This window comes from Pezoporus wallicus, unplaced genomic scaffold, assembly GCF_028554395.1.
Source record: "Pezoporus wallicus isolate ANWC-B61680 ecotype Strahan unplaced genomic scaffold, APGP_CSIRO_Pwel_v1 contig_8372, whole genome shotgun sequence".
In the NCBI taxonomy this organism is placed as follows: Eukaryota; Metazoa; Chordata; class Aves; order Psittaciformes; family Psittacidae; genus Pezoporus; species Pezoporus wallicus.
Window position 1 is genome coordinate 17,256 of NW_026640907.1, and position 126,171 is coordinate 143,426.

Below are 126,171 nucleotides of genomic sequence, written 5' to 3' on the forward strand. Positions count from 1 at the left end.
CCAAGCCAATCCCCCCCCTCCTTCCAAACCCCCCCCGTCCTTCCCAAGCGAATCCCCCCCCCAAGCGAATCCCCCACCTCCTTCCAAACCCCTCCCCGTCCTTCCCAAGTGACCCCCCCCCCCCCCCCAAGCGACCCCCCCGTCCTCCCCAAGTGAACCCCCCCCCCTCCGTCCTCCCCAAGCGGACCTCCCCCCCCCCCCCCCCGGGTGCCCCGGCAGCCTCCCTCCCCTCCTCAAGAACCTCCCCAGCACCCACAGAACCCCCAGCCCCTGCCCGTCCTCGCCCCCCGGGGCCGGTGTGCGCTCTGCGGGTGCTTTATTGCCTACAGGAAGTAGGTGATGCTCTCGGGGCTGAGCGGGGGCTGGATGTCCAGCCTGCGGGCCCTGCTGCCCTGCTCCACGATCTCCAGGCGCAGCGTGGGGACCCTGCCCGCCCCAGCGCCCGGGGACGAGCTCTCCTGGCCCTTGAGGAGCTGCTTGTCCGAGCCCTCGACGGCGATGCGGAGGGTGCAGCCGCGGGGCAGCAGGTCCTGCTCGTGGGCAGCGGCCAGCTGGTTCACCACGCGCCGCTCCACCTGCGGGCACCACCGCAGAGCCGCTGAGGGGGTCCTGGTGGGGCTGCGAGCTCTGAAGCCCACCCTCGGGCACCACCGCACGCCAGCGCCGTGGGATGGGGCGGCACGAAGGGAGCCTAAAGCTCCTCCAGCTCCGACCCCTTCCACGGAGCAGCTTGCTCCGAGCCCCTGCGTCCAGCGTGGCCTTGAGCACTGCCAGGGATGGGGCAGGCGCAGCCCAGCCACCGAGCTCCATCCCTGCCCTTACCTCGTGCTTGATGGAGCGGGCTCCGTAGTGCAGGTTGTAGCCATCAGCCAGCACATCCATGACCTCCCTGTCCCAGAGCAGGGTGATGTTGTGCCTCGCCTTGGCCTGGTGGGTGAGGAAGAGGAGGACGAGCGCGCGGTGCCTTCGCCCTGCTCCTCTGAGAAGCCAGCTCGAGGCCAGGGGTGGTTCTTACCTTCTTGGCCCAGAAGTTCAGCTCCTTGTTGACCAACTGGATGAGCTCCGCGTGGCAGAAGGGCAGGAAATAGACAATCTCATTGATCCTGCCCAGGAACTCGTCACGTTTGAAGTGAGCCTGCGGGGAGCGGGGCAGGGGGGTCAATGGGATGGGAAGGATGGGGTCACAGAGACAGGGAGCGGCGTGGCACGAAGGCACCTTAAAGCACCTCCAGCTCCAACCACGGGCAGGGACCCCTTCCATAGAGCAGCTTGCTCCAAGCCCCGGTGTCCAACCTGCCCTTGAGCACTGCCAGGGAACTGGCTCAGCTTTAAGGTCCCTTCATCCCAAACCATTCCATGGTTCCATGCCTACACCAAAGGACTTGGAGACCCAAGCTCAGGGCTCCTCAAGAAGCTCCCCCATACCTTCAGGATGGGGCGAATGACCTTCTCCTTGAACTGCTTGGAGATGGTGATCCTGTCGGTCATCTGCACGTCCTCTGAAAGACAGGAGGACACGGGGTGTTGGGTGGGGGCCACGGGCTCCTTCCCATCTGCCAGCTCCGGGAGGTGGGATCCAAGCAGGACGTTGGAACAGCCCCGGAGCCTCCACGTGTGTGTGCCACCAACCACCAGCGGTGTGGAAATGGGGTGTCCCTGCGCTGGGCCCCCTGGTGCAGGGCTGGGTGCCCCCCGGCTGCCCCTACACACGCTGGGTGCCTGAGGACAGCACCCGCATGAGGTGTTTCACTTGCGCAGTGAAAGGGGCCTCTGCTCCCTGCCCTCCACCCTGGAGACCTCAGAGCAGCTCCAGGGCCTGAAGGGGCTGCAGGGAACCTGGAGAGGGGCTTGGGACAAGGGATGTAGGGACAGGCCAAGGGGAATGGCTTGAACCTGCCCGAGGGGAGACTGAGCTGAGCTCTTAGGCAGAAGCTCTTCCCTGGGAGGGTGCTGAGGCGCTGGCACAGGGTGCCCAGAGAAGCTGTGGCTGCCCCATCCCTGGCAGTGTTCAAGGCCAGGTTGGACACAGGGGCTTGGAGCAAGCTGCTCTATGGAAGGGGTCCCTGCCCGTGGCAGGGGTTGGGAATGGAGGAGCTTTAAGGTCCCTTCATCCCAGCCCATGCCATGATCCGGTGACAGCCCCGGCTCACACTGTGCAGCTCTGGCCGCAGTCCACTTCCCTCTGCTGACTGCAGATGGAGCCAGGGTCTGGCTGGTCCCGAATCCCAGCTCTCAACCACAGCCACCAGCCCGGGGGCAGCTTTCCCTCCCTGCCACCCAAACCCTCTCTGTTTCCCTCGCCTCACCTCTCCCTGCACCCTCATGCACCAAACTCCACGTCCTGTGGAACGCAAGGATGCTCACGGGGAGATCGCTGCATCCCAGCGCTCCGTATGGGATCCAGGCATGCAGGGTGCTGGAGAAGGACCCATGCGGGGTGCTGGGTGCCCTTCCCACCTTTGCAGCCCTGATGGGCATCGCTGCACCCCCGGCAGTAGCAGAAAGGGGCTCATGGGCTCTACCAGACCCGCACGGGTGCCAGCACACAACCACGAGGTGCCATCACCTCTCACGGTGACAGCAGCACCTCAGGGTGCACCCCAGGGTGGGGTTTGGACATTGCAGTCCATTGAAGCAGAGCAGGGGGGCTCTGGTTACAGGGATTTAGCCCATTTCCCTTCTCTGCTAATAGACACCAAGGGGGGGGGTGTGTGTCAATAAGCAATGGGAATGTGACACAGCATTCCCGATGAGAGCTGGAGAGGCAGAGGACACGGAGCTGCCCCCGGTATCCAGGTTTCCCACCCGTAGCACCCACTGGCAGAGGTGCAGACGCTGCAGCAGCAGCTCCTTCCCTTTATCTCCCCATTTATCTGCCCCCTGGCACTGAGGACCTCCAGGCCATGGCTTTGGAGCATCCCCACTGAAGGAAGGAGCGCCGGGGAAGGCGATGGGGGGCAGGAGTGGGGCTGGGATGCGCTCTCACTGCGGGCGTGCGCTGGCGGCTGCTGCTGGCAATGGAAATCCGATGTCTTCCCCATTTAGCAGGAGTGCCCGTGGCATTTGGAAATGTTATTCCTGAAAGTTCAGGTCCAGGCGCGGCTGATGCTGCAGGATGCTGCATGAAGGCAGCTCTGGCACCCAGCGCTCGCAGCAAACAGGAGGAGACAGGCAGAAAGAAGCTGGGAGATGGATTTGATGCCCCGAAGCAACGTTGTTTTCCTGCTGCCACGGAGCTGATGCAGATGCTGCAGCTCCCAGGTACATCCCAGCACCTCCACCGGCGAGCAGGGCTCTGGAGATGGAGCTTTGGGGAATGTGGTGCCCTGATGGCACAGGGAATGGGGTGGGATGAAGGGACCAAAAGCCCCTTTCCAGCTTTCCTGCAGCCCCTTCAGGCACTGGAGCTGCTCTAAGGTCTCCCCTTCAGGAGCCTTCTCCACACACAGCTGGGTCTTGGGAAGCTTCTCATCATCCAACACACTCCTAGGTGCCCTGCTGAAGATGTGTCCACGTACAGGACCATAACAGGATCTTAACAGGTCTGTGCTCACACACTGCTGTGCAGTTTAGAGCCAAAGGGGACAGCCCTTGGTGCAGCATCACCACCCATCCTTCCATGCATCCACCCCTGGCACAGCAGAGACCAACCAGGCTCTGGGGCCTCTGGGTGCTGCTGGAGGTGCTGGAGGGATGCAGATGAATTTGGCCTCTGCTGCTGCAGTGGAGGTGCTCAGTTCACATTAGAGGCTGCTCTTACCCTACCCAATTCTCCTTTGATTTCCTAATTCACATTTCTGGGGAAGTTTCTGCAAGACCCTAATGGGTAGATCCAGGATTCCCATCCCAGGGACGTGACAGGGTGAAGCTCAGTCCTTTATGGAAGTGAGGGAACAAACCTCTTCAACACGAGCACCATTCCCAGCACTAGTCTGGCCTAGGAAGTGTTTGGAAGGGTTCTGGAAGGATGGAAAGGGTGAGGAGTTGAAGGGTGAAGAACTAAAGGGTGAGGAGTTGAAGGGTGAGGAGTTGAAGGTGAGGAGCTGAAGGAGAGGAGCTGAAGGTGAGGAGCTGAAGGAGAGGAGCTGGAGGAGAGGAGCTCAAGGTGAAGAGCTGAAGGAGAGGAGCTGAAGGTGAGGAGCTGAACGAGAGGAGCTGAAGGTGAGGAGTTGAAGGGTGAAGAACTAAAGGGTGAGGAGCTGAAGGAGAGGAGTTGAAGGTGAGGAGTTGGAGGAGCTGAAGGTGAGGAGTTGAAGGAGAGGAGTTGAAGGAGAGGAGCTGAAGGAGAGGAGCTGAAGGAGAGGAGCTGAAGGTGAGGAGCTGAAGGTGAGGAGCTGAAGGTGAGGAGCTGAAGGAGAGGAGCTGAAGGAGAGGAGCTGAGGGGCAGAGAGCAGAGGATGAGGAGGGCTGCAAGGTGGCCCAAAGCCATCGCCAAAGAAGTGATGTCCCAGAAGGAGGGCTCCAGGAGAGGACAAGCATGAAGCGGAGGCAGTGCAGGAGGGGCAGTGCTGGGGATGGGGTGTGGGACTCAGCACCACTGGTAGACCCATACCTAGGTTTTCTGCTATCCTCTTCTTGCTCATCTCCAGGGCCTCCTGCCGCAGCTGCAGCGCGTGCTGGGCGATCTCCTCGCTGGCCACGTTGGAGGTCATGATGAAGATGGCATCCTTGCAGTCGATGGTCTTGCCCTTCCCATCCGTCAGCCTGCCCTGCAACAGCACCGGGGGCACAGCACGGCGTGAGCAGGCGCCACAGGATGCGGCCAAACCGTGAGGAGGAGGACACGGGGCCCATGTTTCCCCAAAGGGGATTTATTTACATCATGGAATGGGTTGGGATGGAGGGAGCTTAAAGTTCCTCCAGCTCCAACCCCTGCCACGGGCAGGGACCCCTTCCATAGAGCAGCTTGCTCCAAGCCCCTGTGTCCAACCTGGCCTTGAGCACTGCCAGGGATGGGGCAGCCACAGCTTCTCTGGGCACCCTGTGCCAGCGCCTCAGCACCCTCCCAGGGAAGAGCTTCTGCCTAAGAGCTCAGCTCAGTCTCCCCTCGGGCAGGTTCAAGCCATTCCCCTTGGCCTGGCCCTACATCCCTTGTCCCAAGCCCCTCTCCAGCTTTCCTGCAGTCCCTTTAGGCACTGGAGCTGCTCTGAGGTCTCATTTCCAAAGGGATGCCCATGGATTCGAGCAGGAGAGAAGCAGCGACTTGCCCTGTCCATGATCCCAGCCATCCCCATCCAGCACATCCTTGATGGAAGCTCTGGGAAGCGCCTCATGGGGAGGGGGTGCTGGTGGGCACCCCTAACTCAGCCTCCTGCAGCAACACAGCCCAGACGTTCACCTTCACATGAGTCAGTCCCAAGCTCCCCATGGGGCTGCCTGGGCGTGCTCGGGGGGGAGCTTTGTGGGGGTCTGAAAGCCCCACAAGGAATCCCAGCATCCCAGCCCAGGGGATGTGAAAGCTCACCCAGTTCCAGCCCCCTGCCCTGCACCCTGTGCTCGGGCTCTGCCTGTTGCACAGCAGCTTCATTGCCACGGTGCTGGCGGGGCTGCGAGGCAGGGACGCTCCCCAGCATCGCGCTGCGAGGGCTTTACAGGGCTTTTGTGCTCCTCTGAAGGATTAATAACTCCATTTTTCCTTGCATAGATCACGGGAGCAGCAGCTCAATGGGAAATCAATTCCTGCAGCACGCACTTGACAGGGCAATAACCCAAATGTTAATCTCAAGCACCCAACAAGGATTTGTGTCGCTGGGCTGGAGATCAGCTGCGAGGAAGCAGACTGCCTGGGGAGGTCCTGGCTTCCCAGGCCTTCCTCTGCTCTCTCTGTTCCACTCTATGGAATAAGAGACCCAGGCCCCTTGCAGGAGGGCTGCGGCCACCCCAGTGGGCTGCTGTGGGTGTCACTGCCACCACAGGGCTCGCTTTGTGGGTGATCCCAAGGGCTGCTCACCGTGTTACAGCCATGTCCCAGTTATCCTGCAGGTTACTTGGGTCAGCCTCATTGGAATTCAGCCCGTGCTTCGAGGCCAGCTTGGACACAGGGGCTTGGAGCAAGCTGCTCCAGTGGAAGGTGCCCCTGCACGTGGAGCTGGATGAGCTCACCCAACCCATTCCGTGAATCCATGTCAATCAAATTCCCAGGCTTCACCCCCACATTTCCAACCCTCCCAGTGGCTTTGCCTTTGCCTGAAGGTAACACTGACTCCATCAGGAGCCCTCAGCACCAGCCCGCTCCCTGGCTGGGTGGCAGTGCCCGCAAGGGACCACTGATGTGGAGCATCCCGGCACACCTCCCGCATCCCCTTCCCTTCCCTCCGGGCCTGCAGCGCGGCGGTACCTCATCGAAGAGCTGCAGCATGATGGTGAGCACGTCCGGGTGGGCTTTGTCAACCTCATCGAAGAGCACCACGGCGTTGGGGCACTGCCTCAGCCTCTTGGTGAGCTGCCCCCCCTCCTCGTGGCCCACATAGCCTGGAGGGGAGCCGATGAACTTGGCAACCTGGGGGGCAGGAACAGGGCACGTGGAGCTCAGCCACACTGAAGCCCCTTTGGGGGGGGGGCTTTGCATTCCCAACCCATTCCGTGGCTCTCTGATGAAGACTCATCTCAGCAAGGAGCTCAAATCCAAAGGGATTTGCACCCCCCCCCCCAGCTCTGGGGTGACCCTGCTGAGATCCCCCCTCTCCTGCAGCACCCGCGTGGGGTGGGAGGTGGGACAGGAGGGGTGCGCTCTGCGCTGCTGGCCTCTGCTCTGCTGGATTCTCCCATTCCCTGCCCGGATGCTCTTCCCCACAGCCCCACACTGCGCAGACACGGGGTGGTAAAGCTTCCCTTGCTCCGTGCTCTTTGATCCCAATTCCCCACTATTTCCCATTTTGGGAATGTAGAAGCTGGAGCGAAGCTGCTGCTCTGCTGGGCTCCCCCTTTGCCCCCCCAAACCACGCATCTCCTGGAGGCCATGGAAGCAAGCCGGGGCTGGTGGCAGCCTGGGAGCAGAGGGAAGCCATGCACTGACCTCGTGCCTCTCCTGGAACTCCGACATGTCCAGTCTGATGAAGCCCTGCAAGAGAAAGGAACCCCTGAGGTGGGGGTTGAGGATGTGCTCCAAACTCATCCCATTTACAAGGCTCCTCTGCACCCAGGCCACTGCCTGCAGGGATCAACACGTGGATATGGGGTTCCCAAGGACCAGTGGTGCCAGAGTGGCCACATCCACCCCAGAACACCCGGGGTTGTTGTGACGAAGAGGAAGGGGGAGACTGAGCTGAGCTCTTAGGCAGAAGCTCTTCCCTGGGAGGGTGCTGAGGCGCTGGCACAGGGTGCCCAGAGAAGCTGTGGCTGCCCCATCCCTGGCAGTGTTCAAGGCCAGGTTGGACACAGGCTTGGAGCAAGCTGCTCTATGGAAGGGGTTGGGGTTGGAGCTGGAGGAGCTTTAAGGTCCCTTCATCCCAGCCCATCCCATGGTTCCATGTTCCCAGCTAACAGAACCTTCAGCACTGCACTGATTCCTCCATGTGCTGTTTGCCCAGGCATTGACCAGTTCCAGGAGCTGGGAATGGAGGTGCCTGAAGCCCAGGAGCTGGGAATGAAGGTGCCTGAAGCCCAGGAGCTGGGAATGAAGGTGCCTGAAGCCCAGGAGCTGGGAATGAAGGTGCCTGAAGCCCAGGAGCTGGGAATGAAGGTGCCTGAAGCCCAGGATCTGGGAATGGAGGTGCCTGAAGCCCAGGAGCTGGGAATGAAGGTGCCTGAAGCCCAGGATCTGGGAATGGAGGTGCCTGAAGCCCAGGATCTGGGAATGGAGGTGCCTGAAGCCCAGGAGCTGGGATTTACTGCTTTAGGAAGGCCATTAGGGGAGGAGGAGGAACAGAAACCAGAACAGGCGCGTTCATGGCCTTGTTTCAATCTGCTCTCTGCAGCTCCCATCCCATCCTGTGGCCATTCCCTGCTGGAGGATGCTGGGGACAGGTTGAGGGGGGCTTTTCCCTGCTCCAGCGTTCCCCAGTTCTCCATGGGAGAGATCTGGGCACCTCCTAGAGCCTAAATCTCAAGCCCTAAGCGTGGAATACCCAGCTTGAAACGCTTGGTGCCTTCAAACCTCACATCCCTGAGCTACACCTTACGAAGCCACCGCCACCGGGGAGGATGGAACCAGATGAGCTTTAAGATCCCTTCCAACCATTCCATGAGGATTCCATGAATCAGCCGAGGGAAGAGCGTTACCTTTTTGACATCCTTATGGATGTACTTGGCTGTCTGCTTGGCCAGCTCCGTTTTACCTGTCCCAGAGAGGAAAAGACTCGTGTTAGACCAGGTCTGTCCGTCCTCCTGTGCCAACACCAGGGCTGGCGGCACCACTGCCAACACAAGCGTTGTCTCCATGCAAACACACCCAAGATGTTGTGAGATCAGATCCCATCCTCCCGATGTGTCCATTGAACACACAGGTTCTGTTGGAAATACCCCGGGATCTGCCCAGAAACCCCCTCCTGCTGCCACCCTGGCACCATGGATGGGTTTCCTGGGCTTTTATTGTGTCCAGCTCCAGGGCCTAAAGGGGCTGCAGGAAACCCAGGGAGGGGCTTTGGCCAAGGGGAATGGCTTGAACCTGCCCCAGGGGGTTGGAGCTGGAGGAGCTTTAAGCCCCCTTCATCCCAAACCCTTCCCTGATTCCGTGCTGCACCACACAGCCCCGCAGCTCTGCCGGTGGTGATGGCTTCGGTGGCTGGACGTGAGGATCACGGAATGAGATCAGCACAGAAGTGCTGCAAACATGGGAAGTGAGCCAGGACCCAGCATCCTGGTGCGGTTCTGCCTTTGTCCACTTTGGCTGTGGCTGGGTTGTGGGTCCCCACACGTGAGCACACAGATCCAGACGCGCTCTCTCACACAGGGTATGAACGTAAGGGAATCAGGATGGGTCCTTAACTTATAACCACGGAATGGGTTGGGATGAAGGGAGCTTAAAGCTCCTCCAGCCCCAACCCCTGCCACGGGCAGGGACCCCTTCCATAGAGCAGCTTGCTCCAAGCCCCTGTGTCCAACCTGGCCTTGAGCACTGCCAGGGATGGGGCAGCCACAGCTTCTCGGTGCTCTCCTTTTCTCCAGTATTCCTTTCTATGGGAGCAGTGGAAAAGCCCCCCATGGACACACAGAGGAGTTGAAGAGCTGTGATTCACACCACTGAGCCCCTACAAGGAGGGCAGTGAAGTCCCAAACCCATTTCTTACTGGTTTTATAGGGCTTTATACAACTCCTCTCGAGGTAACACCCGGCTCGTGGCCGGCAGCGACCCATAGATCCCGGTGTGTGTCCCTGCCCTGAGCCCTCCAGCCCCCTCCCGAGGCTGAGGGATGCCCTGGATGCAGGAGGAGCACTGGGGTTGTTGCAGGTGTCGCTTTGGCCACTTTGTTCCCTGCCTGGAAGTCATCTTGGCCATTCCACGAAGGGATCAAGTGTTTGGTTACCTTTCCTTGTGCTTGAGGACAAACATTATGGGAGTCAAGGAAATCCCGTCATTCCAAAGCCTCCCGCGTCCATAGGAGCGAGGCAGCAGAGGCTGGAGCTGCCAGCAGCAGCTTCCTGCTCTCACCTCTCCCGTGGAGGCAGAAACCAACCCTTTTCCTGGGCAAACTGTCCCTTTTGGGATGGGATAACTGAGCGTGCAGCTGCCTGAGCCCTGCCTGGGGCCTGCCAGGGGTTATCCTGCGGGATCCCGCACCAGCTGGAGGGATGCAACACTTAAACTGGTGTTGTATGAGAAGCAGAGAGAGAGGGGCTGCGCCGGGGCTGAGGAGCAGCCCCAGCCCCTCCATCCCTCTGGCACAGCCCAATCCTTACCTATTCCAGAGGATCCCAGGAACAGAAAGACGAGCGGGTGCTCCTCGTCGTACCAGCCGTTCTCCTTCCTCCGAATGGCTGCGTTTAAAGACAATGGGAACAACAAAAAGGAGGAAGGGGAGGGAGGGAAGGGGGGAAAAGGCAAATAAATCAATGCCACAGAAGCAGGGATAATTATCACTAAGTACACACTCTGTTTTCCTGCTCTCTCCCCACTCAAAGTCCTCGCTGCCATTAGTGCCATCTAATTCGATTAGGCAGGCCCGGCCCCAGAGACACCTAATCAGGTTAGCATGGATTGGGAAAGCTGCCCAGAGCAGAGCGTGGATAAAGTTTTCCAGGATGTGCACTCAGTGTTGCCAGGGAGACGGGAGGGAGGGGGGACCGGGAGGGATGGAGGGATGGAGGGAGGGATGGAGCCGTACCGGTGCAGTGATGCTGCACCAGAGCAGCAGGTCCGAGGTTTGTGTGTTATTCCTTGAGTGGGAATGGGAAGAGGGAGGGGATTGAAGGAGTGGGGAAAGGCTGGAAGGGCTGGGAAAGGAGAGTTTCTATGTCTCTGGATGGCAATATCCAATGGGATCCAGCTCTGCTCTGGAGCCAGGCTGAGAGAGCTGGGCTGGGGCAGCCTGGACAAGAGAAGGCTCCTGAAGGGGAGACCTGAGAGCAGCTCCAGTGCCTGAAGGGGCTGCAGGAAACCTGGAGAGGAGCTTGGGACAAGGGATGTAGGGCCAGGCCAAGGGGAATGGCTTGAACCTGCCCGAGGGGAGACTGAGCTGAGCTCTTAGGCAGAAGCTCTTCCCTGGGAGGGTGCTGAGGCGCTGGCACAGGGTGCCCAGAGAAGCTGTGGCTGCCCCATCCCTGGCAGTGCTCAAGGCCAGGTTGGACACAGGGGCTTGGAGCAAGCTGGGGATGTGAAGGGAAAAGCCAGGTCCGGAGGTTGCCAGGGGAGGTTTGGGATTGAGGGGCCCACAGGCAGGAAGCATCTCCACAAAAGCAGAGAACTCGCTCCTCCAGGAGCCACAGGAACCTGCTCCAGGCCTGGATGAGAGGAGTCAATGTGGGAGGGAGGCAGGATGGGTTCTGTAAGGAGGGTGAGTCAGCGCTGCAGCAGCAGTGCGGCTGGATCCCGAATCCTTGGGGAGCCCGTGGAGAAGGTGGGAAGAACCCTGCAAGGAGGTGGTGGCTCGTTTGCATCACTCCGTGATGCAGGAGTCAGCCTGAAGAGCCAAAAAAGCCCAGTTTAACCCTAAAATCCAAGGCACATCCACCCGATGCAACGGGATGGAGCGCAGGGAGCGGGAATTCAGTGGAAGCCGAGTCCCAGCACAACGAGGACGTGACATTCTGTGTCTGGCCACCATCAAGATGCATTACCCATCCCTTGGCTGCTCTAACACATCCTGACTCCTGTCAAGGCTTAATCAGACCGGGCTTTGAGCCAGGCTCTGCCTTACCCTGCCTGGGCTGGGGTGGGGGGGGCAGCTCAGCCCCACGGACCAGCTCCAAGAGCAGGCAGGGATTTGTCCTCTGATGTGGTGGTGAACATCTCCTCCTCGAACCGGGACCAGGGGCACCCGTGGGGACCACGGGGATCCATACTGGGCCCAGCGCTGCTCAGGGCCTTCCTAAGTGATGTGGATGAGGGGATCAAGTGTTCCCTGAGGACACCAAACTGAGTGGGGAAGGGGGCAGCTGGGACTGCTCAGCTGGAGAAGAGAAGGTGCAGGGAGACCTGATCCATGTGCCAGGAGGTAAAGGGGGGCTGCAGGGAAGATGGAGGCTCCCTTTGGACAAGGAGTCCCATGGGAAAGCCCAGGGGTGATGGGCACAAGTTACTGCTGGGAGATTCCCACTGGGAACAAGCAGCCACTGGAATAATGTCCCCAGGGCAGTGGTGACTCCCCAGGGCTGGACACTGTTAAGATGGGGCTGCACAGGGTGCTGGGCATCCAGTGTGGGTCAGGCTGTGCCTGGAGAGGTTGGAGCAATGATCCTTGAGGTCCCTTCCATTGGGATTCCAGGATTCCATGAAATCACAGGCAGCATCCACATCACCCCCACTGAAGAGCCAGCACACGAGGAGCAAGAGGAGATGCCCACGGCATGGAGGTGCAGGGGGTGTCCGTGTGATCCCAGAGCTGCTCCAACGTCCCCTGCATAGCTCCCAGAGCATCCCACCATGGCTTGTGCTCCATCCCTGCCCTTTACGGCAGCAAAGCTGAGGTCAGCCACGCGGGTGGATATATTTCCTGCAGGATTGATGGGGAATAACGGGACCACTGACAGTGTCTGCAGCATCTCAGCTAATAAAGGTAATAAAGTTCTGCTCCAGGGCATGGAGTGACCACGGGCAGGGTCAGCACGTTCAATGGTCTGCAGGCAGCCAGGTTAAGTGTTAAGTGTTGTCTCTTTTCACTCCCCTCTCCAGCAGCATCCCGGATTTTATGGATAAACACTCATCTTGCTCATCACAACTCCAGGGATATAAAGCATCCCATAAAACACAGCCACCATGGAGCTAGGGCTGTGATCCTGGCTGGAAGGGGCTGGGCATTAGTTAGAGCCATCAATGGCGTGATGGGATGGAAAACCTCTGCTACAAGGAGCCTTAAGCTGATGATTCCAGCCCCAGATGCTCTTGAGGTCCTGGCTGCCATCAGAAAGGGGCCAGCGAGCCCCCTGCTCCAGCACCTCCGGCCATGGGAGGCTCTCGAGGGTTGGCCACCAGCATCATGAGGAGGAGCAGAGCTGCTGCCCTCAGGCTGGAGCAGGCCATTGTGTGGACAGGAAGGGGGAGAACCTCAGCTTGGGGAGCCTCCTCTCCTCGGGCTCTGCAGCCACAAGGCAGCCTCCAGCCCTGCTGGTGGTGGCCGTGCAGGAGCCCATGCTGTGCCTCTTGGAAAGCCGTCCCCTTCCCGTTGGGAACGTGGAGGGGGTGGCAGGAAGAGCTCCAGGTCACTGAGCTCTGCTGGAATCTCATGCAGGCACCTGAGCCCCCAGGCCCGAGCGAGGACGTGGATGATGACGCCGGGGCCTTCTTCTCTGGAGCCATTTCCAGCGTTGCTGTGGTGCTCTCACTTGATTTTGGCCATCAGTAACGGCGCGAGCGCGGCGCGGGGTCTCCGAGAGGCCCTTCAGCTCTCTATTGAACTGATAAATTCACTGTATTACTTTACACAAATCAATACCCTCGCAGTTCTCAGCCCTTGATGTGACCAAAATTGGTTTCAGCCAATTTGTGAGCGTAATAAATGTCCATTTATCAAATCAATTCATTCAGGGTTGCTGCTCGAACCGCCCGGGTCGGGGTACGTGGGGTGAGCGATCCGGGTCTGCACCCGCTGTGGGATCGCTCGTCTCCATCCGGGATTGGTCCAGCATCCCAAAGGAACCGATCCAGCCCCACTGCTGGTGGCACTGGGATGTGGGAGATGAACCTCAAACGATCCCAAGGCTGCTCCCAAGCAGAGCCCGACCTGACTGCGGTGCAGGAGGTTTACACAAGGAAATGTAGGAACCAGGAAGGATCCGACCAGAGGAGGCCATGGAGCTGCTGCGAGGGCTGGAGCAGCTCTGCTCTGGAGCCAGGCTGAGAGAGCTGGGCTGGGGCAGCCTGGAGAAGAGAAGGCTCCTGAAGGGGAGACCTGAGAGCAGCTCCAGTGCCTGAAGGGGCTGCAGGGAACCTGGAGAGGGGCTTGGGACAAGGGATGTAGGGACAGGCCAAGGGGAATGGCTTTAACCTGCCAGAGGGGAGACTGAGATGAGCTCTTAGGCAGAAGCTCTTCCCTGGGAGGGTGCTGAGGCGCTGGCACAGGGTGCCCAGAGAAGCTGTGGCTGCCCCATCCCTGGCAGTGCTCAAGGCCAGGCTGGACACAGGGGCTTGGAGCAAGCTGCTCTATGAAAGGGGTCCCTGCCCACGGCAGGGGGTTGGAACTGGATGATCTTAAGGTCCTTTCCAACCCAAACTATTCTATGATTCTATGACTCTGTGATCCCAGGAGGATGATTCCCACTGCCCCGTTTCCCTGCAGCTCTGGCTCACTCCAACATTCTCCCTGCTCAATGCACTCAGAATTCTCCCTTCAGAACCAGACGTGGATTTTCCGCTCCCCCTTTTCCAAACCCTCTGCACTCCAAACCCAGCCACCCTTTTCCTTCCTTGCTCCTCCTCATCCAGCTGCAGGAAGAGCTGGAGCAGCTTCATTCCATCCCCAAGCTCTGGAGCCAGCCTCTACGTGCCCATGGGCTGGCAAAGGCTCTGTATGCCATAGAGGAGGTGATGGAGCCACAAGAGAGGTTTATGGAGACTTCCATCCGAGGTGGTCGTGCTCTGGCAGGGTATTTAGGAGATGGCATAACAAAACTTAGGGATGGAATCATGGGATGGGGTGGGATGAAGCTCCCTAAAGCTCCTCCAGCTCTCCTGCCCCTGTGGATTCCAGTCAGGAATCATCACTCAGCTCCCCACAGCCCTGCTCAGCTCTATCCTGCTTCCTGCAGCGGAGAGAGCAGCAGAGCTCACCTCTATCCCACGGGAAGGGTTCCTGCCCTCTGCGGCAGCGATGCCAAGCACCAGCTCCGTGTGAGCAACCCCAGTGCCCCGGCCCTCCACACAACCCCCAGAGCACACGTCGCCTTTGTATTCCCATCTGAGCCCCTCTGGAGAGTGTTTGGCTCATGCAGCGAGTGATGGATTAAATCAGATTATTCAATTAAGGGCCGGGTGATGCATTAAACAGCTCAGCAGGCTCGCCTAATCCCGGGACGAGGAGTGACAAACCGGGGAGCAGGAGGCCACGAAGTGGGAGCAAATCCAGCTGGGAACGAGTGAAATCAGCCCAAAGGCAGAGGGGCAGGGGCTGGAAGGAAAAACCGTGCCTCCAAATTCCCTCTTCCGGAGGGAAAGCAGCGGGGATGGGGCAGAGGGGAGGAGGGGCCGGAGCCTCTCCTGCTACCTTCGGCTCCGATATCCCGAGGCTGCGGGGCGGGGGGTGGGATCCAGCACGTTCCCTCTAATTCAATAAGAGAAACCTCCATAAAGGCAGCTGCTCTAATGGGCAGCAGCACCACCTGTGTCAGGAGCGGCAGCACCATCAATCACAGCGCCGGGCTCGCCCCGCTCCTGCCCCCAGGCGCCGCCGCAGCAGCCCCGGCCCCGCTGCGCGGCTCCGGCCCGGCTCCCATCACCCTCGGCTCCTCTTTGTTACCTCCGGCACCGCGGGGCCGCTCTGCCCCATCCCAAGCCGCGCTCCCCGCGCTGCTCCGGCTGCCAGGCGCTGCTGCGACGGGCCAAGGAGGTGCAAGAGGATCCGGAGGCTTTGCACAGAGCCCGGCCTTGCTGGAGCTCTGCTTCCGTAGAGCCACGGAATGGGTGGAAGGGAGCTCAAAGCTCCTCCGGGACCCCTTCCATAGAGCAGCTTGCTCCAAGCCCCTGTGTCCAACCTGCCCTTGAACACTGCCAGGGATGGGGCAGCCACAGCTTCTCTGGGCACCCTGTGCCAGCGCCTCAGCACCCTCCCAGGGAAGAGCTTCTGCCTAAGAGCTCAGCTCAGTCTCCCCTGGGGCAGGTTCAAGCCATTCCCCTTGCTCCATCCTGGGATCTGAGAGGCTGCCCCATGGAAAAGCGCCTGCAATGGACAGCCAGGACCCATCTTCTCCTTTCTCCTCCCTGCGGGGCCGTGTGCTCCATGACGTGCACTGGAAGGAGCCTGGCTGGTGCCTGCAGTGAGACACAGAGCTCAGAGCTCCCCAGGGCTCAGTGCCTGTCCTGGAGCTCGTGGGGCTCCCAGCTCCCTGCCCTGGGTCACCCCGTGCAGGGGATCTGCTGCCACAGCCGTGGGGTAGGTTTGCAGTGGGGAGGTAACAGCATGTCCTGGGCTAAGGGAGTCAGCCACCATCCTGCTCTGCTCTGCAGATGCACAGCACCCTTTTGTCTCAGTGATTACCATAACGAAGTTATGCTCCGAGCAACTGTCAGTGCTCATCTGATGTCTGTGGCTTCTGTTGGGGCCCACGTGCCTAAAAACTGCTCTGGGTTTAACCTCAGCTCCAGCACTCTCTGATGGAAGCATCCCCAAACCTTGCTGCACACCACAAGAGCCCAGCTCACTCCAGGAAAGCTGGAGAGGGGCTTGGGACAAGAGATGTAGGGCCAGGCCAAGGGGAATGGCTTGAACCTGCCCGAGGGGAGACTGAGCTGAGCTCTTAGGCAGAAGCTCTTCCCTGGGAGGGTGCTGAGGCCCAAAGAAGCTGTGGCTGCCCCATCCCTGGCAGTGCTCAAGGCCGGGTTGGACACAGGGGCTTGGAGCAAGCTGCTCTATGGAAGGGGTCCCTGCCCGTGGCAGGGGTTGGGGCTGGATGAGCTCTAAGCTCCCTTCATCCCAACCCATGCCATGTTTCCATGACTCCATGAAGGGCTCTCTCCCCCAGCCAAGATATCCCTGCTGGACCTCAGCACTGGTCCCCCCCCACCTCAATGACTCGGAGGCAGCCCCAGGTCAGGTCCCGAGGGAACACCGTGCTCCTCATGTGGAGCAGGGGATGAGGGCTGGAGGAGCAGGGTCCTACCTGCTCCCACCGTGGCAATGGCGCTCTCCTGGCCGATGATGTGCTCCTTGAGCCGCTGCTCCAGCGGGAACCTCCGGCGCTCCTCCACCTCCCTCCGGCGCTGCTCCTCCTGGAACTGGGGCAGGAGGAAAACGCTGGGCTCAGAGGCTGTTCCAAGCAACACCACGAACATCAGGTGGGTGCGTGGAGCTTCCCCCCCCAGGATAGCTGGAATTCCACTCCAGGCACTGGGAAGCAGCCACAGCTCATCCTAAGGAGCTCCCATCCTGTTATAAGCTCACATGGAAGAAGCAAGCTTTGGCTATGCCACTTGGATTTGCTTTCCCACTCTCCCCATGTCTCCTATGCAGCCTCCAAGCTCTTCCCGCAGGGCTGTATCCTGGTGGGAATGCTGGCAAGCAGACCCTCTGCAGCACGGAGGAAACACTGGGAAGAGCTCTTTATTGGGAGATCGGCTTCCCTGTGCTCCACAGGAGGCATCCACCCTGCTCCAGAGGAACAGGGAGCCACACACTGCGCCCACCCAGCCCATTTCCCAGCGGGATGGGCGATGTTTGCCACGCCAGAGCTGGCCGAGGAGAGAACATAATCCTGGAATCCCAATGCAAGGGACCTCAGGGCTCACCTGCTCCAACCTCTCCAGGCACAGCCTGACCCACACTGGATGCCCAGCACCCTGTGCAGCCCCATCTTAACAGTGTCCAGCCCTGGGGAGTCACCACTGCCCTGGGGACATTATTCCAGTGGCTGCTTCTTCCCAGTGGGAATCTCCCAGCAGTAACTTGTGCCCATCGCCCCTGGGCTCTCCCATGGGACTCCTTGTCCAAAGGGAGCCTCCATCTTCCCTGCAGCCCCCTTTACCTCCTGGCACATGGATCAGGTCTCCCTGCGCCTTCTCTTCTCCAGCTGAGCAGTCCCAGCTCTCTCAGCCTTTCCTCACTGCTGCCCAGCCCTTGGAGCATCTTTGAGGCCCTTCTCTGGCCCCTCTCCAGCCCGGCCACAGCTTTGCTGTGCAGCAGGACCCAACCTGAGCCCATGTTCCAGGGGTGCCCTGAGCAGCGCCCAGCACAGTGGCACAAGGGCACCCTCATCCCCGTGGTGATGCCCCTGGGGATGTTCCCCAGCACCCCGTTGGGTTTCTTTGCTCAGCTGCTCACTGCGATGGAGCTGGGGTGCCCCAGGGCCCTTTCCCGGAGCTGCTCCAGCCTGGACTGCACACAAGGATCCCATGGGGTCTGCGGATGGAGGAGCCACCCCTGAGCCCACCCGCCTGAAGGGGAAACCCCGGTGTGCTCACAGCCGGATGCTGCTCCCACATCCCGAATGGATAACCCCATCCAGGCCCACGTCCAGTGCTTCCTGGCTGAGCAGTGCCTGACAGGAGGCAAAGCCCCCAGATAAAGAGCAAACACTCCAGCTCTGGCTGGTGCCACCAGCCCCACGTGTATGAGATGCCATCAGCCTTTGTACAGGGCAATAACTTCCCTGTGGGTCCCAGTGGAGCAGCTCCATGGATGAAGGGAGCTTAAAGCTCCTCCAGCTCCAACCCCTGCCACGGACAGGGACCCCTTCCATAGAGCAGCTTGCTCCAAGCCCCTGTGTCCAACCCGGCCTTGAGCACTGCCAGGGATGGGGCAGCCACAGCTTCTCTGGGCACCCTGTGCCAGCGCCTCAGCACCCTCCCAGGGAAGAGCTTTTGCCTCAGAGCTCAGCTCAGTCTCCCCTCGGGCAGGTTCAAGCCATTCCCCTTGGCCTGGCCCTACATCCCTTGTCCCAAGCCCCTCTCCAGCTTTCCTGCAGCCCCTTCAGGCACTGGAGCTGCTCTCAGGTCCTGTTTGCTCTATAAAGGCCATTACAGACAGTTTGAGATGAGGAAGCAGACACAAGCTCCAGGTCTGCAGGTCCTCGCTGCTGCCTGCAGGGAGAGAGCTGGGAGAAGGGGAACTGTGGCTCATCCTGCTTGAAAGACTCCTTCCAGTCCTGCTGGAGATGGGAGAGGTGGATCTGACCCAGCCTGGTGCACACAAGGAGGGGTTCAATGGAAAGACAGGCTTGTAAGAGGCAAGGAGTCTCCATGAGGGACTGCAGCGACAGGACAAGGGGTGATGGGTTCAAACTGAAACAGGGGAAGTTGAGATTGGATCTAAGGAGGAAGTTCTTTACTGTGAGGGTGCTGAGGCACTGGAATGGGTTGCCCAAGGAAGCTGTGAATGCTCCACCCCTGGCAGTGTTCAAGGCCAGGCTGGAGGGATCCCTGCAGGACCTGGTTTAGTGTGAGGTGCCCACGGCACAGATCGAGAACTGGATGATGTTAAGGTCCTTTCCAATCCTATTCCATGATTCTGTGACTCCAAGACTGCTGGGGCCGCTTCCTCCTGCTTCCTTAGAGAAGACACAAGGTTTGGGTGCTACTTTTAGCCCTGGATACAGGTGAGGCCACTTCAGCTGGACCAGGGTGCCCAGCTCCGAGCTCCGGGTGCGTGGGCTCTGGTGCAGGGAGCACGTGGAGCATCCCTGCTCGCGCAGGCAGAAGGGGTGATCCCAACCCATTAAACATACATATGAAACCTCCTTGCTATTCCGGCAGCGGGGTATGTAAATCACAGCTAGGGGATGTGCCCAGCCCCTAACAGTGCTGCCAATTCATTCTCCTGCAGTGATTAAAATGAGCAATTCCTCCTCAAAGACTCTCTGCGGAGCGCGGAGACCGGAGCGGCGGCAGCCCCCCGAGCACCGCGTCCCCCCCAGCTCCGTATCCATCACCCGCCGCCTGCTCCCGCTCCCCGTTTATAGACAAGAGCTCTCGTCTCCAGCAGGAACATCCCATAGATCTATGTCCTTCCTCTCCTCCCTCGACTCGTGCAGCATTAAACCCAGCACTGCTTCGTGCTGTCACGGGCAGGCTCTCGGGAGCAGGGCTGGCTCCAGGGAGCGCTCACCCAGCACACGATTCCCACCTCATCCTCCCTGGGACGTTCCGAGTAGTTTATTCCCAGCTTTTTGTGCTGGAGGGAAGGCATGGGATCCACATGGACAAGGACAGCCTAGAGTTGGGACCACAGAACCTAATGGAGTTCAAGCAGGCCAAGGGCAAGGACCAGGGCAATCCCAGCACAACCAGAGGCTGGGGGAGATGAGATGGAGCAGCCTGAGGAGAAGGACTTGGGGTGCTGGGTGAGGAGGAGCTCCCCATGATCCCATCCCTGGCAGCGCTCAAGGCCAGGTTGGACACAGGGGCTTGGAGCAAGCTGCTCCAGTGGAAGGGGTCCCTGCCCGTGGCAGGGGTTGGAACTGGGTGAGCTTTAAGGTCCCTTCATCCCAACCCTTTCCATGACTCCATGACTCTACGTCACGGTGTGCTCCATGACTCAAGGACACCGGATCCTCAGACCTGTTTCTTCTTACCATGAACTGCAGACCTAAACCAACCCCTGATTTCCTCTGGTTTTGCCATGGGGCTCCAGAACAGCACCTCTGCCCCTCTGCCCCCACCTTCCCAGGAAGACCATGGACACGGGAGGGAAGGACACGCACCCCTGTACCCGGAACACTGCAGGAATGGGGTTCTTCCCTTCCGCATCATGGGTTGGATTCATACAGCTCCTGGCTGTGCTGGGGTGTTCCAGGTCACCCTAAGCTGGAACCTGGGGGTACCGGGGCTCACCTTTGTCTCTGCTGCTTTCAGGAGGTCCTTGACCTCCCCATCGCGGGCGTAGTCCAGGGGGGTATGGCCCATCTCGTTCTTCTGCAGCGGGTTGGCACCTGAGGGGAGGAAGAAATGGATGGGGTCAGGGATTGGAGCCGAGTCCTGAGGCACGAGGAGCAGGAAGCACTCACTGGGCATCCCTGGGGCCGCCCCTGAGCTGGGCTCCAAAGGGGATCTGCATCACAGAGGGGCAATGTCCAACCAGCGGTTCCACACACGGGTGTCCAGGGAATGGGGACAGGAACTGCCCCTGCTAACAACGCCTTGGCACGGAAGGGCTGCTGTGGTCACCAGAGCCTCACAAAGGCTCCCATGGGACCGCTCCAGCCTCAGCAGGAGCCTGCAGGGACAGGCCAAGGGGAATGGCTTGGAAGGGGCTTGGAGCAAGCTGCCCTAGGGGAAGGTGGCATTGGCTTGGGGCTGGAGGAGCTTTAAGTATCCTTCCATCCCCCCCCATCCCATGATTCCATCCCTAAGTTTTGTTATGCCATCTCCTAAATATCCCACCAGAGCACGACCACCTCGGATGGAAGTCCCCATAAACCTCTCTCGTGGCTCCATCACCTCCTCTATGGCATACAGAGCCTTTGCCAGCCCATGGGCACGTAGAGGCTGGCTCCAGAGCTTGGGGATGGAATGAAGCTGCTCCAGCTCTTCCTGAAGCTGGATGAGGAGGAGCAAGGAAGGAAAAGTGTGGCTGGGTTTGGAGTGCAGAGGGTTTGGAAAAGGGGGAGCGGAAAATCCACGTCTGGTTCTGAAGGGAGAATTCTGAGTGCGTTGAGCAGGGAGAATGTTGGAGTGAGCCAGAGCTGCAGGGAAACGGGGCAGTGGGAATCATCCTCCTGGCCTGGGCTGAAGGGAATGGTCCCACTTGCAGTGATGGGAATCTCAGATCAAGCAATGTGGGATGAGGAGAGATGGGAGTGGGGGAAGAGCCAGTGATGGCTCAGGAGCTTGGCATCCCTGGAGACACCTGGAGAAGGCGCAGGGAGACCTGATCCATGTGCCAGGAGGTAAAGGGGGGCTGCAGGGAAGATGGAGGCTCCCTTTGGACAAGGAGTCCCATGGGAAAGCCCAGGGGTGATGGGCACAAGTTACTGCTGGGAGATTCCCACTGGGAACAAGCAGCCACTGGAATAATGTCCCCAGGGCAGTGGTGACTCCCCAGGGCTGGACACTGTTAAGATGGGGCTGCACAGGGTGCTGGGCATCCAGTGTGGATCCAGTCACTCCCACCAGGATTCCATGGTTCCATAACTCTATGATTACGTCCCACCCGTGGCCAAGCATGCCGAAGGGCCCAGCAGACATCTCCCATCCCATTGGGAATGACCCGGCCACCTCAGCACTACCTAAAGCACGCTCCATCCCCTGCTCCTGGAGGCCGGGAGAGCCCCATCCTGATGGATGGAAGGAGCAGAGGACCCCAAGGAGCCGAGTGCTGGACTGGGATTTGCTTCCACATGAAAAATGGGCTCCATAAGGTAGGAGTGCAGAGGAGTTTCCATGGCAAGGCTTGGCATTCCAGATGAAGCCTGGGATCCCTTCTCATTCCAAATGAAGGCTGGGATCCTTCATCATTGCAGATGAAGGCTGGGATCCTTCGTCATTCCAGATGAAGCTTGGGATCCCTTGTCATTCCAGATGAAGCCTGGGATCCCTTCTCATTCCAAATAAAGGCTGGGATCCTTCATCATTCCAGATGAAGGCTGGGATCCTTCGTCATTCCAGATGAAGCTTGGGATCCCTTGGCATTCCAGATGAAGCCTGGGATCCCTTCTCATTCCAAATGAAGGCTGGGATCCTTCATCATTGCAGATGAAGGCTGGGATCCTTCGTCATTCCAGATGACGCTTGGGATCCCTTGGCATTCCAGATGAAGCTTGGGATCCTTTGTCATTCTAGATGAAGGCTGGGATCCCTTGGCATTCCAGATGAAGGCTGGGATCCCTTCTCATTGCAGATGAAGGCTGGGATCCTTCATCATTCCAGATGAAGCTTGGGATCCCTTGTCATTCCAGATGAAGCCTGGCATCCCTTGTCATTCCAGATGAAGGCTGGGATCCCTTGTCATTCCAAAGAAAGGCTGGGATCCTTCATCATTCCAGATGAAGGCCAGGATCCCTTGTCATTCCAGATGAAGGCTGGGATCCCTTGTCATTCCAAAGAAAGGCTGGGATCCTTCATCATTCCAGATGAAGGCCAGGATCCCTTGTCATTCCAGATGAAGGCTGGGATCCCTTGTCATTCTGAATGAAGCCTGGCATCCTTTGTCACTCCCAACGAAGCCCAGGATCCCTTGTCATTCCAGATGAAGCCTGGCATCCCTCGTCATTCCAGCTGAAGGCTGGGATCCAGACATGCCACTTCCTTACTGCAGAGCGGGGCCACTCCATAGCTCCCTATTAGAGACCCCGTTCCCCCCCCTTCCCGCTGTCCAACCCCACGGCGCCAGGAGGGGGGAGCCGGGCGTCCCCTCCACACGCTGCCATCCCCCAGGCCAGGGCTCTGCTCCCGGCTTCCCTTCCTCAGGAATTCTCCTCTCCAATATTGGCCTAATCCCCTGTTAATGGCTTTGACGACTTGACTAATTGCCGCAATCATTGACAGGACCTACGGGTCGATTCCGAGGAAATATCGCACCCTCATCCATAACGGTGGCAGCCCCTGCCTAATGGAAGGCAGGAGGGGGCCACCGCCCGCCCTGACCCCCTCTTCCCCATGGCCACGTCCCGCTTGGAGCAGCGGGGCTGGGCTGGGAGGCAATTTGTCAGCTCCGCCTTGGTTGTGCGGGGCCGGGGCTGGACCAGCTGGGCCGCACCGCGGGCTCTGCCTCCTCCTGCATCCCCGTGCTCGGGCGGAGGAGCCCCGGCCCGATCCTGTTTGATGAATGGGCCTCGGGTGCGGCGCCGGCGCCGGGTCACTCATTGGGGAAATATGTTCCTGTCACAGCGGTGGGAGCGCGGAGCCCAGTGACAGGCAGAGATTTTTCATATTTTATTAACTCCCTCCTCCTCCCAATTTGTCTTGAATTCCTTCGCATCCGCGAGAGCTGTCAATAGAGCGCGGGATGCGCCGCGGATGACGGCAGCCGGGATGCGCCGGGGACATGGGGAGCTCCGAGGAGGGGAGATGCGGGGAGGAGGGTGCACGGGGCTTGGGGGAGCAGCGTGGTCTGGGCAGCACGGTGTCACCCATAGTGGCACCCACAGTGTCACCCATAGTGCCACCCATACTGCCATCCATAGTGCCACCTACAGTGCCACCTACGGTGTCACCCATAGTGTCACCCATAGTGTCACCTACAGTGTCACCCATAGGGCCACCTATGGTGTCACCCATAGTGCCACCCAGTGTCACCCATAGCGTCATCCATAGCGCCACCTATAGTGTCACCCACAGTGGCACCCACAGTGTCACACATAGTGTCACCCATAGTGCCACCTACAGTGTCACCCATAGTGCCACCCATAGCGCCACCCATAGTGTCACCCATAGCGTCACCCACAGTGCCATCCATAGCGTCATCCATAGCGCCACCTATAGTGTCACCCACAGTGGCACCCACAGTGTCACACATAGTGTCACCCATAGTGCCACCTACAGTGTCACCCATAGTGCCACCCATAGCGCCACCCATAGTGGCACCCACAGTGTCACCCATAGTGTCACCCATAGCGTCACCCACAGTGCCATCCATAGCGTCACCCATAGTGCCACCTATAGTGCCACCCAGTGTCACCCATAGCGTCACCCATAGCGTCATCCATAGTGCCACCCATAGTGGCACCCACAGTGTCACTCATAGTGTCACCCATAGCGTCACCCACAGTGCCATCCATAGCGTCACCCACAGTGCCACCCACAGGGTCAGCCATAGTATCACCCACAGTGTCACACATAGTGTCACCCATAGCGTCACCCATAGTGCCACCTATAGTGTCACACATAGTGGCACCCACAGTGTCACCCATAGTGCCACCCATACTGCCATCCATAGTGCCACCTACAGTGTCACCCATAGTGTCAGCCATAGTGTCACCCATAGTGTCACCCATAGTGCCACCTATAGTGGCACCCATAGTGGCACCCACAGTATCACACCACAGTGTCCCTCACAGTGTCCCCCATAGCGTCACTCACAGCGTCACCCATAGCATCACTCACAGTGTCCCCCATAGTGTCACCCATAGCATCACTCACAGTGTCCCCCATAGTGTCCCCCATAGCATCACCCACAGTGTCCCCCATAGCATCACCCACAGTGTCCCCCATAGCATCACCCACAGTATCACCCCACAGTGTCACCCACAGCGTGCTGCTTATCTCCATCCTCTGCCACAGTCAGTGCCAGAAGGGCACGGAGTGGAGACTGGGCTGCGGGCACGTAGCCCAAGATGTTCCATGATTCCACTCCTGTCATGGAATCCTGGAACGGTTTGGGATGAAGGGACCTTAAAGCTCCTCCAGCTCCAACCCCTGCCGTGGCCAGGGACCCCTTCCACTGTCTGACACCCTCCATGGTCCAACCCCAGCCCAGGATTCACCAGGAGCCATCCGCCCCACTGCCTGCTGCGGATGTCACCGCTGCCACCAGCCATCAGCTTTGACAAGGACCGACATTCTTATTGCTCCCCACGCCTGGTTAAGGTAATCCAAGAGGACTCCTGTCCTCCTGAGCCTCGGGGGATGGAATTAGCAACTCACCCCCTACCCAGGAGCACAAACCCGCTTGTGAATCAATGAGAGGCATCATTCCCAAGCAGCTTTTAACACGCAACACAAAGAGGGAAGCAGGCACTGATCCTGCGGCCATTCCCTGGCCTTGAACACTGCCAGGGATGGGGCAGCCACAGCTTCTCTGGGCACCCTGTGCCAGCGCCTCAGCACCCTCACAGGGAAGAGCTTCTGCCTAAGAGCTCAGCTCAGTCTCCCCTCGGGCAGGTTAAAGCCATTCCCCTTGGTCTGGCCCTACATCCCTTGTCCCAAGCCCCTCTCCAGCTTTCCTGCAGCCCCACTGCGCTGCAGAACTGCAGCTGTGTGAGCAGAAGCCCCCCTGTGACCATAAAGGTGCCCAGAGGCGCAACACCACGAGAGGGAAGGAGCACGGAGCTGCTGCTTGGCATCACTACCACAGAGGGGACAAACCCTTCCCTGCCCTTCCCATGGGATACAGGTGACCCCGCTGCTCTCTTTCAGCTCCAGGCAGGGGGAAGGTGGGTGCTCATTTGGACTGGAATCCATGGGGCAGGAGCAGCTTGGCCATGGGGCGACCATGGTGTGGAGGGTCCATTGCACAGTAACAGCATCCAAGCTGAGTATCCCTGGCAGTGTCCAAGGCCAGGTTGGACACAGGGGCTTGGAGCAAGCTGCTCTATGGAAGGGGTCCCTGCCCGTGGCAGGGGCTGGAGCTGGAGGAGCTTTAAGCTCCCTTCATCCCAACCCATTCCAGGATTCCAAGCAGCGTTGGGGATGGTGTTTCTGGGGAGTCACGCTCATGGCCACTGCCCCATGGATGCTTGCTCCAGGTCTGTCTCCTGCTGTCACACATCCATCCCTGGCTGCTGTACCTGACCCCCCTCCCCGCTCTGCCTCTCCATGCTCACATTTATATGGGAGTGTGATAAATTCCCTATTGATCCCTTCAGCTGCTCTGTACCTTGTGCCAAAGATGATTAAACAGCTCAATAGAGCCCGTGAGCTCCATGGCTCAATATGCTCCGTGCCTGGCTATTGACCCTCCAGCCCTGCCACACCAGGGATGAAACCCTGGGACACTGGGATGCGGGATCCAATCCGAGCCCGCAGCACCCCACACCCCAGTGGGGTGGGATGGGAGCAGCAAGTACAAGAGGAGCTGTGTCCACCTGGGAGTGCTGAGAACCGCTTCCCCTTGGGGAGGGAGGGAACGCATCCCTCTGGGCAGGCTCTGTGGGTCCCGAGCTCCACAGGGACAGGAGTGGAGCAGCTCCACACGTGCGGATGCAGGGAGATGATGAGGCTTCAGTTTCCTTTCTCAGGTCACAGCCATCAGGAGCCACAAACCAGCCTGCACCCGCGCTGCAGTGAAGCACCACTGACAGGCCCTGGGAGGGCCGCTTGGTTTGAAAGGGAAGGCAAAGAACAGAGGGGTTCTGAGCCCCAAATGCAGCTCCCGAACAGCCCGAGCCTTTGATGGGATCACGGAGCTTCCGCCTCAGAGCTCAGCTCAGTCTCCCCTCGGGCAGGTTCAAGCCATTCCCCTTGGCCTGGCCCTCCAGGCCCTTCCCAAAGCCCCTCTCCAGCTCTCCTGCAGCCCCCATCTCCCACAGACCCTCTCTGGGACCACAGGGGCACAACACCACGAGGGGGAACCCCAACAACAGCATCAGGGACTGGAACCCCCCAACCCGGCTCCTCCCAGAGCTTCCTGGATGCCCCTAAGCTCTAAGGCTCCAAGCCAAGGTGGCACCACGGGCATGGCACTGGGGTCTGAAGGTGTAAACCTGCTCCACTTCTCCCTTGGAAAGCCAGCATCCACCCTGCAGTGACTGCTGCACAGGGGCGATGGGTTTACTGAGCACCCCCTTTGCTGTGGGGGTGCCCTGGTTCCTGCTGCTCTGCCCCACGGGCTGGCACTGCAGGACCTGCCCCAGCAGCTCTGCCTGGGGCAAGGCACAGCCAGCAGAGATCAAGGGGAGCTGGGAAAGCTGCCAAGGGAGCTTCCAGGATCCATAAATCGGGTTCTGACGGGACCCAGCTCACGTGGGAACACTTCCAGCGGCCCATCTACGACCTGGGCCCTGTTCCATGCGGGATGCAGGACCCAAACCCCGCTGCAATTCCAACCTGGTTATTCCAGAGCCTCCCACCAGCGCTTGCTGATGCAAACATCACCCCGTGTGGTGTTACCCCCCCCCACCCTCCCCACAGCATCGGCAGTTACCCAGGAGCAGGGAGGGGAACAAATGGATGCGCCGAATTTCCTGGCAAAGGGAATCCAGACGTTGTGCTCCTGCAGCTGCAGCTAAAACGTGCCCACAGATGTCTGCTCTTTGCTGCTTCCCTGCCTCTAACTGGAGCCGTGAGCACTGTGCTCACGTTCTACAGGAGGGACGAGGCACGTGGGCTTGAGCATCCCAAAGCTCACAGAGCCATGGGATGGGTTGGGATGGGAGGGACCTCAAAGCTCATCTAAAGGCACGGGCAGGGACCCCTTCCATAGAGCAGCTTGCTCCAAGCCCCTGTGTGCAACCTGGCCTTGAGCACTGCCAGGGATGGGGCAGCCACAGCTTCTCTGGGCACCCTGTGCCAGCGCCTCAGCACCCTCCCAGGGAAGAGCTTCTGCCTCAGAGCTCCTCTCCGTCTCCCGTCCTTATGCAGCGCATTCAAACACCGGGATAATGAAAGCCCCCTTTCCACCGCGGATTCTCCCGTGGGGAACCTGCTGCCGCCCTCCCCGCGCCCCACACAAAGCCCTGCGCATCGATCCTGCCCCAGCAGCAACCGGGGCAGCCCCACGGCTGCAGGATCCCCCCAGCGCCCACGGTGTCAGCCCAGGTCAGGGGCTGTGAACCGGCCCCGCCACCAGCGCGGGCGGACAAGCTCTGCTGGGCACACACATGCTGGCCACAGGCCACAAGGTCCCGCAGGGGTCAAGCCAGGCCCTGAATGGCCACAAAGGCCCAGGGCTATGGGGTGAAGGGGGGGGGTCCCATAGGAAACCCCCAGCGCTGCAGGATGGGGGGGGGTGGCCGGAGCAGCGTTAATGGCTGCGGCCCCGAGGGCACGGCACGGAGCAGAGGAAGTGTAAGGGCAGAGGAAAGGGGACGCTTGGTAAAAGGCAGGTGGAGGGACGGGTAAAGGAGGGAGCGCGGGGAGCCCGTTCCATGTCAGCCACCGGAGCATCCCGCGGCGCTCAGGGGACATTGTGCGCACAAAGGGCCCCGGGCAGGGCCATGGGCGGAGGTGTTCGACCTCCTCCTCCGGACCTGCAGCCCTGGATTCAGCACTCATTGTCCTGGCACAGGGATCCGGCTTTGTTATCCCACAGGAGCACATCACCCCAGCATGGACACACGGATCCAGCTTTGTTATCCCACAGGAGCACATCACCCCAGCATGGACACACGGATCCGGCTTTGTTATCCCATAGGAGCACATCACCCCAGCATGGACACACGGATCCAGCTTTGTTATCCCATAGGAGCACATCACCCCAGCATGGACACACAGATCCAGCTTTGTTATCCCATAGGAGCACATCACCCCAGCATGGACACACGGATCCAGCTTTGTTATCCCATAGGAGCACATCACCCCAGCATGGACACAGGGATCCGGCTTTGTTATCCCATAGGAGCACATCACCCCAGCATGGACACACGGATCCAGCTTTGTTATCCCATAGGAGCACATCACCCCAGCATGGACACACGGATCCAGCTTTGTTATCCCATAGGAGCACATCACCCCAGCATGGACACACGGATCCAGCTTTGTTATCCCATAGGAGCACATCACCCCAGCATGGACACACGGATCCAGCTTTGTTATCCCATAGGAGCACATCACCCCAGCATGGACACACGGATCCAGCTTTGTTATCCCATAGGAGCACATCACCCCAGCATGGACACACGGATCCAGCTTTGTTATCCCATAGGAGCACATCACCCCAGCATGGACACACGGATCCAGCTTTGTTATCCCATAGGAGCACATCACCCCAGCATGGACACACGGATCCAGCTTTGTTATCCCAGCACTGGACACACGGATCCAGCTTTGTTATCCCATAGGAGCACATCACCCCAGCATGGACACACGGATCCAGCTTTGTTATCCCATAGGAGCACATCACCCCAGCATGGACACACGGATCCAGCTTTGTTATCCCATAGGAGCACATCACCCCAGCATGGACACACGGATCCAGCTTTGTTATCCCATAGGAGCACATCACCCCAGCATGGACACACGGATCCAGCTTTGTTATCCCATAGGAGCACATCACCCCCATGGACACACGGATGCTTTGACACAGGGATCACCCCAGCATGGACACCAGCTTTGTTATCCCATAGGAGCACATCACCCCAGCATGGACACACGGATCCAGCTTTGTTATCCCATAGGAGCACATCACCCCAGCATGGACACACGGATCCAGCTTTGTTATCCCATAGGAGCACATCACCCCAGCATGGACACACGGATCCAGCTTTGTTATCCCATAGGAGCACATCACCCATGGACAGCATGGACACACGGATCCAGCTTTGTTATCCCATAGGAGCACATCACCCCCATGGACACACGGATCCAGCTTTGTTATCCCATAGGAGCACATCACCCCAGCATGGACACACGGATCCAGCTTTGTTATCCCATAGGAGCACATCACCCCAGCATGGACACACGGATCCAGCTTTGTTATCCCATAGGAGCACATCACCCCAGCATGGACACACGGATCCAGCTTTGTTATCCCATAGGAGCACATCACCCCAGCATGGACACACGGATCCAGCTTTGTTATCCCATAGGAGCACATCACCCCAGCACATGGACACACGGATCATAGGAGGCTTTGTTATCCCATAGGAGCACATCACCCCAACACGGACACAGGGATCCAGCTTTGTTATCCCATAGGAGCACATCACCCCAGCATGGACACACGGATCCAGCTTTGTTATCCCATAGGAGCACATCACCCCAGCATGGACACACGGATCCAGCTTTGTTATCCCATAGGAGCACATCACCCCAGCATGGACACACGGATCCAGCTTTGTTATCCCATAGGAGCACACTACCCCAGCATGGACACACGGATCCAGCTTTGTTATCCCATAGGAGCACATCACCCCAACACGGACACAGGGATCCAAGCTTTGTTATCCCATAGGAGCACACTACCCCAGCATGGACACATGGATCTGCCTTTGCTATCCCACAGGAGTGGGAAGAGGGAACAGTCCCTGTCACTGGGATGTGACTGGCACAGGCGGGCCATCCAACGGGAGTGGGCAGCAGCCTGGGAAGGGAAGGGAAGGGATGGAAAGCACCGAGGTGGTACGGGATGCTCTGTGACCCCCATCCCGGCAGGGAAGTTCCCTGGAGCCTCTCCCTGCAGGGACTCCATCAGCGCCGGAGCTGCAGCTCATTCCCCCAGCTGCACGGGCACTCCAGGGGACGGACCCAACAGAGAGGGCAGTGTGCGCGTGCCAGCGCTGGTGCTGAGCCCGTGGTGCCCTGGTGCTGGGCTCACAGGGAGCTCTTTGTCCCTGCCAAAGTGTCTCAGCTCCCGGGAACTCACTTGGATGTCAGGGAAAGCAGGGCTGAGCACAAGGCAGCGATTGTGACCCACGTCGCAGCGGGGACTGGGGCCACAGCACGGAGAGGGGGCAGTGAATCAGCACCATCCTGCTCCTCATCCCATCTAACTGCCCCCTCTCCAGTCCGAAGCCATTATTCCTTGCGCCATCCCTACACACTGTGGTAGAAGCCCCTCTCCAGGTTTCCTGTAGCCCCTTTAGGCACTGGGAGCTGCTCCAAGGTCTCCCCTTCACACAGCAGAAGGAAATTCCTCTGCCCATAAAGCACAGGGGGTACCCTAGGGATGTGTTTCCAAGTGGAAATCATCATCCTGCAAAACCAGGAGCGTGTCCCAGTGCTCAGGGGCTGGGAATTCCACCCATGTCTCCACCTCAGTGTGAAAGATCAGCCTGGAATCCTTGCAGGATCCATTGTAGTCCAGAGGCCATGGAGCTGCTGCGAGGGCTGGAGCAGCTCTGCCCTGGAGCCAGGCTGAGAGAGCTGGGCTGGGGCAGCCTGGACAAGAGAAGGCTCCTGAAGGGGAGACCTGAGAGCAGCTCCAGTGCCTGAAGGGGCTGCAGGAAAGCTGGAGAGGGGCTTGGGACAAGGGATGTAGGGACAGGCCAAGGGGAATGGCTTGAACCTGCCCGAGGGGAGACTGAGCTGAGCTCTTAGGCAGAAGCTCTTCCCTGGGAGGGTGCTGAGGCGCTGGCACAGGGTGCCCAGAGAAGCTGTGGCTGCCCCATCCCTGGCAGTGCTCAAGGCCAGGTTGGACACAGGGGCTTGGAGCAAGCTGCTCTATGGAAGGGGTCCCTGCCTGTGGCAGGGGTTGGAGCTGGAGAAGCTTTAAGTTCCCTTCATCCCAACCCATCCCATGATTCCATGGGTCTCTCCATGCAGGCCCATGCTGCACGCTGCATGGGGCAGGAGGCTGCTGGTGGGTGTCAAAGCAGACCCAGGTCACTGCTTCCTGCTCCCCTGAAGGAGCTCCTGCAGCAAGAGGGACACAGGGACAGGGACACGGGGTGCAGGGACACAGGGACAGGGACACGGGGACACGGGGTGCAGGGAGCTGCCCTGCCCCGGCTCTGCAGAACAAGGGGCACCATGGGCAGGCGGTGGAACAGCACCCGCATTGAGCAGAGCCTGCTCCTGGCCAAGAGCAAAGCGCAGCCACCAAGGTCACGGTGCTGAGGAGCAGCAGGAGAAGGAGCTGTTGTCATGGCAGCGCATCCCTGGCAGCTCAGACCTGCTCCCTCTGCTCCTCCACTGCTGGTGGGGTTTGGCTCACAGGCAGCCCAGTGCCGCTGCAGGCTGCCCGCAGCCACCAGGGACCACCCGGAGCCACCAGGGACCATTCGGAGCCACCAGGGACCATTCGGAGCCACCAGGGACCACCCAGAGCCACCAGGGACCACCCGGAGCCACCAGGGACCATTCGGAGCCACCAGGAACCATCCTGAGCCACCAGGGACCATTCGGAGCCACCAGGGACCTTCCTGAGCCACCAGGGACCATCCTGAGCCACCAGGAACCATCCTGAGCCACCAGGGACCATCCTGAGCCACCAGGGACCATCCTGAGCCACCAGGGACCATCCTGAGCCACCAGGGACCATCCTGAGCCACCAGGAACCATCCTGAGCCACCAGGGACCATCCTGAGCCACCAGGGACCACCCGGAGCCACCAGGGACCATCCTGAGCCACCAGGAACCATCCTGAGCCACCAGGGACCATCCTGAGCCACCAGGAACCATCCTGAGCCACCAGGGACCACCCGGAGCCACCAGGGACCACCCGGAGCCACCAGGGACCATCCGGAGCCACCAGGGACCTTCCTGAGCCACCAGGGACCATCCTGAGCCACCAGGGACCATCCTGAGCCACCAGGGACCACCCGGAGCCACCAGGAACCATCCTGAGCCACCAGGGACCTTCCTGAGCCACCAGGGACCATCCTGAGCCACCAGGGACCATCCTGAGCCACCAGGGACCTTCCTGAGCCACCAGGGACCATCCTGAGCCACCAGGGACCATCCTGAGCCACCAGGGACCTTCCTGAGCCACCAGGGACCACCCGGAGCCACCAGGGACCTTCCTGAGCCACCAGGAACCATCCTGAGCCACCAGGGACCTTCCTGAGCCACCAGGGACCATCCGGAGCCACCAGGGACCACCCGGAGCCACCAGGAACCATCCTGAGCCACCAGGGACCACCCAGAGCCACCAGGAACCATCCTGAGCCACCAGGGACCTTCCTGAGCCACCAGGGACCACCCGGAGCCACCAGGGACCACCCAGAGCCACCAGGGACCTTCCTGAGCCACCAGGGACCACCCGGAGCCACCAGGGACCATCCTGAGCCACCAGGGACCATCCTGAGCCACCCTCCAGCCCCTGCTGCTTAAGCCCTGAGCAACCTGGTTTGGCCTCAGCTCTGACCCTGCCCTGAGCAGGAGGTTGGACACAGAGACCTCCTCAAGCCTCTTCCAACCCAAGGGATGCTGGAAGATGATAAATGCTGTAAGAACAGGACCCACAGGGAGTGCTCAGAGCTAGAACCCACCCATGGGCTGGGTGCACCCCCAGAGCGTGAGCAGCAGCTCAGGGAGGGGATCCTGCCCCTCTGCTGAAGGAAGGGGAGACCTGAGAGCAGCTCCAGTGCCTGAAGGGGCTGCAGGGAACCTGGAGAGGGGCTTGGGACAAGGGATGTAGGGCCAGGCCAAGGGGAATGGCTTGAACCTGCCCGAGGGGAGACTGAGCTGAGCTCTTAGGCAGAAGCTCTTCCCTGGGAGGGGGCTGAGTACATGGGAATCATGGAATGGTTTGGGTTGGGAGGGACCTTATCCATTGCCAGTGATCTGGAGCCATGAGGAGGGTCTGGGACACAGCTGCGAGGAGCAACGACTGCACCGCCTCATTTGCACCAGCTCTCCCCAGAGCTGTGCATCCAAGGCACCAAGAGCACCGGAGCCTCAACCGGCTCACGGGGACCAGCACCCACGGGGCGCCTTGGCCAGAGCAGATCCACCCCTGGCATCGTGGAGCTCTGATTCCCAGCCACGATGTCCATACAGGAGGTGACAGATGAGCAGAGCCCACACTGCGGAAGGGAACCGGCAGAGATGCAGCTAGACCAGGGGGATGCGTCCGCAGGGACAAAGGGAAACTCACTGGGGGGGAAACGGGAACAGAGGAACCACGAAGGGAATAAAGCAAGGGGTAAAGCACAGCTCAGCCTGCCAGGGAGCGAGCGGGGGCTTGTCCCAGCTCTGAGGGGCCCGGAGCTGGCACTCACCTGCCTCCAGCAGCAGCGTGACCGTGGGGCGGTCGTCGGCCAGCACGGCGTAGTGCAGGGCCGTGCAGCCCCTGAAGTTGGCCCTGATGTTGAGGCGGTTGCTGAAGTCGTCCTCCCGCGTCACGAGCACTGTGGGGAGGGCAGAGGAAGCTCAGCACGGCGGGGTGAAGGCTCAGCAGCACCCAAAGGGAGTCGCTGCGGCCCATCAGGACCCCATTGGGTTTCACTGGAGGCTTTTGTCCCCAGCCCGCTGAGCAGCAGCAGCAGAGGTGCAGGCAGGATGGGTTCCCTCAAGCCAGGGGGGCCTTCACAGAGCCAGGCAGGGGAGGAGGTGGTGGGAGAGCACTGCCCCAACCACAGCCTCTCCCACCTTCAGCATCACGTTGGGATCCAACACAAGTTATTAAGGAGACTACTTTGTTTGTCCCCTTTTCATGGAGCCATGGAATGGGTTGGGATGAAGGGACCTTAAAGCCCCTCCAGCTCCAGCCCCTGCCCCGGGCAGGGACCCCTTCCATAGAGCAGCTTGCTCCAAGCCCCTGTGTCCAACCTGGCCTTGAGCACTGCCAGGGATGGGGCAGCCACAGCTTCTCTGGGCACCCTGTGCCAGCGCCTCAGCACCCTCCCAGGGAAGAGCTTCTGCCTAAGAGCTCAGCTCAGTCTCCCCTCAGGCAGGTTAAAGCCATTCCCCTTGGCCTGTCCCTTCATCCCTTGTCCCAAGCCCCTCTCCAGCTTTCCTGCAGCCCCTTCAGGCACTGGAGCTGCTCTCAGGTCTCCCCTTCCCGCAGCAGAGGGGCAGGATCCCCTCCCTGAGCTGCTGCTCACACTCTGGGGGTTCACCCAGCGCATGGGGGGGGGGCTCTGGCTCTGAGCTCATGGGCTGCACAACGTTCAGAAGAGAACCCCGCTGCCAGGGTACCTGCTGCTGCCCAGCCCCGCACGATGAATGAATTCCCTGGCTCCTTCCCTTTCCTGCCTGTGCTCCCCCAGCACGGATGGATGGATAGATGGAGCTGGGGGGGGGAAGGATGTCTATTTATTTATTTGTCGTCATTTCCTACCCAGGGAGGAGCAGGATAATGAACTCCGTGCGTCAGGGAAGATGAATCTCAGCTACTAGGGAGCAGTGCGGTAAAGAGATTAAAGCGTTATTATTGCGGGGTTCGTTTCCCCCCATGGTCCCGGTGACAGCCCAGCCTCAGCTGTAAAAAATGTCTGGCAGGGAGATAATCATCAGCAACTCAATAAGGCGTCAGGGGGAGGCTCCGGCGCCATCCATCACCCCGAGCCTGGCAACCTCCCTTCCTGCCAGCCATATAAATGTCTCTAATATATTTGGGGAGAGCTTCGGAAGGGAAAATATTTATCCAGCACATATGTAAATAGGGGAAGAGAGGCAGAAAAGCAGGGGGAAAAGCGAGGGAAGGGAGCCCAGCACCAGGGCTGGGTGTGGGCTCCTTAAAGATGCAACTGAATTTATTCTTTTTAATAAAAGATGTCAAGGCGAGAATTAATGCAGCGCCCGCCTGAGCGGCCTCATCTTTCCTTCAGCCCCAAATATATAACGCTGAGAGAGGGAGGAAGGCAGAAACAATTCACTTTATGGGTGGATATCCCTGGTCTTAAATAAAGGCTGTGCCCGTTATGGATTGGCACTCCATTGTTCGGGCTTTAACGCCGCTTCATGCATCTCGGATGGGCCGCACGGAGGTGATGGATGCGGGGTCCATCCCCACGTGGAGCACATCAGATGGCTCACGGGGAGGGATGACAGCCCTGAGCTCCTACAGAGCAAACACCACCCTGGCCAAGCGGTCCCAAGGGATTCATCCTCCAAACTCGCCCTGTGCTGTGGGAGAGGCTTCAGACATGGCACCTCCGTTGGAGGTTCCAGAGCTCTGCATGGAGATGCCAATGGGGAATGTCACCGTGTGGTCACTGTGAGGGTGCTGAGGCGCTGACACAGGGTGCCCAGAGAAGCTGTGGCTGCCCCATCCCTGGCAGTGTTCAAGGGCAGGTTGGACGCAGGGGCTTGGAGCAAGCTGCTCTATGGAAGGGGTCCCTGCCCGTGGCAGGGGGTGGAGCTGGAGGAGATTTAAGCTCCCTTCATCCCAACCCATTCCAGGATTCCCTGATGATTCTATGACTTGACCCCACTCAGGTGTTTGCCTTCTCCCACCCAGGACCCATCTGAACATTGCTCAGCCACTGCTGGGCCTCGTGCTCCCATCTCCACTGCCTCCGCAGTGAGCACATCTCTGTGTGCTGACCTCCTGCCTCGGACTCTGAAGCCCCCCAGGTTGTCCAGTAGCTCCCTGTGGTTTGCAGAGGCACCATCACAGAATCAGGGAAGAGCTTCTGCCTAAGAGCTCAGCTCAGTCTCCCCTCGGGCAGGTTAAAGCCATTGAGTCCTGCCTGGGTCCCTGCCAGCCCAGGAGCAGGGAGCCTGGGCGCCAGCAGCATCCCTGCAGGACACAGCTGCTGCTTTTCCAGACATTCCCCCCCAGATTCCATCAATACCCAGGAGCCCAGGAAATGTAAGACCATTCATCATCCTGGAAAGGGGGAAAAGCCTGGCAAATCTCAACTGCCCTGAAGAAAAGAGCAGGGCTCCGAGCAAGCTGCTCTGGTGCAAGGTGTCCCTGCCACTCGCAGGCCTTTAGAGGTCTCTTCAACCCAAACCCTTCCATGGCTCCAGGTGTGCATCACCACCCCAGCAACGGGATAACGTTGGGCTGAGGCTGGAATGGAGCCGTCAGCCAGGAGAAATGCTGCTGAGGTGAAATGTCACTGCAGGGAACTTCCCTGCCCTCACGGAAACACTCCCAGGGCTGGAAGGCACCACCGATGCCTGCCCAAGCCAGCAGCACTGACTGCACCCAGGTAACCACCCAGCTACAGCCCAACTGGGCAGGACTGGAGTCACTATCAGTTTATAAGAGCTGGAGCCAGGCTTGGGGGGGATACCTGCCCTGGAGCCTCCTCCAGCAAGTGGCTGCATGCGGTCGATGGGATGATCCCTATCCACAACCCCATGGGATGCGCTGGCTACAGGGAAGCAGGTTATCTCCAGGATGCTGAAGGAGTGCTTCTCGTACACACCTACACCATGTTTCCTTTCCCCTTCATACACTCACCCCTGTGCCATCAGGTCCTCCGCTCTAAACTGAAGCTGAAGCTCTAAACCCACCCAATCCAGGTCAAATTCCCACTTTAAAGCCAGGAACTCGGGGAGCTGGGAAGCAAACACAGGTGGCTGCGCCCATCCCATGTTACCTTCCAAAGAGTGGAGGCCTTTCTCCTTGGCAGTCTCATAGACGCTGCTGAAGTCATCTCCAAGGTTTGGATCTGCATTGGCTGCCAGCAGGATCTTCACCACGCTGTTGGGAATGAGACAGAAAGGAGGAGTAGAGCAGGAGCAGGCAGGCAGAGCTCAGCCATCCCGCCTCAGCCATTCCCAGCTAGGGAAGAGGAACCAGGAACCACGACTGAACACTGCAGTGCCACCAGAGCAGCACATCCTGAAAGCCATCAGACGTGGGGCAGGCACTGGAGGGCTCACAGCCCTCACCAAGACCTGCCCAGCGCGTGCCCTTGGTGGGAATCGCATCCCCAGCCCACCATGGGAATCCGTTCTCATCCCACAGGAGTGGATCAGCAGTGGAAGCTGTCCCCAGGGCAGGAAAAGCACAGCTGGAGCAGGATCGTGGCTCCAAGCACATCCCTGGGTCTGCAGGATGGAAGATGCTTGCAATGCTCTTCAGGCTAAGGGAAGCAAAGCCACATCCTGCTGCTTCTGGGACACCACCAGCTCAGCACCTAAGGAAAGGAGCCATCCCACCAAGGCTATAGGACTTCAATAGGACTTCAGGATGAAGCACAACCAGAGGCAGGGGCTGGAAGGGACCTATTTGCTCCCCAGGTTTCCACCCTCCAGTTTAGAGCATTTGGCCTTCTACACAGAATCCCAAATGGGGTGGGATGAAGGGACCTTAAAGCCGATCCAGTCCCAACCCCTGCCATGGGCAGGGACCCCTTCCATAGAGCAGCTTGCTCCAAGCCCCTGTGTCCAACCTGGCCTTGAGCACTGCCAGGGATGGGGCAGCCACAGCTTCTCTGGGCACCCTGTGCCAGCACCTCAGCACCCTCCCAGGGAAGAGCTTCTGCCTCAGAGCTCAGCTCTCCCCTCACAATCAACCCCAAGGGCATTCATCCATGGGGTTGTGCCTTTGAGGGCTGCAGGGAGTTCAGGCAAATCCCCCCTGTGGGCTGCAGGCAATTCAAACACAATCATTCCCGGGACATCCCGATCCTCTGCAGCCAGCAGCACCCAGAGCTGCCAAAGGACATTTACCCTCCCCACCCAGAGCTCACAGCACAGTTTCCTACAGGGCAGGGCTGGAGGCACCCTCCCTGCGAGTGGTCACACCCCATGGAGCCGAGGCCTCAGTGCCATGGGGCAGTGCTGGGAATGGTGGCACTGGATGCTCCTGGAGCTCTTGAGCTCCAGCCCCACCAGGCTGCAGCAGGCCGGGCTCTTTGGGCTGCACTCTCCCACCTCCATTCCCAGCCCAAGCACTCATCAGGAATCAGGTTTCTCACCGCTTGTGGAAGCAGCTCGAGGCCACCTGAACTCTTCATTCCTCCCCATGACAACCAGACAGCGAGGGGCTGGGGAGCATCCATCAGGGGTGACAGGGCTCACGGGCTGACAGCCACTGATGGACACGGCTCTGCAGGCTCTGGCCTGTCAACTCCCATTACAAGGGCACTGCAGCTCCTCTCCCCTCGGTCCCCAAGTGCATCCGTGCAATCAAAGGGCCTTGGGTTGAATAAGGTACAAAGAACCCGACAGGTTCCCGTTATCCACAGGGATGAAGGTGCCCTTGTGCCACTGTGCTGGGCGCTGCTCAGGGCACCCCTGGAACATGGGCTCAGGTTGGGTCCTGCTGCACAGCAAAGCTGTGGCCGGGCTGGAGAGGGGCCAGAGAAGGGCCTCAAAGATGCTCCAAGGGCTGGGCAGCAGTGAGGAAAGGCTGAGAGAGCTGGGACTGCTCAGCTGGAGAAGAGAAGGTGCAGGGAGACCTGATCCATGTGCCAGGAGGTAAAGGGGGCTGCAGGGAAGATGGAGGCTCCCTTTGGACAAGGAGTCCCATGGGAGAGCCCAGGGGCGATGGGCACAAGTTACTGCTGGGAGATTCCCACTGGGAACAAGCAGCCACTGGAATAATGTCCCCGGGGCAGTGGTGACTCCCCAGGGCTGGACACTGTTAAGATGGGGCTGCACAGGGTGCTGGGCATCCAGTGTGGGTCAGGCTGTGCCTGGAGAGGTTGGAGCAGGTGAGCCCTGAGGCTCCTTCCCTTGGGATTGCAGGGTTCAGAGCGATGATGGATGGTGTCAGAACTGCTCCACTCCACTTTCCTGCCCAGGGATCTGGAATGATTCCGCAGCTCTCAGGACCAAGGGAGGCTCAAGTTTAGAAAGCACAGACCCCAGCTCTGTTCCAGGAGCCCTGCTCCAGGCTGTGATCCAGCCCTAGGCCCAGGGGGGACTCAGGGCTCTCAGCCAGCCTCTGTCTCCAAGCACCCTTCAATCTCATCTGCAGCTCAGGGCCCTGCTGTCCCCCCAGGCACTCCTGCACCACCGCTATCGATCCCACCCGGCAATTTGCAGGTAATGGGACATTGAAGCAAATTGGCCTTTAGGAAAGGCAGCAGCAGATCCAGACAGAGTGACCGAGCAGTGGGAGGGCTGGCAATGTCACTGCAGTGAGCTGGGGGGAGACTGAGCTGAGCTCTTAGGCAGAAGCTCTTCCCTGCGAGGGTGCTGAGGCGCTGGGCTGGGATGCTGGGTTGGAATGAAGAGACCCAGCCTGGGTCCCTTCCTCCCAAGCGATCCCATGGCTCTATGGAGATAGCCTGCTTCCCAGCTGGAAACCACGTTCCCCACCTCAGCTCTCTGGCAGGTAACACCATGGTCCCTATGGGCATCCAGGTGTTCCTCCAGCTGAGCTCGGAAAGGGGTGAGGAAGCCCACAGGGCACCGATGCGTGCTCCCAACAGAGGAGCTGGGACTGCCCCAGTTACCACGGCATTGCCCATAGACAGAAACCAGCTCCACACCGGTCACCCTTCACCGGGAGTGCCAGGACACCCACTGGACCCTCACCATGCACGAGGCACTGCTGCTGCTGACACAAACCATGCACACAGCACCTCCAAAGCACCGCGCCGAGGCGGGCACGGTGGAGGCACAGGTCCCAGGGATCCACACTGAGCTGCTCCCTAAGCTCTGCCCTGGGAGGGTGCTGAGGCGCTGGCACAGGGTGCCCAGAGAAGCTGTGGCTGCCCCATCCCTGGCAGCGTTCAAGGCCAGGTTGGACACAGGGGCTTGGAGCAAGCTGCTCCATGGAAGGGGTCCCTGCCCGTGGCAGGGGTTGGGGCTGGATGGGCTTTAAGGTCCCTTCAACCCAACCCGCTCTGGGGTGGTGTGGTTAATGCCTCGCCGTGTTTGGGTGCAGGACTTGATAAGGGGAAGGGAATGAGCTTTGTTTCAGTGTAAAAAGCAGTGACAGATCCCAAGTGCCCCGGGGCACAGGGGACTTCATCCTGCAGCTGATGGCAAGTGACAGCAGCCGTTAATGCAGGGCCTCCACAATTGAATTAAACATATGGACTGGAGCTGCCTAATTGGGAGAGTGAGAGCTGGGCACATGGACAAACATCAGCGAGCTGAAGGCCAGGGCCCAGACTCCTCCAGGGGCACTGCAGACACTGGGAACACTCATTGGAGACAACCTCCCTGGGCAACCCATTCCAGTGCCTCAGCACCCTCACAGGAAAGAATTTCCTCCTTAGATCCAATCTAAACTTCCCCTGTTTCACTTTGAACCCATCACCCCTTGTCCTATCACTGCAGTCCCTAATGAAGAGTCCCTCCCCAGCATCCTTGTAGCCCCCTTCACACACTGGAAGCTGCTCTGAGGTCTCCACACAGCTTCTCTTCTCCAGGCTCAACAGCCCCAGTGTTCTCAGCCTGGCTCCATACAGGAGCTGCTCCAGTCCCTGATCATCCTCATGGCCTCCTCTGGACTTGTTCCAACAGTTCCATGTCCTTTTTATGCTGAGAACCCCAGAACTGCACACAATGCTCCAGGTGAGGTCTCACAAGAGCAGAGCAGAGGGGCAGGATCACCTCCTTGGACCTGCTGGTCACGCTCCTTTGGATGCAGCCCAGGATATGGTTGCTTTCTGGGCTAAGGGATGCTCCATAGGGTGTGCTCCAGCTCAATGCGTTCCCCAGCCAGCAGCAAGACCCCACTGGAGACATCCCAAAGCTAGGAATGGTTTGCAGGGACAAACCCACCTATCAGCAGAGCTGTTACACCAGGGGTGAGCCTGGCATTGAGGTCTGCCTCCATCAAGTGTCCACTCTCCCACTACATCACTGGATACAGCAGGATATCCACTGCATCCTACCAAGCTTCAGGTATCCAGTTTGGGATCCACAGGGACCTGGACAGGCTGAGAGAGGTGGGCTGGGGCAGCCTGGACAAGAGAAGGCTCCTGAAGGGGAGACCTGAGAGCAGCTCCAGTGCCTGAAGGGGCTGCAGGAAAGCTGGAGAGGGGCTTGGGACAAGGGATGTAGGGCCAGGCCAAGGGGAATGGCTTGAACCTGCCCGAGGGGAGACTGAGCTGAGCTCTTAGGCAGAAGCTCTTCCCTGGGAGGGTGCTGAGGCGCTGGCACAGGGTGCCCAGAGAAGCTGTGGCTGCCCCATCCCTGGCAGTGCTCGAGGCCAGGTTGGACACAGGGGCTTGGAGCAAGCTGCTCTATGGAAGGGGTCCCTGCCTGTGGCAGGGGTTGGGAATGGAGGAGCTTTGAGCTCCCTTCATTGCAAACCATTCCATGATCCTGTGACTTTTAAATTTTCCCTTTTAGTTCCCAATTCAAGTCAGGTTTCATCCAAAACATGGGAAAAATCAACCCCGTTTGCCCAACACAACCAAAACCTGCTTTTTCTTCCCAACTAAGACCCCGCATCGCTCCCACTCTGCCCATGCACAGGAAGGGACCAGCCCGGCTGTGCCTCTTGGCGCCCCGGTGCTCCCAGCAGCGTCCGTACCCGCTCCGAGCCTGCCTTCAGCTCCTCATCACCCCCCAGCAGCCTCTCCCTGCCTCCCTCAGGCCCGTTCTGCTCCGCCGCTCGCTCGGAATGGTCCGCAGCCGTCACAGCCCAGTGCTGAGCATTGTGCAGAGCCCGAGGGGGGAGGCTCCGGAGCCCGGCCCGCGGCGGGCGAGCAAACAACGGGGCCCGGTGCTGCTGGGACATCAAAGTTAAAGCAAGAACCCCGAGCCCCCTCCTCCGTGCACGCCTTAAGGAGCATCCCGAGGGGGTCAGGACTTTGGGCTTGTCACGGGAGCCATCAAAGCCCGCACCACACACGAACTGGGCGCATGGATCGGAGCGGCATCGCCCGAGAGCGGATATCCCGCCTTTGTGCGCCGCTTTAATCCCGTGTTTTCCCAAGTCATTTGGGCTTCTTCTTGCTTATGAACTTGTGACTAAGTAAAGCAGCGCCGAGAGGGTGGCACATCAAAGCGCAGCCCCCGTCGGTGCCGCAAGGCCACAATTGGATTTGGCTTTCGCCGCCGGGTTTGTTTGCTGCCCCTCTAAACACAAAACCGCCTCTAATTGAATTTAGTTGTAGGCTGAATGCGTTGCCCAGTGCCCCGCAGAGGCACCAGCATGGGAACGCAGCAGGCAGGACGAGCCCCAGGAGCACGGAGGGGAGGGACACGGAGGCAGCTCCTATGGGAGCTTCCACACAGACATCCCAAGGCTGGGGGATGCTGCTGTGGAACGGCGCTGCCTGCTCAGCAGCCACCTGAGCGCCTCACGGTGAGGAGCTCCCCCAGGTTCAGCCCAAGAGCGCATCCCAGAGCAGCCCCAGCTGCACGAAGCTCCCTGCGGAGCTCACCCAGGGAGAGCTGGAGCAGCCTGCAGGTGATGGGGATGCTGAGGTAAGGTGGAACCTACCTGGAGTTCCTGCTGATGGCTGCCACCATGAGCGCCGTCCAGCCCAGCCTGTGCCTCGCGTTCACGTCCGCGCCGTCCACCAGCAGCCTGGGTGCAAGAGGGACACGGTCAGGAGAGGACACAGAGAAACCAGCCCGAGATCATGGGTGCAATCAGGAACCTGCTCCAGGGCAGCGGAGAAAACCAACATGGGAAGGGGATTCAACCCCTCCTCATCATCACATCATCAGGGAATGCTTTGGGTTGAAGGGAGCCTAAAGCTCCTCCAGCTCCAACCCCTGCCACGGGCAGGGACCCCTTCCATAGAGCAGCTTGCTCCAAGCCCCTGTGTCCAACCTGGCCTTGAGCACTGCCAGGGATGGGGCAGCCACAGCTTCTCTGGGCACCCTGTGCCAGCGCCTCAGCACCCTCCCAGGGAAGAGCTTCTGCCTTATCTCCAGCCTGAACTTCCCCTGTTTCAGTTTGAACCCATCACCCCTTGTCCTATCACAGCATCCCCGGAGCCCCCTTCACACACTGGAAGCTGCTCTGAGGTCCCCACGCAGCTTCTCTTCTCCAGGCTCAACAGCCCCAATGTTCTCAGCCTGGCTCCATATTCCCAACCTTTGCATCCATTCCCTAACCCCTTCCTGACCCCCTGAGGGGACTGGAGCTGGATGGGCTTTAAGCTCCCTTCATCCCAGACCATCCTCTGACCTCCCTCTATGATCTCCAGCACCACCACAAGGTTTATGTTCTATTCACCAGGGTTACAATTAAAAGTGTATGGAGAATGAACTATTTGGCAGGGAAACAGGAGCTCCTGGCTCCTGGCTCCAGAGGAATTTGATCCTCCATGGCAGCAGAAGAGGCTTCCATGCAGGATCCTTACACCCATCTGCACATCCCCAGCTCCAGGCAGGCTGGACGTGGCTCCACCAGGATGCATCCTGCTGCTGCCTCCTTCTCCCACCTGCAAGCAGATGCTCGGAGCTCTGCTGCCCAGGAGCACCCCCAAACCGTGGCATCTCTGGGAGGGTGGGATCCGGCTGGATGCCCGGGTGATGGCAGATTGCTATCTGCACAGAGCAGCTCCCGTTGCAGCGCCTCGGCTCCACGGCCACAGGTCACAGCCATCACCTGCTGCTGCGCCCAGGGCCGGTGCTGCAGGGGGAAATCCACACCAGGCTCCATCTGTGCACCATGTGCTGCCCGGAAAGGGGCTCCTTCGCCTGGGAAAGGAGCCACTGAAGGGGTAAGAGGCAGCCCCGGCTCCCCCACACCTAGAGCTGCACCAGAGTGAGCCCAGCAAGAGACGGGGGACACCTCCCCTGAGCCATTCCCCTTCGCCTGCCCCATTGTCCCAAGCCCCTCTCCAGCTTTCCTGCAGCCCCTTTAGGCACTGGAGCTGCTCTGAGGGCTCCCCTTCAGGAGCCTTCTCTTCTGCAGGCTGAACTGGCTGAGCTTTAAGGTCCCTTCCAGCCCAAACCGTTCTGTGAGTGTGTGATTCCCTGATGCTGGAGTTCTGCTGCAGGACTCAATTACAGATCCTGCCATTCATCCCATAGCTTTCCATAGAGGAATCTAGATCGTTACAAGCACCAAGAAGGCCGCAGGATGCAGCCCAGTGCAGGAGTTACCCGTGTCACATCACCAGCATCCCCACACTGATGCTGCAGTCGGTGTTCAACTCGCTGCAGGATGCAGCTCTACAGCATCCCTGGACAAGTGAACCCGCTGTTACCACGCAGGTCCTGCTCCTGCTTCAGTGCTATGGCAGTGGGTAAGTGACAGCCACGCTCACATCCCAGCAGCCGGGTTTGGCAGCAGGAACAGGCTGGGATGCAATGGAATAACCCCTTGCTCAGTGCCTGGGGTGCAGCCACATTGCAACCAAACGCAGGGCAGCCGCTCTGGGCTCCGAAGGAGGCTCTCAGGTGTCTGCAGCTCTGGTTGCAGTGGGGTTTGGGCTGCAGCTCCTCTGCTGCTCCACAAAACACCTCTTTTAAAGAGGCTTAGGGGAAAAAGCCCACCTGCTTTTCCAGAAAACACTGGTTTTAGGGACTGAGGGCAGAAAGCTGGCCTGCTTCTTTAGGAAACACCTCTTCTAAAGGGTTTCAGAGCAGAAAGTTCATTTACTTCTCTAGAAAACACCTTTCTGAAAGGGTTTTAGGGCACAAAGCACATCTGGTTCTCCAGAACACACTGTACTTTAGAGTTCAGGGCACAAAGCACATCTGGTTCTCCAGAACACACTGTACTTTAGAGTTCAGGGCACAAAGCTCATCCGGCTCTCCAGAACACACTGTACTTTAGAGTTCAGGGCACAAAGCACATCTGGTTCTCCAGAACACACTGTAGAGTTCAGGGCACAAAGCACATCTGGTTCTCCAGAACACACTGTAGAGTTCAGGGCACAAAGCACATCTGGCTCTCCAGAACACACTGTACTTTAGAGTTCAGGGCACAAAGCACATCTGGTTCTCCAGAACACACTGTACTTTAGAGTTCAGGGCACAAAGCACATCTGGTTCTCCAGAACACACTGTACTTTAGAGTTCAGGGCACAAAGCACATCTGGTTCTCCAGAACACACTGTACTTTAGAGTTCAGGGCACAAAGCTCATCTGGTTCTCCAGAACACACTGTACTTTAGAGTTCAGGGCACAAAGCACATCTGGTTCTCCAGAACACACTGTACTTTAGAGTTCAGGGCACAAAGCTCATCTGGTTCTCCAGAACACACTGTACTTTAGAGTTCAGGGCACAAAGCACATCTGGTTCTCCAGAACACACTGTAGAGTTCAGGGCACAAAGCACATCTGGTTCTCCAGAACACACTGTACTTTAGAGTTCAGGGCACAAAGCACATCTGGTTCTCCAGAACACACTGTACTTTAGAGTTCAGGGCACAAAGCACATCTGGTTCTCCAGAACACACTGTACTTTAGAGTTCAGGGCACAAAGCTCATCTGGTTCTCCAGAACACACTGTACTTTAGAGTTCAGGGCACAAAGCACATCTGGTTCTCCAGAACACACTGTAGAGTTCAGGGCACAAAGCACATCTGGTTCTCCAGAACACACTGTACTTTAGAGTTCAGGGCACAAAGCACATCTGGTTCTCCAGAACACACTGTAGAGTTCAGGGCACAAAGCACATCTGGTTCTCCAGAACACACTGTACTTTAGAGTTCAGGGCACAAAGCACATCTGGTTCTCCAGAACACACTGTACTTTAGAGTTCAGGGCACAAAGCACATCTGGTTCTCCAGAACACACTGTACTTTAGAGTTCAGGGCACAAAGCACATCTGGTTCTCCAGAACACACTGTACTTTAGAGTTCAGGGCACAAAGCTCATCCGGCTCTCCAGAACACACTGTACTTTAGAGTTCAGGGCACAAAGCACATCTGGTTCTCCAGAACACACTGTAGAGTTCAGGGCACAAAGCACATCTGGCTCTCCAGAACACACTGTACTTTAGAGTTCAGGGCACAAAGCACATCTGGCTCTCCAGAACACACTGTACTTTAGAGTTCAGGGCACAAAGCACATCCGGTTCTCCAGAACACACTGTACTTTAGAGTTCAGGGCACAAAGCACATCCGGTTCTCCAGAACACACTGTACTTTAGAGTTCAGGGCACAAAGCACATCTGGTTCTCCAGAACACACTGTACTTTAGAGTTCAGGGCACAAAGCACATCTGGTTCTCCAGAACACACTGTACTTTAGAGTTCAGGGCACAAAGCTCATCCGGCTCTCCAGAACACACTGTACTTTAGAGTTCAGGGCACAAAGCTCATCCGGCTCTCCAGAACACACTGTACTTTAGAGTTCAGGGCACAAAGCTCATCCGGCTCTCCCCAAAACACCTCTTTTAAAGGTTTTTACCCCAGAAAGCTCGCCTGCTCCCCCTGCAAAGTTATTTTCTAGGGTTATAGAATCACAGAATGGTTTGGGTTGGAAAGGACCTTAAGATCACCCAGTTCTAACCTGCTGCCGTGGGCAGGGACACCTCACACTAAACCATGGCACCCAACCTGGTCTCTGGGGCCAGAAAGCTGCTGTGCTTCCCCAAAGCCCTTTTGCACGGGTTTGATGGCACAAAGCTCAGCCGCTTCTCCCCGAACCCCTTGGTTTAGGGTTTTCAGGCAGAAAGTCCATCGGGCCCCCCACGGGAAGAGCTCTTCCCAATGGCTTCCTACCACTGAGGGCGCCTGGGGGCCCGCTGCGGCCCCAGCTCAGGCAGCGCCCGGTGATGCCATCCCCCCCAGCACCCAGCTCAGAGCATCACCGCCTGCTCGGAGCACCCAGGTCTTTGTGGCCTGCTCCCGCTGGGAGCCCTTTGATCCCGGGGCAGGCCGGGCTGGCAGATGGGCCCCGTTCCCCCTCCGTGGGCAGGTTCTGGCTGAGCGCCTCGCTGACACGGGGCCCAGGGCCATGTTTGACTTTGTGCTCAGCGCCTCCCTCCTGCCAGCTGCGGGACCGGGGGCTGCAAACTTGAACTTAGCCCCCCCCAACAATGGGTGCTCCGGGTGAGGGCAAGGGAAAAGGGGGGGGGACACCCCTCGGGATGTGCCCTTTGCACCAGCGGGAGGATGGAACCATCCCAAGGCAACGACGGCTCCGGACATGAAAGCACAAGGAGAGGGGAAGGAGCAGAGGGAGAACGTGGAGCTGCTGCAAGGGCTCCGATGCGGGTGCTGGCTCCCGACTGCTCCTCAAGCACCCGTGGTCACCCCTGGGAACACACACGAGCCCACAAGCGCTGCTGCAGGGACGGAAGGGACAAGCAGAGGAGCAGTGTTAGGTCCCAAGGTGTCCCTAAAGCACACAGAACCAACAGGCCATGAGGAGAGGGGATGGCCAAGGAGAAGCGCCTGGAAGGGGATGCTCAGAGCCCAAGGGAAGCCCTCAGAAATCCAGGTTGCAGGAAGGAAACATCCTGGATGAGAGCGGGGCTGTCTGAGGGGGGAGAAGCACAGAAAGGGAGAACCCAGGTGATGGGGACGCAGAGACACAGGCATGGGGAGATGCCAAACTCCATCCCACGTCCAGAGCCTGGAGATGCCTCAGCTCTAGGAGAAGGCTTTGCTTTTCCAAATAGGCTGAAAGAATGGCATCACGGAATCCTGGAATGGGTTGGGGTGAAGGGAGCTTAAAGCTCATCTAAAGCCACAGGCAGGGACCTGTTCCATAGAGCAGCTTGCTCCAAGCCCCTGTGTCCAACCTGGCCTTGAACACTGCCAGGGATGGGGCAGCCACAGCTTCTCTGGGCACCCTGTGCCAGCGCCTCAGCACCCTCCCAGGGAAGAGCTTCTGCCTAAGAGCTCATCTCAGTCTCCCCTCGGGCAGGTTCAAGCCATTCCCCTTGGCCTGTCCCTTCATCCCTTGTCCCAAGCCCCTCTCCAGCTTTCCTGCAGCCCCTTCAGGCACTGGAGCTGCTCTAAGGGCTCCCCTTCAGGAGCCTTCTCTTCTCCAGGCTGAACTGGATGAGCTCCAACCCAAAGCACTCCATAACTGGATGGCTCACACTGCACTGGGGGCCTCTCCATGCCCTGCTGCCTCAGGTGTGCTCAGAGCAGAAAGGATCAGCCCCTTCCACAAGAGCCTCCTTGCTCCCCAGCCCGCATCACCACCAGTGAGCAGCGCACCCAGGCTGGGACCCTTCAGCTCCTCTCCCACAGCCCCAGGGCTGATGTGCCAGGAGCAGGCCAACCCCATGGCACAGTGCATGGGACAGAGGCACTTCCAGAGTGGAACTGTGTGCATCACGTGCTCCGGAGCACAGCTCACACCAGCATGCCTGCAACTGATCCCAACGGGAACGCTGTGGGGAGTGAACACAGCAGTGGGAGCAAACCTCTCTGTGCCAGCAATGGGAGACGGTATCTCCCAGTGGAATGAAGCAGGGGGCTCTGAGGGTCCAGATCACGCTGCTCCTCGCTGGGAAGAGCAGCCTGATGCTCCTGTTGGGATCAGGACCTCCCGTCAGGTGGAACCGCACCTCTGGTGCTGCAACGCGAGGGAGAAGCTTCAGAGAGAGCAGCAGGAGCTGACGTGGAGCTTCCTGCCCCCTCCATGGCTGCCTGGATCCCCTGGGAGCTCCTGGGCACCTCCACATCCCATCAGCAGGCGGATCTGGGCTGGTGCCTGCTGCTGGGAATGAGGCTGCCGGGAGCTGGGCCACAGGCTCCGTGTTTCCATGAGTCACTGCCCTGAGTGCTCAGAACACTGCTCCATCACCCTCAGGCAGGAGGAAGCTCTGCTCTGAGCCTGCTCTTTGGTGGGTGCTTGGTAAGGCGCCAGGCTGGACCACGGAGCATCACTGTTAAGAGGAACACAGGGGGATTGAGGCAGTTGTTCTCCCTGGCTCTGCTTCTTCCTTCGCTTCCAAACACGTGGAATCACTGAGGTTGAGAGGAATTAAACTGTCGACATTCGTTCGGTGTTACCATCTGTACAGGCTGATGGTGGGGAGGGTCTGAAGGGAAGAGCTGGTTTGCTCCAAAGGCAATGGTCACACAAGCTCATAGAATCCAAGACTGGTTTGGGATGAAGGGACCTTAAAGCTCCTCCAGTCCCAACCCCTGCCACGGGCAGGGACCCCTTCCACAGAGCAGCTTGCTCCAAGCCCCTGTGTCCAACCCGGCCTTGGGCACAGCCAGGGATGGGAACCCCCAAGTCCTTCTCCTCAGGCTCCATCCCATCTCTCCCAGCCTGTGTTTGTGCTGGGATTGCCCCAGCCCAAGGGCAGGACCTTGCCCTTGGTCTGGTTGAGCTCCATGAGGCTCCCATGGGCATCCCAGGGGTGATTCCACAGGGGGATCTTTAGGGGACCTCATCTCTTCCAAGAGAGAGACCACAGCTCTTTGGGATGAGGGCCACAGTTCTCAAAGCTCTTCCCTTCCCTGCTTCCAGCACAGCCTCTGCTTCCTGCAGCCTCTCTCTACCCTCTTCTCCCTCCCCAGATAAACCCATCTATGACTTAACTGATGGCCTGGAAGTCTGGGTACCTCACAGCACCCTCTCCCACGGGTCCATCTCCTGCCCTCAGACCAAAAGCTTCCATTTCCTCCTCACTGTAAGGCATAAAGGGGCCGTGGGGAGGCGGCGGCTGGACGAGGCCCTTGATGAAGTCCAGCTGCCCAGCTCCTGCAGCAGGAAAGCCAAGGGAGTGCCCAGCAGCAGACGGGGAGAGCACGGGAGCAGGCTCTGGCAGTGACAGCCAGGAGGTGGCTGCTTCCCATCATCAGCGAGGGGAGGGGATGCAGAGGTGAACAGCATCGATAAGCACGAGAGCAGCGGCCCGGCCGCGCTCGGCTCTGCTGGCCTGGCCTCAGGACACGGGTGCTGACAGCACACACTGAACCTCTCCATCCCGCTGCGGGGCCTGAGCATGCGAGAGCTCGGCCCTGCAGCCTCTGTGGTATCCCATCAGGGCTTAAAGCATGGCACAGAGCTGAGCTGAGCCTAAAAGCACACAGAACACCACCACCGGGGCAGCCTCCCCTCTCCTTTGTGCACGGGGGCTGGAAGCAGGGACAGCAGCTTTGGGAGGATGGGTTGGGAATGGGGGGGGCGCTGCCTGCTCCTGGGTGCAGCCCCAGCACCGAGCTCAGCGCCAGGCTCCTGCCCTGCCAGGCACCAGCGCGGGCAGTGGGAAAGCCAAGCACCCTCAAGGAAGGGCACTGGTGCCTCCCGTGGCAGCTCTGCAGCAGCTGTGGTGTTCCTGGGCTCGGGAAGCTGGTGGGGAAGAGGAATGCAGCAGGGAGAGGCAGCAGGAAAGGGACAGGGGTGCTGCGTGGGAGGCAGCTCCCCATGGAGCAGGACTGGGAGGGAGTCACGGGATGGGCTGGGATGAAGGGAGCTTAAAGCTCATCCAAAGCCACAGGCAGGGACACCTCACACTGGAGCAGCTTGCTCCAAGCCCCTGTGTCCAACCTGGTCTTGAGCACTGCCAGGGATGGGGCAGCCCCAGCTTCTCTGGGCACCCTGTGCCATGGCCACGGGGATCCAAGCTGGAGAGCTGAGTGCTCCAAGGGCTGCAGGAGCAGCTCCCACTGCTCCATCCCTTGGGATACCTGCTTGGACCACCTGTGAGCCACGGCAGGCACGAAGGACGAGGTCACCCTAGGCAAGTGCTGACAGAGCTCGGGGGCCTTCCCAGCCCGGGGCAGCAGCAGCATCCCACCAATCCTGCTCACCTGCTGACCTCCGGAACGTTGTTGAACCTGGCGGCTTCCAGCAGAGCATCTTCTGGAAAGGGAGAAAGAATGGGAAGTGAGTTCCCAGGGACCAGCCCCACAGCCCCCAGAGAAGCTGGGGCTGCCCCATCCCTGGCAGCGCTCAAGGCCAGGTTGGACACAGGGGCTTGGAGCAAGCTGCTCTATGGAAGGGGTCCCTGCTCATGGCAGGGGGCTGGCAATGGAGGAGCTTTAAGGTCCCTTCATCCCAACCCGTTCCATGATTCCGTGCTCAGCAGACACAGCAGCCCCCTGCCCACTGCATCCTAACAGGAGAGCTCCCCCAGGAGCACGATGGACCCAGGGATGTGAACGGCTCCTTCCTGGTCTCTCCCATATCCCCAGGGACACCTCCCCTTACACTGGGGGTGCTGCCGTTCTCTGCCTCTGAAGGTGCCACGGCACGGGCCTGGAAATGGCTGGAGCAGAGGGGGAAGGTCCTGCTGGGACACACAGGGATGAGCCAGGGCAGGCTCCAGCAAGGGCCCAAGTGACTCCCAACGGGAGGAACAGAGCAAACCCAGCAGCCACAGCCTCACCCCCACGGAGCTGCTGCCATGGGCCCGCAATGACACCTCCTGGCTGCCGAGGGTAAGGGCAGCACCCAGAGGTGGGACCAGCAGAGCCCTGCTGGGGCATGGGGGTGCGGGGACATCCCCCCAGGGGCCCAGCCCTCGGCTGCTTCCTGCTCCTTTCCCTTCTCCCGGTCCTTCCCAGCCTCTGCCTTGTGTCTTTAAGGTGCCCTCCTCAGAGCAGCCAAACACAGGGCGCTGCCCCGTGCACCCCATCCCCTGCGCTGAGCGCTCCTCTCTTGGGGCACGAGCACCCAAAGCTCACAGGGGTCTGAAGGGACCTCAAAGCTCCTCCAGCTCCAACCCCTGCCACGGGCAGGGACCCCTTCCACTGGAGCAGCTTGCTCCAAGCCCCTGTGTCCAACCTGGCCTTGAACACTGCCAGGGATGGGGCAGCCACAGCTTCTCTGGGCACCCTGTGCCAGCGCCTCAGCACCCTCCCAGGGAAGAGCTTCTGCCTAAGAGCTCAGCTCAGTCTCCCCTCGGGCAGGTTCAAGCCATTCCCCTTGGCCTGGCCCTACATCCCTTGTCCCAAGCCCCTCTCCAGCTTTCCTGCAGCCCCTTTAGGCACTGGAGCTGCTCTCAGGTCTTCCCTTCAGGAGCCTTCTCTTCTCCAGGCTGCCCCAGCCCAGCTCTCTCAGCCTGGCTCCGGGGCAGAGCTGCTCCAGCCCTCGCAGCAGCTCCGTGCCCTCCTCCGGTCCCTCCGGTGCCAGAACACCCCGCCCCAGCGCGGTGACACGGGCCTGAGGCCGCATAGCAAGGCCCAGACCCAAACCGGGCTCCTCACGGCGGCAGCTCCATCCCTTCCCTCCTCCAGCACCGATATCCCGTGCTCCGCTCGAGAGCTCACCCCGGGGCGGGCTCCATGGCCCAGGAGGCACCCCCCGTCCCCATCCCCGTCCCCGCCGGGCCGAGCAGCAATAGTCACCCTTGGACCGCCGGTCCCGCAGGTAGCAGAGGGCCAGGGCCGCAGCCAGGCCGGGCAGCACGGCTCCGCTCCGCCGCCCCTCGGGCTCCCCTCCATGGGGCCGCGGGTGCTGGGCACACGGCGGCGGCGCTCCACGGGGCACGGCGGGCACCGGGCCGGGCCGGGCAGTGCTGGGGGGCTGCGGGGGGGCCGGCCCCGGGACCTGCTGCTCACCCATGGGGGTCCCCTTGGCGCCTGGCCCCACTGCTAAGGGGGTCCACATGGGGCCTGGCCCCACTGCTAAGGGGGTCCACACGGGGCCTGGCCCCACTGCTAAGGGGGACCCCTTGGGGCCTGGCCCCACGGACAGGGGCCGCCCCCCGGGGCTCTGCCCCCGCCATGACACCCCCAGGCCCGGTGGCGCGGACCGCTGGCGCCCCCTGCCGGCCCAGCCAGCCCCCAGCCGCGGCCCGGCGCCCCCGGCCCCCTCAGGCACCGCGGCCGGCGGAGCCCCGGGGCCGGGCCGCGCCCGCAGGAGCCGCGCCAGCCCCGGTGGCGGCGGGCGGGCCGCGAGGGAGGTCAGCATCGTCCCGGTGCGCGCTGCCGGTGCCGCCCGAGCCCCCTCCGAGCCGATGGAAGCCGGTGAGGCAAGATGGCGGCAGCCGGCAAGCCGGCGCAGTCAGAGCGGCCGCTGCGCAAAGCCTGCTGGGAGTTGTAGTCCCGCGCCGCGGCCTCCGCTGGGTTAGCGGCGCCGCTGCGGACTACAACACCCAGGGGGCCCCGGGGCACCGCGCCGCGCCCGGGGCATGCCGGGAAATGGCAGGGGTGAAGCCGCGGGTTCGAGACCCGGCTGGGCCTGCTGGGGCAGGATCAGCGCTCACACACGTGTGTACGTAAACACACATGTACGCATGCACACGTGTGTACACACGCATGTGCTCATAAACGTGTGTACGTAAACACACATGTACACGTGTGCACATACACATGTGTACATACACATGTACACATGCACACGTGTGTACATTCACACGTATGTGTTCATGCACATGTGTGTACACACGCATGTGCTCATACACATGTGCTCATACACACGTGTGCACATACACACGCATGTGCTCATGCACATGTGTACCTACACAGACATGTACACATGCACACGTGTGCACATACGCATGTGCTCATACACACGTGTGCACATACACACGCATGTGCTCATGCACATGTGTACATACACACACATGTACACATGCACATGTGTACATACGCATGTGCTCGTACATACGCATGTGTTCATACACACATGTACATACACATGCACATGTGTGTACATACACATGTGCTCATACACACGTGTGTACATACGCATGTGCTCATACACACGTGTACATACATGAATGTGCTCATACACATGTGTGCACATGCACACACGTAATCCCACACATAGGATTGCACCTGCATACATGCACATGCAGAGGAGTGCACGTACATATTCACTCCCACACACGTATGTGTGCTTGGGGGAGCACACGCGTGTACACATGTACTCACACGCGTGCACCCATGGGGCACGCACACGCATGAACACACACATGCAGTCACACGTGAACATACAGTCATGCACATGCATGGGCACACAGGATTCACAGACATACGTGCGCATACATATGCACTCACGTGAACATGCATGTACAGGCACAAGCAGCTGCACACAGAGGTGCACTCACATCTGTTCCCACATGTACATGCACACACATGGGCACGTGAATGCAGCGGCACACGTGCACATGTGAACTCACACACATGTGCACCCACACACGTGTGCACAAGCGCTGCAGGCTCAGCTTGAGGCCTTGGCTCACCCATGCAGGGCTTGCACACGTGCAGGTGCTCCGTGTGTACCTGTGAGGGCACCCATGTGTGTGCGTGTGCATGCACACATGTGTGTGCACATGTGTGTGCGTGTGAGGGCACCCATGTGTGTGCGCATGTGTGTGTGTGAGTGCAGCCATGTGTGTGCGCATGTGTGCGTGTGAGGGCACCCATGTGTGTGCACATGTGTGTGCGTGTGAGTGCACCCATGTGCGTGCACATGTGTGTGCGTGTGAGGGCACCCATGTGTTTGCATGTCAGTTCATGTATGTAAATGCATGTGTCTGCGCATGTATATGAGTTTGAATGCACATGTATGTATATATGTGTGTGAATCCTGTGTGCACATGCACATAGGTGCCTGCGTGCATGAGTGCACATGTGTGTGCATGCATGTGCATGACTGCATGTGTGTGAGTACACATGTATGTGTGTGAATCATGTGTGTGCATGTACATACATGCCGGGGTGTGAGCATGCCTGTGTGCATGAGTGCCCTTATGTGTACATGCACATACATGCCTGAACGTGCGCACATTCATGTGCATGTCAATGCATGTGTGTGCATGCATGTACATGACTGTGTACACGCATGTGAGTACACATGCGCGTACACATCTGTGAATCACCTGTGTGCATGCCTGTATTAGTGCACGTGTGTGCATGCACACGCATGCCTCTGTGCACGCATGTAAGAATGCACATACATGCGCATCCGTGCCCACGCCTGTGCGCACACCCGTATGCATGAGCCCATGTGTCTGCGCAGTCACGTATGTGCCACTGTGTCTGTGAGCGCACCCATGTGATGATGCCCGTGAAGGACATGTACATGTATGAACACGCGTGTTTGTGTGCGCACTGCGGGGGTCCGCGCGACACCTGCGCACATCTGTGCGTGCGCCCCGGTGCCTTCCCCGCTCCCCCCCCCCGTGGTCCGGTTCCGCCGCTCCCCTCCCCGGTCCCGGTCCCGGTCCCGGTCCCTCCCCTCCCCGCCCCGGGGCGGCCCCGCGCTCCCGGTCCCGCCCCTGCCCATCGCGCACCGCGCACCGGGGATGCCGCCGCCGCCGCCGTAGGTTGGGGGGGGGGGGGACCGGAGGGACCGGAGCAGGACCGGGGCGGACCGGACCATGTCGGGTCGCGATAGCGTCCAGATCCCCGACGACCGCGACTTCGGCGCGTTCCGGGCGCTGTGCGAGTCCGAGCGCGGCTGGAGCCTCACCTACAGCAAGGGGGGGGTGGCGGTGTGGGTGCAGCTCCGCGAGCCCGAGCGCGACCTCCACAAGATCAAGGTGAGACCCCGGGATCGGGATCGGGATCGGGAACGGGAACCGGCAGCGGGGGCAGCCCCGGAGCGGGGGCCTTCAATGGGGGGGGAAACGAAGGGGGATGCCCCGTGTGTGGGGGGGGTGGTGGTGGATGGAGGGAAGTGGGGACCTGGGGTGATGCCGCACCCAGGGGTAAGGGGGACCCCGCAGTGAATGGGACTTGGGGGGTGACGGGGAACCCCACAGCGAGTGGGGACCCTCAAGGGATCCAGCATCCAGAAGCAAGGGGGGACCTCACAGTAAAATGGGACTTGGGGGCGATGCAGCAACCTGAAGCAAGGGGGGACCCCAAAGTGAGTGGGGGTTAGGGGGTGATGGAGCACCCTGGGGTGAGCAGGGACCCCAAAGCGAGTGGGGACTTGGGGGTGATGCAGCACCCTGGGGTGAGGACGGACTCCACAGCAAGCGGGGTCCCTACAGCAAGTGGGGACCCTCAAGTGATGTAGCTCCGTGGGGCAAGGGGGACCCCAAAGTAAGTGTGGACCATGGGGGTGAGCAGGAACTGGGTGCAAGTGGGGACCCCAGGGGTTAGTGGGGACCCTGGGGCAAGCTGGGGACCCTTCAAGCGATGCAGCCCCCCCCGGGGCGAGCAGGGACCCGGCTGAGCCGTCACCCATCGCAAACAGGGACCCCAGGGGTGTCCCAGGGCTGAGCTGCGACAAGGGGGAACCAGGGAGCTGCAGTGGGGTGACGGGGACCCCCCCAGTGCTCGCTGCATGCAGGCGTCCTTGTGCTCGCTGTGGTGCTGCCCCTTGCCCCGTGCCATGGGGTGGCATCGGTTCCGCAGCCACCGACCACAGACGTGGCAGCGGCGGCACTGGCAGGACCCGTCCCTGGGGTGGCGGCGCCGGTTGGTCCCGGTTCCCATCGGGAATCCCGCCGGGAATCGCCTCTGTTGGCTCCCAGCGCTGGCGCGGCAGAGCCTGGAGGAGTGCTTGGGGGGACAAGGGGTGGCAATGGCCGTAGGTGCTGATCACCGTGCCCGTCACCGTGGTGTCACCATGGGCAGGCTGCGCTGGGCCTGGCTCCGTGGGGCAGCACATCCCGGTCCCCACGCTGAGTCCCCCAGACTCTGCTGATGGCTTTTGGGGTGTTCCTGCATCCCAAAGCGGCTCCGGTGGGATTGGGGCGCTGCTGTGTGTGCAGGGAGGCGCTGGGGGTGTCCTGCCCGTTCCCTGCCCGTTCCCTGCCCGTTCCCTGCCCGTTCCCTGCCTGTTCCCTGCCCATCCCGACAATCCGGTTGTGCCACGTCCTCCGCCGTGGCTGGGAACCATCCCAAGGTGTGCACCAGGATGTCCTGGTCCGGCGCGTTCCCACCACGGGCAGTTCGTACCCGGCGCCGTCCCTCACCCATCCCCACGTCCTTCCCTGCCCATCCCGGTGCTCCCAGCACCCTCCTGCCTGGATCCTGCTTGGGAAGATCCTGCTGGATGTTCCCGCATGGATGCTGTGTGTGTGTGCAGTGGCGCCGGGGGGACAGCCAGGCTCTAGGATGGGATGCTCCGCCTGGATTTCATGGATGAGCGTGGCATCCAAGCCCCCCCCCCAGCTCCCACCCCTCTTTGGCATCTCCTCTTTTCCCATCAGGAATGCAGCTCTGGTCTAACCTGTTTTCCAGGAGGCTGGAAACAAGGTTGTGATTCATCCCTGGGACATGGGACGCGGCATTCGGTGATCCCAAGGATGGGGGGGACCCCATTTGGGATCCCCCCATCCCATCCTGGTGGATGCTGGGCGATGCTGCCCTGGGGAAGGGGCTCCTTGGGAAGGAGCCATCCCATGGGATGGGGCTGGAGCTGTTCCGGCTGGGACCCCCCAGGTCCCTGCTTGTCCCTTATGACCCTTGCGATGGATGCTAACGAACATGGGTCTTCTCTGTAATGAGCTTAATGACCCCCGTGGCGGCACCCGTGGCCATGGGTCCTGCTCCGGGCATGGGGGGGGACATCGTGGGGAGGCCATGGGCACCTCTTGCCTGGGGCAGAGCCGCTGGCACCGGGTGTCACCTTCCTCCTCCTCCTCCTCCTCCTCGCCCCATAGAGTCAATATTGACCCAGGGCTGCGGCACTGCTCCGGGCCGCTCCGTCCCCTCTCCCGGTGACATTCCATGTCCGGAGCACCCACGTCCAGCCCGGCCCATGGGGTGGGAGCTGGGGGTCCCCGGTGTGAGGGGCTGACCCTGGACCAGGTGTTGGCTGATGGGGTGGGGGGGACTGAGGTGCAGGAGGTGGGAAATGTGGGGTTGGAGAGGGGCTCCGTGGGGTTGGAGAGAGGCTCCATGGGGTTGGAGAGGGGCTCCGTGGGGTTGGAGAGGGGCTCCATGGGGTTGGAGAGAGGCTCCGTGGGGTTGGAGAGAGGCTCCATGGGGTTGGAGAGAGGCTCCATGGGGTTGGAGAGGGGCTCCATGGGGTTGGAGAGGGGTTCCATGGGGTTGGAGAGAGGCTCCATGGGGTTGGAGAGGGGCTCCGTGGGGTTGGAGAGGGGCTCCATGGGGTTGGAGAGAGGCTCCATGGGGTTGGAGAGGGGCTCCGTGGGGTTGGAGAGGTTCCATGGGGTTGGAGAGAGGCTCCATGGGGTTGGAGAGAGAGGGGCTCCATGGGGTTGGAGAGAGTTGGAGAGAGGCTCCATGGGGTTGGAGAGAGGCTCCATGGGGTTGGAGAGGGGCTCCATGGGGTTGGAGAGGGGCTCCGTGGGGTTGGAGAGAGGCTCCATGGGGTGGGAGAGAGGCTCCATGGGGTTGGAGAGAGGCTCCATGGGGTTGGAGAGGGGTTCCATGGGGTGGGAGAGGGGTTCCATGGGGTGGGAGAGGGGCTCCATGGGGTTGGAGAGGGGTTCCATGGGGTGGGAGAGGGGCTCCATGGGGTTGGAGAGGGGTTCCGTGGGGTGGGAGAGGGGCTCCGTGTTGTTGGAGAGGGGCTCCGTGTTGTTGGAGAGGGGCTCCATGGGGTGGGAGAGGGGCTCCATGGGGTGGGAGAGGGGTTCCATGGGGTTGGAGAGGGGCTCCGTGTTGTTGGAGAGGGGCTCCGTGGGGTTGGAGAGGGGCTCCGTGGGGTTGGAGAGGGGTTCCATGGGGTGGGAGAGGGGCTCCGTGGGGTTGGAGAGGGGCTCCATGGGGTGGGAGAGAGGCTCCATGGGGTTGGAGAGAGGCTCCATGGGGTTGGAGAGGGGTTCCATGGGGTGGGAGAGGGGCTCCATGGGGTGGGAGAGGGGCTCCATGGGGTTGGAGAGGGGCTCCGTGTTGTTGGAGAGGGGCTCCGTGGGGTGGGAGAGGGGCTCCATGGGGTTGGAGAGGGGCTCCATGGGGTGGGAGAGGGGCTCCATGGGGTTGGAGAGGGGCTCCGTGGGGTGGATGGAGCTGGGTGTCTCCAGTGTTGATGATGGGATCAGTGCAGTGGGATGGATGGAGCTGGGTGTTTCCAGGGTTGATGATGGGATCAGTGCAGTGGGATGGATGGATCTGAGTGTTTCCAATGTTAATGATGGGATCAGTGCAGTGGGATGGTTTTATCTGGGTGTCTCCAATGTTAATGATGGGATCAGTGCAGTGGGATGGTTTTATCTGGGTGTCTCCAATGTTGATGATGGGATCAGTGCAGTGGGATGGATGGATGCAGGTGTCTCCAGTGTTGATGATGGGATCAATGCAATGGGATGGATGCAGCTGGGTGTCTGCAGTGTTGATGATGGGATCAGTGCAGTGGGATGGATGGATTCGGGTGTCTCCACCGGGTCCCCATGGCCACCCGCCTATGGCGTGCTGCAGTGCAGGATGGAGTGCCGGGACGTGCCGGCAGAGACCCTCTATGACGTGCTGCACGACATCGAGTACCGCAAGAAGTGGGACACCAACGTCATCGAGACCTTCGACATCGGGAAGCTCACCGTCAACTCCGACGTGGGCTACTACGCCTGTGAGCACGGCCGTGGGTCCCGTGGTGATGGAGGCTCCCTCAGCCATGGGGCTGGTGGTGCCCATGGTGCCTGGGGGGACCTGGCACCATTCAGGGTGGGCTCTGGGGGTTTGCTCATGCCGGGAGGGGTCTCTCCCCATTGCTGTCCATAGGGAAGTGCCCCAAGCCCCTCAAGAACCGGGATGTCATCACGCTGCGCTCCTGGCTGCCCATGGGCAACGACTACATCATCATGAACTACTCCGTCAAGCACCCTGTGAGTGCGCTGAGGGGGTCCCATGGGTGCTGCCTGCGCTGGGGTGGGTGGATGGGGGATGCCTGAACCCACCCCATGTGCCCCCGGTGTCCCCGTGCAGAAGTACCCCCCACGGAAGGACATGGTCCGAGCCGTCTCCATCCAGACGGGGTACCTGATCGAGGGGACGGGGGCCAAGAGCTGCACCATCACCTACCTGGCGCAGGTGGACCCCAAAGGTAAAGGGGGGACCCCCATCCCCTGCCCAGCACCCTGGGGGGCTCAGGCCACCCCTGGGGACAGACACCCTCTGGTTAGGGGTGGTCCTGATGGATCAGCTGAGATGGATCACAGAACCATGGGATCAGTGCAGTGGGATGGATGGATCCAGGTGTCTCCAGTGTTGATGATGGGATCAGTGCAGTGGGATGGATGGAGCTGGGTGTTTCCAGTGTTGATGATGGGATCAATGCAGTGGGATGGATGGAGCTGGGTGTTTCCAGGGTTGATGATGGGATCAGTGCAGTGGGATGGACGGATCTGGGTGTCTCCAATGTTGATGATGGGATCAGTGCAGTGGGATGGATGGATCCAGGTGTCTCCAGTGTTGATGATGGGATCAATGCAGTGGGATGGATGGATCCAGGTGTCTCCAGTGTTGATGATGGGATCAGTGCAGTGGGATGGATGGAGCTGGGTGTTTCCAGGGTTGATGATGGGATCAATGCAGTGGGATGGATGGAGCTGGGTGTCTCCAGTGTTGATGGTGGGATCAGTGCAGTGGGATGGATGGAGCTGGGTGTTTCCAGGGTTGATGATGGGATCAGTGCAGTGGGATGGACGGATCCAGGTGTCTCCAGTGTTGATGATGGGATCAATGCAGTGGGATGGATGGATCCGGGTGTTTCCAGGGTTTATGATGGGATCAGTGCAGTGGGATGGATGGATCCAGGTGTTTCCAGTGTTGATGATGGGATCAATGCAGTGGGATGGATGGATCCAGGTGTCTCCAGTGTTGATGATGGGATCAGTGCAGTGGGATGGATGGATCTGAGTGTTTCCAGGGTTGATGATGGGATCAGTGCAGTGGGATGGATGGAGCTGGGTGTCTCCAGTGTTGATGATGGGATCAGTGCAGTGGGATGGACAGATCCGGGTGTTTCCAGTGTTGATGATGGGATCAATGCAGTGGGATGGATGGATCTGAGTGTTTCCAGGGTTGATGATGGGATCAGTGCAGTGGGATGGATGGATCCGGGTGTTTCCAGTGTTGATGATGGGATCAATGCAGTGGGATGGACAGATCCGGGTGTTTCCAGTGTTGATGATGGGATCAATGCAGTGGGATGGATGGATCTGAGTGTTTCCAGGGTTGATGATGGGATCAGTGCAGTGGGATGGATGGATCCAAGTGTTTCCAAGGTTGATGATGGGATCAGTGCAGTGGGATGGATGGAGCTGGGTGTTTCCAGGGTTGATGATGGGATCAATGCAGTGGGATGGACGGATCCAGGTGTCTCCAGTGTTGATGATGGGATCAATGCAGTGGGATGGATGGATCCAGGTGTTTCCAGTGTTGATGATGGGATCAATGCAGTGGGATGGATGGAGCTGGGTGTTTCCAGGGTTGATGATGGGATCAGTGCAGTGGGATGGATGGATCCAGGTGTTTCCAGTGTTGATGATGGGATCAATGCAGTGGGATGGATGGATCCAGGTGTCTCCAGTGTTGATGATGGGATCAGTGCAGTGGGATGGATGGATCCAAGTGTTTCCAAGGTTGATGATGGGATCAGTGCAGTGGGATGGATGGAGCTGGGTGTTTCCAGGGTTGATGATGGGATCAATGCAGTGGTTTGGACGGATCCGGGTGTTTCCCAGAGCTGGGAGGGTAGATGGGTTTCAGGTGTGCTCCATCAGGCAGCAGTGGGATCATCTCAGGATACAAGTGGAGCACTGGCCCCAGGAGGGAACATTCTGGGCCCATTCTCTTGAAATGTCCATTTTTGGGGTAGCCAAGATGCTGAAATGGCTTTTTTGGGAAGTAGCAAGAAGCTGCAATGGGAATTCGGGTTGAATCCTGCTTCTCCTCCCTGAGCATCCCTGGATCACCCCGTCCCCTTGCCACAAGATGTCCCCAAGCAGAGACCAGCCCCAATGTGTCTCCTCTTCCCCCAGGTTCCCTTCCCAAGTGGGTGGTGAACAAATCCTCACAGTTCCTGGCTCCCAAGGTGAGTGTGGGAAGCCTTTGGGATGGGGATTGGGATAGGATGGGATAGGATGGGATGGAGATGGGGATAGGATGGGGATGGGGATTGGGATAGGATGGGATGGAGATGGGGATAGGATGGGGATGGGGATTGGGGTGGAGATGGGATGGGATAGCAATGGGGGTGGGATGGGGATGGATTGGGATGGAGATGGGGATGGGATGGGGTTGCGGTGGGGAGCAGATAGGGATGGGGATGGGATTGGGATGGGTTTGGGATGGGGATAGGATGATGGGAATGGGGATGGGGATGGAAATGGGAATGGGGATAGGAATGGGGATGGGGATGGGATGGGATGGGATGGGTTGGGGGTGGGGATGGGATAGGGACGGAATGGGGATGGGGATGGAATGGGGACGGGGATAGGGATGGGATGGGGATGGGGATAGGAATGGGGATGGGATGGTATGGTGGGGGTGGGGATGGGATGGGGATGGGGTGGGGTGGGAATGGGGATGGGGTGGGATGGGATGGGGATGGAGTGGATGGGGATGGGATGGGATGGGGATGGGGTGAATGGGGATGGGATGGGGTGGGATGGAGATGGGGTGGGGTGGGAATGGGGATGGGATGGGGATGGGGTGGGAATGGGGATGGGATGAGGATGGGATGGGGATGGGGATGGATGGGATGGGATGGAATGGGATGGGGATGGGTGGGATGGGGATGGGATGGGGATGGGGATGGGATGGGGATGGGATGGGGATGGGGAGGGGGATGGATGGGATGGGATGGAATGGGATGGGGAGGGGGATGGATGGAATGGGATGGGGATGGGGTGGGATGGGGATGGGATGGGGATGGATGGGGATGGGATGGGGATGGGGATGGATGGGGATGGGATGGGGATGGATGGGCTGGGGATGCAGTCCCTCCCGCTCCCGCAGGCCATGCGGAAGATGTACAAGGCGTGCCTGAAGTACCCCGAGTGGAAGCAGCGGCACGAGCCGCACTTCAAGCCCTGGCTCTTCCCGGAGCAGAGCCGGCTCCCGGCGCTGGCGCTCTCCGAGCTCTCCCTCCAGCACGCCGATTCCCTGGAGAACATCGACGAGAGCTCCCTCCCGGAGGGCAGGGAGGAGCGCGGCGACGCCAGCGACGAGGACAGCCTCAACTGAGCCCCGGCACCCCTATGGGTCCCCCTGTCCCCATGGGGCTCTATGGTCCATGTGTCCCCATCACCTTATGGGGCTCTACGGTCCATGTGTCCCCATGACCTTATGGGGCTCTGTGGTCTGTGTGTCCCCCCAATCCCTATGGGGCTCTATGGTCCATGTGTCCCTCACCATAGGGGATCTATGGTCCGTGTGACCCCCACCATGGGGCTCTATGGTCCATGTGTCCCCATCATCTTATGGGGGTCTATGGTCCATGTGTCCCCATGACCTTATGGGGCTCTGTGGTCTGTGTGTCCCCCCAATCCCTATGGGGCTCTACGGTCCATGTGTCCCCCACCATAGGGGATCTATGGTCCATGTGTCCCCCACCACAGGGGATCTATGGTCCGTGTGACCCCCACCATGGGGCTCTATGGTCCATGTGTCCCCATCATCTTATGGGGGTCTATGGTCCATGTGTCCCCCCAGTCCCTATGGGGCTCTATGGTCCATGTGTCCCCACCACCTTATGGGGCTCTATGGTCCATGTGTCCCCATCACCTTATGGGGCTCTATGGTCCGTGTGTCCCCCCAATCCCTATGGGGCTCTATGGTCCATGTGTCCCCACCACCTTATGGGGCTCTATGGTCCGTGTGTCCCCCCAATCCCTATGGGGCTCTATGGTCCATGTGTCCCCATCACCTTATGGGGGTCTATGGCCTGTGTGTCCCCCCCGCCATGGGGGTCTATGGTTCATGTACCCCCCTATCCCATGGGGGCTCTATGGTCTATGTGTCCCCCACCATGGGGGCTCTATGGTCCATGTGCTCCCCATCCATCACAGCTCATGTCCCTCGTGCACATCATGAACATGACCCAATGCTTTGGGGGGACCCCCAAGTGCCACCCCACTGCTTGGGGACCATAGGGCCATGCTGGGTACCCCCACATTGGGTGTGGGAGTTGAGGGGTATCCGGTCCATTCACAGCCATCATCCTCATCCTCATCCCCATCATTGCCCAACCCAAAGTGCTCTTCAGCTCGTGCCCTTGGGGGGGGTGGGAAGAGGTAGAGGGGGGTCCTGCCATTGCTCCCCAGCCTTTGGGGCACCCTAGCCCCTTTCCCTCTGCTCCCCTGTCCCTTCTCCCCATGGGACCCCCCAAGTGGACCCCCAGGGTTTGGGGGGGGTTGGAGGGAGGGAACATGGGGGGCTAAGGGGGGCTCCCGGCTTGTCCAGGAATGTAGGAGGGGGGCTTGGGGGGGTTACAGCACATCCATGCAGGTAGAGGGGGAGCTTAGGGGGCTCCTGGTACCCCCAGATGTGCTGGGGGGTTCTTGGGGCACCTCCATGCCTGGTGCCAGGACCTGGGGGGCTCTCAGCACCTCCCTGATGGGGGGCCTGGGGGGTCCCAGTATCTTCAGGTGTGTTGGGGGGGGGAGCTTTGGGGGTCTGGGGGCACCTCCAGGCGTTCTGGGGGGATCCCCGGTGTCTTCAGGTATGGGGGGGGGGGGCTCTTGGCACCCCAGATGTGCTGGGGGGCTCCAGCATCTCCAGATGTTCTAGGGGGGCTCCTGGTACCTCTAAGCCTATTGGGGGGGACTTGGGCACCTCCAGATGTTCTGGGGGGGGGGACTTGGGGCACCTCCATTCATGTTGTCAGGACTTGGGGGCCTCTTAGCACCTCCCTGTTGGGGGTCCCAGCATCTTCAGGTGTGTTTGGGGGGGCTCCTGGCACCCCAGATGTGCTGGGGGGCTCCAGCCTCTCGGGCTCCAGATGTGCTGAGGAGGTCCTAAGCCTATTGGAGGGACTTGAGGGGGCTCTGCTGCCATCCCCAGATATTGGGGGGGTCCCTGGGGCCCCCACCCCCGGTGTGTGAGCACTGGGGGCCTCGGCTCGGGAATTCGGGATGGCGGCGGTTTTGTACCTTGATCCGGAGCTGATTATTTAGGAATAAACCAAATGAATCTGGGACAAGGACATGGGGGGGGGGGGTGTCTGTATCCTGCGCCTGGGACATGGCCCCATGGGGATCCAGTGTGTGTGTGGGGTGTCTGTATCCTGAGCCTGGGACATGGCCCCATGGGGATCCAGTGTGTGGGGGGTGTCTGTATCCTGCGCCTGGGACATGGCCCCATGGGGATCCAGTGTGTGTGTGGGGTGTCTGTATCCTGCGCCTGGGACATGGCCCCATGGGGATCCAGTGTGTGTGTGGGGTGTCTGTATCCTGCGCCTGGGACATGGCCCCATGGGGATCCAGTGTGTGTGTGGGGTGTCTGTATCCTGCGCCTGGGACATGGCCCCATGGGGATCCAGTGGGGGGGGGTGTCTGTATCCTGCGCCTGGGACATGGCCCCATGGGGATCCAGTGTGTGGGGGGTGTCTGTATCCTGCGCCTGGGACATGGCCCCATGGGGATCCAGTAGGGGGGTGTCCCTGGGTTGATACCCCCCAGAGCCACCATTGGACCCATGGCAGTGGTGATGCCACCGTTGGGAGCCCAGCACTAACTGGGGCCACGCCAGTAACACCAGTAGGGCCCATGGAACAGCCCAACTGGGGTACAGCCCCCCCCAAGATGGGATGCTGAGATGGGGCTGTCAATGGTTCCGTGTTCTCCAGTGTCCAATGGGAAGATGGGATGAATCCAAAGCCTTCGTCCTCCTCCCCAGGATCTTCATCATCATCAACCTCTATATGGGCAATAGATGCCAGTAGCCCCCCAAAGCCAGTGTTCCCCCAAGCAGGGGCCCCCAGATCCCAACTGTGGGATGCCCCCATTGTAGGCAGCTCAGCAGAGACCAGGGGTGGACCTGTCACACTGGAGTGATGGGGTTGGGGTGCAAAGGGGGGGTTTGGGGTCTGCGAGGTTTTGGGGTACCCAGAGCCCTTGAGGTTGGGGTGTGCGAGCCTGGACATTGAGCTGGTCTCCGCCACTGCTGAGGCTGAGCTTGGGGTGCTGCAATGGGGTGCCCATGGTGTCCGTGCCCCCCTGTTCTGCTCTGCTCGCTGCAGGGACCATGGTCCAGCTGGATCCATCCCCTGCTCCCTGGTGTCCCTGCGGCGGGGCGGGATGCGGGGGGCTTCACCCCCAAACCACCCCCCTGCGTTATCCCAAATGCAAGGAGCAGGGAATGGGGGAGGGAACCCCCTGAGGCTGCCAACAATGGGGTTTTTGTGTGGAGTCCCGCGGGAATTCCCCCGCTCCCGTTGCCAGGAGCGGGACCAGGCCCCATGGAAGCGGCTTGGAGCGGGGGCTCCGCTGGGACTGGGGGGCAATGGCGGCGCTGGGGGTGCAGATACCCCCCGGAGGGGGCTCTGGCCCCTCTTCATATGGTGTGATCCAGCCCAGTGCTGCCCAGCTCAACACCAGGATGTCCCAGCTCAACACCAGGATGTCCCAGCTCAACACCAGTATGTCCCAGCTCAACACCAGTATGTCCCAGCTCAACACCAGTATGTCCCAGCTCAACACCGGTATGTCCCAGCTCAACACCGGTATGTCCCAGCTCAACACCAGTATGCCCCAGCTTCCCCCAGCAAACTCCAGTTCACCCCAACCACATCCCAGCTCCCCCAGTATAACCCAGCTCAATTCCAGTATAGCCCAGTTCAACCCCATCTCTCCTCCAGCTGACCCCAGCACGTCCCATCTCAATCAGCACTCCCCACCTCATTCCCAGTATATCCCGGTTCACTCCCAGCACTTTCCAGATCATTCCCAGTACACCCAAGCTCATTCCCAGTACTCCCAAGCTCATTCCCAGTACACCCCTGCTCCTCTCAGCACTCCCCATCTCATTCCCAGCACTTTCCACCTCACTCCCAGCACTTCCCAGCTCATTCCCAGTACACCCCTGCTCCCCTCAGCACACTCCACCTCACCCCCAGCACTTTCCAGCTCATTCCCAGTACACCCAAGCTCATTCCCAGTACACCCCTGCCCCCCTCAGCACTCCCCACCTCATTCCCAGCACTCCCCACCTCACTCCCAGCACTTCCCACTTCCCAGCTCATTCCCAGTACACCCCTGCTCCCCTCAGCACACTCCACCTCACTCCCAGCACTTTCCAGCTCATTCCCAGTACACCCAAGCTCATTCCCAGTACACCCAAACTCATTCCCAGTACACCCAAGCTCATTCCCAGTACACCCCTGCTCCCCTCAGCACACTCCACCTCACTCCCAGCACTTTCCAGCTCATTCCCAGTACACCCAAGCTCATTCCCAGTACACCCAAACTCATTCCCAGTACACCCCTGCTCCCCTCAGCGCTCCCCACCTCACTCCCAGCCCTTCCCAGCTCACTCCCAGCTCCCCCATGCCCGTCCCCATCCCGTATCCCTGCGCTCACCGGGGCTCCATCACCCGGGGGTGGGAGGGGGGGGTTGTTGAGGGCCAACCCCGGGGATCCGGTGCCGGGATAAATCCCGGGGGAGCAGCGCCCGGAGGCCCTGGCACGGGGTTTGTTTTCCATTGGGAAACCCGGCTCCGGGCACGGGCAGAGAGCGCCGGGATCCCTGCCAGCGGCGCCCAACGCACCCAGCGGCACCCGACGGCACCCAGCGGCATCCAATAGCACCCAATAGCACCCAGCGCCTTCCTCCTCCTCCTCCTCCTCCTCCCGGCCCCTGTGCCGCGGCCTCAGGAATTCCTCCGGCGTCACGGCTGCAGCGGGACAGCGGCCGCTTTGTCCTCCGGGAATGCCGAGGTTGGCTCCGTGTCGCTGCCGCCGCGTCCCGGGGCCATGGGAGGGGGGGTCCCATCGCTTGGGGGGGGGCTGCAGTGGGTGCAATGTGAGCAGAGGCGCTCACCCAGGATGGGCGCTGCGGGGTGGGGGGGGCCGTGATCCCATCGGGATACCCCGGGACGCCGGCGCCGGGCTCCAGCTCCTGCGGGAGCTGCCGGTTGTTTTCCATGCCTGGCAGCGGCTCCATCAGCGCTGGGATATTCAGAATCCCATTGGATTTCTGCACCGCTCCGTGCCCCACATCCCACGTCCGCCCCCCCCCCCCCCCCAGCAGGTCCATCCAGCCCTCGGGAATGTTGCTCCGTCACCGCGCAGCAGGGGCTTTGGGTGCTGACGGGGTGGTTTGGAGCACCCAATGGGGGGCCGGGGTGGCACCGGACACCCGGAACCTGCTGCTGATGGGGCGGCTGCACCCATCGAGCTGGGGCACCCATGGGTGCTAACGCACCCCGAGGAGGAGGTTTAGGGGGCAGAGAGGATGGCAAAGCCACCCCCCCCCCCCGGCATTGAGGGACCCCCGGAGGTTGGGTTCAGTCCCAAGCGCTGGCACGGGGGGGCCGGGGAGCGCTTCCTGACCTATTTTCCTTGCAGGAAGTGTGTCAGGAGCTGCGGGGCTCCGGCTGCATGCAGGGACAGGGGCAGCAGCTCCGGATTTGTCCCCGTTTTTGCTGGATTTGCCCATTTCTGGCCAGTTTTGCCCCGTTTCTGGTGGTGATGCCCCAGGAGGGGGCGCCGGGAGCTGCGGTTCGTGCTGCAGCCCAGGGACAGCTTCACCTTCCTGGGTTTTACTTCCAGGGGGAGAAGGGAAGCACGGGGAGGACCCTGGAGGAATGAGGAAGCCTCTGTTTGCTGCCCTGTGACCTCCTCATGTTCCTGCTCCGCACCATCCTCATCACCTTCCTCCTGCTCCTGTTGGAGAAGGGGGAAAAGAGGGATGGGGGAGATGGATGGAGCAGCCTGAGGAGGACTTGGGGAGCTGCTGCGAGGGCTGGAGCAGCTCTGCCCTGGAGCCAGGCTGAGGGAGTTGGGCTGGGGCAGCCTGGAGAAGAGAAGGCTCCTGAAGGGGAGACCTGAGAGCAGCTCCAGTGCCTGAAGGGGCTGCAGGAAAGCTGGAGAGGGGCTTGGGACAAGGGGTAATGGGTTGGAAGGGGCTTGGAGCAAGCTGCTCCAGTGGAAGGGGTCCCTGCCCGTGGCAGGGGTTGGAACTGGATGAGCTTTGAGGTCCCTTCATCCCAAACCATTCCATGACTCCGTGGAGCACCCCATGAGCTGCCCATGGCCGGGACAGGGGATGGAGCTGCCTCATCTCCCGGTGCTCTCCCCCGCTGCCTTCCCTCCATGCGCACCCCACACTTCCACCCTCAGGCAATTCCCACCATGGCCCCACGGCTGGAGCAGGGTGTGGGAGCAGCAGAACAGCCCCAGCAGCCCGCAGCCCTGGGCCACCATCGTGACTGCTTAAACACGAAGCCCTTTGAGATTGGGATCCCTGGCAGCAGGAGCCGGCTCTGGAGGAGCATTCCCACCCTGGATCCTGACGGCTTTGCAGGATGTAACTTGCTCCCTGGGTGCTGCAGGGGGGTTGGATGCTATTTGCATCGTGCCTTCACTGTGAGAACTTGAAAGTGAAACAGCTTCATCCTCCCAAGGCCAGTGCTGTGCGCCGCGGCGCGCAGGGGCTGCCTGGTTTCGGTGGGAGGCGTTTGGGTGCCATCCCGGGGCCCCGCTTCTGCTTTTGGGTGTTTTCTGTTTCACCGGGAGGGTGCGGAGCGGTGCTGGACGCGGCGGCGCCAGGCAGGTGGGTGCTGGGCTCCTGGGCCAGGCTGGGATTGGGACGAAGGGACCCTAAAGCTCCTCCAGCTCCCACGGGCAGGGACCCCTTCCATAGAGCAGCTTGCTCCAAGCCCCTGTGTCCAACCTGGCCTTGAGCACTGCCAGGGATGGGGCAGCCACAGCTTCTCTGGGCACCCTGTGCCAGCGCCTCAGCACCCTCCCAGGGAAGAGCTTCACCCTAAGAGCTCAGCTCAGTCTCCCCTGGGGCAGGTTCAAGCCATTCCCTTTGTCCTGGCCCTGCATCCCGTGCCCGAAGCCCCTCTCCCGCATCCTGCCGCCGCACTGAGGACACCGATCCCGGTGCCCGCTCCCCCCCCAGCGTCCCGGGGACCCCCTCCCCGTCCCCTCCTTCCTCTCTCACCTCAGCCCTGCCCCACGGCTCGGCCCCAGCTCCCTCCTGCTCCGCCGTGGCTGCGGTCGGTGCGGAGCCGGGCCCCCGGCTTGCACCGGTTATTACAACACTGCCGCGGGCTCGCAGCCCCATTGCAGCCTTCCGGCAGCTCCCTTTGCCCCGGGGTCCTTGGGTGGGCACAGGTCCCCATCACCCCGAGCCCTTGGTCCTCTCCAACGGGTCTCTTCCGTGAGCGAGCCCCGGGCTTTGGGAAAGGGGAATTCCGGGGGTGGGCAGCGCTTGCCAGCGCTGGAGGAGGAATTAGGGTGGGGATTGGAGCCATGGGGCGGTTGTGGAGCCCCTGGTGGGTTCCTGGGCTGGTTTCCCTCCATCAGCGCTGGGTTTCCTTGGAGGGATGAGCAGGGAAGGGCTCAGCTTGGCTGGATGGTGCCTGGGGACGGCGCTGCCCTGAGCCTGGGGGCCTAAGGATGGGCACAGGGATGCTGAGCGCGTCCCCGGTGCCGTGGCGGTGCTCAGCAGCTCAGGGCGATGCTCAGCTGAGCTGAAGGCATCTGGGTGGGATTGGAGAGGATGGGGTGGATGTGAATCCCCCCAGCAAAGCCACAGCACCCCTGTGTGAGAGCTCAGCCCCTCGGTCCCACCCATGGGGACAATGGGGACCATCCCCATATCCTCCAAACCCAGCATGGGGACCCTGAGATGAGCATTGGGATGGGGGGGTCCAGCCCTATTTTCACCCCAAGGTGTGTTTTGGCCCCCTGAGATCCAGCCGTCCCTGCCCCTCGTCACACCACTCTTACAGCCCTTAAGGCTCTTACAGAACAACCCTGGCGGCATTCCCTAATCCAGGAATGTGGTGGATAAGCACAAGGGGATTTGAGAGCTGAAAGGTGCGGCTGGGGGGCTGGGCTGGGGTGACTCCCCCATTCCCATCAGCCAGCTGGGATAGGGCGTTTCTCCAGGTGGATTTTGCTCCTGGAATTTCCTCCTCTCTCGGGTAGAGGTTAAATGATAAACGATGGGAGCTGGGAACACGGCAGGATCCCATTGGATCATTTCCGGGGGCGAAGAGCTTGGCACAGCCCTGGGGTTGCCATCACTGGAGGCAATGGGGATGCTCCATGGCTCTTCCCGGGAGGGGACCCATGTGGGAGTCCATATCCATAGGACCCATGTGGGACTCCATACCCACAGGACCCATGTGGGACTCCATATCCACAGGACCCATGTGGGACTCCATATCCACAGGACCCATGTGGGACTCCATATCCATAGGACCCATGTGGGACTCCATATCCACAGGACCCATGTGGGACTCCATATCCATAGGACCCATGTGGGACTCCATATCCATAGGGTATGGCTCCTGTAGGCAGCGGCCCAAGGGGTGACAGCGCTGGATGTCCTGTGACACTGATGTCACCGGTGCTGTCACTCCCCTGGTTTGATGGTGCACGAGTCGGGTCTGGAGGTGGGAGGCGGAAAGGGCCGGAATGCGGCTGCATCCCTGGCTCTGTGCTGCTTCAAGGGACTTCTGGCTCCTCGTTGGGTCTGATGGGAGCGGTGGGGACGTGGGACTGCGCTGGTGCCGCTCGGCTCAGGCTCCTTCCTTGGCACACGTGGGTTTCAGGCCAATCCCCTGGGATGAGCCCCGCTATCTCGGGCAGGGGATGCGCCATTGGCTGGGGCGACCGAAACCGCAAGTGAGGGAAGTGCCTGAGTCAGAGGCAGCGTGACCCGCATGGGCCGATGGCAGGGGCAGCCCCAGGAAATGCTTGGGGTCCTCTGGAGCAGCTCTGAAACAGCCAAAATCAGCGGCGTGATGGGGGCAGCTCCGGGCTGGGAGCTGGGGTCCAGCCTGGAGAGGAGAAGGCTCCTTAAGGGGAGACCTGAGAGCAGCTCCAGTGCCTGAAGGGGCTGCAGGAAAGCTGGAGAGGGGCTTGGGACAAGGGATGTAGGGACAGGCCAAGGGGAATGGCTTCAACCTGCCAGAAGAGAGATTTAAGCTCCACTGAGGACCAGAGTGAGCTTGTGCTGCTCTACTGGAGCTTGGGAGGTACTTTGTGACCCATGGGTTTGATGGGGCTGGGGACAGCATCCCACTGCCACGGTGCCTCCGCTCAGCATCCCACTGCCACGGTGCCTCCTCTCAGCATCCCAATGCCATGGTGCCTCCTCAGCATCCCAATGCCATGGTGGCTCCTCTCAGCATCCCAATGCCACGGTGCCTCAACTCAGCATCCCAATGCCACGGTGGCTCCTCTCAGCATCCCAATGCCACGGTGGCTCCTCTCAGCATCCCAATGCCACGGTGCCTCCTCTCAGCATCCCAATGCCACGGTGCCTCCTCTCAGCATCCCAATCCCACGGTGGCTCCTCTCAGCATCCCAATGCCACGGTGCCTCCTCTCAGCATCCCAATGCCATGGTGGCTCCTCTCAGCATCCCATTGCCATGGTGGCTCCTCTCAGCATCCCACTGCCACGGTGCCTCCCCTCAGCATCCCAATGCCATGGTGGCTCCTCTCAGCATCCCATTGCCACGGTGCCTCCTCTCAGCATCCCACTGCCATGGTGGCTCCCCTCAGCATCCCAATGCTACGGTGCCTCCCCTCAGCATCCCAATGCCACGGTGCCTCCCCTCAGCATCCCACTGCCATGGTGCCTCCGCTCAGCATCCCATTGCCACGGTGCCTCCCCTCAGCATCCCAATGCCACAGTGCCTCCCCTCAGCATCCCATTGCCACGGTGCCTCCCCTCAGCATCCCAATGCCACGGTGCCTCCTCTCAGCATCCCATTGCCACGGTGCCTCCCCTCAGCATCCCAATGCCACAGTGCCTCCCCTCAGCATCCCAATGCCACAGTGCCTCCCCTCAGCATCCCAATGCCACGGTGCCTCCCCTCAGCATCCCAATGCCACGGTGCCTCCTCTCAGCATCCCATTGCCACGGTGCCTCCCCTCAGCATCCCAATGCCACGGTGCCTCCTCTCAGCATCCCATTGCCACGGTGCCTCCTCTCAGCATCCCATTGCCACGGTTCCTCCCCTCAGCATCCCAATGCCATGGTGCCTCCTCTCAGCATCCCATTGCCATGGTGCCTCCTCTCAGCATCCCACTGCCATGGTGGCTCCCCTCAGCATCCCACTGCCATGGTGGCTCCCCTCAGCATCCCATTGCCACGGTGCCTCCTCTCAGCATCCCATTGCCACGGTGCCTCCTCTCAGCATCCCATTGCCACGGTGCCTCCTCTCAGCATCCCAATGCCACGGTGCCTCCTCTCAGCATCCCACTGCCATGGTGCCTCCTCTCAGCATCCCACTGCCATGCAGAGGCTCTGAGGTGCATCTCCTGCACCCATCCATCTGTCCGTGTCTCTCTGCCCATCCTGGCTCACTCAGGCAGAGGCTGGGAGCAGGGAGAGCAGGAGCTGCCTCCCATCTGCAGCAGCTCTGCAGCTCCTGATGCATCATCTCCGTTCCCTATCGATTATCCCTTAATTACCCGAGCATCCTCCGGGACACCACGGTTCCCAGCGGATTCCACTGGCTGCTTCTTGCCGTGGGGTCTGGTTGGGGGGGGTTTGCAGCCACCCCACACCAGCCCGCCCATTGCATGTGCTGGGACACCCCATGGCTTTGGGGGGGTCTATGGTCACCCCACACCAACCCAGCCATTGCACATGGTGGGATGCCGAGGCCGGGGAGCGCACTGCGACCTCATAGTGCTGGTGCTGGTGGTGGTCTGTTGAGCCTCAGTGGGGACGACACCGACATTTAGACACCTCACCCAGGATCCTCCAGCATTCCCACACCCCTGCATCCCCCTCGGTCCCCTCCAAACCCAGGGGGTAACGTTAGCCCAGGGCCCGTGTTCCCTCAGCTCAGGACCGATCCTGACCTCTGTTGTCTCCATCCCTAGATCCTGATGCATCCTGAGCCTCGCCGCGCGCAGGGGATGCTCTGAGCACCGCGGGGGCTCTGCCGCCGGCCCCCACCATGGAAGAGGAGGGGTCCCTGCCCGTGGCCTCCTGGCTGGCCGCCCTGCACCTCGAGCAGTACGCGGGCTGCTTCCAGCGGAGGGAGCTGCTCACGGTGCGGGACTGCCGGGCGCTGACGGAGCAGAGCCTGACCCAGCTCGGGGTGCTCCTGCCCGGCCACCGCCGCCGCATCCTGCTGGGGCTGCAGAAAGCCTTTGCTGAAGGGACCCCCCCCGGGGCCCCCGCCCCGAAGCCTGTGCCCATGAAGAGGCACGTTTTCCGCGTGAGCACCGCGGCGGCACCCGAGCATCCCCGGGAGCATCCCCGGGAGCATCCCCAGGAGCATCCCCGGGAGCATCCCCGGGAGCATCCCCGGGAGCATCCCCAGGAGCATCCCCGGGAGCATCCCCAGGAGCATCCCCGGGAGCATCCCCAGGAGCATCCCCGGGAGCATCCCCAGGAGCATCCCCGGGAGCATCCCCAGGAGCATCCCCGGGAGCATCCCCAGGAGCATCCCCAGGAGCATCCCCGGGAGCATCCCCGGGAGCATCCCCGGGAGCATCCCCAGGAGCATCCCCGGGAGCATCCCCGGGAGCATCCCCGGGAGCATCCCCAGGAGCATCCCCGGGAGCATCCCCAGGAGCATCCCCGGGAGCATCCCCGGGAGCATCCCCAGGAACATCCCCGGGAGCATCCCGAGCCCCGTTCCCCGCTGATGGAGCTGGACCAAGGCGCCAGCCTCACCCATCACCCCCCGCCCATCCCGCCCAGGGTCGGCTGCCGCCCCCCACTCAAGTTCTCGGCATCGCTAAAGGGGGGCAGCCCCGAGCCCTCTCCCAGCGCCCCCCCAGCACCCAGAGGGGCCTCCCCACCGCCCGGCACCACGAGGCCCCCGCTGAGAACCCCCCTGCCGCCGCTGCCGGCCAAGCGGCACCAGCTGGAAGCCAAGGGCCAGGCCCCGCAGGGCCCCCCGGAGCTGCCCCCCAGGGCCGCGTCCCACAGGAGGTAAAGGGGGTGCAGGGGGGCGGTGACACACAGGGGGTGTGGGGAGCCGTGGGGGGGCTGCTGTGGTGGTGCGGGGACCGTTGGGTGCGGGCATGGGGGTTGGCCGGGGGGAGGCACCCTCCCAAACCTCACCACATCCCCCTCGGGTACCCCCCAACACATGTCCTGGGGTACCCCCATCACATATCCCTGGGGTACCACCAAACCCCAGCCATTATTCCAGGGGTACCTCCAGCTCCAGCACATGTCCCTGGGGTACCCCCCAGCACATCCCGTTGGGGGTACCCACATCTCCCCCGATCCTAGTCCAACTTCTGGGGTACCCACACCCCCAGATCCCAACACATACCCCTGGGCTACCCCCAGCCACAACACATATCCTTGGGTACCCCCCAGCACAGCTCCTGGGGTACCCCCCGCAGACCCCATCACATCCCGTGGGGTACCCTAAGCCCTAGCACACGTGGGGTACCCCCTGCGCATCCCTTTGGGGTACCTGCCAGCACATTTAGGGTACCCAAGCAGCAGTGGCTTCTCTTGCCCAGCGATGCCCTCTAGTGTCGCACTGTCCCTGTTTGTGTGCGGGGGTCACCCCAGGGACACCCCCCTTTGCCCCATCCCCTCTTGGGAGACCCCAGCATGGGGTGGGGGTTCTTTTCCCCCCTTTATCCCCCCCCCCATCCCCAGGTCCTGGCAGCGCTGAGGCCCGAGGAACTCGTCACACCCCATGCGGGCAGGCAGCGAACCGCAGCCGGGGGGGGTCGGGGTGGGGAAGCTGATGTGGCCGGATGAGCTGAGGGCAGGTCGGGGCTCATCCTGCCTCGTGTGTCCCCCCCGCCCGCTGCAGCATCCTCCAGCACCGAGGCTGCTGCTGCAGCAAAAGGAACCCCCCAAAATGCTGCCCCCACCTTGCACCCCAAAACCCTGCCCTGCGGAGCTGGGGGGGGGGGGTGAGTGGGGTCTGATTATGGGGAGGGGAGAGGACCCTTTGGGTGCGAGCACCCTCCCTGTGTGAGGTGCGTTGCGGTGTGAGGGACCCCTCAGGGACCCCCCCGGGATGTGCTGCTGGGGTGTGTGTGTGGGTTCCATAGCGGGGGGACGGCACCCATGGGTGGGCACACACCCATCCCCACGGCCCCCCGGCTCCGATCGCTCCCCAAAGCCCGTCCCCATCCCTTCTGCACCGAGGTGGTCCCCAAGCCCCCCCCCCCGCCTTGGACCCGCTGCCGGCCCTGGCCTGGCCGGGAGCTGCGCGGTGCCACCAGCGGTACCAGTGCCACCAGTGCCACCGTTGGCCACCGTTGGCCGCAGTGGCTCCCGTCCGGCGGGGGCCGCGGCCGGTGCAGGAAGTTTCGGTGGCGCAGGAAGTGCCGGGGGGTGACGAGAGCTCCGGTCCCTCCGCATCCCCGGACCGCGCCGCATCCGGGCCCCGGCGGCTCGCGCAGGTACCGGGTCCCGGGGGCCCGCGGTGGGTGCGGGATGCACCGAGGGGACCGGGGGTTCGGGGGGGGGGGGTGCCCAGGGAGCAGCCCCGTTCGCTGCCCTTGCGTGGGACGGGAGCGGGGAGCCCCGTCCTTGCGGGGGGGGGCTGCGGGAGCAGGTCCCTGGGTGCCGCCGTCCCCTCGGGCGCAGGCAGCGGCTGGACGGTGCCAGGGGAGCCGGCACCGCGGGGCTGGGTCCTCCCTGCTCCATCGCGTGGCCTCGGGTGGGCGCGGGGCTGGGCGCTCGGCCGCGGGGACGTGGCCCATGTGGGGGGCACAGGGACGTGTCCTCGGTGGGTGCCACAGAGCTCCCCCCATGGAATGGGGTGAACAGGGGCAGAGAGCACTGGGGTGATGGTTGTCCATATTGGGGTGATGGTTGTCCATGTTGGGGTGATGGTTGTCCATATTGGGGTGATGGTTGCCCCTGTTGGGGTGATGGTTGCCCGTGTTGGGGTGATGGTTGTCCATATTGGGGTGATGGTTGCCCCTGTTAGGGTGGTGGTTGCCCCTGTTGGGGTGATGGTTGCCCATGTTGGGGTGATGGTTGCCCCTGTTGGGGTGATGGTTGCCCCTGTTGGAGCTGATGGTTGCCCCTGTTGGGGTGATGGTTGTCCATGTTGGGGTGATGGTTGTCTGTGTTGGGGTGATGGTTGCCCCTGTTGGGGTGATGGTTGCCCATGTTGGGGTGATGGTTGTCCATATTGGGGTGATGGTTGCCCCTGTTGGGGTGATGGTTGTCCATATTGGGGTGATGGTTGTCCATGTTGGGGTGATGGTTGTCCATGTTGGGGTGATGGTTGCCCCTGTTGGGGTGATGGTTGTCCATATTGGGGTGATGGTTGCCCCTGTTGGGGTGATGGTTTTCCGTATTGGGGTGTTTGTTGCCCCTGTTGGGGTGATGGTTGCCCATGTTGGTGGTGATGGTTGCCCATGTTGGGGTGATGGTTGTCCATGTTGGGGTGATGGTTGCCCATGTTGGGGTGATGGTTGTCCGTGTTGGGGTGATGGTTGCCCCTGTTGGAGGTGATGGTTGCCCCTGTTGGGGTGATGGTTGTCCATATTGGGGTGATGGTTGCCCATGTTGGGGTGATGGTTGCCCCTGTTGGGGTGATGGTTGCCAGTGTTGGGGTGATGGTTGCCCATGCTGGAGGTGATGATTGCCCCTGTTGGAGGTGATGGTTGCCCATGCTGGGGTGATGCTTGCCCATGTTGGAGGTGATGGTGATGCTTGCCCCTGTTGAAGGTGATGCTTGCCCTTGCTGGGTTGATGCTTGCCCTTGTTGGGGTGATGCTTGCCCCTGTTCGAGGTGCTGGTGATGCTTGCCCTGCTGGGGTCGCAGTGCTGGGTCCTTGTGTCCACACCTCAGTAATGGGGTGATGCTGCTATGGGTGCAGAGGAGCCCCCCCGGAAGGTGATAGCTTGATGGCAGAGGCACATCCCTGTGAGCCCCGGGTGCTGGGGTTTGGCTTTGGGGTGCAGGGGTGACGGAGCCCCCATGGGGGGCCACGAGGACAGCACCAATGTGGCCCTCAATGCGCAGACCCCATTGGGCTCTGTTGTCACCTCCTGTCCCTGGGTGCCACCAGCCGCTGCCTGTGCTGTGTGGCCGCTCCGTGCCCGCATTCCCATCCACCATTCCCTAATGGATGCGTGGCTGTGGCTGGTTCCCACAGCGATGGCTGCTGGGAAAGGAGGGCAGCGTGTCCCAGAGCAGCACCATGGGAGCCCAGGGACCAGCACAGGGGTGCTGGTGGCGGTGCTGGGCTGTGACGTGGCCGTGGGCGCCCTGGGGCCGGTGTGGGGCACAGCGGGGATGGGGATGGTGGCTTCAGCACCAGTGTGACCAGGGCAGGGCTTGGGGCCGGATGCGCTTTGAGGTCCCTGCAACCCATCCCGTTCCGTGGCGGTTCCATGGTGAGGGGCTCGCGGTGGGGCTCTGCCTGCCTCCTCAGCCCCCTCCCTGCTCAGTCGGGTCCCGCATCCTTTTATCTCCTCAGGAAGCTTCCTCTCCGCTTCCTGCCCTAAAACCAGCTCCATAAATCCCATGGCTTCTGTTCATGGTGGGGAAGCAGGAATTGAGTGCAGAGCGGGAGGCAGGAGCAGCCCGTGGGCACGAGGAGGGTCCCTGGGCTCCCTCTGGCCAAGGTCTGGGGTTCTCAACCCAGGAGAGCCCCAAGGCTCCATCTCCGAGGGTTGATCCCTGGCATCAAGCTCCCAGCTCCTTGATGCCATCATCTTACCGGGATCCCTGCTTCCCAGCCCACTGTAGGGCCCCGGGTAGGCAGGGAGCCCCCCAGTTCCCCCCATCCTGCTTGGGGCACCCCAGATCCAGCTGGGGACGCACCAGGAGAGCATCAAACCTGCTCCAGGATGTGGCCTTCGATGCCATAGGTGGCTTCTGGTGTCCTTGGGGGGCAGATGAGGCACCGGAGCCGCAGCCCTGGTGATGGGGAAGTGAGGCTGGGGGCAGGAAGCTATTCCCAGGCTGGAAAAGCACTGGGATAACCTGAGGGAGGTCGATGGGACCCAGTCCATGGGCTTGGATCTGCTGGCGCTTGGGGTACCGGATGCGGTGGGGTCTTCTCGCCCCATCTCGTGATGCGCCAGGGTTGGGAAGGGGAGGCTTGGGCTGCTCCAGGTTTGCTCCTCTCTCCATAGCACCCCTGCCAAGGAGGGGGTCCCCATCGCCGAGAGACCCCCTGGTGTCCCCCCGTGCCCCCCATCCCCACCGCTGCTCCTACCCCGCTCCAAGCCCCCGGCACCGCTGCCACCGGAGCCGCCCCCCAAGGCCACCGTCCCCTTCGTGCCCCAGTTTGGTGAGTACAGGGGGACCCTCGGCCCTTCCCCTGGCCCAGGGCATCCCTTGGCATGGGCCCATCCCGCCCCAGCCATCCCGTGGGTGCCGTGCTCCCGCTTGGTGGGTCCTTCCCTCCTCCGTCCCCTCTGGGATGGGGGTTCTCCAGGGGTGCGGGGTGTGGGATGGGGTTCGGATGCAGCATCTCCTGGAGGAGAGCACAGCGCTCTGAAGGCACCAGTTCCTGGAGCCTTCTGCTCTTCCCCAGGGGTCACCATGTTTGAAGCAGGCCTGGTTTCACTGGGGTGATGCTGGGCGGGCAGGGGCACAAGAGCAGGGATGGTGCCAAAGTCCCGTCCCAGTGGTGCCGCGGTGGTTGTGCCATTGCCACCGGTGGGACTTTGCCCTTCCCAGCTCTTCTCCAGGCTCCGGATAAAGCCCCCATTGTTGCCCTGGAGCCGGGGTTTGCCAAGGGCAGGGGCACCAGCCAGCGCTGGCGCAGCCCCGTGCAGGCTGGGATGGGCAGGGGGTGCAGGACCCCTGGCTCCATCCCAGCATCTTCCCTCTGCTCCTGCAGATGACTCGGACTACGAGGACTCGGCCTCGGAGGAGGAATTAAGTGGAGCCGTGGGGGAGATGGCTGAGAAGGTTGGTCCTGGAGTCATGGAATGGCTTGGGATGAAGGGAGCTTAAAGCCCCTCCAGCTCCAACCCCTGCCACGGGCAGGGACCCCTTCCATAGAGCAGCTTGCTCCAAGCCCCTGTGTCCAACCTGCCCTTGAGCACTGCCAGGGATGGGGCAGCCACAGCTTCTCTGGGCACCCTGTGCCAGCGCCTCAGCACCCTCCCAGGGAAGAGCTTCATCCCCATGTCCCATCTAACTCTTCCCTCTGCCAGGCTGAAGCCAGTACTCCTCATCCCATCCCTCCATCCCCTGCCCCAAGCCCCTCTCCAGCTTTCCTGCAGCCCCTTCAGGCCCTGGAGCTGCTCTCAGGTCTCCCCTTCAGGAGCCTTCTCTTCTCCACGCGGTTCTGTGGTCCCAGCTCTCAGCCTGCCCCATCCCACGGGAGCAGGGTGACCATTCCCGGGGAGAAGCGCTGGTGCCGGGCTGCTTTGGAGGTGCTGGGGAGCACCCATGCAGTGTGCAGAGCGGGGTCCCTGCCCCGCCGAGCGCCCAGAGCATCCCTGCAGCTGCCTGCATCCCGCCCGTGCTGCGTGCGGGTCCCCCTGCAGCGCCGCACCCGGCTGAGCCCCGCAGCGGGGCCGGGGGCTGCTCAGCACCGCCCGGGCTGCCCTGGCCGCAGCAGAGGGCTTGGAGCACTGGGGGGCTCCCACGCGTGTCCCCGCAGGAGGAGGCCGAGCCCCCGGCACCGCGGTCCCTGCGCGCCAACAGCCTCGACAGCGAGGATGAGCTCAGCGAGGAGCAGGGGGAGGCTGCGCTGCGCAGGTACGGCCTGGATGGGACACGTGTGTGTGTGTGTGTGACACGTGTGTGTGTGACACGTGTGTGTGTGACACGTGTGTGTGTGACACGTGTGTGTGTGTGACACGTGTGTGTGTGTGTGACACGTGTGTGTGTGACACGTGTGTGTGTGACACGTGTGTGTGTGACACGTGTGTGTGTGTGACACGTGTGTGTGTGTGTGACACGTGTGTGTGTGACACGTGTGTGTGTGTGACACGTGTGTGTGTGTGACACGTGTGTGTGTGACACGTGTGTGTGTGTGACACGTGTGTGTGTGACACGTGTGTGTGTGACACGTGTGTGTGTGACACGTGTGTGTGTGACACGTGTGTGTGTGACACGTGTGTGTGTGACACGTGTGTGTGACACGTGTGTGTGTGTGACACGTGTGTGTGTGACACGTGTGTGTGACACGTGTGTGTGTGTGACACATGTGTGTGTGTGACACGTGTGTGTGTGACACTAGTTTGTGTGTGACACGAGTGTGTGTATGTGTGACACGTGTGTGTGTGACACGTGTGTGTGTGTGTGTGTGTGACACGTGTGTGTGTGACACGTGTGTGTGTGACACGTGTGTGTGTGACACGTGTGTGTGTGACACGTGTGTGTGTGACACGTGTGTGTGTGTGTGACACGTGTGTGTGTGACACGTGTGTGTGTGACACGTGTGTGTGTGACACGTGTGTGTGTGTGACACGTGTGTGTGACACATGTGTGTGTGTGTGACACATGTGTGTGTGTGTGACACGTGTGTGTGTGACACATGTGTGTGTGTGACACGTGTGTGTGTGTGACACGTGTGTGTGTGTGACACGTGTGTGTGACACATGTGTGTGTGTGTGACACGTGTGTGTGTGACACGTGTGTGTGACACATGTGTGTGTGACACGTGTGTGTGTGACACGTGTGTGTGTGACACGTGTGTGTGTGACACGTGTGTGTGTGTGTGTGACACGTGTGTGTGACACGTGTGTGTGTGACACGTGTGTGTATGTGTGACACGTGTGTGTGTGACACGTGTGTGTGTGTGTGACACGTGTGTGTGTGTGTGACACGTGTGTGTGTGTGTGCAGGATGGGACATGTGTGTGTGTGTGTGCAGGATGGGACACGTGTGTGTGTGTGTGTGTGTGCAGGATGGGACACGTGTGTGTGTGTAAATGGGGATGTGTGTGTGTGTAATTGGGGCTGTGTGTGTGTGTGCAGGATGGGACACACGTGTATGTAAATGGGGATGTGTGTGTGTGTGACAGGTGTGTGTGACACGTGTGTGTGTGTAATGGGGATGTGTGTGTGATGTGTGTGTGTGTAATGGGGATGTGTGTGTGTGTGTGTGTGTGTGTGTGTGTGTGTGTGGTGTGTGTGTGTGTGTGTGTGTGTGTGTGTGTGTGTGTAAATGGGGATGTGTGTGTGTGTGTGTGTGTAAATGGGGATGTGTGTGTGTGTGCAGGATGGGACACGTGTGTGTGTGTAAATGGGGATGTGTGTGTGTGTGCAGGATGGGACACGCGTGTGTGTGTAAATGGGGATGTGTGTGTGTGTGCAGGATGGGACACGCATGTGTGTGTAAATGGGGATGTGTGTGTGTGTGCAGGATGGGACACGCATGTGTGTGTAAATGGGGATGTGTGTGTCAGCATCGGCAGAGAGCTCTGGTCCGTGTGTGTGTGCGTGCAGAGCTCGGGGCTGTGCACGCGTGTGCACACGCGGTACTCATGTAGGGGAGCCCGCGTGTGCACGCGTGAGCAGGGAGCAGCTCTGCGCCTACCTGGGTTTGGGGATCCCCCTGGCCCCCATTCCCAGGGCTGGAATCCACGTCCCTCCTGTCCCAGGACCTGGGGGACCCCCACCTATGGGACCCCCACCTATGGGACCCCCACAAGGGGATCCCACCTATGGGACCCCCATCAATGAGACCGCCACTTAGGGGGACCCCACCAGGGAAACCCCCACTATGGGACCCCCTCCAATGGGACCGCACCAGGGGAATCCCACCAAGGGGACCCCATTAATGGGACCGCCACCAATGGGACCCCCAGCAATGGGACCCCCACTGTGGGACCCCCACTATGGGACCCCCATCAATGGGACCCCCACTATGGGACCCCCACCATGGGACCCCCCTCAATGGGACCCCCACTATGGGACCCCCACCAATGGGACCCCATCAATGGGACCCCCACTATGGGACCCCCACTGTGGGACCCCCATCAATGAGACCCCCACCAATGGGACCCCCACTATGGGACCCCCACCAATGGGACCCCCAGGAAGGCCCCCCAAGCCCCCCCCATCCCTGCTGCTGAGGCTGCCTCCTGCTCTGCCCATGCCCCGGGGAAGGACACGGGGAGGCCGCAGCGCGCAGGGGTGGTGGTGGGGGGGGCATCTCACCCTCCCTGTCCCCACCCCCCCCCGCTCCATGTCCGCAGCCCCAGCCCGCACCCAGCGCCCGCCTTCCCCAGCGGCACGGACATGGAGGGGTCCCCGCTGCCAGCCCCGCTCAGAGCGGGGTGGTTGGACAAGAACCCACCCCAGGGGTGAGTGATGCCATTGGGGGGGGGGGGGGGGGGGGGGGGGGGGGGGGGGGGGCACGGGACCCATCCCTGCGCCTCGGGGGGTCCCCCTGCAATTCCTCCCGCTGCATCCCCAGCCCCGGTTTAACCCCAAATGGGTAAAACCCACTCATTCTGGGGTGCAAAAGCCTTGGTTGGGGTGGGTGCCAGCAGCACTGAGCCGGGGGGGAGCAGGGAAGGCTGCAGTGAGCTTCCCGCTGGATCCTGCGTGGGAATGAGCTGCCTTTGCTCTGGGGAGCCCTGGAATAGCAGCGGGGATGTGGGGGGATCCCTAGGGATGGTGCCAACCCCCGGCGCCTCCATCCGTGGGTGCGGCGGCAGCGGGTGCTGGTGGCTCTGCCTTAGGGGTGCCGGCTCCAGCCTGGGGCTCACGGCCTCGGTGCGCGTGGTGCGGAGCTGTGGGGCTGGGGAAGGAGGAACTGGGAGCCCCGGGAGAGCAGCGGGGCCATGGAGTGCACGGGAGGGGTTTGTGGTGCTGCAGGAGTGAGAACATGGGTGCTATGGGTGTCTGCGTGCTCAGGGACAAGAAAGCGCGGGGAGCCCAGTGCGCCCAGTGAGACCGGTGAGACCAGTGAGCCCAGTGAGACCAGTGAGCCCAGTGCGCCCAGTGAGACCAGTGCACGCAGTGAGCCCAGTGCACCCAGTGAGACCAGTGCGCCCAGTGAGACCAGTGCGCCCAGTGAGACCAGTGAGCCCAGTGAGACCAGTGCACCCAGTGAGACCAGTGCACCCAGTGCGCCCAGTGAGCCCAGTGCACCCAGTGAGCCCAGTGGGCCCAGTGAGACCAGTGCGCCCAGTGAGCCCAGTGCACCCAGTGAGCCCAGTGAGACCAGTGAGCCCAGTGGACCCAGTGAGCCCAGTGCACCCAGTGAGACCAGTGCACCCAGTGAGCCCAGTGAGCCGAGTGCGCCCAGTGAGACCAGTGCACCCAGTGAGCCCAGTGGGCCCAGTGAGCCCAGTGCACCCAGTGAGACCAGTGCGCCCAGTGAGCACAGTGAGACCAGTGTGCCCAGTGAGACCAGTGCGCCCAGTGAGCCCAGTGCACCCAGTGAGACCAGTGCGCCCAGTGAGCCCAGTGAGCCCAGTGAGCCCAGTGAGCCCAGTGCGCCCAGTGCGCCCAGTGCGCCCAGTGAGCCGAGTGCGCCCAGTGAGCCCAGTGAGCACAGTGAGCCCAGTGAGCACAGTGAGACCAGTGCCCCCAGTGAGACCAGTGGGCCCAGTGAGCCCAGTGAGCACAGTGAGACCAGTGCCCCCAGTGAGACCAGTGCGCCCAGTGAGCACAGTGAGACCAGTGCGCCCAGTGAGCCCAGTGAGCCCAGTGAGCCCAGTGAGACCAGTGAGCACAGTGAGCCCAGTGCGCCCAGTGAGCCCAGTGCGCCCAGTGCGCCCAGTGAGCCGAGTGCGCCCAGTGAGCCCAGTGAGCACAGTGAGACCAGTGAGACCAGTGAGCACAGTGAGCCCAGTGAGCCCAGTGAGCACAGTGAGCCCAGTGCGCCCAGTGCGCCCAGTGAGCACAGTGAGACCAGTGTGCCCAGTGAGACCAGTGCGCCCAGTGAGACCAGTGAGACCAGTGAGCACAGTGAGCCCAGTGAGCCCAGTGAGCCCAGTGCACCCGGTGAGCACAGTGAGCCCAGTGCCCCCAGTGCGCCAGTGCACAGAGTGAGCACCACACGCTCACTTCCGTCCCATCAGGGAACCTGCTTAAAGAGCCCCTGCTCCAGCTGGGAGCAAAACCTACAGGAGATGGGAAGGGTGTTTGGGAGCTGCTGCACTGGGGCTGCAGACGGGGGAGGAGGGGGAGGAGGAGGAGGAGGAGAAGGAGGAGGAGGAGGTGGAGGAGGAAGAGGAGGAGAAGGAGAAGAAGGAGCAGGAGGAGGAGGAGGAGGAAGAGGAGCAGGAGGAGGAGCAGCAGGAGGAGGAGGAGGAGAAGAAGGAGCAGGAGGAGGAGGAGGAGGAAGAGGAGCAGCAGGAGGAGGAGGAGGAGGAAGAGGAGGAGGAACAGGAGCAGCAGGAGGAGCAGGAGGAGGAGGAGGAAGAGGAGGAGGAGGAGGAAGAGGAGCAGCAGGAGCAGGAGGAGGAGGAGCAGGAGGAGGAGGAGCAGGAGGAGGAAGCTCAGGCTGCTTGCAGTGTGGCAGTGGGGCTGCTGGGGAAGTGGAAGCACCGGGAAGTCCCTGGGAAGCTGCTGATGGGAGCCTGGGGGAGGCAATGGGAGGCAAACCGGGACCCCAACCCCTCAGCATCTAAAAGCAATGGGAGGTCAGAGCGGGGCTGGGGGTGTCTGTGTCCCGTGGGACAGGGATGAGCTCCCAGGGCAGAGCCGAGTGGTTCTGATCCCTGTTTTGATCCTGGTTTTGATCCCAGGTTTGATCCCCGTTTTGATCCCATTTCTGATCCCTTTTTTGATCCTGGTTTTGATCCCAGCTTTGATCCCGGTTTTGATCCCATTTCTGATCCCTTTTTTGATCCTGGTTTAGATTCCATTTCTGATCCCGGTTTTGATCCCATTTCTGATCCCTTTTTTGATCCTGGTTTAGATTCCATTTCTGATCCCGGTTTTGATCCCATTTCTGATCCCTTTTTTGATCCTGGTTTAGATTCCATTTCTGATCCCGGTTTTGATCCCCGTTCTGATCCCAGTTTTGATCCTGGTTCTGATCCCGGTTCTTATCCCAGTTTTGATCCCATTTCTGATCCCATTTCTGATCCCGGTTCTGATCCCGGTTTTGATCCCATTTCTGATCCCAGTTTTGATCCTGGTTCTGATCCCAGTTTTGATCCTGGTTCTGATCCCAGTTTTGATCCCATTTCTGATCCCGGTTCTGATCCCGGTTTTGATCCCATTTCTGATCCCTTTTTTGATCCTGGTTTAGATTCCATTTCTGATCCCGGTTTTGATCCCATTTCTGATCCCTTTTTTGATCCTGGTTTAGATTCCATTTCTGATCCCAGTTTTGATCCTGGTTCTGATCCCAGTTTTGATCCCATTTCTGATCCCGGTTCTGATCCCGGTTTTGATCCCATTTCTGATCCCGGTTCTGATCCCGGTTTTGATCCTGGTTCTGATCCCGGTTTTGATCCCATTTCTGATCTCAGTTTTGATCCTGGTTCTGATCCCAGTTTTGATCCCATTTCTGATCCCAGTTCTGATCCCGGTTTTGATCCTGGTTTAGATTCCATTTCTGATCCCTTTTTTGATCCTGGTTTAGATTCCATTTCTGATCCCGGTTTTGATCCCATTTCTGATCCCTTTTTTGATCCTGGTTTAGATTCCATTTCTGATCCCGTTTTTGATCCCGGTTCTGATCCCAGTTTTGATCCTGGTTCTGATCCCGGTTTTGATCCCAGTTTTGATCCCATTTCTGATCCCAGTTTTGATCCCATTTCTGATCCCATTCCTGATCCCGGTTCTGATCCCAGTTTTGATCCTGGTTCTGATCCCAGTTTTGATCCCATTTCTGATCCCGGTTCTGATCCCAGTTTTGATCCCATTTCTGATCCCTGTTCTGATCCCGGTTCTGATCCCGGTTTTGATCCCATTTCTGATCCCAGTTTTGATCCTGGTTCTGATCCCGGTTTTGATCCCAGTTTTGATCCCATTTCTGATCCCAGTTTTGATCCTGGTTCTGATCCCATTCCTGATCCCGGTTCTGATCCCAGTGGCTGCTGCCGGTTCCAGAAGGGCCGAGCTCTGGTGTCACGTGTGGGGATGGCGAAACCCTTCCTGAGCAAACAGACCCTTGGGCAGCAGCCCGGGCTGGGTCCCCATCCCGCAGGGATTCCATGGAAGAGCCCTGCTGGGATGTGTTCCCTTGGGACACGGTGCAGGATGGAGGGATGGGGATGGGGACACGGTGCAGGATGGAGGGATGGGGATGGGGACACGGTGCAGGATGGAGGGATGGGGATGGGAACACGGTGCAGGATGGAGGGATGGAGGGATGGGGATGGGGACACGGTGCAGGATGGAGGGATGGGGATGGGGACACGGTGCAGGATGGAGGGATGGGGATGGGAACACGGTGCAGGATGGAGGGATGGGGATGGGAACACGGTGCAGGATGGAGGGATGGGGACACGGTGCAGGATGGAGGGATGGGAACACGGTGCAGGATGGAGGGATGGGGATGGGAACACGGTGCCGGATGGAGGGATGGGGATGGGGACACGGTGCAGGATGGAGGGATGGGGATGGGGACACGGTGCAGGATGGAGGGATGGGGATGGGAACACGGTGCCGGATGGAGGGATGGGGATGCAGGATGGAGGGATGGGGATGGGAACACGGTGCAGGATGGAGGGATGGGGACACGGTGCAGGATGGAGGGATGGGAACACGGTGCAGGATGGAGGGATGGGGATGGGGACACGGTGCAGGATGGAGGGATGGGGATGGGACGGTGCAGGATGGAGGGATGGTGCAGGATGGAGGGATGGGGATGGGGACACGGTGCAGGATGGAGGGATGGGGATGGGGACACGGTGCAGGATGGAGGGATGGGGATGGGGACACGGTGCAGGATGGAGGGATGGGGATGGGAACACGGTGCAGGATGGAGGGATGGGGACACGGTGCAGGATGGAGGGATGGGGACATGGTGCAGCATGGAGGGATGGGGAGGGGGACACGGTGCAGGATGGAGGGATGGGGATGGGGACACGGTGCAGGATGGAGGGGTGGGGATGGGAACATGGTGCAGGATGGAGGGATGGGGATGGGGACACGGTGCAGGATGGAGGGTGCAGCAGAATGGAGGGATGGGGATGGGGACACGGTGCAGGATGGAGGGATGGGAACATGGTGCAGAATGGAGGGATGGGGATGGGGACACGGTGCAGGATGGAGGGATGGGGATGGGAACACGATGCAGGATGGAGGGATGGGAACACGGTGCCGGATGGAGGGATGGGGATGGGGACACGGTGCAGGATGGAGGGATGGGGATGGGGACACGGTGCAGGATGGAGGGGTGGGGATGGGAACATGGTGCAGGATGGAGGGATGGGGATGGGGACACGGTGCAGGATGGAGGGATGGGGATGGGGACACAGGATGGAGGGTGCAGGATGGAGGGATGGGGACACGGTGCAGGATGGAGGGATGGGAACATGGTGCAGAATGGAGGGATGGGGATGGGGACACGGTGCAGGATGGAGGGATGGGGATGGGAACACGATGCAGGATGGAGGGATGGGAACACGGTGCCGGATGGAGGGATGAGGATGGGGACACGGTGCAGGATGGAGGGATGGGGATGGGGACACGCTGCAGGATGGAGGGATGGGGACATGGATTAAAACTGGGATCAAAGCCAGGATCAAAATTGGGATCAAACCAGGATCAAGGGATCAGGATGGGGACACAGCACAGGATCGATGCTGAGGTGGCCCCAGGCTCTTGACAACTGGGGCGTGAAGCACATCGGAGTCACCCCAGTTCAAGGGCGCTCGGTGCAGCCTGGGGATGGGGGGGAGCAGGGAAGGGGCTGCCCCAGTCCCGTGGGGCCCTCCCTACACCCTGTCCTCAGGTGCCCCATTGGGGGGCAGCTGGGTCACCTCCAGCGGGTCCCTTCCAGGTCCTACATCTACCAGAGGCGCTGGGTGAAGCTGGATGCTGAGCACCTGTGCTATTTCGACAGTGAGAAGGTGGGTTGGGGTCTGGGGCTTGCGGGGAGGAGGTGGCAGAGGAGATGCCCCTGTGGGGCCGCATCCTGCTGGGTATGGCGGGGAGCAGCAGGGGGTGGGTGCTGGGGTGATGCTGGTGGGATGCGGGATGCTCGGAGCCTGGGGTGGTCTCCATCCCATCATCCCAAGGCCACGGTGAGGCTGAACCTCAAATCCTGTGTTCAGCTCTGGGCCCCTCACTGCAAGAGAGACCTTGAGGTGCTGGAGCAGGGACAGGGCAGGGAATGGAGCTGGTGCAGGGCCTGGAGCCCAAGTGTGATGGGGAAGGGCTGAGGGACCTGGGGGGTTCAGTGTGGGGAAGAGAAGGCTCAGGGGGGACCTGATGGCTGCCTACAAGTGCCTGAACTGGCTGGTTCCATGGCCCTCTGGTGCTGAGCAGTCTCTCCCGCCGTCCCCTGCTCCAGGATGCCTATTCCAAGCGCTTCATCCCCGTCTCCTCCATCTCCCGCATCGCCAGCGTCGGGGACCAGAAGTTCGAGGTCATCACCAACAACCGCAACTTCGTGTTCCGTGCCGAGAGCGATGGTGGGTTCCCGGCTCCCCGCCTGCCCCTGCGCCCCACGGGAGGAGCTCGGGAGCTTCCCGGCCCCGGGCTCGGATCCTGACCCATCCCCATCCCCGCAGCCGAGCGCAACGAGTGGATCCGGACCCTGCAGCAGGCGGCGGAGGAGCGGAGGAGGACATCGGGGTCCCCAGGCTCCAGTGGGGCCCCCGCCGAGCTGCCCGACAGGAGCGGCTTCCTGGAGCTGCGCGGCTTCAAGCACAAGCTCTTCGTGGTGGTGGCTGGGGACAAAGTTCTCCTCTACAAGAACGCTGAGGTGGGTGGCGGGGATGAGGTGACACCATGGGGCAACGCGGGGATGCCTTAGTGGGGACCCTTCCTTTTGCACCCGCACACACAGCAGTGGATGAGGTGACACCATGGGGCAACGCGGGGATGCTTTAGTGGGGACCCTTCCCTTTGCCCCCGCACACACAGCAGTGGATGAGGTGACACCATGGGGCACCCCAGGGATGCTCTAAGGGGATCCCTTCCCTTTGCACCCGCACACTGAGCAGTGGATGAGGTGACACCATGGGGCACCCCAGGGATGCTCTAAGGGGATCCCTTCCCTTTGCCCCCGCACACTGAGCAGTGGATGAGGTGACACCATGGGGCAACACGGGGATGCTTTAATGGGGACCCTTCCCTTTGCCCCCACACACTGAGCAGTGGATGAGGTGACACCATGGGGCAACGCGGGGATGCTCTAAGGGGGACCCTTCCCTTTGCACCCGCACACTGAGCAGTGGATGAGGTGACACCATGGGGCACCCCAGGGATGCTCTAAGGGGGACCCTTCCTTTTGCACCCACACACTGAGCAGTGGATGAGGTGACACCATGGGGCACCCCAGGCATGCTCTAAGGGGGACCCTTCCCTTTGCACCCGCACACTGAGCAGTGGATGAGGTGACACCATGGGGCACCCCAGGCATGCTCTAAGGGGATCCCTTCCCTTTGCCCCCGCACACTGAGCAGTGGATGAGGTGACACCATGGGGCACCCCAGGCATGCTCTGGGGCACACACAGCAGTGGATGATGACACCATGGGGGGGATGCTCTATGGGAGACACTTCCCTTTGCACCCGCACACTGAGCAGGGCAGCAGTGAGCTGGGGGTGCCACCCCCTAAATGGGGACAGCTCAGCCCCCACAGGCTGCTGACACTGGGGCTGCAGCCCCTTCTCACCACCCGCTCCAAGCTTTGGGGTTCCCCAGGAGCACCGAACCCACTGGAGATGCTCCATAGGGATGGGAGCCAGGCAGGGAAAGGGGCACGGCAGCTCCTGCATCGCCCGTGTCCCTCTGGGACGGGTCCCCATTGCCCACCCTCACCCCAGGACTATCGCCTCGGCATCGGCATCACCTACATCGAGATGAACGTGGGCAACGTGAAGGAGGTGGATCGCCGCGGCTTCGACCTCACCACCCCGTACCGCACCTTCAGCTTCGCGGCCGACTCGGAGCAGGAGAAGGAGGAGTGGGTGGAAGCCATGCAGCAATCCATCGCCGAGGCCCTCTCCAACTCCGAGGTGGCCGAGAGGATCTGGGCCCTGGAACCCAACTGCTCCTGCGCCGACTGCGGCTCCCCCAAGCCCGACTGGGCCTCCATCAACCTCTGCGTGGTCATCTGCAAGCGATGCGCAGGTGCCCGCATCCCGAGGCTGGGGACCGCGCTGGGGTGGCTTCTCCCATCCCAAAGCAGCTCCTCAACGGCTTTGTCTCGCTGGCAGGGGAGCACCGGGGCTTGGGTCCTTCAATCAGCAAAGTGCGGAGCCTGAAGATGGACAGGAAGGTGTGGACGGAGGAGCTGATCCAGGTATTGGTGCAGATCGACCCCCCCAAAGCCCCTTTTTGGGGGGCAGAAATCCCCTCCCCATGGCAGAGCCATTGGTGGTGGGCTGAGGACTTCCCCAGCCTTTGGGGTGACGCTGCGGTGGGTTTGGCCCCTCGGCATCCTCCATCCCCATCCCTGTGGTCCGTGGACACCCGCGTGGTGAGGACAAGCAGCGCTTGTGCGCCGGTGCTGAGGAAGTGTTGCAGTGGAATGCATGGACACAGACGGGATTCATTCCCAGCCCCAGCCCAGCCGCATTCCCAGCCGGCAGACCCTGGCTGGCCCCGCTCTTCCCGACCTTTCCTGCTCGGATCCCGCATTCCTTCCCGAGTCCCACCCGCGCTGCCTCCGGCATCGCCTGCTCCCCGAGCCCCCAAACGCTTCCAGCTGTGCTCCATCCCCTCCCTTCTCCGGGATTGATGCCCAAACCCAGGATGCTGCCAGCATCCCATTCCCACCCTGGCTCTGCTGCTTAGGGATGCTGGCAGAGCTCCCAAGGGCTCGCTGAGGCAGCGAGAAACCTCTTCATGTCAGGCTGAGCATCATTCGGTACCGGGCAGTGGGGTGGCGAGGAGCCAGGGAATGGCCTTTAAATCCCCCCGGATGGATGCGGAGCATCCCGCCCCTTGCCGGCAGCTGGATGCTGCATTCCAGATGTGGTTTTCCAGGCAGGAAGGGGGGTCAGGGGCTGCGGGGGCTGCAGACGTTGGGCTGAGCCAGGCTGTGGGGCTGCCTTACTGCAGCGAGTGGGTGCTCCTGTGCACCCCATGCAGCACCCGTCACCCCCCCGGTGCACCCCACTGCTCCCTGGGCAGGCACAGCAGCAGCTTTGGGCTCTGAATGTCCCCATGAGCGGAGCTGCTGCCGGGCTCATCCTGCAGGAGGAATCCTGGAGGAGCTGTTGGAGCAGGGCCAGAGGAGGCCACGGAGCTGCTGCGAGGGCTGGAGCAGCTCTGCTCTGGAGCCAGGCTGAGAGAGCTGGGCTGGGGCAGCCTGGAGAAGAGAAGGCTCCTGAAGGGGAGACCTGAGAGCAGCTCCAGTGCCTGAAGGGGCTGCAGGAAAGCTGGAGAGGGGCTTGGGACAAGGGCCTGTAGGGACAGGCCAAGGGGAATGGCTTTAACCTGCCCCAGGGGAGACTGAGCTGAGCTCTTAGGCAGAAGCTCTTCCCTGGGAGGGTGCTGAGGCGCTGGCACAGGGTGCCCAGAGAAGCTGTGGCTGCCCCATCCCTGGCAGTGCTCAAGGCCAGGTTGGACACAGGGGCTTGGAGCAAGCTGCTCTATGGAAGGGGTCCCTGCCCGTGGCAGGGGCTGGAGCTGGAGGAGCTTTAGGGTCCCTTCAGCCCACCCCATCCCAATCCCAGCCCCTCTCCACCCCCCCCATCACCCTCTCTTTGTCCCTCAGCTCTTCCACCACATCGGTAACGCTGTGGCCAACCAGTTCTGGGCCGCCAACGTCCCCCCCAGCGAATCCATCGGCCCCGGCAGCGGGAGCCGGGAGAGGAGGCGCTTCCTGACGGCCAAGTACCGGGAGGGCAAGTACCGGCGCTACCACCCGCTCTTCGGCAACCAGGAGGAGCTCGACAGGGTCCGTGCCTCGGGGCAGCGCCTGCGGGTCCCCTCGGGTGCTCGGGGTGGGGGGTGCTGAGCCTGCTCTGGGGTGCAGGGTCTGCCCAGGCAGGGTGCCCAGCCTAGGGTATGGGCTGGGTGGCTTCTTAGCCTGTGTGTATCCCTGTCTGTATCCATGTCTGTATCCCTGCCTGTACCCTTACCTGTATCCCTGTCTGTATCCGTGTCCGTATCCATGTCTGTATCCCTGTGTGTATCCATGTCCGTACCCATGTCTGTATCCCTGCCTGTACCCTTTCCTGTATCCCTGTCTGTATCCATGTCTGTATCCCTGCCTGTATCCCTGTGTGTATCCCTGTCTGTATCCGTGTCCGTATCCATGTCTGTATCCCTGTGTGTATCTCTGTCTGTATCCCTGCCTGTATCCCTGTCTTTATCCATGTCTGTATCCCTGCCTGTACCCTTACCTGTATCCCTGTCTGTATCCATGTCTGTAGCCTTGCCTGTATCCTTGCCTGTATCCCCACCTGAATCCCTGCCTGTATCCTTGCCTGTATCCCCACCTGAATCCCTGCATATATCCCTGCCTTTATCCCTGTCTGTGTCCTTGCCTGTGTCCCTGCCTGAATCCCTGCCTGTATCCCTGTCTGTATGGCTGTCTGTATCTCTGTCCTTATCCCTGTCTGTATCCCTGCCTTTATCCCTGCCTGTATCCCTGCCTTTATCCCTGCCTGTATCCCTGTCTGTATGGCTGTCTGTGTCTTTGGCCTTATCTGTGGCTTTATCCCTGTCTGCATCCCTGCTTGTACCCCTGCCTTTATCCCTATCTGTATCCATGCCCTTCTCCCTGCCTTTATCCCTGTCTGCATCCCTGCCTTTATTCCTGCCCGTATCTCTGTCTGTATCACATCACCCCCATTGCACACCCTGTATCCCCACTGGGTACCCTGGGCTCTCCAGGAGGGACAAGCCGGATGTGGGAACAGGGAGACATCTCTGATGGGGCACAACCAGCCCCATTTCCAGGCTGGAAAGCCCAGTCTGGGATGGGATTCCCCATTCCACAGCCAGGTTTCACCTCTTCCCAGCTTGGAAATGGCATCGGGGTCCAGCATTGGGCTGGAATGGGGTTGGTGTTGAGGGGGACGCTGTGATTCCAGCATCTTCCTACAGCGACCAGCACCCAATTCACTTCCATTCATCCATTCCCATTCCCAGCCATGGGCATGGTGCTGGGTTGGGGCTTCACTCCACTTTGCCCCACTGGCACAAGGAATGATGTCCTGGTACAGGGAATGCCGTCCCAGCACAGGCGATGCCATCCCAGCACAGGGAATGCCGTTCCAGCACAGGGAATGCCATCCCAGCACAGGGAATGCCATCCCAGCACAGGGAATGCTGTCCCAGCACAGGAAATGCCATCCCAACAATGCCATCCCAGGACGGGCAATGCCATCCCAACAATGCCATCCCAGCACAGGCAATGCCATCCCAACAATGCCATCCCAGCACAGGCAATGCCATCCCAACAATGCCATCCCAGCACAGGCAATGATATCCCAGTACGGGCAATGCCATCCCAGCACAGGCAATGCCATCCCAACAATGCCATCCCAGCACGGGCAATGCCATCCCAACAATGCCATCCCAACAACGCCATCCCAGCACAGACAATGCCATCCCAGCACAGGCAATGCCATCCCAGCACGGGCAATGCCATCCCAACAACAATGCCATCCGGGCAATGCCATCCCAGCACAGGCAATGATATCCCAACACGGGCAATGCCATCCCAACACGGGCAATGCTATCCCAACAATGCCATCCCAACAATGCCATCCCAGCACAGGCAATGCCATCCCAGCACGGGCAACGCCATCCCAGCACGGGGACCGCCGTCCCCGCTCCCCCCCGCATCCCTCCCCGTCGGGCCCGTCGGCCCGCATGTGCCTTTGTTTGTGTTCCTGCCCCGCTCCCGCCCCGTGACCTCAGCGGCTCCTCCGCCCCAAACCTCCCCTCCCTCCCTCCCTCCCCTCCTTTGTCCCGCTCGGCCGCCGGCTCCGCTCCCGCTGCTGCCCCGGGGCCGATCCCGGTGTTCCCGGTGCTCCCCAGGCGCTGTGCGCGGCCGTCACCACCGCGGACCTGGCGGAGACGCAGGCGCTGCTGTTCTGTGGGGCCGCCGCGTCCTGCCCCACCGGGGACCCCCAGTGCCCCACGCCCCTCGCCCTGGCCCAGAGGAGCGGGCAGCGCCTGCAGATGGAATTCCTGCTCCACAACAGGTCCTCAGGTAAAGGGGCTGAGCCCGGGGGCTGGGGGCATCCACCGGGAATGCGGCAGGGGTAGCCCGGGGGATGCAGGGCTCCGGAGCCATGCTGGGGTATCCTGGGGGATACAGGGCTCTGGAACCCTGCTGGGGTATCCTGGGGGATACAGGGCTCTGGAACCCTGCTGGGGTATCCTGGGGATACAGGGCTCTGGAACCCTGCTGGGGTGTCCTGGGGATACAGGGCTCTGGAACCCTGCTGGGGCTTCCTGATGGATGCAGGGCTCTGGAAACCTGCTGGGGCTTCCTGATGGGTGCAGGGCTCTGGAACCCTGCTGGGGTGTCCTGGGGATACAGGGCTCTGGAACCCTGCTGGGGTGTCCTGGGGATACAGGGCTCTGGAACCTGCTGTATCCTGGGGGGGCTCTGGAAACCTGCTGGGGTGTCCTGGGGATACAGGGCTCTGGAACCCTGCTGGGGTGTCCTGGGGATACAGGGCTCTGGAACCCTGCTGGGGTATCCTGGGGATACAGGGCTCTGGAACCCTGCTGGGGTGTCCTGGGGATACAGGGCTCTGGAACCCTGCTGGGGTGTCCTGGGGATACAGGGCTCTGGAACCCTGCTGGGGTGTCCTGGGGATACAGGGCTCTGGAAACCTGCTGGGGTGTCCTGGGGATACAGGGCTCTCCTGGGGATACAGGGCTCTGGAACCCTGCTGGGGTATCCTGGGGGATACAGGGCTCTGGAAACCTGCTGGGGTATCCTGGGGATACAGGGTGGAAACCTGCTGTCCTGGGGATACAGGGCTCTGGAAACCTGCTGGGGTGTCCTGGGGATACAGGGCTCTGGAAACCTGCTGCTGGGGCTTCCTGGTGCAGGGCTCTGGAACCCTGCTGGGGTGTCCTGGGGATACAGGGCTCTGGAACCCTGCTGGGGTGTCCTGGGGATACAGGGCTCTGGAAACCTGCTGGGGTATCCTGGGGATACAGGGCTCTGGAACCCTGCTGGGGTGTCCTGGGGATACAGGGCTCTGGAACCCTGCTGGGGTATCCTGGGGGATACAGGGCTCTGGAAACCTGCTGGGGTATCCTGGGGATACAGGGCTCTGGAAACCTGCTGGGGTGTCCTGGGGATACAGGGCTCTGGAAACCTGCTGGGGTGTCCTGGGGATACAGGGCTCTGGAAACCTGCTGGGGTGTCCTGGGGATACAGGGCTCTGGAACCCTGCTGGGGTATCCTGGGGGATACAGGGCTCTGGAACCCTGCTGGGGTATCCTGGGGATACAGGGCTCTGGAACCCTGCTGGGGTATCCTGGGGATACAGGGCTCTGGAAACCTGCTGGGGTATCCTGGGGATACAGGGCTCTGGAGCCCTGCTGGGGTATCCTGGGGGATACAGGGCTCTGGAAACCTGCTGGGGTGTCCTGGGGGATACAGGGCTCTGGAACCCTGCTGGGGTATCCTGGGGGATACAGGGCTCTGGAACCCTGCTGGGGTGTCCTGGGGATACAGGGCTCTGGAACCCTGCTGGGGCTTCCTGATGGGTGCAGGGCTCTGGAACGCTGTCGGTGCATCCCTGGGGATACAGGAGTGTGGTCCCAGCGCTTTATCCTACCCAGCAGTTTCCCAGCGTGGGGATATCCAGCTGCTCTGTGCATCCCAGGAGAGGGAGAAAGGGCTTTGGGGAGCACCCCCATGATCCAGCCCAGCCAGGGATACCAGTGCAAAACCCTGTATGGGATGCAGGGAAGGACAAGGCACCATCCTGGGTAGCCCAGGGGACATTCCTCTGTCCCCCACCTCCAGCATTCCCTAAACCTTCCCACCCATTCCACCCACTGTGGCTCCCATGGGACCCATCCGCACCCTGACACAGGGTGAACTTCCACCCCGGGAGCATTCCAGCCGCCGGGATGGAGGTGTTCCCGCCTGCCCCAGCCATCACCTCCCTTCCCCGCCTCGGCGGCCAAGCCTGGCCCGCAGGAGCTGGAATTCACCCAGGATTGGGGCTGGCCCTGCCCTGCATTCCGGATGTGTCAGCACAAAATGGGTCTGGAAGAGCCGGAGAAAACCGATCCCCTGAGCTCATCCTGGCTCTGGAATTCCTGGGGCCGATGAGCTCTGTGTGGAGCAGGGCTGGGATCACGGAGCGGGATTCTCCCCCTTTTCCCCGTCCCGGGAGCTCCAGGGAGCCCCATGCTCTGACCTGGGGGTGCTTTAGGGGTGTCCCTGCATCCCGGTTCCTGGAGGAACTTGGGGAATGCCTCTTGTTGGAAGGCAAAGAGGGGAAACTGAGGCACTGCGGGACTGCGATGCTCCGCTCCTATGGATCCACAAGGAGCTGGGACAGCCCAGGAGGAACCTCACCAGGGGGAAAACCCAGTTCCCACCTTCCCACAGCATCCCCGTCCCAGCTCAGGGATGTGGGATGTGGGATGCCCTGATCCCCACTGACTTGAGCCAGGGGGGCTGGAGCTGCTCCTTGCACCCCAACCATGCCACGCTGGTGCGGCCATGGGATGCTGTCGTGTTCCTGCTTCTTGGGCTGGGCTGGGGAGCCCCGGTTGAGTTGGGGGTGGGTTTTCGGGGGGCTCCAGCCCCCCATGACGAGCTCTGCCCCCCTTCACAGAGCCCCCACGCCTGGAGGTGGGGGGCAGCGAGGAGAGGCCCTACTCGGTTCCGCTGCCCTCTGTCACCCACCATGGCTTCCTCTACAAGACCCCGTCCATGGCCAAGCCCATCGCCGAGCGCAAGGGGCTGGAAGGTACCGGGGGGGGGGTGTGTGTGTGTGTGTCTGTGCTGGGGATGGGGAAAGCAGCCCCGTTGAAAGCCCATTGCAAGCCCTTTGCAAGCCCATTGCAGGCCCATTGCAAGCCCTGCGTAAGCCCTTTGTAGGCCCATTGCAAGCGCATTGCAAGCCATTTGCAAGTCCATTGCAAGTGCATTGTAAGCCCATTGCAAGCCCATTGCAAGCCCTTTGCAAGCCCATTGCAAACCCATTGCAAGCCCATTGCAAGTGCATTGTAAGCCCATTGCAAGCCCATTGCAAGCCCTTTGCAAGCCCATTGCAAACCCATTGCAAGCCCATTGCAAGCCCTTTGCAAGCCCATTGCAAGCCCTTTGCAAGCCCTTTTCAAGCCCATTGCAAGCCCTGTGTAAGCCCATTGCAAGCCCTTTGCAAGTCAATTGCAAGCCCATTGCAAACCCTTTGCAAGCCATTTGCAAGCCCATTGGAAGCCCTTTGTAGGCCCATTGCAAGCCCTGTGTAAGCCCTTTGTAGGCCCATTGCAAGCGCATTGCAAGCCATTTGCAAGTCCATTGCAAGTGCATTGTAAGCCCATTGCAAGCCCATTGCAAGCCCCATGTAAACCCATTGTAAGCCCATTGCAAGCCCATTGCAAGCCCATTGCAAGCCCTTTGCAAGCCCATTGCAAGCCCATTGCAAGCCCATTGCGAGCCCATTGCGAGCCCATTGCGAGCCCATTGCAAGCCCTTTGCAAGCCCATTGCAAGCCCTTTGCGAGCCCTTTGCACCCGGTTGTAGAGTTCAGCCGGCGCTGGTGCACGCTGCAGGACGGGCTCCTCAGCTACTACGAGAGCGAGCGCAGCGCAGCGCCCAACGGCGAGCTCCGGGCCCAGGAGATGGTGTGCCTGGTGCACAACGCGCCCCACACGCACGGGTAGGAGCAGCCCCCGTGGGCACACAAACGGCACCCCCAGAGCCTTCACAACCCCCGTGGGACCCCTTGGAACCCATTTGTGCCTCTTCAACCCCTTTGCAGCCCCTTTGTAACCCCCATGGGACCCTTTGTAACCCCTTTGTACCATTCAACTCGTTGCAGCCCCTTTGTAACCCCGATGGGAACCTTTGTAAGCACTTAGTAACTGCTTTGGAACCCCTTTGCAGCCCCTTTATAACCCCCATGGGACCCTTTGTAACCCCTTTGTACCATTCAACTCGTTGCAGCCCCTTTGTAACCCCGATGGGAACCTTTGTAAGCACTTAGTAACTGCTTTGGAACCCCTTTGCAGCCCCTTTATAACCCCCATGGGACCCTTTGTAACCCCTTTGTACCATTCAGCTCGTTGCAGCCCCTTTGTAACCCCGATGGGAACCTTTGTAAGCACTTAGTAACTGCTTTGGAACCCCTTTGCAGCCCCTTTATAACCCCCATGGGACCCTTTGTAGCCCCTTTGTACCATTCAACTCATTGCAGCCCCTTTGTAACCCCTTTGCAAACCCTTTGTAACCACTTAGTAACTGCTTTGGAGCCCCTTTGCAGACCCTTTGTGACCCTTGTGCAACCCCTTTGTAACCCCTTTGTACCATTCAACTCTCTGCAGCCCCTTTATAACCCTTTTGCAGACCCTTTATAGCCCCTGTGCAGCCCCTTTGTAACACCTTAGTACCTCTTCAACCCCTTTGCAGCCCCTTTGTAACCCCTGTGCAGACCCTTTGTAACCCCTTTGTACCTCTTCAACCCATTTGCAGCCCCTTTGTAACCCCCATGGGACCCTTTGTAACCCCTTTGTACCATTCAACTCGTTGCAGCCCCTTTGTAACCCCGATGGGACCCTTTGTAACCACTTAGTAACTGCTTTGGAACCCCTTTGCAGCCCCTTTATAACCCTTGTGCAACCCCCTTTGCAGACCCTTTGTGACCCTTGTGCAACCCCTTTGTACCGTTCAACTCTCTGCAGCCCCTTTATAACCCTTTTGCAGACCCTTTGTAGCCCCTGTGCAGCCCCTTTGTAACCCCTTTGTACCTCTTCAACCCCTTTGCAGCCCCTTTGTAACACCTGTGCAGACCCTTTGTAACCCCTTTGTACCTCTTTAACCCCTTTGCAGCCCCTTTGTAACCCCTTGGTACCTCTTCAACCCCGTTGCAGCCCCTTTGTAACCCCTTTGTACCATTCAACTCGTTGCAGCCCCTTTGTAACCACTTAGTAACTGCTTTGGAACCCCTTTGCATCCCCTTTATAACCCTTGTGCAGCCTCTTTGTAACCCTTTGTACCATTCAACTCTTTGCAGCCCCTTTATAAGCCTTTTGCAGACCCTTTGTAGCCCCTGTGCAGCCCCTTTGTAACCCCTTAGTACCTCTTCAACCCCTTTGCAGCTGCTTTGTAACCCCTGTGCAGCCCCTTTGTAATCCCTTTGTACGTCTTAAACCCCTGTGCAGCCCCTTTGTAACCTGTGTGCAGCCCCTTTGTAACCCTTGTGCAGCCCCTTTGTAACCCGTGTGCAGCCCCTTTGTAACCCTTGTGCAGCCCCTTTGTAACCCTTGTGCAAACCCTTTGTACCTCTTCAACCCCTGTGCAGCCCCTTTGTAACCCTTGTGCAGCCCCTTTATAACCCTTGTGCAGCCCCTCTGTAACCCCTGTGCAAACCCTTTGTAACCCATTTGCAATCGCTCTGTAAACAGTTAGTAACTCCTTTGGAACCCCTTTGCAAGCCCCCTGCAGCCCCTTTGCAATCCCTTTGCCACCTCTTTGTAGCTGCTTTATAGCCCCTTTGTAACCCAATTGTAATGACTTTGCAGCCCCTTTGTAACCTGTTTGTAATCTGCTTTATAGTCCCTTTGCAACCCCCTTGTAACTCCTTTGCAGCCTTTTTGCAATCACTTTGCAATGCTTTTGTAACCCCTTTGTAGTCCCCTTGTAACCCCTTTACAACCACTCGGTAACCCCTTTGTAACCCCTTTGCAACCCCTTTGCAACCCCTTTGTAACCCCTTTGCAACCCCTTTGCAACCCCTTTGTAACCCCTTTGCAACCCATTTGTACCCCCTTTGTAACCCCTTTGTAACCCCTTTGCGACCCCTTTGTAACCCCTTTGTGACCCCTTTGTGACCCCTTTGCGACCCCTTTGCAAGCCCTTTGTAACCCCTTTGCAATCCCTTTGCAACCCCTTTTCAACCCCTTTGTAACCCCTTTATAACCCCTTTGCAACTCCTTTGCAACCCCTTTATAACCCCTTTGCAATTCCTTTGTAACCCCTTTGTAACCCCTTTGCAACCCCTTTGTAACCCCTTTGTGACCCCTTTGCGACCCCTTTGTAACCCCTTTGCAACCCTTTTGCAACCCTTTTGCAACCCCTTTGTAACCCCTTTTCAACCCCTTTGCAACCCCTTTCAACCCCTTTGCAAACCCCTTTGCAACCCCTTTGCAACCCCTTTGTAACCCCTTTGTAACCCCTTTGCACCCCTTTGTGACCCCTTTGCGACCCCTTTGTAACCACTTTGTAACCCCTTTGCAACCCTTTAACCCCTTTGTAACCCCTTTGTAACCCCTTTGTAACCCCTTTGCAACCCCTTTGTAACCCCTTTTCAACCCCTTTGCAACCCCTTTGTGACCCCTTTGCAACCCCTTTGTGACCCCTTTGCAACCCCTTTGTAACCCCTTTGCAACCCCTTTATAATCCCTTTGTAACCCCTTTGCAACCCCTTTGTAACCCCTTTGTAACCCCTTTGCAACCCCTTTATAACCCCTTTGCAATTCCTTTGTAACCCCTTTGTAACCCCTTTGTAACCCCTTTGTAACCCCTTTGTGACCCCTTTGCGACCCCTTTGTAACCACTTTGTAACCCCTTTGCAACCCTTTTGCAACCCTTTTGCAACCCCTTTGTAACCCCTTTGTAGCCCCTTTGCAACCCCTTTGTAACCCCTTTTCAACCCCTTTGCAACCCCTTTGTGACCCCTTTGCAACCCCTTTGTGACCCCTTTGCAACCCCTTTGTAACCCCTTTGTAACCCCTTTGCAACCCCTTTATAATCCCTTTGTAACCCCTTTGCAACCCCTTTGTAACCCCTTTGTAACCCCTTTGTAACCCCTTTGTAACCCCTTTGTAACCCCTTTGCAACCCCTTTGCAACCCCTTTGTAACCCCTTTGCAACCCCTTTGCAACCCCTTTATAACCCCTTTGCAACCCCTTTGCAACCCCTTTGTAACCCCTTTGTAACCCCTTTGCAACCCCTTTGTAACCCCTTTGCAACCCCTTTGTAACCCCTTTGCAACCCCTTTGCAACCCCTTTGTAACCCCTTTGCAACCCCTTTGCAACCCCTTTGTAACCCCTTTGCAACCCCTTTGCAACCCCTTTGTAACCCCTTTGCAACCCATTTGTACCCCCTTTGTAACCCCTTTGTAACCCCTTTGCGACCCCTTTGTAACCCCTTTGTGACCCCTTTGTGACCCCTTTGTGACCCCTTTGCGACCCCTTTGCAAGCCCTTTGTAACCCCTTTGCAATCCCTTTGCAACCCCTTTTCAACCCCTTTGTAACCCCTTTATAACCCCTTTGCAACTCCTTTGCAACCCCTTTATAACCCCTTTGCAATTCCTTTGTAACCCCTTTGTAACCCCTTTGCAACCCCTTTGTAACCCCTTTGTGACCCCTTTGCGACCCCTTTGTAACCCCTTTGTAACCCCTTTGCAACCCTTTTGCAACCCTTTTGCAACCCCTTTGTAACCCCTTTGTAGCCCCTTTGCAACCCCTTTGTAACCCCTTTTCAACCCCTTTGCAACCCCTTTGTGACCCCTTTGCAACCCCTTTGTGACCCCTTTGCAACCCCTTTGTAACCCCTTTGTAACCCCTTTGCAACCCCTTTGCAACCCCTTTGTAACCCCTTTGTAACCCCTTTGTAACCCCTTTGTAACCCCTTTGCAACCCCTTTGCAACCCCTTTGTAACCCCTTTGCAACCCCTTTGCAACCCCTTTATAACCCCTTTGCAACCCCTTTGCAACCCCTTTGTAACCCCTTTGTAACCCCTTTGTAACCCCTTTGCAACCCCTTTGCAACCCCTTTGCAACCCTTTGTAACCCCTTTGCAACCCTTTGCAACCCCTTTGCAACCCCTTTGTAACCCCTTTGCAACCCCTTTGCAACCCCTTTGTAACCCCTTTGCAACCCCTTTGCAACCCCTTTGCAACCCCTTTGCAACCCCTTTGTAACCCCTTTGCAACCCCTTTGTAGCCCCTTCGCGTGCTCTGCTCCCCAGTGGAGCGTTCACAGGGATGCTGGAGAGCCCATGGCCGCGGTGGGGGGATCCCAATAGCGCCCTGTATCCCCGGGTACCCATGCAAACGGGCTGCTCGCACCCACCCAGCACCCTCCCACCACCCACGGGTGCCCACGCTCCCCATCCCTCCCTTCCCGCAGCATCGAGAACACCTTTGAGGTGTACACGGAGTCGGAGAGGCTCTACCTCTTCGGGCTGGAGAACCCCGGCTCCGCTCGGGAATGGCTCAAGTCCATTGCCAAGGTAGGACGGGATGGGCTGGGGGCAGCCGGATGGAGCTGGGAGCTGCCCCGGCGCTGATGGGCTCCTCTTTATCCCAGTCCTTCGTCCATCCCTGTGCCGAGGAGCTCCTGGCGCTGGACTTCGAGCGCGTCGGCCGCCTGCACTACAAGGGGGGCCTCAACCTGGAGCGCGCCAAGGAGGGCTGGTTCGCCCTGGTGGGATCCACGCTCCACGGCCGCTTCCAGGACAGCGAGCGGCAGGAGCCCCTCCAGCTCCGCAAGCTGCAGGAGCTCTGTGTGTGCCCTGGCCCCACTGCGGGCTCCCCGTTTCCGCTATGGGAGCGTGGGGACAAGGGGGGAGCCCCACATCCTCGTGGGGACACTGGGGGTGATGCTTTGGTGGAGCACAGGCTCCTTGTGCTGAGCTCTTCCCCATCCCTGCAAAGCTGCTTCTCATCCCATATGGGCTGGGAGGGAGCGTGGGGACAAGGGGGGAGCCCCAGACCCTCATGGGTGGCAGCCGGCTGTTGGTGGGAGGTTGGGAATGATGCTCTGACGGGATGCAGGCTCCTTCTGAGCTCTTCCCAGTCCCTGGAGAGCTGCTCCTCATCCCATTTGGGCTGGAGGGGGACCGGGGGACCCTGCATTCCCATGGGTGATGTTCTCTTCGCCTTCCCTTCCAGCCATCCAGGGGGACAACGAGGTGCTGGTGCTGGTGGAGAGGCGGAGGTAGGAGCAAAGGATGGGGAGGGTTGGATGATCCCAGTAAAATATCCCAACCCTTCCCAAGTTATTCCTCGTTTTGGGAAGTCTTTGCCCTCTCTGCAGCAGCTGAGGACCCCCAAAAGAGGGACAGGACCAACAGGACCATCCCCATGCCCCTGATTCCAGCCTCCCTGGGAGGGGGTCCATGCACGCAGTGGGGTTTGGTGGCGCATTGGGTCCCACGCTGAGGCCAGGCTTCCCGACAGGACGCTGTACATCCAAGGGGAGAGGAAGCTGGATTTCCTGGGATGGGTCCAGGCCATCCAGAAGGCTGCGGGCAGCTCCGGGGACACGTTGTCAGAGCAGCAGCTCACCGAGTCCGATGTCCCACTGCTGGTGGATCGCTGCATCGACTACATCACCCAGTGCGGTACGTGCCTGCGTCACCTAGTGCGGTACGCGCCTGCATCACCCAATGCGGTAGGCACCTGCATCACCCAGTGCGGTATGCACCTGCATCACCCAGTGTGGTAGGCACCTGCATCACCCAGTGCGGTATGCACCTGCATCACCCAGTGTGGTAGGCACCTGCATCACCCAGTGCAGTATGCACCTGCATCACCCAGTGTGGTAGGCACCTGCATCACCGGCTCACCTCATAGACACCACAGAGTCAGCTGGGTTGGGAAGGAGCTTTAGGACCATCCAGTGCAACCATTACCTCATGGCCACCATTGCCCCATGGCACTGAGGCCTCGTCTCCATGGGGTGTGAACCCTTGGAGGGCCGGTGCCTGCAGCCCTGCCCTGGGCAGCCTGTTCCAATGCCTGAGCACCCTCTGGGGCAGGAATTGTTCCTCAGCTCCATCTAAACCTGCCCTGGTGCAGCTTGAGGCCGGTTCCTCTTGTCCCATCCCTTGTTCCTTGGGAGCAGAGCCCAGCCCCTCCTGGCTCCGTCCTCCTCTCAGGCACTTGTAGGCAGCCATCAGGTCCCCCCTGAGCCTTCTCTTCTCCCCACTGAACAGATCCTCCAGCAGATAACACACGTTTCCCTCCCTCTTTGAGCGTTACAAGAAGGCTCCAGATGGAGCAGGGCTTTGGCTCCTCCATCCTGCAGCAGCCAGGAAGGGCCCCTGTTCCCTAGGGAGCAGGTCTCACCCCACCGGCTCTACCCCAGGGTTGACATCCGAAGGCATCTACCGCAAGAGCGGGCAGAACTCCAAGACCACGAGCCTGCTGGAGATGCTGCGCAGGGATGCCCGCAGCGTGCGCCTCAAGGAGGGCGAGCACCACGTGGATGACGTGGCCAACACCCTCAAGAGGTTCTTCAGGGACCTGGGGGACGGGCTCTTCACCAGGCGCTGGGGCCAGGACTGGATGCGGGCCACTGGTGAGCACTGGGGGCTGCGGGTGCTGTGGGGCCAGGTCAGGGTGGCTGTTCCGCTGCAGCATCCTGCATCCTCTCCTCCACGGTTGGGGCAGGCACCCAACGCACACGTTGGAAATGGGGTGGGTGGGGACTGGAGGGTGACCCCCTGCAGCTTGGATGGGGAGGAGATGGGGCAATGAACCAGACCCCCCTGCCCTGGGCTGCGGGATCCGGCCCATGGGTACTGGGGATGGATGGACCCAGTGGCAAACAGCCATGAGGCACAGTGCTGTGGAGCTGGGATGCTCCAGCCCCATGGAGATGGGATGCTCCAACCACATGAGGCTGGGATGCTTCTACCCTGTGAAGCTGGGATAATCCAGCCCCATGAGACTGGGATGCTTCAGCTCTGGGAAGCTGGGATGTTATGGCCTTAGGATGCTCCAGCCCTGCGATGCTCCAGCCCCATGGAGCTGGGATTCTCCAGCCCTGGGGTACTTTGGCCCTGTGGATCTGGGATGCTCTAGCATTATGATGCTGGGATGCTCTGGACCCATGCAGCTGGGATGCTCCAGCCCTGGCATGCTCCAGGATCATGATGCTGGGATGCTCTGAACCTATGGAGCTGGGATGCTCCTGCCCTGGGGTACTCTGACCCTGTGGGTCTGGGGTGCTCCAGCATCATGATCCTGGGGTGCTCTGGCCCTGTGGGTCTGGGATGCTCTGGGATCATGATGCTGGGATGCTCTGAACCTGTGGAGCTGGGATGCTCCAGCCCTGGGATGCTCCAGGATCATGATGCTGGGATGCTCTGAACCTATGGAGCTGGGATGCTCCTGCCCTGGGGTACTCTGACCCTGTGGGTCTGGGGTGCTCCAGCGTCATGATCCTGGGGTGCTCTGGCCCTGTGGGTCTGGGATGATCTGGGATCATGATGCTGGGATGCTCTGAACCTGTGGAGCTGGGATGCTCCAGCCCTGGGATGCTCCAGGATCATGATGCTGGGATGCTCTGGACCTATGGAGCTGGGATGCTCCAGCCCTGGGATGCTCCAGGATCATGATGCTGGGATGCTCTGGACCCATGCAGCTGGGATGCTCCAGCCCTGGGGTGCTCTGGCCCATGGAGCTGGGATGATCGGCTGCTGGGATGCTCCATCCCCACAGTGGAGGCTCTGAGGTGGGATGTGGAGGGTGAATGTTGGGGCCATGAATCCTGATCTCTCCTTCCCCCCTTCACTGCTCATCCCCTGCCAGCGCTGGAGGACGAGGAGGTGAAGATCACCGAGTACCGGCGGCTCCTGGGCACGCTGCCCACGGTGAACCGGGCCACGCTGAAGGCGCTCATCAACCACCTATTCCGGTACGGCGCCGGTACCAGCCCCTATGGAGCATCACCCCCTCCTCCGTGGCACCCTCATCCCTTGGCTCACATCCCAGACCAGGAAAGGAAAGGGATCTGGGGGTGGCCCAAAGCCAAGCATCCCATCCGGGCGTTGGGAGCGTTCCCCTTGGCAAGGCTGAAGGAGGGATCCTGTGGGGGTTTGGGGCTGGGGTCTCAATGGGGCTCCCCACAGGGTGCAGCGGTTCTCCGGGGAGAACCAGATGAACACGCACAACCTGGCCATCGTCTTCGGGCCCACGCTCTTCCAGATGGATGGGAAGGACTACAAGGCAGGACGGGTGGTGGAGGACCTCATCAGCCACTACGTGAAGATCTTCAATGTAGGTTCAGCCCCCGCCTTGGGTCAGGATGGGGAGGGGGAATCTCCTCTGTCTGCTTTGGAGATGAGGGGAAAGGGTCCATGGCCCTGCAGACCCCGGGGACCCCCAGGCATGGAGCTGCTGGGCAGGGGAGCAGATTCCACTGGGAGCCAGCATCTGGTGCTGCAGTGGGACTCAAGCATGGCCTGGGCAGCCCTGAGGGCTCCTCATCCTTGCAGGTCAATGACCAAGAGATGAAGAAGCAGCAGGATGAGATCACGGCCATCATGAAGATGCGGGAGGCAGCATCCAGCGGGACCCAGGTCCGTGGGGACCTGCCGTGGGGTACTCTTCACACGGGGGGCCCGCTCCAGCATCTCCTGGAGGTGCCGGGCGGTGGGATTCATCCTGCCCATGGGAGCTGCGGGTTGAGGTGCTTTCCCCTTGTCCCGCAGCAAGCCGGGGACTTCATCTGCACCGTGTACCTGGAGGAGAAGAAGACGGAGGCTGAGCAGCATGTGAAGGTGAGCGGTGGCACAGGGGACAGGGACAGGGAACGGCCCCGGGCACGTGCAGACCTGTCCCCTCCTCGCAGATCCCAGCCACCATGACCGCCGAGGAGCTCACCTTCGAGATCCTGCACAGGAGGAAGGTGGTCATGAAGGAGAAGGACTATTGGAGCTGCTACGAAGTGAATGAGAGGGAGGAGGCAGGTTGGTGGGGGGCGGATTGAGGATGGGGACAGGGATGGGGATGGGAATGGAGGTGGGGATGGAGATGGGGATGGGGTTGAAGATAGGGATGAGGATGGAGATGGAGATCGGATGGAGGTGGGGATGGGGACGAAGATAGGGATGAGGATGGAGATGGAGATGGGATGGAGGTGGGGATGGGGACGAAGATAGGGATGAGGATGGAGATGGAGATGGGATGGAGGTGGGGATGGGGATGAAGATAGGGATGAGGACGGAGATGGAGATGGGATGGAGGTGGGGATGGGGACGAAGATAGGGATGAGGATGGAGATGGAGATGGAGATGGGATGGAGGTGGGGATGGGGATGAAGATAGGGATGAGGACGGAGATGGAGATGGGATGGAGGTGGGGATGGGGACGAAGATAGGGATGAGGACGGAGATGGAGATGGGATGGAGGTGGGGATGGGGACGAAGATAGGGATGAGGACGGAGATGGAGATGGGATGGAGGTGGGGATGGGGACGAAGATAGGGATGAGGACAGAGATGGAGATGGGATGGAGGTGGGGATGGGGATGAAGATAGGGATGAGGACAGAGATGGAGATGGGATGGAGGTGGGGATGGGGATGAAGATAGGGATGAGGACAGAGATGGAGATGGGATGGAGGTGGGGATGGGGATGAAGATAGGGATGAGGACAGAGATGGAGATGGGATGGAGGTGGGGATGGGGATGAAGATAGGGATGAGGACAGAGATGGAGATGGGATGGAGGTGGGGATGGGGACGAAGATAGGGATGAGGACAGAGATGGAGATGGGATGGAGGTGGGGATGGGGACGAAGATAGGGATGAGGACAGAGATGGGATGGAGGTGGGGATGGGGACGAAGATAGGGATGAGGACGGAGATGGAGATGGGATGGAGGTGGGGATGGGGATGAAGATAGGGATGAGGACGGAGATGGAGATGGGATGGAGGTGGGGATGGGGACGAAGATGGGGTTAAGATAGGGATGGGGATGGAAATGGAAATGGAAATGGAGATAGGGATGAGCTGCAGATGAGGTTGGAGGTAGGGATGGGGATGGACATGGAAATGGATTTGGGGATAGAGATGAGATGGAGACGAGGTTGAAGATGGAGATGAGATAGAGGTGGAGGTGGCTATGTGGATGGAGATGGGATGGAGGTGGGGATGGGGATGAAGGTGGGGTTAAGATAGGGATGGGGATGTAAATGGAAATGGAGATAGGGATAAGTTGCAGATGAGGTTGGAGATAGGGATGGGGATGGACATGGAAATGGATTTGGGGATAGAGGTGAGATGGAGATGGAAATGGGGTTGAAGATAGTGATGGAGATGAGATGGAGGTGGGGATGGACATGGAGATGAAGATGAGGTTGAAGATAGGAATGGAGATGGAAATGGAGATGGAAATTGGGATGGAGATGGGCTTGAAGACATGGATGGGGATTGGGATGGAGATGGGCTTGAAGACATGGATGGGGATGGAGATGGGGATGGGCTTGAAGACATGGATGGGGATTGGGATGGAGATGGGCTTGAAGACATGGATGGGGATTGGGATGGAGATGGGCTTGAAGACATGGATGGGGATTGGGATGGAGATGGGCTTGAAGACATGGATGGGGATGGAGATGGGGATGGGGATGAAAGGTTTCCCATGGGAGCAGCACCATGAGGCAGTGCTGGGACAGGTCCATGCCCTCCGGGGAGGGCGGCTGCAGTTTGCTCACCGCATCCATGATGCAGATGGGAGGGTGGCTGGGACCAGGGCTCACAGGACACCTTTAGGGGTTAAACACCAGTGAAGCTCGGAGGGGGTGCTGGGTTCCTCACCCCAGGGTGCCCATGGGCAGCAGCAAGAGCTCGGCATGAGCAGGATGAGGCCCAGGTCCTGGTGGCTCATCCAGGCAGGATGCTGAGCCCACCACCGAAAGCCAACATGGGATGCTGTGGTCCTTGCCAAGCCCAGGCTCCCTCTGCACACCCTGTGGTGCCCGTCCCACCGTGCTCATGCACGTCCCTATGGGAAGTGTGGTCCCACCATGGACCAGAAGTCACCTCCCCAGGGCACAATCAGGCAGCAGCATGAAATGAACCCAGTGAGGGCAGGCAGGAGCTTGGGACCCACGTGTGGCCCCCCTGGGGATGGTGCCTGACCCCTGCCCGTCCCTGCCTGTCCCTGCCTGGCAGAGCGGCCCCTGCACTACTCAGAGAAGGTCCTGCCCATCCTGCACTGCCTGGGCACCGAGAGCTACCTGGTGGTGAAGAAGCAGATGGCCATGGAGAACATGCTCATCTACCTGGGTGAGAGCCGGCGAGCCGCGGTGCTGCACGGAGGGGGTGGCATGGGATGGGATGGGATGGGATTGGGGATGGGGATGGGATGGGATTGGGGATGGGGATGGATGGAGATGGGATAGGGATGGGGATGGGATGGGATTGGGGATGGGGATGGATGGAGATGGGATAGGGATGGGGATGGGATGGGATTGGGGATGGGGATGGATGGAGATGGGATAGGGATGGGGATGGGGTGGGATTGGGGATGGGGATGGATGGAGATGGGATAGGGATGGGGATGGGATGGCATTGGGGATGGGGATGGATGGAGATGGGATAGGGATGGGGATGGGATGGGATTGGGGATGGATGGAGATGGGAGAGGGATGGGGATGGATGGAGATGGGAGAGGGATGCGGTGGAGGTGGGATAGGGATGGGGGTGGGATGGAATGGTGATGGGATGGGGATGCGGTGGAGGTGGGATAGGGATGGGGTGGAGATGGAATGTGTTGGGATGGAATGGGGACAGGGGTGGGATGGGGATAGGGATGGGAATGGGGATGGGAAAAAGGATGGGATGAGATGGGATGGTGATGGCAATGAGATGGCAATGAGGATGGGATGGGGATGGAGATGGGGATGCAAGGGGAGGTGGGATGGGGTAAGCGATGGGAAGGGGGTGGGATGGGGATGGGATGGGGTAGGTGATAGGAAAGTAATGGGAAGGTGATGGGATGGGGATGGGGATGTGCATGGGAAAAAGGATGGGATGAGATGGGATGGTGATGGCAATGAGATGGCAATGAGGATGGGATGGGGATGGAGATGGGGATGCAAGGGGAGGTGGGATGGGGTAAGCGATGGGAAGGGGCTGGGATGGGGTAGGTGATAGGAAAGTAATGGGAAGGTGATGGGATGGGGATGTGCATGGGAAAAAGGATGGGATGAGATGGGATGGTGATGGGGATGAGATGGTAATGAGGATGGGATGGGGATGGAGAGGGGGATGCGAGGGGAGGTGGGATGGGGTAAGTAATGGGAAGGGGATAGGATGGGGAGGGGATGGGGTAGGTGATAGGAAGGTAATGGGAAGGTGATGGGATGGGGATGGAGATGGGATGGGAATGGGGATGGGAGGGTGGTGGAGATGGGATGCCAAGGGAGGAGATGGGATGCCAAGGGAGGAGATGGGATGGGGGTGAGATGGGTTGGGATGGCATAAGTGATGGGAAGTAATGGGATCGGATGGGATGGGGCGGGGGGCCAGGCAGGAGCAGTGCTGGGGCTCCCCTGCTCTCACCCTTGGGGCCGGGTCTGGCTGCACCCCATGCCCCGGGGGGGGCTGGAATTGCTCAGTGGGTGCCTGCAGCCAGCAGAGGGGGCGACTGCAAGCACGGGATGATGAAGTTCCGGGAGGAGAGGAACCTGCTGGGGCTGGGGCTCAGCACCGGCTTCCACGACCGCTACTTCATCCTGAGCCACCGCTGCCTGCACCTCTACAGGGACGTGAGGGTGAGCCCTGCCTTCCCTTCCCTTCCCTTCCCTTCCCTTCCCATCCCCATCCCCGTCCCCACGGTGCTGGCACCATCTCTGCCCTCTCTGCTCCATCCTGGTGCCAGCCTCATCCTCTGCAAGCCCAGACTCGTCCCCGCATCCCTGTGGCTCCTCCTCCTGCCGAGGCCGCCGAGCCCATCCCGTGTCCCTGTGGGGCCATGGACCAGGGCCGGGCAGTCCCCAGCGTGGTGCTGGTGCCTCTTCCCGCAGAGCCACAAGCCAGAGAAGGAATGGCCCGTGAGGAACCTGCGGGTGTACCTGGGCATCAAGAAGAAGCTTCGGCCTCCAACGTGGTGAGCAGCAGCGGCGGGGTGTCCTTCGGAGTGGGGACTGGGATGGGGATGGGACAGGGACTGGGACTGGGATGGGGATTGAGACGTGAATGGAGATGGGGATGGAGGTAAAGATGGGATGGGAACAGGTCAGGAGCAGGGCTTGGGCTGCGGGTGGGGATTGAAACAGGGATGGAGACAGGGATGGAGATAAGAACGGGATGGAGATTGGGGTAGGACAGGGACCGTGATGGGGACAGGGGTGGGGATGGGGATGGGGATGGATATGGGACTGGGACCGTGATGGGGACAGGGGTGGGGATGGGGATGGATATGGGACAGGGACAGGGTTGGGCACAGGGGTGGGGATGGGGATGGATATGGGACAGGGACAGGGCTGGGGACGGGTGGGGATGGGGATGGATATGGGACAGGGACGGTGATGGGGACAGGGGTGGGGATGGGGATGGATATGGGACAGGGATGGTGATGGGGACAGGGGTGGGGATGGGGATGGATATGGGACAGGGACGGTGATGGGGACAGGGGTGGGGATGGGGATGGATATGGGACAGGGACAGGGCTGGGGACAGGGGTGGGGATGGGGATGGGTATGGGACAGGGACAGTGATGGGGACAGGGGTGGGGATGGGGATGGATATGGGACAGGGACAGGGCTGGGGACAGGGGTGGGGATGGGGATGGATATGGGACAGGGACAGGGATGGGGACAGGGGTGGGGATGGGGATGGATATGGGACAGGGACAGGGCTGGGGACAGGGGTGGGGATGGATATGGGACAGGGACAGGGCTGGGGACAGGGATGGGGATGGATATGGGACAGGGACAGGGCTGGGGACAGGGGTGGGGATGGAGATGGATATGGAACAGGGACAGGGCTGGGGACAGGGGTGGGGATGGAGATGGATATGGAACAGGGACAGGGCTGGGGACAGGGGTGGGGATGGGGATGGATATGGGACAGGGACAGGGCTGGGCACAGGGATGGGGATGGGGATGGATATGGGACAGGGATGGTGATGGGGACAGGGCTGGGGATGGATATGGGACAGGGACGGTGATGGGGACAGGGGTGGGGATGGGGATGGATATGGGACAGGGACAGGGCTGGGCACAGGGGCAGGGCTGGGGCCAGGGCCGGTTGTGCCGCGGGGACGCGCCTGGTGCTGTGCGCGCCTCCGGCCACCAGATGGCAGAGCAGAGCCGCGGGACGCTGCTGCGGGCCAGAGGCAGCGCCGCGCAGCCGGGTCCCGGCCCCATCCCTGCCTTGTTCCCGCCCCATCCCTGCCCCATCCCCATCCCTGCCCCATCCCCATCCCTGCCCCGTCCCCATCCCTGCCCTCATCCCTGCCCTGTCCCCATCCCTGCTTCATCCCCATCCCTGCCCCATCCCCATCCCCGCCCCGTCCCCATCCCTGCCCCATCCCCATCCCTGCCCCATCCCCATCCCTGCCCCGTCCCCATCCCCGCCCTGTCCCCATCCCTGCCCCGTCCCCATCCCTGCCCCGTCCCCATCCCTGCCCAGTCCCCATCCCTGCCCCATCCCCATCCCTGCCCCATTCTCATCCCTGCCCTGTCCCCATCCCTGCCCCATCCCCATCCCTGCCCAGTCCCCATCCCTGCCCCATCCCCATCCCTGCCCCATTCTCATCCCTGCCCTGTCCCCATCCCTGCCCAGTCCCCATCCCTGCCCCATCCCCATCCCTGCCCCATTCTCATCCCTGCCCTGTCCCCATCCCTGCCCCATCCCCATCCCTGCCCAGTCCCCATCCCTGCCCTGTCCCCATCCCTGCCCCGTCCCCATCCCTGCCCCATTCTCATCCCTGCCCTGTCCCCATCCCTGCCCAGTCCCCATCCCTGCCCCATCCCCATCCCTGCCCCATTCTCATCCCTGCCCTGTCCCCATCCCTGCCCTGTCCCCATCCCTGCCCTGTCCCCATCCCTGCCCCATCCCCATCCCTGCCCCATCCCCATCCCTGCCCCATTCTTATCCCTGCCCTGTCCCCATCCCTGCCCTGTCCCCATCCCTGCCCCATCCCCATCCCTGCCCCGTCCCCATCCCTGTCGCCGTCCCCATCCCTGTCCCTGCCCTGTCCCTGTCCTTATCCCAATCCCTATCCCTGTCGCCGTCCCCATCCCTGTCCCTGTCCCCATGTGCACGTGTGTGCTTGTACGCGTGTGCAGGTATGTGCATGAGTGTGCTGGGTGTGCATATGTGTGTGTGCATCCCTGTCAGCACGCTGGGTGCATGAGTGTTCGCACGTGAATATGTTAATGTACATGTGTGTGAGTGTGTGCATATGTTAATGTACATGTGTGTGAGTGTGTGCACGTGTTAATGTACATGTGTGTGAGTGTGTGCATATTTAATGTACATGTATGTGGGTGTGTGCATATGTTAATGTACATGTATGTGGGTGTGTGCACATGTTAATGTACATGTGTGTGAGTGTGTGCACGTGTTAATGTACATGTATGTGGGTGTGTGCACATGTTAATGTACATGTATGTGAGTGTGTGCACGTGTTAATGTACATGTGTGTGAGTGTGTGCACGTGTTAATGTACATGTGTGTGAGTGTGTGCACGTGTTAATGTACATGTGTGTGAGTGTGTGCACGTGTTAATGTACAGTGTGTGCATATGTTAATGTACATGTATGTGGGTGTGTGCACATGTTAATGTACATGTGTGTGAGTGTGTGCACCTGTTAATGTACATGTGTGTGAGTGTGTGCACGTGTTAATGTACATGTGTGTGAGTGTGTGCACGTGTTAATGTACATGTGTGTGTGTGTGTGCACGTGTTAATGTACATGTGTGTGTGTGTGTGCACGTGTTAATGTACATGTGTGTGGGTGTGTGCATATGTTAATGTACATGTGTGTGAGTGTGTGCATGTGTGTGTGTGTGTGTGTACATGTGTGTGGGTGTGTGCACATGTTAATGTACATGTGTGTGTGTGTGTGTGAAGTGTGTATGTTAACGTGTGTGTGTGTGTACATGTATGTGGGTGTGTGCATATGTTAATGTACATGTGTGTGAGTGTGTGAATATGTTAATGTACATGTGTGTGGGTGTGTGCACGTGTTAATGTACATGTGTGTGAGTGTGTGAATATGTTAATGTACATGTGTGTGAGTGTGTGAATATGTTAATGTACATGTGTGTGGGTGTGTGCACGTGTTAATGTACATGTGTGTGAGTGTGTGAATATGTTAATGTACATGTGTGTGGGTGTGTGCATATGTTAATGTACATGTATGTGGGTGTGTGCATATGTTAATGTACATGTATGGGGGTGTGTGCATATGTTAATGTACATGTATGGGGGTGTGTGCATATGTGTGCATATGATGCTTGTGCATACGCATGTGGATGCATGTGCCTGTGCATGTGTGTACATATGAACGCATGGGCATTGTGTGTGCACATGTATGTGGGCTGTGCCTGCGTGTCAGCAGGATGTGTAAATGCTGCTCATGTCCATATGGGTGGGTGCATCCATGTCAGCAAGCCGTGTACACGCGTGTGCACGTCTCATGTACATGTATGTGTGTGTGTGTGTGTGTGTGTGTGCTCATGGTTTCCTTCTCCCTTCAGCTGGGGCTTCACAGTCTTCTATGAGAACGAGAAGCACGAGAAGCAGCAATGGTGAGAGCGGGGACGGACACGGGGTGCAGAGCCCATCCCATGGGATCCACACTGCGGGTGCTGGCGCTGAGCACGGACACAGCCTGGGGGGACCCCCCTGCAGCGGGGCCAGGCCAAGGGGAATGGCTTGGACCTGCCCGAGGGGAGACTGAGCTGAGCTCTCAGGCAGAAGCTCTTCCCTGGGAGGGTGCTGAGGCGCTGGCACAGGGTGCCCAGAGAAGCTGTGGCTGCCCCATCCCTGGCAGTGCTCAAGGCCAGGTTGGACACAGCCCCCCCTTTGTGTCCCCACAGGTACCTGTGCTGTGACACCCAGGCTGATCTCCGTGAGTGGTTCGCCACCTTCCTCCACGTGCAGGTATGCAGGAGGATGCTCAGCGCGGAGCCGCCCTTGCTGCACCCCAGCATCCCTAAATCCCCGCATCCCAGGGCAGCGGAAGGGGCCCTGAGGGCTCCCTGAGGACCAAAGAGCCATTGCCCACCCCATGTCCCCTCTGTCCGCAGCACGGGGGGGCCCTGTGGCCCTCGGAGAGCTCCAAGGTGAGGACGTCGCGGTGGCAGCAGGACTCCAGGTTGGGTAACATCTCCCTCATCCCGCTGCGGGGCAATGAGAGTGAGATGAGGAACAGTGTGGCTGCTTTTGCTACTGACCCGCTCACCGTGAGTGACAGGGGCTGCTGGGGGCGGGGGGGGACCCCTCTGTGTGGGGCTGCATCTCCTCTGCATCACACGAGGAGGGGGTTCTGGTACCCAGGGACCGGGGGAGCATCCCCGTTCCCCTTCCTTATGCACCAGCATCAGCCTCTGGTCACCCCAGAGGGGAGGGAGATGATGCTTTGGGTGCTCTGAATGGCGTTGGGGTGGCGTCCAGGGTGCAGGAGGGACCCAAACCGTGTGATGCAAGGCAAGGGGATGCTGCCAAGCTCTGATTTTTCCTGTAACAGGGTTGGTTTCTCTGGAACGCTGTCCTGGTCACAAATCAGCCCCATCCCCTCGTCCTCCCGTCTGTCTGTCCGTGCTGGGCATCCCCGCACCACGCCAGTGCTGTGGGTGCCCTGCTCAGCCACGGGACCCATGGGTGCTGTGGGTGGTGGTGGGACAGAGCTTCTGTGCTCCCACCGTGCCCAAGGCAGCCCCTTGGGCCCTCGTTGCTGTTATAAACCTGAGGACGTGGCTGTGATGGGGAGATCCTGCCATGGGTTGTGCATCACCCAAGAGTGGGGAGCAGCGGCAATACCGCCCCAGAGCCCCCCCCTACAGCACACCCATCGCCATGGACCGGGTCTATGGGGCAGCCCTGGCCCAGGACCCCCCCCCCAGGCTCAGGTTTATAACCTGGGATGATGGGGATGCTCCTCCTGGGCTTCCCCATGGGCTCTGCTTTGAGGTGCGCGTGTGCTGTGCCAGGGACAGCCCTGGCAGGGGGGTCTCTGCACCCAGGGGGGCCATGGAGCATCCTCTGGGCTCCTCCAGGGCAAGGGACCAGCACCGTGGGGCTCCCATGGGACACTGTGGGTGTCCCTGCCATGGGGCGGGGAGGTGGGCACAGGCTGATGTGCCGGGGAGCGCGGGTCCTCTTGCTCTGGGCGTTCTCCTGCATCCCTGATGCGCTCCTATGGGAGCCCCTGGCGATGCCGGGGCAGGAGGAGGGTGAGCACTGACCTGTGTGCTCTGTCCCCAGCTCCTGCACAACGTCTGAGCTGGAGGCCTGAGACAACGGTGAGTGTCCCCAGTGCTGCAGGGGACGATGGCTCTGCCCACCCCATCGCCAGCCCGCGCGGGGACAGGGGACATGCGGTGCCCCCATGTGGGTCCCAGCAGGGCCGGGATGGAGGTGCCGACGTTTGCTCTCCTCTTGTGCTCCAGGTTTGTCCACGCGTGGGGCAGCCCTCAGGGACCTGCTCCAGCCCCACATCCTGGCGCAGGCTGGGCTCCCATCACATGGGGAGCCTCCACCGGACCCTCTGACCTCCCCACACCCTGACCCATGGGCACACAGGAGGGGAACTGGCTGTGAGGCCACTGACCCACCAGTGGAGCAGGTCTGGGGAGCCATGGCCAGGCACCCATGGAGACTATATAGGGACCAGCATCCATGGGGACCAGCATCCATGGGGACCAGCATCCATAGGGACCAGCATCCATGGGGACCAGCATCCATAGGGACCAGCATCCATAGGGACCAGCATCCATGGGGACCAGGCACTCATGGGGACCAGGCACTCATGGGGACGAGGCACTCATGGGGACCAGCATCCATAGGGACCAGCATCCATCAGGACCATGCAGCCATGGGGACCAGACATCCCTAGGGGCCAGGCATCTGGGGGGCCAGCACCCTGGGGATCAGCACCCATGGGGACCAGCATCCATGACGATCAGGCACCCATGGGGGACCAGGCATCCATGAGGACCAGCATCCATGGGGACCAGCGTCCATGGGGACCAGCATCCATGGGGACCAACATCCATGACTATCAAGCACCCATGGGGGAGCAGGCGTCCATGAGGACCAGGCACTTATGGGGACCAGCATCCACAGGGACCAGCATCCATGCAGACCAGGCACACATGGGGAAGAGGATCCACAGGGACCAGCATCCATGGGGACCGTGCACCCATGAGGAACATGCACCCATGAGTACCAGGCACCCATTGAGGAGCAGGCATCCACAGGGACCAGGCATCCATGGGGACGAGCACCCATGGGACCAGCAGCCATGGGACCAGGTATCTATGTGGACCAGCATCCATAGGGACCAGGCAGTACCAGCCTACCAGACCCCAGATCTCAGCTGCTTTCAGCTTCTGCTCCAAGCTCCAGGGAGGGAAGCGGATCCCGGCCGGACACCCTGGCACAGGGTCCTGCTTTTCCTCTTCTTCCCTCTTATTTGAAGTCCCCCTCCATGGAAACAACAAGGCAATCCTTGAATCATCCCTGAATCTCCATTCATGGCAATCCTTCCCATGGGATGCATTCCCAGCTCCTGGGACCACCATCACGGTGTTCCCATCACTCCTAGAGAGGGGGTGCCCCATTGCCGGGGTCCCCTCCATGGGCAGGGCATCGCGAGCCTCTGTACCCCCAGACTGGGGGCATCCGGCCGCTGTCCTAATCTCTCCATGGCATTAAAGGTCTTTGGGAAACGACGTGTCCTGGTCTCTGCGGCCGGGATGGGGACGGCGGGAGCTGAGAGCACGTGGGTGCAGCGGGATGGGCCTGGGTGCACCCGCTGGGTGCTGGGGAGGTGATGGGTGATGCCAAATGCACACTAAACCCATGGCTGCAGGGATGCTGGGAATCAGGGTTGCAGGGATGCGAGGGTGCAGGGATGTGGGGATGCGGGATGCAGGGATGTGGGATGCAGGGGTGCTGGGACGTGGAGATTCAGGGATGATAGGACATGGGGACACAGGGATGTGGAGAAGCAGAGTGCAGGTATGTGGGATGCAGGAATACAGGGATGCAGGAATATAGGGATGCGGGGATGCAGGGATGCTGGGATGTGAGGATTCAGGGGTGTGGGATGTGGGGATGCTGGGGTGCAGGGGTGCAGGGATGTGGGGGTGCAGGGTGCAGGGATGCAGGAATACAGGGATGCTGGGATGCAGGGATGTGAGGATGCAGGGGTGTGGGATGTGGGGATGCAGGGATGCTGGGGTGCAGGGATGCAGGGATGTGGGAGGCAGGAATACAGGGATGCTGGGATGCAGGGATGCTGGGGTGCAGGGATGCAGGGATGTGGAGGTGCAGGGTGCAGGGATATGGTATGCAGGGATGTGGGGATGCAGGGATGATGGGATGTGAGGATGCAGGGATGTGGGATGTGGGGATGCAGGGATGCTGGGGTGCAGGGATGCAGGGATGTGGAGGTGCAGGGTGCAGGGATATGGTATGCAGGGATGTGGGGATGCAGGGATGATGGGATGTGGGGATGCAGGGATGTGGGATGTGGGGATGCAGGGATGCTGCGTTGGGGGGTATGCAGCAATGCAGGGATGCAGCAATGGGAGGATGCTGGAGTGCAGCTCCCTGCAGTGTCCCTTGGTGCGGGTGTCCCTCCACCTCCCCGTTGCTCTGATCCCCCCGGGGGTTGGGCAGTGACTCATGGGGGGTGACAGATGTCAGTCCCACACGGGTGACGTGTGTCAGTCACACACACGGGTGACAGATGTCAATCACCCGCAGCGCTGGGGCTGCTCTGCCAGGGGTGCAGATGGAGGGCAGGAACCCGTGTGTGCGTGGGGAATGAGGTCTGGAATGCGTGTTCGGTGCATGCAACACATGTTCAGTGTCTGCAGTACGTGCTCCAGGTATGCAACACGTGCTCTGTGCATGTAATGTGTGCTCAGTGCATGCAACATGTGGTCAGCATCTGCAGGATGTGCTCCATGTATGCAATGTGTGCTCAATGTGCAACACATGTTCAGCATCTGCAGTGCTTGCTCAGTGCGTGCAGTGCCTGTTTGGTCTCTGCAATGCGTGCTCAGTGCAGGCAACATGTGCTAACATGTGCTCAGTGTCTGCAGCACATGCTCAGTGCATGCAACGTGTGCTAACGTGTTCAGTGCCTTCAATGCATGCTCAGTGCATGCAACCTGTGCTCGGTGCCTGTGACATGCTCAGAGCATGCAACACAAGCTCCATGTGTGCATTTTATTCTCAGTGCCTTCAGTGCATGCTCAGTGCATGCAACGTGTGCTAACGTGTTCAGCGCCTTCAATGCACGCTCAGTGCATGCAACGTGTGCTAACGTGCTCAGCGCCTTCAATGCACGCTCAGTGCATGCAACGTGTGCTAACGTGTTCAGTGCCTTCAATGCACGCTCAGTGCATGCAACGTGTGCTAACGTGCTCAGCGCCTTCAATGCACGCTCAGTGCATGCAACGTGTGCTAACGTGCTCAGCGCCTTCAATGCACGCTCAGTGCATGCAGTGTGTGCCGAGGTCCTCAGTGCTGCAGCATGTGCTCCGTGCCTGTTTTCACACCTGCCCTCAGTGCCCGCCCTGTGCCCCGTGTTCCATGTGCTCCATCTGCACGCCTGCTCCATGTCCGTGCCTGCACACGCTTGTGCCCCTCCGTTTGCACGTCCCCTCCCCGCGCACAGGGTGTTTACACACGTGTTAGTGCCTGAGCACACGCCTGGTACCCGCAGGGCCTCTGAGCACGGAGAAGATGCTCCGAGCGATGAGCTGCATCCGTGGGGCTGAGCCCAGCGTCGACGCCAACAGCTCCTGCAGCATCCCGGCTCCCACAGCGGCAGATGTGGGGCTCCCTTCCCCTCCACGCTCGTCCCATGGGATGAAGCTGCCGCCCCTCGGGAGCGGGCTGGCTGGAGCCTCCCTCCGCTCGCTCTATGTATAGCAGAGCGGGGGCGAGCGCGTGTGATGCCGCGCACACGGTGATTAACTGCAGAGTCATTTACAAAGAGCTTCCTCAGCTCCTTGCCCGGGGCTGCTCCGGCACGTGAGGGCCGTTCTGAGCCCTGCAGCATTCCAGAGCTGCGGAATTGCGGCTGGAAACTGCCCATGGAACAGGGCCTGGGGGGGCTGGACGTGAGGAGCGCGTGTGATGGGGAAGGGCTGAGGGAGCTGGGGGGTTCAGTGTGGGGAAGAGAAGGCTCAGGGGGGACCTGATGGCTGCCTACAAGTGCCTGAGAGGAGGATGGAGCCAGGAGGGGCTGGGCTCTGCTCCCAAGGAACAAGGGACAAGATGGGACAAGAGGAACCGGCCTCAAGCTGCCCCAGGGCAGGTTTAGATGGAGCTGAGGAACAATTCCTGCCCCAGAGGGTGCTCAGGCATTGGAACAGGCTGCCCAGGGCAGGGCTGCAGGCACCTCACACCCCGTGGAGACGAGGCCTCAGTGCCATGGGGCAGTGGTGGCCGTGTTGGGGTGATGATTGGACTTGGTCTTGAAGCTCCCTTCCAATCCGGTTGATTCCATGATTCTAGGGCTCTGTTGTAGCAGGATCCAGGTGCCTCTTCCCAAGGTGTGGAAGCTCCTAGCATGGGGCTGAGCCAGCAGCATCCCTGCCCTTCGCCATGGTTTGGCGATGCAGGAGCATCGTGGGCTGGACACAGGGATCGGGTGAATGCCAGGCAAACCCCACCACCGAGGTGGCACAGCGCAGGCTCAGCACCCTCTGCCAGCCACCTCCCGGCTCTGTATATAAAGGAGGCTCCATCCATCCCCCCCCGGGTGCTGCCAGCCCTGGGTGCAGGCAATGGGGCAGCCTCATGCACCCAGGCACGAGCCTCTGCCTCTACCCCACGTTCCCCCCCCTCCTCGCGGGTACCCTAAGGCGGATGCAGGCAATGCCAGCGGATGATGCTCCAACCCCACGGCACCCACAGGCCTTGTCCCCACGGGTCCCCTCGTGTGCATCCCGCACCCGTGACAGCTCAGCCCCACTCCCGGGTGATGGACTCGGCAGCTGATCCATGCCCGGATCCAACAGAGCCGCAGCCGCACTCCAGCCGACTTCGGAGCAGTCATTATTTCATCAGCAGCCCCATTAACCTGTCACTGCCTTTAGTCAGGCTCTCGTGTTCTGTCCCCCCTCCTTTCCCTTCCCTCCCGCCTTCTCCCAGTCCCTCTTTATATTCAATCAGCCGCCTCCACGCTTGGAATGCTACCAAAGGGCAGCCGGGCATGGAGAAGCATCCCCTCCCGCTGCTCCCGGCTTTGCCATCCTAAATGGGGCTCAGCCTGGGGAAGGGTTTAGGGAAACCTGTTGACAATTCAAGCCCCAGCCCCAATTCCCACCCCGAGCCCCCCCCCCCCCAGCATTCCAGAGCTCAAATCACTTCCAAAGCGGCTCCTGGTGGTGGGAAAGGGGGAGAAGAGCCCCTTGGAGGGGGTTAGGAGCATGAAGTGATGGAGCAGGGGAAGGACAGCGCTGCTTGAAGCCGTTTATCCCGTCCCGTGCTCCCTCCTCCCTCCCCAGCAGCCTCCCACTCGCTGCTCCAGGCTCCTTAGGGAATATAAAGGGAATTGAGATCCTAAATAAAGGCTCAGGAGGGAAAGGGGGTGCGGGGGGGGGTGTGTGTGTGTGCCCCAGGGAATTGCTCCCCATGGAATGGGTGCTGGGATCCCTAGGGATGGGGGGATCCACTTCTGACTCCCGTGGGATGCTGGCAGTGGTGGGGGCTTGGTGTTGGGGGTCAGGGGCTCGGCACCTTGTGGGGTGGAGAAGGAGATGTTGGATGGGTGCCCTTGGCTTGGCTTGGCCAGAGCAGAGAAAGGAGCCACGGCCAAAGCCAACTGGAGCTGGGTGGCAGAAGGAGGAGTCAAATGGGGCCTTTCCCAATTGGAAGAACCCCCAAGGACACATCCCAGGGCCTGTGCTCTGCTTGGGACGAAGGATACAGGAGGGAAGAGCCGCTCCCCCCTGGCCCACTGGGTGATGCTGTGGGACAGCCCCATGCCCCCTCCATCCATGAGCATGGTGGGATCTGCTCCCAGTACAGGCAGCTCCCAGATCCCCGCCGGCAGCATCGATGGATGCAACTGGTGCTGCTGCATCCAGGTGTGTGGGTCTGGCACAGGGAAGGATGCTCTGGGATGCTGATGCAGGGCCCGGGCTCCTCACCCTCCCTTGTCACCGGGGCTGCTGCGAGGAGCTGGCCTTGTCCTTCTCCATTAAACCAGCGTCAATCTGAGCCCATTTCACTGTGACAGAGCCTTCAATCTCAGTCAGCCCCTGCTGCCTGCGGTGATGCTCCCGGCTTGGCAACACGGACCCATCCGCGCTGCATCCCTGGCCGGGGCTGAGGGAGCAGGATGGGGTCCCCAGGGACACGTGTGCCACGTGGGACGCGCAGCCAGGCAGAACTGCTGACTCAGCACAGCGCCGGGCTCTCTTTTCCCTGGGAAGGGGTTGATCCTGCAGCCGAACCGGGTTTGGAGCCTTAAAGGAGCAGGCGCGGCTCTTCCTCCTCAGCCATGAGGATGAAGCACAAGCGGCCTGTGGCTGGGGACCGAGCTCCTGCAGACGGGGTGGATGTCACCTCCTGGGGTGGACGTGGGTCAGCAGGGCTTGAAAATCCCCATTTCCCCTTGCTCCATCCCTTGGGAGCCTCCCAAGAGGACAGAGCAGGAGGATGCTGTGGTGTCGGTGGGGAAGGGAAGCGGGACGGGTGTCTCCTACCTGGGCTCGTGCTGTGTTTGACCCTGTCCTACTGGACACAGGGGCTTGGAGCAAGCTGCTCCAGTGGAAGGGGTCCCTGCCTGGGACTGGAGGAGCTTTAAGTTCCCTTCATCCCAACCTATTCCATCCCAACACACACATTCATCCGTCCCAGTGTATGCAGCTAAATAGAGCCCAGGTTGGAATCAGCACCCACTGAACCGACCCATCCCAATTCCCTCCTTACTGCCACCAAGATAAACCCGCTTTGTCCCACGTGCCACAAGGATCTGTGTTGAGCCACCCTCACCCAGCATCGTGCAGCCCTGAACGGAGCATGGAGGAGAACTCCATCCTGATGAAAGGAGGAAAGCCAAAAACGCCACTGAGACTCGCTCAAGACACATTAAAAAAACCCTCTTTGAGGAAAATCACCTTAAATTGGCTATTTATCGGCTCAGCATCCTGCCGGGAGGTTTCCATGGATACCTGGAGCCTCGGCAGCGCCAGCCCCATGTGCCACATGCGTGTCCCCACTGGTGACAAACCCTCATTGGCACCTCTTACACAGCAAACTCCATCGATCTCGGCCCTGCTGTGGGGTTCTGATCCCAATTCCTGCATCCCCAGGGTTGGTACCAGCATGGGGAGATGCCCTGGCGCATCCCAAGGGACCGCAGGGTGGCAATGGGGGACACTGTGGGAAGGGGTTGGCGCTGTGGCACTGGTGTGGCTGCAGGGGGATGTGATGCTCCAAGGGATGGGATTATCCCCATCAACATCCCTGTCCCATCACAGCATCACTTCCAGCTGTGGGGAAGAGTCCAATGCGCCCATCCCCAAGGCACCACTCACTGGGTGATACGAAACCTGCAGGCTTGGGTGCATCTGGAACACGCTGCCCATCCACATCCCCGCTCCAAGGGACCCTGATGGCTTCCACAGGGATTTCCCTGCCTCAACCTGATGGGAAGAAACAGCTGGGAGCTTGTTGCAGCTTGGGGACCAGAGTCAAACCACCACGTGGACAGGGATGCTTAGGGGATGAGGCAGGGATGTGGCAGGGATGCTCCAGGTCCCTTCTGCAGCTCAGATGGCCACCAAGTCCATCTGCCATCCCTGGAAAGCTCATCCCTGCTTTTTCCCACCAATTGGAAAATGCTCCTGATGCCTTTGGGGGGATGATGTGTAAGTGGGTCCCCAGTTCAGTGTTCGCTTGGGGATGCTATTAAAGCACAGGGCTGAGCCCAGCTGCATGTCCCATACGCCAGGCAGTGGGTTTTACCCCTGAGGGCCATCCCAAAGGCATCCCCCGCCCCACGGAACCCCCATCCCGTGGGACAGGGTGTTCCAGGGTGCCACCAATCCCGCTCTCCCTTGGGGCTTGTTCCACGACAAGATTATCTGCGTGGCTCCATGTAGCTGCATCACCTCAGCATCACCCAACAACAGCTCCTGCTGCCGCCTGGCATTGATTCCATGTGATCCATGACCGCCTTCCGCACATTTAATCCCTCCCTGCTCCCTTTTGTGGGAGCCAACCCACGCGTGAAGGAGCAGCAGGCACGCTGCTAATTCCCATCACTGCGGGTCTGGCTGGGCCCGGAGCTTGGATTGTTGGATTCCTTTTGTTCCCATCCCGATTTTGCCTTTGGTTTCATCCCTGGACAGTGGGGGGGGGAGGCTCATGGGCCCATCCTGCACCCTGGTGCACCCATGGGCTGGGGGAAGGGGATGCTGAAGGTGCAGGGACACCTTGTATCAGGAACACAGAGCTCCATCCTCCTCTTCCTATGTCCCCATCGCTGTCCTTCATTCCCAACCATTCCCAGCCTCATCTACACTCGAGCACCCCCCATCTCCTCTCACCCCCAAACCAGGGATGGACCTCATGTCTGGGTGATGGGAAGCAGGGATTTGGGACCTCAGGGCTCAGCCTGCGCCCAAGGGCCACTGCAGGACCGGGTGTCCCCATGCTCCCCGCAGTGATGGGAGAACTGGGAAGGAGTCACGGTGGCAAGGATTCCAAACCCACCGAAACCAGGATGGGGAGCCACGGAGGGGACAGAGCTGGGTCTATGGGTGGTGCCTGGATCGTGGTACTGATGACCCTGCATCCCTGTCTCCCATCACCCGTATGACGGATGTCACCCCCGGCACAGCCTGGGGACGGATGCTGGTACCCGGGGATCGGTCACCGCAGGGATTCTGCTCCAGGCTTTGGCCTTGGGG

The 126,171-nt window shown here is 60.4% G+C and overlaps 3 protein-coding genes across 3 annotated transcripts; 2 read left to right on the forward strand and 1 right to left on the reverse strand.

The window, feature by feature from the left end:
• Nucleotides 1-323: 323 nt before the first annotated feature.
• Nucleotides 324-53,046, reverse strand: CLPB (ClpB family mitochondrial disaggregase). The gene is made up of 16 exons (XM_057421176.1): nucleotides 52,482-53,046; nucleotides 50,943-50,994; nucleotides 42,753-42,839; nucleotides 36,991-37,094; nucleotides 33,715-33,843; nucleotides 20,072-20,169; nucleotides 16,408-16,522; nucleotides 9,838-9,915; nucleotides 8,221-8,276; nucleotides 7,016-7,060; nucleotides 6,338-6,499; nucleotides 4,553-4,709; nucleotides 1,426-1,499; nucleotides 1,016-1,135; nucleotides 823-927; nucleotides 324-575 (listed from the first exon to the last, which is right to left on the reverse strand). The coding sequence occupies exons 1-16, from the start codon at nucleotides 53,044-53,046 to the stop codon at nucleotides 324-326; spliced, it is 2,199 nt and encodes a 732-aa protein (XP_057277159.1).
• Nucleotides 53,047-55,458: 2,412 nt separating this feature from the next.
• STARD10 (StAR related lipid transfer domain containing 10) lies at nucleotides 55,459-63,204 on the forward strand. Its single transcript, XM_057421182.1, has 6 exons — nucleotides 55,459-55,624; nucleotides 59,424-59,571; nucleotides 59,724-59,827; nucleotides 59,928-60,045; nucleotides 61,985-62,037; nucleotides 62,964-63,204. Exons 1-6 carry the CDS (start codon nucleotides 55,463-55,465, stop codon nucleotides 63,189-63,191), a joined length of 813 nt encoding a protein of 270 aa, XP_057277165.1. The 5' UTR covers nucleotides 55,459-55,462; the 3' UTR covers nucleotides 63,192-63,204.
• A 10,818-nt stretch (nucleotides 63,205-74,022) lies between these two features.
• Nucleotides 74,023-117,532, forward strand: ARAP1 (ArfGAP with RhoGAP domain, ankyrin repeat and PH domain 1). Its single transcript, XM_057421170.1, has 32 exons — nucleotides 74,023-74,389; nucleotides 74,756-75,087; nucleotides 79,231-79,388; nucleotides 79,944-80,014; nucleotides 80,715-80,812; nucleotides 83,259-83,366; nucleotides 88,976-89,045; nucleotides 89,489-89,609; nucleotides 89,709-89,902; nucleotides 90,969-91,275; nucleotides 91,362-91,447; nucleotides 92,867-93,049; nucleotides 95,143-95,317; nucleotides 97,923-98,057; nucleotides 98,837-98,972; nucleotides 103,446-103,548; nucleotides 103,626-103,821; nucleotides 104,210-104,255; nucleotides 104,498-104,661; nucleotides 105,408-105,620; nucleotides 106,856-106,961; nucleotides 107,176-107,323; nucleotides 107,542-107,625; nucleotides 107,758-107,826; nucleotides 107,898-108,015; nucleotides 110,221-110,334; nucleotides 111,682-111,824; nucleotides 112,077-112,159; nucleotides 115,762-115,812; nucleotides 116,104-116,167; nucleotides 116,314-116,469; nucleotides 117,491-117,532. The coding sequence occupies exons 1-32, from the start codon at nucleotides 74,102-74,104 to the stop codon at nucleotides 117,506-117,508; spliced, it is 4,338 nt and encodes a 1,445-aa protein (XP_057277153.1). The 5' UTR covers nucleotides 74,023-74,101; the 3' UTR covers nucleotides 117,509-117,532.
• The last annotated feature ends 8,639 nt before the right edge of the window (nucleotides 117,533-126,171 follow it).

Bases quoted from the DNA above. Each gene is read 5' to 3' on its own strand.
- CLPB (XM_057421176.1), bottom strand. From the start codon at position 53,046: ATGCTGACCTCCCTCGCGGCCCGCCCGCCGCCACCGGGGCTGGCGCGG. The intron at 33,844-36,990 runs GTAACATGGGAT...CCCTCCCCACAG, and splicing joins AGGCCTCCACTCTTTGGAAG to TGCTCGTGACGCGGGAGGAC. The intron at 576-822 runs GTAAGGGCAGGG...TGGTGCCCGCAG, and splicing joins CCCGCTCCATCAAGCACGAG to GTGGAGCGGCGCGTGGTGAA.
- STARD10 (XM_057421182.1), top strand. From the start codon at position 55,463: ATGTCGGGTCGCGATAGCGTCCAGATCCCCGACGACCGCGACTTCGGC. The intron at 55,625-59,423 runs GTGAGACCCCGG...GGCGTGCTGCAG, and splicing joins GCGACCTCCACAAGATCAAG to TGCAGGATGGAGTGCCGGGA. The intron at 59,572-59,723 runs GTGAGCACGGCC...TGCTGTCCATAG, and splicing joins CGACGTGGGCTACTACGCCT to GGAAGTGCCCCAAGCCCCTC.
- ARAP1 (XM_057421170.1), top strand. From the start codon at position 74,102: ATGGAAGAGGAGGGGTCCCTGCCCGTGGCCTCCTGGCTGGCCGCCCTG. The intron at 89,903-90,968 runs GTGGGTGGCGGG...CCCTCACCCCAG, and splicing joins TCCTCTACAAGAACGCTGAG to GACTATCGCCTCGGCATCGG. The intron at 103,822-104,209 runs GTGTGTGCCCTG...CTTCCCTTCCAG, and splicing joins CCGCAAGCTGCAGGAGCTCT to CCATCCAGGGGGACAACGAG.